The 144,179-nt window shown below is 32.4% G+C and overlaps 13 protein-coding genes and 1 pseudogene across 15 annotated transcripts; 12 read left to right on the top strand and 2 right to left on the bottom strand.

Annotated features, from left to right (window-relative positions):
• Positions 1-9,633: 9,633 nt before the first annotated feature.
• Positions 9,634-11,249, top strand: LOC25501074 (repetitive proline-rich cell wall protein 1-like). 2 transcript variants are annotated; one of them, XM_039829533.1, is made up of 3 exons: positions 9,634-9,849; positions 10,621-10,892; positions 10,923-11,249. In XM_039829533.1, exons 1-3 carry the CDS (start codon positions 9,738-9,740, stop codon positions 11,046-11,048), a joined length of 510 nt encoding a protein of 169 aa, XP_039685467.1. In that variant the 5' UTR covers positions 9,634-9,737; the 3' UTR covers positions 11,049-11,249. The 2 variants fall into 2 exon arrangements, with proteins under 2 accessions (XP_039685467.1, XP_013445079.1); XM_013589625.3 differs by having other exon boundaries at positions 9,635-9,849; positions 10,621-11,249.
• An 18,652-nt stretch (positions 11,250-29,901) lies between these two features.
• On the top strand, positions 29,902-34,308 carry LOC25501073 (UPF0481 protein At3g47200). Its single transcript, XM_013589624.3, has 3 exons — positions 29,902-29,987; positions 30,240-30,307; positions 32,317-34,308. The coding sequence occupies exon 3, from the start codon at positions 32,375-32,377 to the stop codon at positions 33,794-33,796; it is 1,422 nt and encodes a 473-aa protein (XP_013445078.1). The 5' UTR covers positions 29,902-29,987; positions 30,240-30,307; positions 32,317-32,374; the 3' UTR covers positions 33,797-34,308.
• Positions 34,309-44,736: 10,428 nt separating this feature from the next.
• LOC11446965 (UPF0481 protein At3g47200) lies at positions 44,737-45,159 on the top strand. Its single transcript, XM_024771925.2, has one exon. It carries the CDS (start codon positions 44,752-44,754, stop codon positions 45,157-45,159), a length of 408 nt encoding a protein of 135 aa, XP_024627693.1. The 5' UTR covers positions 44,737-44,751.
• A 1,865-nt stretch (positions 45,160-47,024) lies between these two features.
• On the top strand, positions 47,025-50,874 carry LOC11446964 (flavin-containing monooxygenase FMO GS-OX5). Its single transcript, XM_003627708.4, has 6 exons — positions 47,025-47,721; positions 49,147-49,299; positions 49,415-49,497; positions 49,624-49,759; positions 49,841-50,014; positions 50,419-50,874. Exons 1-6 carry the CDS (start codon positions 47,146-47,148, stop codon positions 50,590-50,592), a joined length of 1,296 nt encoding a protein of 431 aa, XP_003627756.1. The 5' UTR covers positions 47,025-47,145; the 3' UTR covers positions 50,593-50,874.
• A 2,510-nt stretch (positions 50,875-53,384) lies between these two features.
• Positions 53,385-54,465, top strand: LOC11446963 (pathogenesis-related thaumatin-like protein 3.5). Its single transcript, XM_003627707.3, has one exon. It carries the CDS (start codon positions 53,385-53,387, stop codon positions 54,336-54,338), a length of 954 nt encoding a protein of 317 aa, XP_003627755.1. The 3' UTR covers positions 54,339-54,465.
• Positions 54,466-54,977: 512 nt separating this feature from the next.
• LOC11444078 (flavin-containing monooxygenase FMO GS-OX-like 3) lies at positions 54,978-59,422 on the bottom strand. The gene is made up of 6 exons (XM_003627706.3): positions 58,766-59,422; positions 56,190-56,342; positions 56,012-56,094; positions 55,769-55,904; positions 55,493-55,666; positions 54,978-55,309 (listed from the first exon to the last, which is right to left on the bottom strand). The coding sequence occupies exons 1-6, from the start codon at positions 59,342-59,344 to the stop codon at positions 55,136-55,138; spliced, it is 1,299 nt and encodes a 432-aa protein (XP_003627754.1). The 5' UTR covers positions 59,345-59,422; the 3' UTR covers positions 54,978-55,135.
• Positions 59,423-70,616: 11,194 nt separating this feature from the next.
• On the top strand, positions 70,617-79,295 carry LOC11444531 (chaperone protein dnaJ 10). The gene is made up of 10 exons (XM_003627702.4): positions 70,617-70,785; positions 70,877-70,994; positions 72,316-72,375; positions 72,585-72,667; positions 75,614-75,779; positions 75,881-76,010; positions 77,896-78,054; positions 78,145-78,317; positions 78,648-78,728; positions 78,870-79,295. Exons 2-10 carry the CDS (start codon positions 70,908-70,910, stop codon positions 78,948-78,950), a joined length of 1,020 nt encoding a protein of 339 aa, XP_003627750.1. The 5' UTR covers positions 70,617-70,785; positions 70,877-70,907; the 3' UTR covers positions 78,951-79,295.
• Positions 79,296-83,742: 4,447 nt separating this feature from the next.
• Positions 83,743-85,235, top strand: LOC11444530 (protein CASPARIAN STRIP INTEGRITY FACTOR 1). The gene is made up of 3 exons (XM_003627701.4): positions 83,743-83,961; positions 84,313-84,368; positions 84,756-85,235. The coding sequence occupies exons 1-3, from the start codon at positions 83,883-83,885 to the stop codon at positions 84,894-84,896; spliced, it is 276 nt and encodes a 91-aa protein (XP_003627749.1). The 5' UTR covers positions 83,743-83,882; the 3' UTR covers positions 84,897-85,235.
• Positions 85,236-88,642: 3,407 nt separating this feature from the next.
• Positions 88,643-91,558, top strand: LOC11444529 (F-box/LRR-repeat protein 2). Its single transcript, XM_003627700.4, has 2 exons — positions 88,643-90,583; positions 91,082-91,558. The coding sequence occupies exon 1, from the start codon at positions 88,783-88,785 to the stop codon at positions 90,559-90,561; it is 1,779 nt and encodes a 592-aa protein (XP_003627748.1). The 5' UTR covers positions 88,643-88,782; the 3' UTR covers positions 90,562-90,583; positions 91,082-91,558.
• A 7,987-nt stretch (positions 91,559-99,545) lies between these two features.
• LOC11444076 (uncharacterized) lies at positions 99,546-105,290 on the top strand. The gene is made up of 5 exons (XM_003627697.4): positions 99,546-99,708; positions 100,688-101,074; positions 103,024-103,070; positions 103,174-104,157; positions 104,778-105,290. Exons 2-4 carry the CDS (start codon positions 100,765-100,767, stop codon positions 104,137-104,139), a joined length of 1,323 nt encoding a protein of 440 aa, XP_003627745.1. The 5' UTR covers positions 99,546-99,708; positions 100,688-100,764; the 3' UTR covers positions 104,140-104,157; positions 104,778-105,290.
• A 7,393-nt stretch (positions 105,291-112,683) lies between these two features.
• On the top strand, positions 112,684-114,497 carry LOC11441431 (jasmonoyl--L-amino acid synthetase JAR4-like; annotated as a pseudogene).
• Positions 114,498-117,716: 3,219 nt separating this feature from the next.
• Positions 117,717-120,537, top strand: LOC11446962 (probable receptor-like protein kinase At4g39110). Its single transcript, XM_003627693.4, has one exon. It carries the CDS (start codon positions 117,717-117,719, stop codon positions 120,261-120,263), a length of 2,547 nt encoding a protein of 848 aa, XP_003627741.3. The 3' UTR covers positions 120,264-120,537.
• A 2,864-nt stretch (positions 120,538-123,401) lies between these two features.
• Positions 123,402-130,005, bottom strand: LOC25501072 (SUMO-activating enzyme subunit 2). The gene is made up of 11 exons (XM_013589621.3): positions 129,876-130,005; positions 129,694-129,783; positions 128,380-128,463; positions 128,082-128,300; positions 126,910-127,011; positions 126,088-126,546; positions 125,752-125,981; positions 124,608-124,701; positions 124,338-124,517; positions 124,170-124,267; positions 123,402-124,033 (listed from the first exon to the last, which is right to left on the bottom strand). The coding sequence occupies exons 1-11, from the start codon at positions 129,894-129,896 to the stop codon at positions 123,703-123,705; spliced, it is 1,908 nt and encodes a 635-aa protein (XP_013445075.1). The 5' UTR covers positions 129,897-130,005; the 3' UTR covers positions 123,402-123,702.
• A 4,503-nt stretch (positions 130,006-134,508) lies between these two features.
• On the top strand, positions 134,509-142,119 carry LOC25501071 (protein CHROMATIN REMODELING 35). Of its 2 annotated transcripts, XR_005643408.1 has the most exons (7): positions 134,509-134,640; positions 136,192-136,670; positions 137,930-138,184; positions 138,984-139,142; positions 139,693-141,425; positions 141,515-141,575; positions 141,724-142,119. XR_005643408.1 is itself a non-coding variant. In XM_024772654.2 (6 exons), exons 1-6 carry the CDS (start codon positions 134,589-134,591, stop codon positions 141,516-141,518), a joined length of 2,682 nt encoding a protein of 893 aa, XP_024628422.1. In that variant the 5' UTR covers positions 134,509-134,588; the 3' UTR covers positions 141,519-142,119. The 2 variants fall into 2 exon arrangements, 1 of the variants encoding a protein (XP_024628422.1); XM_024772654.2 differs by having other exon boundaries at positions 141,515-142,119.
• The last annotated feature ends 2,060 nt before the right edge of the window (positions 142,120-144,179 follow it).

Here is a 144,179-nt window from a genome sequence, read left to right as displayed (position 1 = left end):
GCACGCTTGAATGGCTGAGACGATGCTTCACACAAACGTAAACAGAAGTCAACTTTCACAGATTATAACTACCTTCACAACGCACAAAACTGACAGTAAGAGCATTGGTCCTTATGTCACAACATTTGGTCCAACATCTTGCACACTAGAACATCTTGCTTGTGTCTTGTAGTTTTACAAAAATGCAGCCAATCAATCATTGAATCTCAGGAACTACAATTATATTTAGTGTAAATTACACTCCTCTCCCTTCAAAGATGCTTGAATTACACTCCCCTCCCCTCTTATGTTAAAATTTACACTCCCCTCCCTTGAAAAGAAAAATTTATACTCTCCTCCCATGTAAGATGTTTGAATTACAACCGCCTCCCTTAATAATTAAATATGCACTACACTTTAATCTATTTTAACTTAAATAAATATTTTTATGATATATAATAATTTTGAACCACCATTTAAGAAAAATAAATTCATTTCTTTATAATTTAAATATCAATGATAATTAATTTAAATATTTTGTTATTAATTTTATATTTTAGAGTATAAAATTAACTTTTAAATAACCATACTTTATTGTATTTAGTTATTTTTCACATATTTTTATTTTATTTTGGGTTGTTTCATATTTTATATTAGGGTTTAAAACTATATGTTAATGAAATTGTGAATAAAAAATAGCGAAAAATATGTATTCAAATTTTGATTATATTAAAATAGCCCGCAATACTATTTTTTTTTCCAAAGTGTGTTAGATTATAATTTTTTGCTAGATTATTAAAAATAAAAAATTTATTGAGGGATTAAAGTGTAGATTTTAACATAAGAGGGGAGGGGAATGTAATTCAAGCTTCTCTTAGGGAGGGAAATGAAATATTTTCTAATATATTTTGAATAAGAGGGGAGGGGAGTGTATATTTTAACTTAAGAGATGAGAGGAGTGTAATTTAAGCATCTTTAAGGGGAAGAGAGTGTAATTTACTCTTATATTTATGACAAAAATAGCTATTGTTTCATGTATTTTAATTTTAATACATTAAATAATATATTTTAAGATTTTTTGGAATAACGCACACATACATAATATTCAATCGCATATACCTTATGGCGATGTTTTTTACTTCAAAAACTTTATCCAAATTATTTATTAATAATTAATTTTTTATTCTTAATAATTGTCGATAAAAAATTCAATTCAAATTTTAAGTTATTAATGTCACTATTCAATTAGATAGTTTTTTTTTACTAGAGTGTAGTTGTGTGTTTTGTTTCAAATGACAACGAGTCACTAAAGTAAGCCATTTGTTTGCAACATGTCCAGAGACTTGGAAAAGTATTTTCAATGGTTGGAAATTGGAATGGATAGATACCGGTTGGGGAGAATCAATTTTACATAATCAATTCAATTACAATAAATTTTTGTCACTGCATAACCAAATATTTCAATAATATATTTACTCACTCGTTTATTTTTGGGTTAAATATGTTTTTGGTCCCCATAAATATGTCAACTTTTCGTTTTAGTTCCTCTAAAATTTTGCTTCAACTTTTAGTCCCTATAAAATTTTCAATCACTACTTTTGGTCCCTATTTTTAATTTAATTTTTGTATTTTTTAATAAAATTGTGCATAAATGTGTCAAATATTCTAAAAACAATTCCTAAAAAAAATTAGATTTTTTTAACAAAACACAAATTAAATATGAATTTTTAACCCTAAACAATATAAAATTTCATATTAAATTCATTTTTTGTTAAAAAATTCTGATTTTTTTTTTGGAGTGATTCTTATAATATTTTGAATTTTTCTGAAAATTTTTATTAAATAATATGAATTCTACATATGAGTTTACTTTAAAAGAGGGACTAAAAGTGAATATTGAAAACTTTATAGGGACTAAAAGTTGAAGGAAAATTTTAGAGGGACTAAAACGAAAAGTTGACATATTTATAGGGACCAAAAACATATTTAACCCTTTATTTTTTTATGTCCTTTTCCTTTTCCTTTTATATATGCATGCAGATACTTACTCGATATGTGCTTTAGCATTTTATGGTTATAGATCGATGATTTGATTTATTTATTTTGGGATTATATGGTTCTCATAGGTGATATCGGATTACGCTAATCATTATTGTGATTACTGCTAATTTTTTTATGGGTTTTGAACTTTTGAATTTAATTTTTTTTCTTATTTGGTACAAGATAACTTTATATCCTGATAAAAAAAGAAAAAGGCAAGTGTATGACTATGTCCATAATTAATTGTGGTCTTTCAAGTTATGAATTTTAGTTTTCTGCAAGTTTTCATGTGATACCTTGACCCGTGAAGAAACTTACAAACTCACAATTTTTTTAACTATCTAAAATCTATATATTTTATTTACTATAATACTTTTTTTAGGTGATTTTATTGTAATACTTGTAAGCAACATTCTGAACAACAACATGTATCATCCCATTCATGTTAACCCATGCAACACGAATGACATATATAGTTGGCTCGTGTATGCACGGTTCAAGTTAAAGAAATCTATTTTTATATATCTAAACAATTATATTAATATATAATTTCTTCTAAAATGTTGATCCATAATTCCATATAATAGTTTGGAGGAGTGTTTACAAGTATACTCACTTTATCCCTTCAAGTAAAAAGTATACTCACTTTATCGTAAAAAAATAAAACTATAGCGAACGTCTTTAAAAAAAAGGTATAGCGAACACATTCGGACTGTCGAGGCTTAAGCAACCTAAGTGCAGTTTCAATACTTAAGGGATTATAATCCAAATGCACTATTTCTAACTGAGACTCTGGTCCAATCAAATAAAATAGGAGAATTTTGCTATAAGCATTACTTTTCTTACCATATGGCATTCTCTCTCTCTCTCTCTCTCTCTCTCTCTCTCTCTCTCTCTCTTATCCCAAATTCTGATCGAGCTACAAAAATCCAACCAAAATTGGTGTTTTCTTGCTCAAAATGACCGCATTTAAACCCTTGATAAACATCAAATGGAAGGTTAGTTCGATTTCTCTACGCATGCAAGTTAATTGCACCGTTTTTTTTCCTTTCTTCTGCACTGAAGCAATCCGGAAAATAAAATCCAGAAACACCAAGAATGATTTTTGATCTTCTATTTTGTATTGTGCTTGTGCTGATTTCGTTTTGTGCATGTTATAGAAGGTTTCTCCTCTACTCAGCGTGTAAGGGTGGCAGAGCATGCTTCCAGTAGGAGAGAGCGTCTCCAACGAATGGAGGAGGATGGTGTTGTTCCGAGGCATCTGGGTGTCAAGGGACGCCGTGCTGATGTCGAGCCTCAGCTGGAGCATGAGCAAGAGAATGATGAGATGGACGTGCATCATTAAAATCAAATGGAGGAGGAGAAGTTTGAGGAGGAGCTTGAGGCAATGGAGGAGGATATGGAAGACGGCGAGTCGCAGCAAAGGCGGAGGGGGAAGCGTCCCATGGTGCCAGACCCTGAGCCTCTTGTTGACTATCCCAGTGGCCCACACGAGACTACCATATTATGGAGGTACCATGTCACTTGTTCAGGAAGGCGTCTGAGGGAGAGGTATTTATTAATGTTAAACTTCCTTTAAAATGTTGTTAATCTTTGTGAAAATGATGTTTATGTATTGTTAAATTACCCGTTTTGTGGAGCCATGATTGTAAATAGTTGTTGATATTTGTGAAAATGATGTTTATGTACTGTTAAATTGTTGAACTGCCCTGTTTGTGAAGCCATGAATGCAAACTGATGTTTAGGTATTGTTTTCAATTATTTGCAGTGGTATGGAAATTTAAAATGCATCAACAACGGAAAGAAGATAGACGCGATACAAGATAAACAGACCACCTCTATCATGGATGCACGGTGGTGGCGTGACAGAATGCAGCGCACCGGTCTTTCTTGGCTTCATGATACCAGCTACAACCTGATTGACCACAATCTGATTTGTGCATTTGTGGAGAGGTGACACGAGGAGACTTCGAGTTTCCACCTTTCATTAGGGGGGATGACAGTGACACTTGATGATGTGTCATGTTTGCTGCATCTCCCCATTGATGGCATGCTTCTCTCCCACGAGACTATCACATGGGACGACGCGGTGGATTCGATGGTGACGCACTTGGGGTCTGATCCGGGTGATGCTCTTCTTGAGGTGACTCGTACCAGAGGTGCACATTGCCGATTTAGCTACTTGAGGAGGATTTTCAAGGAGCTTCTGTTGCAGTAGTTGGCGTTGGAGAATGAGCATAGTGTGACTCAGGAGGTGTGGAGGTTGCAGAACCAGGCTGTCCGCATATATTTGCTATACTTGGTGGGGATCACACTCTTCGCTAACAAGGGCCAAACTGATGTGGATTTGTCTACCTGAGGTACTTTAGAGACCTTGATGTTGTTGCTTCATTTTCATGGGGAGATGCGGCACTAGCTCACTTGTATAGGGAGCTTAACAATGCTACACATTGGAACTGCGGTCAGGTGTCAGGATACCTGACTTTGTTGCAGGTATAAATTAAAAATTATGTTTTGTTTTTTTAAATGTAAGTGTTTATTGTTTGTATATTTATATGTGGTTGTCATTGTTGCAGGCTTGGGTATATCAGCACTTCCGAGGTATGGGAAGCAAGGATGCATGGGTAGGATATCGGAGAATCAGGATCTACGCATGATGCTTTTTGTGCCACGATCTGGTTTGGGTACACTAGACAAGTACAAAAACCATCTGGATGGGCTGGATCTGAGTGGCGTTGTGATGCACCTGTATAAAGATCATCGCCAGGCATGTCCGTTTAAGCGGGTCAACTTTTACTCTTGATGGCTCAGACACAGTTCCCGCATGGTGAGATATCTGCCGGAGCGTGTGCTTCGACAGTTTGAGAGGGTTCAGACCATCCCGAGACATCCCGCTGAGAGTGCACCTCATGTGATTAATTTGGTGGAGATCACAAACCGCTTTCAGCATGCTCTTGATCATACGCTGACACATGAGCAGTTGGGGCATTATGCAGTTCATGGTGTGGAGGCAGTAAAGGGATACATCGAGTGGTTTTATCACCAATCTCATCCATGCATGATTCTTCCTGACATGCTGGTATCGATGTCGAGGCCACCAGAGCGTGAGGTCATTGATGTAGTTGCTGCTCAGGACGATGGAGAGCATGGGTACATACAACTGAGCGGAAGGTTGAGCTGCATCAGAGAGCATGTGTGAGCTGTGATGTCCAGTGGTGCGGTGCCGCGAGGGTCTGAAGAATGGCAACATTTGGAGGAGGTATTGAAAGAGGTGCATAATGGGAAGGTTTGCCGTCGTCGGAGAGCTACTGATGGCGGCAGGGGTGGTGGGGGTGGTACATGTGTAGTTATAAGGGGTTGATTGTAATTTATTTTATGTTAATGTTTGAATATTATGGATGATTGTACTTCTTAATTATGTTATGTTTGAATAATTTGAATAATTTTTAGTGATGTAACATTTGGATAATTTTATGGTTATATTTGATTAATGTTATGTTCGAAAATTATGTTGTGTTGATAATTGTTATGTTATGAATTAGATTTTCCGTTGGAGCATATGATCAAAGGCATGATATGTCGTTTAGAAGCAAGATAAATGCGCCAAAACAGAGGCTCAGCCAAAACAGATGGCTTCTGCCTCTGTGTTGATGCATTTCGGATTACATAATCCGGAAGTTTATACACTTTCCGGATTATGTAATCCGGAAACAACATTTCTCACGGGGTGATTGACACATTTTGGATTACATAATCCGGATCTATCCATTGCACATTGGCATCAATATCCATCAGGCTGATTTAAGTGCCAAAATCTACGAATCTTTCCGAAACTTATTTTTCGAAGGGAGTTCGGATTATGTAATCCGGACTAGGGGTATTTTTGGAAGGAAAAAAAATAGGGCGTGCGAGAATTCCACAGGGTGGGAAAAGTAATACCCTTTCGCTATTTGCTTCGTTTTGACAATTGTTTTGTTGTTAGTAGAATTGGTTCAAGTGGTAAGTGGTCCACTTGATAATTACCTTAAGCTTTTTATATTTATCACTTGAAAAATTGCAAAATTGATAAAGAAAAAAAAACATCAAAATTTTTAAAAATCAAATACTTGGTTTGAACATAACATATAATGAAAATTTTATTTTTAAAATGTCCGATTTAAAAAATAATACCGGATGTTTTGAAAGATAAAACTTTCAATTTTGGAAATCAAATTATTTGGTATTAATATTCAACCAAATCCTTCGAAAACAAACCTTTCGGTTTGAATAGTCAAACCGAATGTTTTGATTTTCAAAAGTTTCAAGAATTTTCAAAAACTAGTTTTGATTTTGAGATCTTTGGTCATTTGGTATGTATTTTTGGATGAAAAAATTGTTTTAATTTATTAAAACAAAGGGTAATTTGGGTGTGGAATATAGGTATAATTGGGGGGTATGAAGTCAAGATTACTAAATATTGATGTTATTGGGCTTGTTTTGACAAGACCCACATTTATTTTATTCATTCTATGATAATTGAATTCTGCTCTTTACTCAAACGGTTTTACTCATTCTCAAAATAAATGTTTGAAATGCCCCTACGCATATTAATTTATGTTAGTGTAAATGACAACCTGAGTTAACACACACTGTATGACTAGCCAGCCACGCCGGAAAAAACACACTGAAACCAGCGTGAGTTAACTCTTAACAATTGTATATTTAACAATTGTACATACAAGATGAAACAAAAAAGGCTACCTCTTTTTCCTTCCCCTCTCGGTCTCTACTCTCTATAGGAGTTTTGTGCCTATCTTTGTCTCCTTCTCTCTCCCACGTGTGTTTGTGTCATAATCTACAAAGTTTGAATTCTAATATTTTACCTTCAATCACATGGTGACTTATTCAAAAGAGTTCCATTCAACTGACACAAGATAAAACAAGATTGCATGTTCCTTCTCTTAAATATATATTTGGCATCACCTTTTTCTATGTTCATGATAATTCTACCTTATACCTCCACCTATCTCTTCTCTCTATCCTAAATTCTTTAAAATAAAAACTATTTTGGCATTTTTTTATTTATTTTAACTACTTATTTGAATTTCTTAAAAACTCAAAATTTGGTCGAGAAGTACTTGCTTGGTTATGGTAGGATCCATGTGTAGCTTTCTTCCAGGCTGGATTTCTCATTGTAGCAGCTGTAGCACATGGTTCCCTATAAATCTCTACTGTTATTGTTGCATGCCAGTACTACTTGCCAAGCCTAAATCTGTTCAACTTTTAGGTACCTACTTACTTCAAGTATTGCGGCCAAAAAATAACTTCACTGCAGTATTTGATAATTGATACCAGAAAATAGCTTTGTATATGTTAGTCCAACCTACTACTATATATAGGTGAATTGAATGGATAATAATTGGCGTCTACATAAGATTTTGTCACCACAGAATTTACATTTTAACTCATTTTCATTCCTCTTTTTATTCATTTTTATGATCACATTGTCAGTTATATTTACCACCAAATTAAGTGCAATTCATTTACATAAAAGTGAAAAGTTCTGAATTCCAACATTGAAAAAATCAAAGAAAATATTTAGACTATTTATTGCATTTATATAACTGCAATCAAAAGATAATTTAATCTAATTGATATATTAGTTCGTTATGTTATTTAAACTTAAATTAAATCACATGACTTATATCCATACATTAATATGAAATAAGCTCTTAAATAGGCTAGCATGTCATATCAGACTTTCAAAGGTCGGACTCTGTAAAAATAAGCCTATGACAGGCCACAAATCAGGTTTAGGCGTTAAAAACATGTCAAACTTAGGTTTTACAAAGTCTAGATCGGCCTAGCCTATTTCCATCTCTATCTCTAATACTCATTTTCTTATTAGTTTAAATTATTATATTATATCAATGTAAGCTCGACCAGGATCAGATCTCAGCCATTAATTTAAAATATATCAGTTCATATTAATTACACCTACATAAAATACTAAACAATCTTTATCATTGATTAAAGATCGGGCGACTGAAGTTCATATATTACACACAGTGTCGCCGTAACTACGTGGAATCCAATTCCAATGTAAACTCTCCCCATCTATCTCTCTTTGGTATCAGATTCCCCACATTTAACATTTAAAAGAGTTTTTTTTTTTTTTTTTTGAGAGGAACACTTAAAGAGTTAGCCACTTATATTTACTTTTCAACTCTCATTTTGTATTGTCGAAAATATAGAAGAAAATAAAAACAAAACGAATGAAAAGATATTTATAGAATATAGACGACTACTGGGAATTTTTGCAATCTTGTAGTTTTTTGTAGGGTGTGTGTGTCTCTTTCACTCTTTTGTCTTTAGGTAATATCATTGTCAAGGATAAGATATATTGTTACTATACGTAATTATTTTTGGTTAGAGTTCTTGATATCATACGAGACAAATTGGTTTGGTACCACTGGGTGGGGCAGCTGCCCCCACTATACTTATGTTGTAATAAGTCTTTTAAAGTTGAACATTATTATTTTTCCCATATCAAAAGTTATATGTTGCACCTACTAAATATGGAAGAAGATATATTGTAGAATGATTATTTGGTCATGTATATAGATTTTATTTTTTTTGAAGGATTGGTTATATACATAGATAAAATAGGCATTTTGGTATTATTATTATTTTGATACGATATTTTGATAGTATTGAAAATAGAAAAATATGTAGAAAATTTGTAAATGTTGAGGTGTCTTCAAATTTTTAAATTATGTTTGTAATCTTTAAATTTTTGTTTAATGACATTCATATCATAATTTATCACTTATACACAAATATATTTTTATAAGTACTATACTTTTTAGGCATTTTATAAGTATATTTGTAGTATATGAAATTGCTCCCACTAATCAAAATTCTTGAATCCATTTCGAACTAGATTTGAACCTTTCCTACCTAATTAGTTTGACACAACAATACCACGGTTCTAGTATAAGTTGTTCTAACCTTTTTTTTTTAATTTATGTATAATATTGTTTTATAATATCAATGAAATGCTAATTTTGTTTTTTCTATTATTAATCTATCTTGCTTCAAAAATATTCATTACTCTATCTTTTTCTTATGTAATTTTTCATTGAGGACGGTAATTTTCCTCTCCATGGCACTTGACTCCCGAATTCTTGCCAAATAAATTATAGGTTGAACCCTCGTTGGAAGACATAGAATCCCATAATATTTTTTTCATATATCATTAATAAAAGGTAATTTTGTAAAAATTTATAATAATTCCTTTCTAATGTAAAATTAACTTCTTTTTTTCTTTCTTGAAAGTTCAAATTAATTATTCTGTTTGTTAATTTGTGCTTTATAAAGTGACTTAAATTTGTGGGAAGAAATTCTCAGCAATATCCTACTACTCAAAAAGAAAAGAAACACCTAACTTTGGAGGCTCCATTAATGGAAAGATAATGGTTACAACCATCAGCCACAAAAACGGTGCTAAACACAATTAACCTCTTCCAACCACCAATAATCTAGGAATATATTCAATCACAAAAAGTAATACTGATGTAAGTCACTATGTACTATTAATTAAACCCTTACTAGCTTATAGTATAAATAATGCAAGTTTGTGACACTTATATCTCAAGCTAAGTCTTCAAACAATTTCTCTTTTCACCTTTCACTTCTAAATCACTCTTTCTTTTGTGGCCTTGTTGAATTTCTCAATCATGAGAAAAGCTTCCAATTTGCAAAGGCCACTTTTGGCCTTCTGGGTTCCTTTGTTGCTTCTTGTCACCTTTTGTTATGCTACTTCTGTTGTAGCAAGAAATGATCCTTCAGGTTTGTGAGTACAACTTTCATTTTGATATTGACATGTAAATGTACAAATATATATATATAGTAGTAGTACATATTCATAGATATAGGGTTATTTTTTGATTACTCTTGGTATAGTACATTTATATTTCCCTTATTTGGTAAAAAAGAGAGAGAAATTTATGGTGTTAAAAATGACTTGAAAAATGAAAATAGCATTGTTCATGAATTGTTGTCACTTGGTAGTAGTATTTTTTTATGAAGCATTTCAACTCCTCAAAGTCATGTTTAAATGGTCTTTTTTTTAACTTCATTTTTTCCTTGTGTGATGATGATGATAGTAAAGTAAAATAAAATTTAAGTTTAAAAGCATGTTTAATTAAAAGTTAAAATATATTGTTTTTGTATTGAGCAGAAAATTTTGAATAAAATTTTATTTGAAGGTGATATTTCTTTTATTGTAATTCTCCTTTTATTTAAAACTCAATTATTTATAAAAGAAGAAAATAATTAATAAGTGTTCATTCAAACCAATATATGCACACCAGCATTATATTGGTTCAAGTAGAATTGAACTCAGATCTCTTAAATAAGTCGAGCATTGTGAATGAAAGAATATGATTGAGAGAGAAAACTCGATGATCAGTCAAATTTCCTAACAGAGATTAGTCATAAAAAAGTTTATAGATATTTCGCACAAACAAGATTGTTACAAAAACAAAACAAGCACACACTTGGCCATTGAGCTAGGCACCTAGAGTTTATAACTTGAGTAATTTTGCTTTTCTTGTGCAGGAAACCAAGTGAACACAGATGGGAAGCTTGCAAATGAAGAGGCAACAAAGACAAACCTAGAAGGACATAATGAAGAAGAAAAATTCAAAGGACTTTTTCATCTTAAACACAAACTCAAAGGATATTTTCACCAAAAACCAATTTTCAAGAAACCAATTCCATTTTATAAACCTATTCACAAAGATATTCCATATTACAAACCTATACCAAAATACGTTCCAATCTATAAGCCAATCCACAAACCAATTCCCATTTACAAGCCTATTCCAAAGGTAATTCCAATTTACAAGCCTATTCCAAAGGTAATTCCAATTTACAAGCCTGTTCCAATTTACAAGCCTATTCCAAAGGTAATTCCAATTTACAAGCCTATTCCAATTTACAAACCTATCCCAAAGGTAATTCCCATTGTAAAGCCAATCCATTAAGATTATCATGCTTGGAAAATAAGTTTCATTCCTAAAAGCCTTTTCACATAAATAGCTACACCTAGCTATATCTTAGTACTATTTTAATTGTGTTTGCATAAATTATCCTACTTATCTTGTGTAATTTTTTATTTGGAGGAAACTTATCTTGTGTATTAGTTAATGCTTTCACCTTAATAAAGTTCTCAGTTTGCCAATTTATCATTGATGTATTCTCTGAAATCCATAATGTGGTTGAGAAAGAAACTCACTAAAATTGGATTGAGCAATTAGAATTCACAAAAGAAATTAATCATTAACGATGTTGAAAGATATTTCGCGTCTATAACATTGTAAAAAAGAAGAAAAAAAAATGGTTCTTTTTTTTACGCCGATAGCTATATCTGTTGAACTGTCAATACTTTCCTAAGGATCTGGGGGTCCTCCCAGAGGGTCTTAGAACCCTCATAGAGGCCTCAGTGCCCATCAGAAGAGCTCTAAGGCCTAGGACGCGCCATTCCTAGCGCGCCGCCTCAATCAGCTTCTAGAAGCCTCTAGAGCTTGGCAGAAAAACTTAAGTACCCTCATTACTTGGGCTTAAGTCACGACAGATCAGACATATAAAGGGCTATAAATATCACCCTTGAAAACCTTCTCAAGGAATGACCAATACAATACTAAACCCTAATATCGATTATTGTACTTTTGCAAGTATGGTTGTAAATACCACCCTTTAGTGATGATTAATGAAATTTCATATTCTTAACCAAACTTCAAATTCAATATTGAAATCACAATATAATTCATACCCATCGAAATCAATTAAAAATCAACATGTAAATCAAATACCTTTTTGAATATAACTTCTTTGTCCCATCTGTTAACTGTCTCTTGGAAAACTTTGAATTAGGTGAATTTGCAAGAAATAGGTCAAATCACAAACTACTCTGCAATATAGAAAGTCAACAAATGAAGTGATAACTTGGTAACATTAGAGTTAGTGGATCCCTCCATTTATACATAGAGAAACAATGCAATTAATGGGGTAAATACACCCTATAATTGATATGTTACTGATCTACTTACTATATTATAAAAGTAAGTCTCTAGGATTTTACCATTTTGCTCTTTAGAGGGGCATTTTAGTAATTTCTTATTGATCGGGTGTGGTTAATGTCACCTCATCATTTTAGGGTGCATTTTCCATTTTGCCCTTCACCATTTTTTTTAATTATTTTATAATTTTTATATTTTTAATAACTTTTATAATTTTTATTTTTTTAACTATTTTTCAATTTTTTTACCCAAATTCAGTTGCTTTTAAATTGTCGTTGTGGGAGTGTAAGGTATCGCTTGATCCGGCTTTTTTCCAACTTCTCTACATTTTTAAGGAGAAGTTAGGTCAAACACACTATCAATTATTTTAATTTCAATATTGTTTAATCATCACAACCTCACAAATATTTTTATTCACACTGTCTTTTAATGATACCAAATATTATTATTTCCTTTCTTCAACCTCGCAAATATTTACACACACACATTAACGTTTAGAGTAATATTTTATGTCCGACTGTCTGTGTTTTTCTTAAGCTGATGCATATAATTTTTTTTAGTGTTGCTTGGTTGAGTGTTACCTCACCGATTTTTTTTAACTATTTTCCAATTTTTATATTTTTAAATACTTTTAACTATTTTCCAATTTTTTCTCCCAAATTCAGTTGCTTCTACACTGCCATTGTGGGAGATTAAGATATCGTTTGACCCGGTTTTATTTTTTACTTCACTACATTTTTAAAAAGAAGTTAGGTCAAACACAATATCAATTAAGTACTTACTAGAAAGGGAACATTTTTTAATGCATAGAATTGAATGGAATGAGCTTTGGTCAAAAGTTGTTGAATGCTAAAAAACTACTTCTCGACAATATATTTCACAAACACCTCTTTTCAACTCACGCTGGGAACCTTTTCTTTTATTTTTTAATATTATATTTCAATATATTTTCTTTTCATTTAACTTTATTTTATTTTTTTTTGAACAGTTCCATTTAATTTTATTATCTTTTTTTCAAAAGATTTTTATTATATTTTTATCACTTATATATTTAATTTCAATATTGTTTAATCATCACAACCTCACAAATATTTTTATTCACGCTGTCAATTAATGATACCAAATATTTTTATTTCCTTTCTTCAACCTCGCGAATATATACACACACACATTAACGTTTAAAGTAATATTTTATGTTCGTCTGTCTGTTTTTTGTTACGCTAATGCATATAATTTTTTTTAGTATTACTTGGTTGAGTGCTACCTCACCGATTTTTATTAACTATTTTCCAATTTTCATATTTTTAAAAACTTCTGACTATTTTCCAATTTTTTTATATTTAACTATTTTCTAATTTTTTTTCTCACAAATTCAATTGCTTCGACACTGCCGTTGTGGGAGATTAAGATACCGTTTGACCCTTTTTTTTTTCAACTTCTCTACATTTTTAAGAAGTTAGGCCAAGTACAATATCAAGTAAGTACTTAATGGCATTATTCTTTATTTCATGTGCATAATTTGTGTTAGGAAACATATTGCATCACTATTTGGAAAACAACTAAATTCAATCATAACCAGTTTGGATTGTATTATGAGAGTTGCACCAAACGTTCGAAGACATCAATGTCAAATGATGCTAGCTATATATGCACATGCGGAAGTGATGCTTAATTTCCATTTGTTTCAACAATGTTAATTGGTCAACGGGGTGCATATAATGCACATGCATGCATTTATCTAAACTTTATATGAAGATAATAGGATGATAAATTAGAAGTCATGTTACATTTTCTTTAGCTTAAAATCAGTTATGCTACCTTTATTTTATAAATTATATGTAACTATATTCGCATACATCTTATCCATGTAAATATGCATTAGACTAATATTGCAGTTATTTTCCTATTTAGCATTTCTCAAACGAGGTGTCAAGAACAATTCTGAAAGGAAAGCGCAAAACAATCACTCTCATTGATGACCAGACACAGAGACAATATAACTGTCATCTCATTACCACCGATAGAGCAAGCTATGAAAATTACTTGGGTGGGCAGTGGTTCAATTTCTGTAGATAACGAGTGATGGAAGAAGGTGATAAGCTCATCTTTGATCTCGAAAAGTCACAGAAGAACTTGCAAATTCGAGTTGTTCCAAAGTAGATATTTGTTGTTGAACTATTTTAACTTCTACTATTTTGATGTATCGCTTTGGACAGTAGTCGTAAACTATCTTGACTTTGGGATGTCATTTGTTCTTTTCATTTTGTCTGATGTAAGTATTAGCAAAAATTCCTTTTTGGTTAGTCTATGAAACTTGCAATCTCTTTTATAAACCTAACTATTATGTAACGTTAATATGTACATTGTTGGTTCCTTCATTGATTCCAATTAGTATCATGTTAATTGTAATGTTGTTTTCCTAATCTCTTGAGAAAAATAAAACATGTTATTTTCCTACAATAAATCTTTACAATGCTTTGGTAAATGTTTTAGAAATGTACATATATATAACTTCTAATTAACACTGAAATTTGTTTTGTACCTAGCATTTCTCAAATGAGATATCAATGACATTTCTAAAAGGAACACGGAAAACAATCACACTCATCGACAAACAAGCTCAAAAAAGGTATAAGTGTCGCTTGATAACGGCAAAGAGAGCAAGTTACAAAAAATACTTAGGCGGCCAATGGTTCAAATTTTGCCGAGAACATGTGTTAGAGGTAGGTGATAAGTTAATTTTTTATCTAGAGAAGCCACCTAAAAATATGTACGTTCAAGTCGTTTCCAAATAAAGATTTGGTGTTCATGATCCGCACTTTCAACATATCACCTTAACTTTAATCCTAGACTAGATTATCTTTACTCACTGATGTTACTTCTTTGCTTGATTTCATTTGATGTAAATATGGATATTACAACAAAACTCTTTTTTATAATTTTGGATAATATGTAAATTCACACATCATTGATTCCTTTATTGGTTCCAATTGTTTTCATCCTAAATATTATGTCAATTCCTAATCTCATAAACTGGTTATATGCTCTCTTAATCAGCCCATACATATTTTATGATGAATCACAATGTTCCGTCGTTTTAACATCTCTTCTTTCAAAAAAAATAATTATCGAATACGTTATTGAACCTCAGCGAAGCACGGGTTTGTAACTAGTTTGAAAATAACAGCTGATATGTTAATAAGTCAATCAAGGAGTGACACGTGATGCTTACAAGATGGAAGATGGATATAGGTGAATAGATAAAAACTGGCATGAATATCCTATGATCTTCTGATACGTTTTCTTTCACTACATAAGAGTCGTGGATATTGCATGCTAGTTGATCTAAGAGCAGGTCCATGAGTTAGCTAAAATAATGTTATCCCTTCTTAATCTCCAAATATAATGAGTATAAAACTCAATAACATGGAATAAGTAAAAACAGTTAAAGATGTTTTCAGGTAACAATGTACATTTGAAGCCTAAGGAGTATGAAGATTACTCACTAGTCCTTCAATGTCTTTAGGCAAAGTCGGACCATGTCAAATGTATATACCAAGGTTTTATTTATTCAAGTTGTAAAGATATTTACCTTTTAAAGTTATTCAAGGGAAATTTTAAATGAAGAGTTGAATAGTCATAAGGTATCAAACCATACCCTTTCATGAAAAGTTGAATGGTTTAACCCATCATAGATTCATTTAATTATAAGTTACATGATTCAAGCACACTCAACATGTGATGTCCTATATTATCACAAGATGAATAATCCAGACCCATCAAGATATTATTCAACTAATGTTTAATAAATCATTAGAAGACCAACATTTAAAAATAAAATTTCGAACATTCTCCCACTTCGACAATATTGATTTATAAAATAAAACATTAAAAAAATATAAAATAATTAAGCTTTTGATAATAAAATTTAAAAATAAAATACAAAATAAACTTAAAACTCATTGGTTGAGAACTAGTGGCCACTTTCATATCTTAACTGTAACAACAAATAAAGATGATCACTATCGACCAACAAGAATCATCGACTAGAGCTAAAGGAGAAGTTATTAAAAGTTTATGTCACCTAATGACAAGTCATCTTACGTTCTTCTTAACATGTTTTTTAGTCATTTTAGTAGGTTTTACATCCAGAAAAGAGGAGTATTAGATCAATTGCTTATGATTTTGGGACATTTGTAATATTTTCTATATTTGAGTATGTTATTCTATTCTTCCTAAAACATAGCAATTTTATGGTGTTTTGATGTAATTCATGAAGAAATCATGCAAATCGACAATGCAAGACATCTGAAGATTTGTGAAGACTTGGGCAAGATTAAAGAATGAAGATTCAAGAGGCCTTAGAAAATATTACAAAGGGAGGAATTTCGTTACCAAATTCCAAGACATCTTATATAGAAGCAAACATCGAAAAAGACAAAGGAACAACAGTTTCAGCACCTAGACAGCACTCATATGCATGTGGCACGCAATTCCGTGCGCCTAGGCCCATGCTCACGCGCCTGATGCATGGTTCTAGACGTCTGGAGCCTGTAACACCACTCACATGCGCCTAGCGCATGGTCCTGCGCGCTTGGCGCATGTGTCTTGCGGGCCAAGACTAAATTTTGTTACTTTTTGAGGCAAAAGCCCAGTATTTTAGCCCAACTTTATGTGGAAACTCTCCCTATAAATATCACGTCTCTCGTTCATAATTTCTCATTTAGAACGAAGCGGTTCAAGAGGAAGGCAATCACTAGGAGCTTTAAGGGAGGAGTTTCACTCCTCACTCCAAGTATTTCTAGGGTATGTGTTATTTCTCGCGTACCATGTGCAACTAAATCTTTTTACGCTAGGGTTCTAAGATTAACCTATATTCTGGTTGTTGGATAATTTATTTAATTGAAAGTTTTATTTCAATTATTTTCTTTTTCTATTTTATTTTATTGTCGGGTGTAAGATTTGTCTCCTTTGAAGTATAACCCTGATACCTAGGCACTTAGGGAGGTGACGTACCTAATACTGATATTTATATTTGTCTTAATCAGGAAGTAACTAATTAGTAACTAGGGAAACGAGCCATAGAACAGAACCCTGAGATAAAAGTAGTTAGGGATGTAACATACATAATATTGGTGCAAACCTACTTAAATCAGCCCAATAACTTCATTCTCTTTGAGCCTTGGTAAGGTAGACGCTAGTAGGGTTTCCCATTTATCGAACTATCGAGGGAGAGTGTGTTATGTGCTTCGAAGATCCGTATATGAGAGAACCTTTTAGAAGACTAGGACAACACTAGTGGGAATTTAGGAACTCTAATTTAAGTTTATGTTTTAATAACCTTTGAGAAAGTAAGGCTCATACGTACCTACCCGTGTGATCAACATGTGTAACTCAACAACTGATAGGTAGTAAAATCTCACGAACTCATCACTTAGATAACGATAAATAGAATGAATAACGCGAATTCCAACAATTAAATAGAGGTGATTCGAAGAATTCTAATTGCCATTAACATTCTGCAATCAAAACAGGGAAACTTTGCACTGTTGCAAACATATTAACTTTACAAAACTCTAAACCCTTATCTCTTATTTATTTTATTATTCCTAAATAAGTAACGCACATTGTTTGGTTGAAACGACAATCCATGTGGATACGATAGTCTACTTATCACTTTCTTACTTGGTAAAAGATTTGGTACAATTTCCTAAATCCAACCATCATCACCCCAAACCACATAACCAACAACTTTAGTTGCAATGATTATCAAATATAAGTGAACTATTGTATAGTTTGTGATCATTATGCACTATTGTATGTATTGTGTCTTCACAAGAAAACACAACCAATCCCATATAAGGGACTCATGCTTCTAACAAAAATTTTCCATTTCCACAAGTGAAATCAAAGAAGCATATCTCAAGATAACAGTTTCATTAATTAAGGACATCGAAGATCTCAACTAATGTTTCAAAACCGAAACAAACATCGTATGAAAGAAAATTTATCAATTTTTCACAAGAAAATCTTTACATCTCTAGGTATTTAAATGGTATTGTACCAAAATACAATTATAACATATAGACAGTTCATAAATATATCACCATGTGTACGTGATAAAAATTTATGAGATCATGAGAGTACCAATTGCAAGGACATGCAATCACAAATGTTTAAATGAATAAACCGCAACAACATCCATTACAGGAGCTTGCTTCATTGATGTTAATAAAGTTGTTCAAAAAGAATACATAAAGCTAAATGCATATCCAATTTATGGTGTAAAGTTTAACGACTCTTATATTTGTACACCCATAATTCACAAACACAAGATCAGATGACTTTACTATTTAGTAACTTTGATGACTTTAGTGTATTTAGGGGATAAATGAATGATTAAAATAAATTACTTAGACAAGATAAAATAATTGGTTAAGCGATAAGTATGAACAAAGTCATCAAACACAATCTTGAATCATATTCAACGACTTACATCATGCTCTCTTTTGTTAAATGAGTTATGGGTGTATAAAAAGAATTTTCCAAAATATAATTTATTGATTTAATATAATTTTTGATATAAGATAGTGAAAAGACCTTTGTTATGTAAAACAATGATTTGACATCAAACTCAATTGCTGGAATTCGAGGATCCGGCCTAACTGTAGGTTTCACCATAACCTGCACAACGCATTAATAAAAACAGTATATCATAATCTTAACATTATTACAATTTTTTTTTCATAAACAAAATGTCATTTAAAAGAATAAAAAAAACAAAACAAAACAAAAAAAACACAAACATTTCCAATATCATATGATTTAGATCGATTTTTGAAAGGATATTGTATGATTTTTAACTAAAAATAACAATGAACAACAATGAAATATGTATTAGTATAGTGAAATAAAAACCATCCAACTAAATTAAGAATAAACTCCACAAATCAAACATTCGTTTCATCAGCATTGAGAGAAGAATGAGAATAAACATCAAATTCGTGGAGAATTTCATCTTCTCAAACATAAGTGTCTCAACATTTTTTTTGTAAACAGATTCATGTTAAGTATTTGACACAAATGTAATTAATTATAGTATCAAGAAATACAATTAATTAATACTACACTTACTTTACTTTCACTAATTGTAATGTTTGATAAGAATAAGTTACAACAAAAACACTACTAAATGCATGCAAAAGTAGCGCATCAACTTGATTAAAACCTAACAAAGAGAAACCAACAGAACACACAATTCAGTCACCCAATCATATCTTAAGGAGTCCATGTAATTGAAAACTATCAATTTTAGCTTTTACTAATAACTTTGATACGTACAGTCTAAATCATAGAGCAAAAATCTAAATTGTCTGAAAAAAGAATTCTACTTAGATTCAAATCAAATACAAATGTTTATGGTAACAAAATACAATGCTTAAAATAGTTAGTACATTAAAGAACAACAGAACAAACAGTTACAATCCAAACACTCATAAAATTTGACTTTTACGAACCATGATTATCCCTCCATTTTCAACTACACAATATTTTCATAAGATCCCTTTTTCATAAACTTATGAAGAAAAAATAATCAATCTATGAAATTATCTTTAAACTACATGAGAAAATAAAGAACACATCATCACTAGAATCTTAGTAGTTTAATAAAAAAAATGCTTAAAATTAAATAAAGAGTGAATTAGCGGTTCACTTGTTAACAAACGCCTTGATGTAAAGATTTATAACAACACCAGAAACTATTTAACAACCACAAGAAATAGTAAACCAAATATATTTCCCTCAAATCAAAATAAATTGCAAAGTCCAACATCATATCAGAGTTAAACTTGAAAGAAATAAATGAATAGCTGAATTCATCAACTAAATTCACAAGCAATGAGCATGTAGTAAATTTTGAAATTGCAATTGAAAGTATTAACATTTTCCTAACTATTAACACTAACAAGATACAACAAGCAATTCATTTAATTATTTATAATTCACTATAATTATTTATAATTCACTACAGTATACTAATATTTCAGAAGATTACATAATTATTCAACAAAACACTATTCAACAAAACATATTGGTTAAATCTGGTGGTTTCTCATCAGCAAAAATTAATGTTCATAGCTGATTCACAATACATAGTAAGCAATTATGAACAATAAGCAATTGTAATATATATATACAAGCAATTTTTCAAAGTTTATAACAACGGTTAACAAGTTAAACAAAAAAAATTTCAAACTTTATATACAAACAATTATTAAGAACTTGTAATATTAATGAAATAAAACAAACAAAGTCGTGGCTGTAGCAAAAAAGAAAGCAAATGTTGAAGGAACGTGAGTGCTAGCTAAATAATTATCTCAATGAGTGTGATAACTGTTTTCCTTGAGCTTCACTGCGTTAATTGAAGTTTTCAACAAAATCAGAAAAGATTTGAGGTGATTTAGTTAAAATGAAAAAGGGATTTGAAGATTTACATAATTTTTTTTTCCTTCAACCTTTGCCAACAAGCCTGGAATGAAGTTATTCTAAAGAAAAATAAAGGAAATATCCATGGAAAGAAGGAAAAGAGAATGAAAACTATTTAAGTTGAGGAAATGTTTTACCTTCTTGTTTTTTATTTCGTCAGACATGGCAATGGTTTGGTTATATTTGTACTAATGAATAAAAATTGCAACTTGTTTCCTAAGTTTATATTTGTACTACACTAGTATACTACTAATAGTGTTAGAGACACGTGTACGATGTTTGCTCAAATGAACTGATAATATGAACCGGTGGTGCTAGCACATAACCCATTTTGATACAAACTATATATATATATAAAAGTATCACATCAATATATCCTTTTAAAAAAAAATTATACTTATAATTAAACTTATTTAGTTAATTAATGGGGAATACAGATTTCTCAAATGGTCAAAAGTATAGGTCATGTTAATACCTCATGTCTAGTAAAGACTCCCACAACAACATCCATTGCAGGAGCTTGATTTATTGATGTTAATAAAGTTGTCTAAAAAGAATACATAAATCTAAATGCATATCCAATTTATAGTATAAAGTTTAACGACTCTTATATTTGTACACCCATAATTCTCAAACACAAGATCAAATGACTTTACTATTTAGTAACTTTGATGACTTTAGTGTATTTAGGGGATAAATGAATGACTAAAATAAATTATTTAGACAAGATAAAATAATTGGTTAAGCGATAAGTATGAACAAAGTCATCAAACATAATCTTGAATCATATTCAACGGCTTACATCATACTCTCTATTGTTAAATGGGTTATGGGTGTATAAAAAGAATTTTCTAACATATAATTCATTGATTTAATATAATTTTTGATATAACATAGTGAAAAGACCTTTGTCATGTAAACCAATGATTTGACATCAAACTCAATTGCTGGAATCGGAGGGTCCGGCCTAACTATAGGTTTCACCATAACCTGCACAACGCATTAATAAAAACAATATATCATACTCTTAACATTATTACATTTTTTTTTCATAAACAAAATGTCATTTAAAAGAACAGAAAAACAAAACAAAACAAAAAACACACAAACATTTCCAATATCATACGATTTTTATCGACTTTTGAAAGGATATTGTACGATTTTTAACTAAAAATAACAATGAACAACAATGAAATATGTATTAATATAGTTAAATAAAAACCATCCAACTAAATCAAGAATAAACTCCATAAATCAAACCTTCGTTTCATCAGCATTGAGAGAAGAATGAGAAAAAACATCAAATTCGTGAAGAATTTCATCTTCTCAAACATCAAGTGTCTCAACATTTTTTTTGTAAACAGATTCATGTTAAGTATTTGACACAAATGTAATTAATTATAGTATCAAGAAATGCAATTAATTAATACTACATTTACTTTACTTTCACTAATTGTAATGTTTGATAAGGTTAAAGCAAAAACACTATTAAATGCATGCAAAAGTATAGCAGCAACTAGATTAAAATCTAACAAAGAGAAACCAATAGAACACACAACTCAGTCTCCTAATCATATCTTAAGGAGTCCATGTAGTTGAAAACTATCAATTTTAGCTTTTACGAATAAGTTTGATACGTATAGTCTAAATCATAGAGCAAAAATCCAAATTTCCTGAAAAAAGAATTCTACTTAGATTCAAATCAAATACAAATGTTTATGGTAACAAAATACAATGCTTAAAATAGTTAGTACCTTAAAGAAAAACAGAACAAACAATTACAACCCAAACACTCATAAAATTTGATATAGGTTAGTGAAAAGACATCTGTTATATAAAACGATGATTTCACATCAAACTCAATTGCTGAATTCCGAAGGTCCAGCCCAGCCTAACCATAGGTTTCAACATAACATGCGCAACACATTAATAAAAACAGTATATCACACTCTCAACATTATTACAATTTTTTTCATAAACAAAATGTCATTTAAAAGAACAAAAAAACAAAACAAAACAAAAAACACACAAACCTTTTTCAATATCGTACGATTTTGATGGACTTTTTAAATGATATTGTAAGAGTTTTAACTAAAAATAGCAGTGAACAAAAATGAAATATGTATTATTATAGTGAAATAAAAACCATCCAACTAAATCAAGAATAAAATGCACAAATCATACCTTCATTTCATCAACATCGAGAGAAGAATGAGAATAAACATCAAATTCGTGGAGAATTTCATCTTCGCCAACATCAAGTGTCTCAAAGTTTTATTCATCAACAAATTCTTGATAAGTATTTGACCCAAATGAAATTAATTATAGTATCAAGAAATCCAATTAATTAATACTACACTTAGTTCACTTTTACTAATTGTAATGTTTGATAAGAATAAGTTACAATAAAAACACTACTAAATACATGAACCAGACCCTAAGAATCCATCTGATATATGATTAAAGATTGCATTTAATTTTTCCCCTTTCAACAATTAGCCATTCTAAACTATAATCAGTCAGTGTGAGTCTATATCAACATTTTACAACAACTTTTGCAAATGAGATGCATCAAATTGACTTATTCTATCTAAACATTTTCTATTAACTAATCTTGTTTAATAACAATGAAATTCAAAACTCTTGAAATGAAAAATTGCATGCATTTTTGGAAAGAATGAAAATGCAAAGAGATTGTTTTCATTAATACTTTAGTTTCAGTACTTTTAATTTGAGAGGAGTGAATCAAAATTTAAACATATTAAAAATTACCAAAATGATTAAGGTCAACTACAGAAAGCAACGATAGAAAAATATAAGACAAATGTTGATGGAACGTGAGTGCTAGCTACGTAGTTACCTCATGCAACTGATGTCTACACTCAGACGGTGGCAAACAAGAAGAAGGAGCCGTCGATGGAGCATTAACATGAGTGGTAGAATTGACATCTTTAACTGACGACATCTGTCAACAAAAAGAAACAAAGCAACATAAAAATGGTGCTTAACCAACATTTAACCATATAACTAAAATAGATCTTCATTGAAAAAAATTAAAATGAAGTAAATGCTACCAAAAGTAATGCATCAACTAGATTAACACCTAACAAAGAGAAACCAATAAAACACACAACCCATTCTCCTAATCATATCTTAAGGAGTCCAAGTAATTGAAAACTATTCAGTTTTAACTTCTACTAATAAATTTGATACATACAATCTAAATCATAGAGCAAAAATTCAAAGGTTGACTAAAATTCTACTTAGATTCAAATTAAATGCAAATGTTTATTGTAACAAAATGCAATGCTTAAAATAGTTAGTACCTTAAATAAGAACAGAACACACAACTACAACACAAACACTCATAAAATTTGACTTTTACGTCCCCCCATTTTGAACTCCACAATATTTTCATGACATCCCCTTTTCATAAACTTATAAGAAAAAATCAATCCAGAAAATTATCTTTAAACTACATGAGAAAATAAAGAACACATCATCGCTAGAATTTTAGCAGTTTGATAAAAAAAATGCTTGAAATTAAATGAAGAGTGGATAAGCCCTTCACTTGTTAACAAACACATCGATGTAAATAATTATAACAGCACCAAAAACTATTTAACAACTACAAGAAATAGTAAAAAAAAAATACATTTCCCTCGAATCAAAAGAAATTGCAAAGTCAAACATCAGAACAGAGTTAAACTTGAAAAAATAAATGAATAGGTAAATTCATCAACTAAATTCACAAGCAATGAGCATGTAGTAAATTTTGAAAATGCAATTGAAAGTATTAACATTTTCCTAACTATCAACATAAACAAGATACAACAAGCAAATCATTTGATTATTTATAATTCACTGCAGTATACTAATATTTGAGAAGATTACATAACTATTCAACACAAATATATTGGTTAAATTTGGTGGTTTCTCATCAGCAAAAATTTATGCTCATGGCTGAATCACAATGCATAGTAAGCAATTATGATCAATATGCAATTGTCATATACAGGGAATTTTCCAAACTCGATAAAATGGTTAACAACTTATACAAGGAATTTTCCAAACTCTATATACAAGCAATTGTCATACGCAAGCAATTTTCCAAACTCTATATACAAACAATTATTAACAACTTTTAATATTAATGAAACAAAACAAACAAAGTCATGGCAGGACTAAAAAAGAAAACAAATGTTGAAGGAAAGTGAGTGCTAACTATATAGTTACCTCATGAGTTTGAGCAACAGTCTTTTCTTGAGCTTCACTACATGAGTTGAAGTTTTCAAAGAGATCAGAAAAGATTTGAAGTGATTTAGTTAAAATGATAAGGAATTTGAAAATTTACATGATTTTCTCTGCTTCGAAATGAACTTATTCTAAACAAAAATAAAGAAAAAATCAAAGGAAAGAAGGAAAAGAGAATGAAATCTATTTAAGTTGAGGAAATGTTTTACCTTCTCTCGTGCGCCATGGCTATGACTTAGTTAGAACTTAGAACAAACCCACATATGAATAAAAATTGAAACCTGTTTCTCAAGTTGATATTTGTAGTACACTAGTATACTACTAATAGTTTTAGAGACACGTGTACGGTGATGGGTCAAATGAACTGATAATATGAACCGGTGGTGCTAGTTGATAGCCCATATTTTCATTTATACTAGTACATACTACATTAAAAATTTATAAATATATAAACTCATAGATGGTAAACTAGTTTATACCTGAAAGTAGATCAACTAACTTATTGATTTTTTAGTGTTTAGTAAAATTATTAGTATGTTGAAGTAGTTTATAATTATATCAATTTGTTTGGTAAAAATACTAAATAATTCATAAACTTATGAATTTATAGGGGATAATTGATAGACTAATTTATAATTGATAGCCGATAAATTAATTTATTGAATTTATAGGGGATAACTGATAGACTAATTTATAAGACATAAGTTATAAACCCAAACACGTGTATTACCAAACAAACCCTTGTTCTTAAATATTCATTATTGAGTATTGGTTTATCTCATCTAATAATATATTTTTTGACACAGGATTTTAATCTAGAACCTTACACGTGTGTTTAAGTTTCGATGACATTTGTCACTACGTCTACAAATAAAAAAATTTAAAAAATAATTATTAGATATTGTGATGTAGGAATTTGCATACTTATAAACATATTGGTAGACCATATCTTAGCCATTAGCCAATTTAAAACTTTTTAACATCTAAATCCAAGACACAAATTGTATCTCGTCTAAAAATGAAAGCAATAAAATATTTTATAATTAATAATTTTTTAAAAAATTAAGTGGTTAGACCCAGGTTTTTAATCTAGAACCTGATACGGGTGATTAAGTTTCGATGACTTTTGTTATTACATCTACAAATAAAAAAAATAAAATATTAATTATTATATACTCCTTCCAGTTTCGTAAATAAGCAATGATTTTTTTTCCTTCAGATTTATTGAATAATTGATGCATGTGATCTATATTATAAATCAGATACATTAAATATTCAATTAATCTAAAAAAAGAATTGTTGCTTACATATGAAATCGTTTTGAGTATTAGAAAACAATTATTATTGTCATTTTAGAATACAAATACAAATGCAACATTTTTTGTTTCTTTTTTTAAATTTATTCACTCTTTTTTGAATTTTTTTTATTTATATTAGTTGCTCATAATTATTTTTTTGCTAAAATATGATTGGATGGACGTAGAAGTGTAAATAATTTTTACATTAACATTAAATATTAATTCAACTCTAGATTATTCCTTCAATTGAATCAAATTAATAATATATAAACTTTAGAATTTTAAAAGCTTGAGCTAAATTCATTCATTTTTATTAAGTTTACTTATTTAAATATTTTTTTATCAATACATTTTAAATTAGTTGATAATTTTTTCAAAAAATATAGTGTTTTTTTTTAAAAAAATCAAATGGAAATATTGATTATAGGCCGGCCCAAAGACCAATGGGCTAGCCCCTGGTCCCGGCCCAGTTTTTATATGGATCAAATGGGCTAGGGCCAAAAAACCCGAGTGCATTTTGGGCTAACTTTTTTAGACCCACCCGACCCAAAATGTGGGCTAATGGATCGGCCCATTGTTGACAACTCTATCTTTAGGGGCTCTGACCTCGAATTAAAGGCGAGCCCGATCTCGCCAAGGGAAGCCCATCGATAGGGGTGGACAAACGGTTGGTGAAGACCAAAAAAGCCAAACCGATTGAAACCACAGTTGCACAATGTAAGTCCATTCACGCCCGTTCATGCTACGGTTGAAGGTTAGGCGGTTAGACGAGTGAAACTGGTGGGTTGAGGTAGCTTTATTGAGTTTGTGGGTTTGGTCCCTTTTATTATATGTTACAATGAAAAAAAAAAATATGTTTTATTGTATATATCAATTTACAATATCAATGCATCATTAACTTCTTTCATCTTTAACTTTAGAATACAAATATTTGTGATAATAGAAGGTTTTATCTCTTGTTACGGCTAGCCGTCGTTGATCTCAGTGGATTACCGAAAATAATATAATTTTTAGGGGTTGTATTTTTTATGTTGATCCATAATTTTGATTTTTATGCTGTTTTTTTTAATAATATTTATGTAGTTTTTTTTTAGGGATTTATTTATGTAGTGTTGGATCACAGTTTTTATCACTGTGGAGCTGATCCGAATTTTATACTATGTATAATTTGTGCACTAGTTTGAGTGGTTTCAATTAAAAAAAAAAAAAAAAAAACAATCTCACGCACAAACTAAATGTTGTAAAATGGAGTTGCGCTAATTTGAACACAAACAATAATATCATAGGTCTCAACAAACAATTTAATTAATTTTTTGTTGATTGTTCACGGTTTAAAAAAATATATATAAATTGAGACTAACAACCCAATTATTTTTTAATCACAAAAATTAATGATAAGGAGTTACGAGGTTGAACGATTTGAATAGGTTATTGATCAATCACCTAATATATTTTTTATGATCTAAGCTATATATGAGGCGTAACTTTTCTTCTCATTCTCTAAACTCTCCATCTTTATTATCTTCAATCTCATTATCTTATCTCTCCACTCTTTTTCTCATTATTTTATTCTCTCCACTTTACTCTCATTTTTCATCTCTCCAATTTTATTCTCGTCAATCTCATTCTCCTAAGGTTTTGGTCTAGTAGATTTATTTCCACTCCTCATGAGATTCCCCAACGTTAAATTACGTAAGTAAGCTAATACTAAAAAAAATAAGTTGCGTGGATAAATATGTACTCAAGCTAAACAAGGTAAGAGGTCGAATTTGATTGCTTGCTAATTTATTGCATTGAGGATGAGGAGAACTTATTAAGGTAAAACATCGAATTTGATTGCTCACTAATTTTACGTTTTTAACCAAACAATTTAATTAATGAGTTTTGTTATACAAATTGTTCAATAAAACGAGTTTGATTTTATGATGGAATATTTTTCTGATAGAAGCATTTACCTTCCGACAAAATTCCAGATTACTAGGACCTTTTTTCCTTAAATACCAAGGGTTAACACCAAGAAAATATACCTTTTTCAATGTTATAGATTTCTTATTGTCGCTATGGTTGTTTATTTCGAGTTTGTATGTTAGTGGATTGTCAAGATTGTCAAACCCAACATTAAGAATGTAATGCTGTAACAACGAAATTGATTCGCTAATATGGACCGTCGCCACCACACCTTCACTCGCCCAATTAACATCTTTTTCAGCAGTATGATATTTAATAGGATGATGTTTAACACACTCCGAAACTCGATCACCTTGCAAGTTCAATACGTTATGTGAAGACGCATTGCGTGTACCACCCACACTCCGACTACGAGCCATATAGGAACAACCCCCTTCTCCCTCACCTTTCCCAACTTCGTCCCTCTCCCTCATCCTTCCCCTCCTCCACGTTACCCCTCACCCCCATCAGTACCCCCGGAACACACCACATTGCCTATCACAATTTCCCCCATCACGGCTAGACACCCTCCAGACCTTTCCCATTCTCCACAATCACCCTCCCCTCTTTTTTAGCTCCCCCAGCTTCTTTAACGATCCCACCCCTCACAATTTTTTCTCCCTCGACACCCAACCCCGCCACTACCTTCCCTTCTCCCTCCGAATTCTTCACAAAACGATCAAACTGAGCCATGTTTGCAAACACTGATAAATACCAAACGAGACATTGTTCAAAGCATTGGTCAGTTTATCCACATTTTTTACATTACTACATCGCACAAAACCATAAACGTTTCCTTGTGCATTATAACTATTTGCAACAAACAAATCCTCCAAAATCCCACACACCTCAAAAACTTGTCTCAAATATGAATACAAGATGAATTCCGGAACTTTGGTGAAATAAAAGGAAACAAACCGTTTCAAAGTCGAACATGTCTTGTCCCCGTCGTCAAGATGACCAGGATTCTAATTCTCATCCCGTTGCAACATTGGAAATTCCCTGTCGTAAAATTCTACATTAGGTTCCAAAACCTGATTCTGAACACGAGTAACCTGCTGATTCTGCACTACAGTATCACGATCTCCTGAGTTTCCTAATGTGTGCTGCTGACCTTCCACGAAGAAGACCTAAGGTTACCTCTCTCTCTCTCTCCCTCTCTCTCTCCCTCCCTCCCTCCTTTGTATAATTATAGATTTTTCAGATTCATTAGATTTAATTTATAATAAGTTAAATATATATCAAAGTATTTTTTTATATGTAAAATCGGATAGATATTTATATTAGGAGTAGCTGTCAAAACACCTCAGTAGTACCTAAACAAAATTAGTTGACATGATGGACAAGAGTTTACTTTTCACATATAAGAATAATAATAATTATTATTTGCAATTATTATAGAGGTGTCAGAACATCTCAACAATTCCTTCCTTAAAAAATAAAATAAAATAACATCTCAACAATTCCTAAACAATTGGCTGGATAAGAGTTTACTTATAAATAATTAATAATTAAATTAAAACATAACACGATGATGGGATTAATAAATACTCCTAAATTATAAAGACTTGTAGAGACTTCAGAAATGGATACTCCAAGTCTCTAACAAGTGCCTAAATTAATGCTTAGAAAAAAGTAATCAAATACACTACTGATTATCCTTAAAAAAAAAAAAAAAAAAATACACTACTGATCAATTTGCACCAAAATCATTCTATATTTATTTTTTTTTGGACAAATTCTATATTTAATTTTTAAACACGTTACTGATCAATTTGCCGTTATTTATTGTTAAACTAAGTACTACCTTGTCTTTGATTTCCAATATAAATACAGTGATATAACGGTCCTAAGAACGTACAATTGCTCCATATATACAAGCTTTTTATTTTTAATTTGATCTTCTGGTGTCCAGTATGTGAGTTATTATTCTTCTCTATATACATTCTTTTGGTAAACAAAATAAAAATTTCAATTTTTTCTGTGTATGATATTTTTTTTTTTTTTTTGCTAATCCTCATAGGTTTCTAAGAATATGGCTCCAATAATTCGAAGTTCAGCTAACATAATATTTTTTATTTTTGTTTCAAACGGAACATATAGTTATTGTTAAGTAAATTTACGAAGTGGTAATTACACTAACGTGCTTCATATTTTTTTTTTTATAAAGGTTGTGCTTTAGAAGTTCAGGAAGAAAGAATCAAGAGTGTTAGATTAATCGGCAGTGCATCAGACAAGGTAATTCATATGATTTTTTTTATTCGAAAAGTAGGTAAATCTCACACACAATAAATATTGGGAAGTTTGAAAATGCGGATTCAAATCTAAATTCTGACATATCAAATGTCTATGCAATCTTTATCTTTATTTTCTTTGAGGTGATCTACAATCTTTATCTTTTGTGTGTTTATCATGTGAGCCATATATTAGACGTAACTCATAATTTTAAACTTGTTGAATGATTTAGACGGAAACCATTTTAATGAAAGAGAGCCAAAAACCAATTTAAATTTTAATAGACAGAGTACATAAACATACATATATACATGTGATCAACTCGAAATTAACGGTTTGTAGATATTTATCTCACTTATTAAACTCAAGTTACGTTTTTGTAACCTTAGTTCAGTTGATATAGACAGTGCATAATATATATAAAGTTTGGGGTTCAAACCTCGCCAAAAAAAAAAAAAAGTTATCCAACCATACATACACCTATATTTATGTGTAAGAAAATTTCTATGTATTGGATTAGGATTTTAAGAGATTATTTTGAAAAACAAAATCCTGCAGATTTTAAAAGACTTTGTGTGATTCTATTGATTTTATGGGATTTTAAAAGACTTCTAAAATGACCTTTTACAATCAGGATTTTGAACACAAGATTTCAATGGATTTATAAGACAGATTTGTTAAGATTTCAATGGATTTATAAGATTTGAGAGATTTTGAATTTTTTTCATTCACTCTTGTCATTTTAAAGATCTTAAGACAAATTTTAATGGATTTATAAGACAGATTTTAAACACAATAGACTTTATGAAATTTTAATATTTGAGAGGATCACATGGATTCTTAAGAAAAATTCAAAATGACAAGACTGAATGAAAAAAATTACGAACTTAAAATATGAAATTTACTAATAATAATTATAATATTTACAAGTTACTCAAAACAAAAATAAAAAAATAAATTAATATTACTAATAATAATAACAAAAGGTTGCAAAGTAACGTAAGATATACAAACAACAAAACAAACTACTAAAAAACAAATAACGAAAAACTCTGTAATATTTACTGTAATGTAAACGTGTATAAGAAAAGGGCTTATGAACAAGCACGGTGAACAGAGAATAACAGTAGAATAGTAGCGCTGAAGGCTTATGAATAATACCAAGAAAAAGTATGAGTGTGGTATGAGACAAGAACAAAACAAAAATTATGGGAGTCTCTAAAAGTCTCTATTTGTGAGATTGTTGAATAAGCATGTTATGTGTATTTTTAGCTAAAAAGTCTCACAAAATCCACTCTATAAAAGAATCCATTAAAATTTGTATACTTTTGAATACCAACAGACATTTTATAAGTCGGCCAAAGTCTCATTTGAATACCACCGAATTTCGTTGCACTGAATAAAAAGTCTTGATTGTCTTGATTGAATACCACAAGATTTATTTATATTCTATAAAAATCTTGATTGAATACCACAAGACTTTTTTACTTTAAAAAAGTCTTTTAAAATTCCATAAAATCCCAATACAATACACCCCTTAGATTAGATATATTTGAAATCATCATTTAATTTTACTTACTTATTGGAAAGATAGACACAAAGTATCTTCGTCTATCCTCTTTTTTATTACGATATCTTTTAAATATTTTTTATTTTGTTTTTTCTTAATGTTTACTCTCTCCGTTCCTTTTTAAGTGTCATTTTTTGAAAAAAATTTTGTTTCTGTTTAACTGTCACTTTCAAAGGTCAATGCAACATTAAAAGTTGTTTTATCAATATTGCCCTTAGTTATTTATTACAGAGAGAGAAATAAATAAAATGTAATATTAAATGACTAAAGCTATTATAGTAAAAGTATAAATTATTGTATCAAAAGTAGTAATATTTATTGATTGTCTTGGTTTGTGTAAAATGTTAAAAAGTGACAATTAAAAAGGAACGGAGGTAGTATTTTATATATATTAAACTGTTTTATTATAGCACTAATAATCAAAATAAATTTTGTGTTACAGGAAGATTTCGAGAGATATAAAGTTGTAACTTACATACTACTTAATTAACCATTGGATCATGACTCATACGCTTATGGATAAAAGGATTTCCCAACTAAAAGAGGCACAACTGAAGTTTGAGCAAAATAGTAAAATTTCAATTCCTAAGATTCAAAGGGTTCCTAAGTTTTTGCGACAAAATGAAAGATTTTATAAGTATTGCTCACCAAAGATTATATCATTTGGTCCGATCCATCACAATAATAAATGTCTTAAAGAAGGAGAGCAGTACAAACTTCTATGGACCTCTACATTTCTTGAGGAATATGGCAAAGAAATCAATCAAGATGGTAACCAAGCATGCAAACTTTTGCTTAACAAGATTGAAGATAATATTGAAGAATTGAAGAACATGTTCACTGAAGATGCAATTGAAGGATTCAATGACAATGATCTTGCTTGGATATTGTTCGTGGATGGATGTTCCTTGCTACATTTCATGGGAAATGTCGATGACCAATATCCCGAAGGGCTAAATCTTAAGTTTGACCAATTGATGTATATATGGAGAGATGTTTCGTTGTTAGAGAACCAACTTCCATACCAAATGCTTGAGATTATATGCAATGAAAGAGGCATTGATTTGAACTTTTTAGTTAACAATTATCAGGGTATGGGTGCATGCAAACGTTATGGAATGACAATGATTCCATTGAAAAATCCTAAACCATTTCATATACTAGATTCTTCGCGCTTGATGTACTTGACGTCCGATTTGGGAATCGACGTTGAAGAACAAGGTCAGATGGAAACACAATCAGAAGGAAATGAACCCAATCAAACCGGGGAAAATACAACCTTAAACCAAGAAGATGATGACGATGAAGAAGTTCTTAGTTGTAATTGGAATACTTATAAAAGCATAAGGGATCTAAAAATAATAGGAATTCGAGTGAAACCAAATAAGACAGATGCATGGACATGGAGTAACGTTTCTTTCAAGTCTAAGTGGTTGAGTGGAGAACTAAGACTTCCTATTTTTTTGTTCAATGATGTCACACCTTATTTTTTTCGAAACTTAATAGCATATGAGATGTGTCCAGATGTTCGCTACAACTACGAATGTTGCTCGTTCTTTACCTTCATGGATTCATTGGTTGACAACGCCGAGGATGTGAAGGAGCTTAGATTAGCTGGTGTATTTCAAAACTTGCTTGGAAGTGACGAAGAATTGGCAAAACTCTTCAATGATTTGGGTGACGATTTGCCAACAAAAATGTATTGCAACAATTCCTACACAGATGCGGTGGCTTATAGCAGGAGATATCTTCTCATCAAGGTTCAAATTGAAAAACATTATACAAACAAATGGAAGACATGGTTGGCTCAAGCTTACAATACCCATTTCAATACACCGTGGGCTATGATTGCCTTCTTAGCTGCAATGCTAGCATTGGTTCTTACTTTTATCCAAACTTGGTGTGCTATCTATCCCAAGTAGAACATCAAAAATTTTAATGAAATAAATAAGTATGTGTGATTAAAATGTCTAGCACCAAGATCCAAGTTTCTTAATTTCATTCAATTAGAGGGCAAAAAAAACTACTTCAGGTTGGGTAGTGCAATGATGTAAGGGTACTTTTGCTGGTCATTTCTTGGAAAATATAGGCGTTTCTACAACCTTGCATGCTGAGTTAATTGCTGCAAAACATGCTATTGAGATTGCTCATGGTAGGGGTTGGATAAATATTTGGATTGAAAGCGACTCTCTCAAGATTTTAGCAACTCCCTTCTATGGTCCCTTGGCACCTTTAAAACAAATGGCGAATTGTTTGAAGCTTGTCCGAGATTTTAGTTTTAGATTTAATTTCTCACATATTGAAGGTAATATTTGTGCTGATAAGTTAGCGAACGTTGGGTTTCAAATTGATGGGTTTACTTGGTGTGATGTCATGCCAAATTGTATATTTTTTGTAACATATTTAGTCTTTCAAAATTCTGTTTCTATTAGTAGATTTATTCTTCTGTTATTTTATTGATATGTAATCTTTTTTCTTTCACCATGATTCTATCTCATTTGATTTGTTGCGTCTTGGTGGGGATCTCCTTGGAGGGGATCGTCTTGGATGAGATCGTCTGGGTGACCTCCTTCTGGTCGACTTCCTGGTATGGCTTGGAGACGCTTATTGAATGCCGAGGGAATCTGAAACGTAAGTGGCGAGGGCTCCTTTCTCTTATGCTAGGTGTTGGGGAAGGAGTCCGTTTAGTTCGGACTAGCGGACGTGCTCGCTCTAGATCCATCAGGCGTCGATTCTGTTCCTCGATTAACGACGTTTGTCGTTGGACTGTGCGGAGCAGATTACTGACGAGGGCACTAGTGGGTGTGACATCTTTTGGAGTCTCTGTAGGTCGTGGAGGACCTTGCAGAGGCCTTTCTTGAAGAGGAATTATTTGTACGGGTTCCTCTCTAGGTGTACCCACAGGAGAAGGTGAAGATGTCATCCCATCGCGTTGAGGGATATGAACTTCACTTCGTATCTGTGAGCTAGCACTGTTGGTAGCCATGGTAAATTTCTGGAAAGTTTTGGTTTTTAGTAAGGTAAAAACTGGAGAGCTTGTATTTGTCACAGACGGCGCCGCTGATCGTACCTGATCAGAAGGTGACTGCCGGTGCTTTAAATGCGATGGTTTGAGTGCTGGTAGAATGCATCTGTAACACCCCGTTCCCAATAATCAATTAATTAATAAATAAACATGGATCAGAGTATTAACCCAACGGGCATGTCACACTACTAATTCAAAATTTTGTAAATAGAATATAAAATATATTTAATACACATCCTTCAAAGATCATCATTTAACTTGCAGCGGAATATTTTCAACTTTAATTAACAACAACATCCAATATAAGTAATCTCCAATAAATATTCATGGCATAAAAGCCTCAACAAGGAAATCCAAACATCAATATTCAAAATTTGATACATAGAAAAGAAGTTAAGCAATAAAATCTCATCCCACGTATCAGAGCACTAGACACTTTGAGCCACCACCTACTACTCAGGATCACCTGCAAGTTACCCATAGGAAGGGCAACATTTTCAAGCAGAAGGGGTGAGATTCACAAACAATAATAATAATATATAATAACATCAATTGAATCTAACACCCTACAATATCAATGATTATTCATTAAGCATAAGTATTTCATAATCAACAACATCATCCAGATATAACAATTCAACCAACAACAACAACTCATGTAATGACATGACAACCCTCTAAGACTCCTCGACAAATGCAACTATGCATGTGGTACCATATTCAGGGCCGGAGCCCTCACCGCTATCGAATGGTTAAAGCATTCTTATCAGGACATAAGTCCTCACCGCTAAACACCGCTTTGAACAACTAGTGTTCCACTGCTTTGAACGACAAGGCGTTCCAGAGCCGAAGCTCTCCCACTTTTATGCTTATGCAACTAACCCACTTGTGTATATTTACATACAACTCAACTAATGCATATGTATATATATGACATACAACTTCATCACAACCAATCCAACATCAGAAAAATGTATAATTATTGTCAATCATACTAATACATCAAGTCATTCAACGTAACATCTTTTCACTTGGTTTCATTCATACCCACTTCAATCCACAAATTCATTAAACTATACCAACTCGATTAACAATGTGTTTAGTAGGATTCAGGGTACATATAATGGTCTTACAAGTTGAAAGGAACATTTAGAAATACTCAAAAGGATCCCCTAGTGCATGAGGCAAAGTTCAAAAGTGGCTGATTAAGGTCATCTTCGCTTAAGCGACGGCTAGCTCGCTTAAGCGACCGGCTCACAGAAAGTCTGGGTTCCGCTCGCTGACGGTTCGCTTGAGCGAACTTATGGCAGAATCAAAATGGTTTTTCACTCACGGGTTCGCTTATGGTTCGCTTGAGCGAACTCTTGGCAGAATCAAAATAAAATTTCGCTTACAAGCTCGCTCACTGTTCGCTTAAGCGAACGGGCAAAATCGTATTCTGGGCAGCTTGCTTGAATGCTCGCTTAAGCGACGGGTCGTTCGCTTAAGCGACCATTCATCTGGGCAGTGCAAAAACCTACGGGTTCAAACCTCTTCTCACTCCAAAAACCCAATTTTAATCCCCTGATCACCCAAAACGTTTTCCAGCAGATGTTTACAGGTCCTATACACAACTAGGCATCTAAAGGAACACAAAACAGGCATCAACAACAACAATTCAGATCATTCTAACAATCATACAAAACTTCTCCAATTTATCCAACCGATTCTAATTCCATTCAAATTCTGATCACAACAACATTATAGATTAAGAAATCATTCTGAACATCGAATTACAACACATTAAACATGGCCTTACACCATACCTTTCAAAATCAGCATCAACCCTAATTTCCCAATTTTTATCTCAAGAACAATTCATGTTAAACAATTTTCAGAATTTACATACTATTATTATTGAGAGATAGTCTCACCCTTACCTTAGATTTGCAGAAAGATTGCACAACAAAATCGGTTCCTAGGCTCTTCTCTCTTGTTCTTGCTTTTCCTCTCCAAAACTTGTTTTTACGTGAAACGTTTTCTGACTTCTCTTTTTCTTAACTCCCAAAACTTAACTCCCCCTTTATTTCATTAAACTCCCTTAATTTTTATTAAATCCTAATTAACTCCCCACATTCCAAAATAACTCTATTTCTCATATTATTCTAATTATATTAAAATAAATCATATAATAAAATAATACACATCACATAAATCAGAAATATTATTTAAAATCACTTAAAAGAATTTAAATAATTCCAAAATAAATAAAATAACGACTAGGGCGTTACAGCGTCAAGAATGCTTCTTGGAACGGCGCAGGGGGGGGGTGGTGGTGGTGTACCTGCAGGCGTTCCGACGCTCAAGTTAGTAGAGATCAGAGAGTGAAGGAGCAGCAAAACAAATATGATAATCTACACACGTAACGTAATAAAAAGAGCAACAAAACAAACACATGAATGTCCGTTTTTTCGCTACTAATATTTATAAACGAGATCATCTCTTTGCACAAAATCAAAAATTACTAGATCAATGAGCTAATATTCGTGCATTTATAATATGAGTCATGTTAACTTGTGCCATTAGGGCACATGTTAAGCAACCCAATAAAATTATTCCCTTAAGATTTGTACATTCAATTAATTAAAAAGTTAAAAAATTAAATTTAAATCATGAATTTCAACAAAAAATTTCTACATTTGACTCAATAACTTTTTTTTGACAAGAGACTCACTAACTTGTGCCTTAAGGACACAAGTTAGCATTTTCTTTATAATATTTGAAGCTCACACACGGTCTTTGTGGTATGGTATCGAGTTATGATACATTGACACCCTTAGGTGACAATACACTCCTTGACATCCACACAAAAATCTTACATGTAGTCACGTGGACCCCTACACAAGCCACTTTTTCTTTCCTCTGATCTTCTCTCTTCTTAATGAATGAGGTATACAAAGGTGTATGAGAATAAATAGTGTCTATAATATCCACGAGGCTTAAACACACTTTCTACCCCCTAAGTTTGCAAAAGTTGCAATTTTGGCCCCTATTAAAAAAAAAAGGTAAAAGTGACCCCCTATGTCTACCCCCTTTTGTAAAACGTCAATTTTAACTTGGTCATGCCTACATGGTATGCCCCATGTGTAATTAGTTATTTAAAGAAAAATAAAAATGTCATGCATGTATATATGAAATTAAAAATAAAAAATAAAAAAAATATAAAAAAGGAAGAGGGAGAACCAAGCACGGCAATAGGAGCAACTACATTATCATTCATCTTCATTCAAAAAATATGTTCATGGTATCATTCTCAAAATTTTCATAACATTTCTTTTTGGCTTAATTACTCTTTTGGTCCTTTAACTTATTTTTTAGTTTCGTTTTGGTCCCTTAACTATTAAAAGCTTCGTTTTGGTCCGTTAACTTACTTTTTGGTTTCGTTTTGGTCCCTTAACTCATCCTCCGTCAACCACTTTGGTCCTTTATGTTAGGATGAATGTATTAGAGTTAAGGGACCAAAATGAAACAAAAAAATAAGTTAAGGGACCAAAACGAAATCAAAAAATAAGTTAAGGGACCAAAACGAAACTTTTAATAGTTAAGGGACCAAAAGAAAACCCAAAAATAAGTTATGGGACCGAAACGAAACTTTTAATAGTTAAGGGACCAAAACGAAACCAAAAAATAAGTTAAGGGACCAAAAGAGTAATTAAGCCTTTCTTTTTCAATAATTAGGAAATTCTATAACATTTGCCCTTTTTCCTTCTTCAACAGCAAGAAACCATAAGCAACTTTTCCTTCTTTTTTTGTCATATATTTTCCTTCCCAATCTCATCTATTGCAACAATGAATTCAAGTTCCCATCAACAAGATGAAAACCACTAACATCAACATCACGTTTTTTAGGAAACAAAATTTGAATATGAGAATGTTGATATGGTGGTGGTGGTGTTGTAAACATAGATTAGAGACGATCTTGTGGTGGTGATAGGAGAATAGCGGTGGTGGTGGTGAACAATATCGGAGATGAAGGTTGAGGTGGTGTTGTGATGTAATATTCTGCATTTTTTTAAAAAGAAATGGATGAAAAAGATGAAGGAATTAGGTGAAGAAGATGAATGTCGCATAATCTCTTCAATTAATTCTTTTATTTTTCATTTTTTTTAATTCTGTAAATACACATGTGGCCTTTTCCATTTTGTTTAATTAAAAAAATACACAGTTGGCAATTTTTTAAGTTAAGTGGCATGACACATAGGTTTGATCAAGTCAAAATTGGTGTTTTGCAAAAGGGGCTAAACATGAGGGGGGATTTTTGCCATTTTTTTAATAGGAGCCAAAATTGCAACTTTTGCAAACTTAGGAGGTAAAAAGTGTGTTTAAGCCTATCCACGATTAAAACAATGACTTAGTAAATAGTCAATTTCCCCCCTGAAATTGTAAGTTTCATCAATTACCCCCCTGAAATTGTAAGTTTCATCAATTACCCCCCTGAAATTAACAAAACTTCAATTACCCCCCTGAAATTTTACAACGTTAGTCAATTTACTCCCTCCGTCAAATATTTCTGTTAGTGAACATGACGTTTTGCAAATACCCCCCTGAAGTTTTGCACTTATGTGCAAAATGCCCCCAAACTTAAAAATTTATATTATTTTTTTCTTAAAAACAAACAATTAATAGTTAAATATTAAAACTAACTATTAATTTTAGAATTTGGGAAAACTACATGCATATATACATCAAAATAGACTCTAAAATGGGGAAAAATATGTATTTTTTAAAGTGACAATAATGGGATGATTTGTGGATTAATATTGGGGGTTGTGTAGTTTAAATGGTTTGAGCAAATTGTTGAAGGAGTTGGAGGAGTTAAAAGACTAAGATGGTGAAGGAGAAAATATAAATTTAAATTTGATTATTAATTTGTATATAAACCTCTAAAAATAATAATTTGTCTATTAGAAATAACCATTATTGTCACTTTAAAAATACACATTTTTTCCTATTTTGATGTATATATGTATGTAGTTTTTCCAAACTCCAAAATTAATAGTTAGCTTTAATATTTAACTATTAATTGTTTGTTTTTAAGAAAAAATAATATAAATTTTTAAGTTTGGGGGGCATTTTGTACATAAGTGCAAAACTTCATGGGGTATTTGCAAAACGTCATGTTCACAAACAGAAAAATTTGACGGAGGGGGTAAATTGACTATCGTTGTGAAATTTCAGGGGGTAATTGAAATTTTGTTAATTTCAGGAGGGTAATTGATGAAACTTACAATTTCAGGAGGGAAATTGACTATTTACTCAACAATGACTTCATCGATGCATGTTGGACAAAAATAAGAGAAAACGAGGAAACACACGTGCTTCCACTTTTCATTCATTCTTAAATACTCCCTCCGTTTTTTAATATAAACAAATTTTGACTTTTAGATTCATTCAATCGATGATGTATGTGGTTCATATTATAGAGCACATACATCATTGATTGAATGAACCTAAAAATCAAAATTTGCTTATATTAAAAAACAGAGGGAGTATTCATTTATCATTGACCATCGACCACTTACTGCATCGAAGAAATGAGCCCGAAAATGAAGGAATTTGAAATACCACGTGAAGGTGGTACGATTTAAATGTTCACTTAACGGAGCAGTATTTTTTATCTTTTGTTTCACACGAAGCATAATCATAGTTAAGTAAATTAAGAAGTGCTAATCACCCTAATTACGTGCTTCATCTTTCTTTTTTTTTTTTTAATATATTAAGGTTGTGCTTTAGAAGTTCAGCAGTGCATCGTCAGTAATCTCTTCAAGTTTTAAAATCACTATACTCTTTTAAGAAATTTTAATTTAAACTTATTTATTTATTAAAGAGCTAAAGTCATGGAAAGAAAAGGCTAGAAATTTCATTTTCAAAGTTGAAGTAATACACTCTTTTTTTTAATAACAAGTTGAAATATACTCTAAATGTAAAAACAACTTATACATATATAACTCTCATAATTGTTGGAGTAAATTAGAAAAAAGTTATTTATATTTTTCTATATATTTATCACATTCATTGATGATAGATTTTAATATATAAATGTACGTTTATAATATGATTGGATATGGCTAAAATTGATTGGATATTTTTAACTAATAATATAAATACCTTTTAAAAAATTAATAATATAAGTAATTATGAAAAATTGATATTGTTAAATAGTAAAGCATGAAACTAATGATTAATGGTGCCAAAATATAAAAATTATTACATATTTGGAAATTCTCTTGACTATTATCTATCTCTCTAAATCTATCGAGTATAATATTGTTCTTTATATAAACTTTTTTTGACTGAATATATATAGAAACATATATAAAATCAACCATCGATAGTTTCAAATAATTTGGATCGCTTAAATAAGTGGTCAGAAATTCGATTCTGACTCTTGCCTATTAAAGAAAATTAATTTACATTAGAGAATTCATTGTATGCCTAATAGAAAATCCAAAAAATAACGAATCAAGTAGTATCTCATATAGTGATAATATCCTGCTAGCATTTTAATGTGCTTCCTTTTTATTTATTATTGGCATAATATAAGTTGTTAGATCGAATTATTATAATGGTTGAAATCTGATGTAAGTCTGAACACTTACACCTGATGTCAACATATCTCATTATATATGTGTATATGTGTGTGTGAGAGATCTATAAAATATTCTTATATTGACATACTTATAGATAATTGTCGTAAAATTAAATCTTTATTTTCTAAATGTTTAGTTGAACATGTGAAACGAACTTCTAATGTTGCTATTCACCATCTAACTAAGCTTGTTTTTTCTTCCGTAGACACAATTTGGATTGAGGATTGTCCTCATTATATTGTTTCTTACGTTGCAACCGATATGGTTGCATAGTGAAATATCTTTCATGTCAAAAACAAAACATGTTGGGAGTAAAGTGCTCGATAGTTATCGGACCAGGTAATTTATGATTTTATTTATTTTATTTTTAAAAGTCGATAAATCTTACACATGATAAATGTTGTGAAGTTGGGAAATGCGGATTTAAATTTGCACCCAATAACAGTGGCGGAGTCAGAAATTTTATAAAGTCTAGGCAAAAATTATAGAGCCAGGAATTATTATGCGTGCGCGTGTGAAAATATTGAGTTTGCCCAATTTTTATTTTATTTTAAGTGGCTTAATGGGCTATTAGGTTGGGCCAAATATAAAGAAAATACTGATTGAGCCCGTGCAAGTGCCCGGACTCGCCGGGTGGTGGTTCCACCCCTGATATCAAATGTCTCTACAATCTTTTGTCAAGTTAGCTATATTTTTGACGTAACTCATAATTCTAAACTTGTTCTAAGATTTAGACACAAATCATTAGGGGTGTACATGAGTTGGGTCAACCCGAAAAACTCAGCCAAACCTATCCAAAAATGTGGGCTGGATTGTAATCGGGTGAATATGGTTTGAAAAATGAAAAAAAATAAAAAAAATCAATTTCGGGTAAACCCAGACCCCAAACCCAATAATGCCAACATCTTTATTTATATTTTCATTGTGAAGAAGGAGAATACAAAAGATTTTGGTCATATCAAATACGGTACATGCTTTAGCTGAAGAAGTCGTGTTATCAGCTAGTCCCACTATTTCATATCCCTCATGGTATTACTGATATTATTATTAATGAAATGCTATAAACATCTTTTTAAAATAAAATAAAAAGATTTTGGTCATAAATCAAGTCTAATTTTTAAAATTGACAACAGACATTATCTATATTGAAAATCAAAATTTGCTAGAGTTACAAAGTCTGATGTTGCACTTTTTGGCGGTTTTGATGCTAATGCAATTTTATGTCATGCAACTTTAATTTGTTGCAAGTATTTTATGATGAAATTTATTATGAATGAGGTAAGATGAAAAGAAATTATTTGATATTATAATTTATTATTTTTTTACACCAAAATATAGTGAAAATAGATTATACAATTTTTTCTAAGATAACAAAGTTTAGTTTTTTTTATAAAAAAATACGCTAACTCATCGTTAAGTCATTTAATATTAAAAAAAAAATTAAAAAAATAAGAATAAATATTTAATTTTACGACAATTATCTATAAGTATGTCAATATACACATGTGATCAAATCGAGTATTAATGGTTTGTGTTTAGATATTTATCTCATTAACTTAACCCAACCCTACTTGCATCTATATATATGCGCAAGAAATTTTTTATAATGAGAAATGTTAACTAGTGCTTCCAGGTACTAGCTAAGGAATTATAAAAAGAATTTTTTTAAAAAATTATATATTTTACTTTTTGAAATTTGAAAAAGTGTTGCTTTTGGTGTTTACTTTGTCGTTTCTTTTCATTTTTAGTTGTTTAACTAGTGTTTGGGTACCGATTAGCATGACTATTTAGATATATTTAAAATCATCATTTTTTAATTAGGCAAATGTTAACATGTACCCCCAAGGCATGCGTCCTTGAGGCACATGTTAAAAAAATTAAAATAGAAATAATTGTCTCAAAGGTTGTGCATTTAACTTTTTAAAGTCAACATTTTGTTGTTTTTTATAGAAAACTTCTAATTTTTTTTATCTTTAACTTGTGCCTTTAGGGCACAAGATAGCAAGACCCAAATATGTTTTATTTTGCTTTCTCTATAATGTTAATATATATATATATATATATATATATATATATATATATATATATATATATATATATATATATATATATATATAATTGTTTTATTTTAGCTGTTGTTAATCAACATAAATTTTGTGTTGTAGAAAGATTTCAAGAGATATGAAATCGTAGTTACCACACAAACTACTTAACCATTGGATCATGACTCATACACTTACGGATAAAAGGCTTTCCCAACTAAAAGAGGTACAACTAAAGTTTGAGCAAAATAGTCAAATTTCAATTCCTAAGATCCAAAGGGTTCCAAAGTTTTTGAGACAAAATGAAAGATTTTATAAGTATTATCTCATTTGGTCCCATCCATCACAATAGTGAATGTCTTAAAGAAGGAGAGCATTACAAGCTTCTGTGGACATCTACATTTGTTGAGGAATATGGCAAACAAATCAATCAAGATGGCCACCAAGCCTGCAAACTTTTGCTTAACAAGATTGAAGATAATATTGTAGAATTGAAGAACATGTTCACGGAAGATGCAATTGAAGGATTCAATGACAACGATCTTGCTTGGATATTGTTCGTGGATGGATGTTCCTTGCTGCATTTTATGGAAAATGTCGATGACCAATATCCTGAAGGGCTAAATCTTAAGTTTGATCAATTGATGTACATATGGAGAGATGTTAAGTTGTTGGAGAACCAACTTCCATACCAAATGCTTGAGATTATATGCAATGCAAGAGGCATTGATTTGAATTTTTTAGTTAGCAATTATCAGGGTATGGGTGCATGTAAACGTTATGGAATGACATTGATTCCATTGAAAAATCCTAAACCATTTCATATACTAGATTCTTCGCGCTTGATGTACTTGACGTCCGATTTGGGAATCGACATTGAAGAACAAGGTCAGATGGAAACACATTCAGAAGGAAATGAACCCAATCAAACAGGGGAAAATACAACCTTAAACCAAGAAGATGATGATGATGAAGAAGTTCTTAGTTGTTAATGGAATACTTATAAAAGCATAAGGGATCTAAAAATGGTAGGAATTCGAGTGAAACCAAATAAGACAGATGCATGGACATGGAGTAACGTTTCCTTCAAGTCTAAGTGGTTGAGTGGAGAACTACGACTTCCTATTTTTTTGTTCAATGATGTCACGCCTTATTTTTTTCGAAACTTAATAGCATATGAGATGTGTCCGGATGTTCGCTACAACTATGAATGTTGCTCATTCTTTACCTTCATGGATTCATTGGTTGACAACGCCGAGGATGTGAAGGAGCTTAGATTAGCTGGTGTATTTCAAAACTTGCTTGGAAGTGACGAAGAATTGGCAAAGCTCTTCAATGATTTGGGTGACGATTTGCCAACAAAAATGTATTGCAACAATTCCTACACAAATGCAGTGGCTTATAGCAGGAAATATCTTCTCATCAAGATTCAAATTGAAAAACATTACACAAACAAATGGAAGACATGGTTGGCTCAAGCTTACAATACTCATTTCAATACACCATGGGCTATGATTGCCTTTTTAGCTGCAATGCTAGCATTGGTTCTTACTTTTATCCAAACTTGGTGTGCTATCTATCCTAAGTAAAACATCAAGATTCTAATGAAATAGATATGTGATTAAAATGTCTAGCATTGTGATCCATGTTTCTTAATTTCATTAAATTAGAGTGCATAAAAACTATTTCCCATTGGTTAGTGTAATGATGTAAGGATATTTTTGCTGGTCTTTTCTTGGAAAATATAGGGGTTTCTACAACCTTGCATGCGGAGTTAATTTCTGCAAAACATGCTATTGAGATTGCTCATATGGTAGGGGTTGGACAAATATTTGGATTGAAAGCGACACTCTAGAGGATTTTAGCAACTCTCTTCTATGGTCCCTTGGCACCTTTAAAACAAATGGCGAATTGTTTGAAGCTTGTCCGAGATTTTAGTTTTAGATTTAATTTCTCACATCTATAGTGAAGGTAATCTTTGTGCTGATAAGTTAGCTAACGTTGGATTTCAAATTGATGGGTTTATTTGGTGTGATGTCATGTCAAATTGTATTAAGAAAGACATTTTCTGTAACATATTTGGTCTTTCAAATTTCGTTTCCATTAGTAGATCTATGTTAGACTGTCAAGTTAAATTTTCATGCTTATAGCACTTTACAAGAGCCCATCTTTTTTACTTACACGGCAAGGATGAATGTAGTTTCATGCAGACAACATCTAGAGATATGGACCTGCTAGAAATTTTACCACATTTGATTTAACCACATTTGTTTGGTTCATTACCTTATGTATGCTCCGGCCTCATTATTTTTATTTTGGGAGTTTTAGGGAGTTTGTGTTTGCGGTGTTCCGTATATATATGGCGCCGATTGTAATTTTTCATTCTTTAGACGAGTTTTTATGCGCTTTGCATTTACTCGTCGAGAATAAATTTGTCATTTAAAAAAAAAACACATATGTTTGAGATGAACACATACATATTTAATGTCTGAGTGCAATACCATCGAATCAACCCAGATGAATTGTTTGTTTGCTTTTATATTAATTATATTAAACATTTGTTTAACTTCCTTGTTTTATGATTTCAACTATTCTTTTTATATTAAACATGTGCAAACATGTAATAATTAATATAAACAAAGACTGTTGGATATTTAAAAAGAAAAAAAAGAGCCGTGGGATCCATAAATCCAGGTAAATAAACAAAGACTAGCCCATTGTGCTCAGCTGTTCACAATAATTCAAACAGGAGAAAGGGGGGAAAAACGAAGAGAGTGTGGCCATGTGACCATCTGATTAGATTGGACGATTAAGATCAGTGGCCAGGAATTTTAAATTGTAGGGGTAATATTCAACATAAATATACTAAAAAAATATAATATAGATCACAATATTCTCTACTACTTTTTTAAATTATGAAAATATTAATGTGTTTGAAAAGTGCTGAATAACCATTATTTCTTACATTATCATATTATATTATATAATTTTTGAAATAAAATAAAGGTTAAATAAGTTTTTCATTCTAAATAATACAACGAATTTTGATTTTTATCCCTAAAAATAAAAATGAATGTTTTTATCCTCATAAAAAAAAAATTGTTTTCTTTTGGTCCTTGATGGACAACTTATTTATATATGAACGTCAAGATTATGACTCTTATTCAAGATGTATCCATTTTATGCCCGATTATATTTTCAACATTTGTATGTTCATAATAAGTTCAAAAAAATTCAAGAACATGTCAAAATTATATCCATTTTGTGGGGTTGAAAACATTTCATTTTATTTTTAGGGACTAAAATCAAATTTTGATATATTTATAAGAACGAAAAGTTATTTAACCTGTAAAATCAAATTGCAATTATAAAAATATTATGATGCAAAGTATGCATTCTAAATGAAATTTTCTCCATATGTTTTTTCCCCTAAAAAAACAATATATTTTCTTTTAATCCATGCATGTATGTTAAGAACGCGATAACACCGTTCCTCCTTTTTACCTCAAAAGAAAAACACTGTGTTCCTGAACTTTGACCAAAACAGTCAACGCTTTGCTTGTCAACTAATCACGATGGTTAAAGTTGCAGTCATCGGTGCCGGAGTCTCCGGCCTCGTCGCCGCCAAGGAGCTACAGCAAGAAGGCCACAACGTCGTTGTTTTCGAGAAGAACAACCGTGTGGGAGGAACCTGGATATACACCCCAAAAACAGACTCCGATCCTCTAAGCATGGACCCGGCCAGAGAAACAGTTCACAGCAGCGTATACCACTCTCTGCGCACCAATCTTCCAAGACAAATCATGGGGTTCTTAGATTACCCTTTGTCCAAGAGAGAATCCGGTGATCCAAGAACGTTTCCGGGTCATGAAGAAGTGCTTCGTTTTTTGGAGGAATTTGCAGGTGAATTTGGGATTCATGAGTTGACCCGATTTGAAACGGAGGTGGTGAAAGTTGAGAGGAAAGAAAACGAGTGGATAGTTGAGTCAAGGGGTGGTGACTCAGTGAGTCAAGAAGTATTTGAAGCGGTTGTTGTCTGTTCCGGTCATTTTGTAGAACCGAGACTTGCTGTTGTTCCTGGTATTGAAAACTTTCCTGGGTTTCAAATGCATTCTCATAATTACAGAGTTCCTCATTCTTTCAAAGACCAGGTACATCACATTTTCCAAATTTGAAAACTTTGAAATAATTGAAAATAATTAAGATGAACTATTTCAATGGATATTAATGCAAGTAGGTGAAAATATTTAGATTTAGATTTTGGCATTTAAGTAATATAAAAATTGGACAATTAAGAACAAAGTGTTGTTTTTACAAAATCACTGTAACTCGTTGTCACACACACTAGTCTTGACTCACACGAAAACACAATTTAATCCAGGATTATTCCTTGTGTTAATCATTTTAGTCTCTGACGTTAACGAAACAAGTGAAAAATGATGATGTGTGTTCTCATGGACCAATTTTGCTTAAAACCAGAAGTCATAAGGTGGCAAAGAGGAGGAACTAAACTCACTTGGTATATCAATCACCAACATTCCATTTCCATAAAATCTCCTATTTTTCACATTATCACTAGCTAAAGAAGATGGGTTGGTGCTGATAACCCATGTTTGGTATTCATAGGACCTAAATTTTTAGCTTCTGATGACACACTATTCTATTACCTGACAGTAAGATATTTTCTTCCGCATTTGAGCTACTATTGGATTTTGAGGCAACTAGATTCCTGCAAAGAGGAGAAGTCGAATGAGATCGAAACCCGTGATTACATTTTGGTAAAAGTCTTGTTTTCCCTTTGAACAATATCACAAAGACAACTGCACATTCCAAACCATCTTTAAAACCTTCAATTTGGAAAACCAAAACTGGCAAAGACTTGAGAACTGAAGCTTCAAGTCCATTTCGGCAAGTGCAATAAGTAATCGGAACTTGGTCAGGAGCAAAAACAAATTGCTGCCGGCGACAACGGTTTCGTGGTTAAGGAATTCTTCCAATTACCACCAGAACCACTTAGCATATAGATGAAACATTAGAATTTAGAACAATTACAACAACCATGAACCGGAATATTACAGCTACAACCATGATTTTTCCTGTTATTTCAATTGTATCAGAACCAGCCAATGTGTCACTTGATCTCGATGTTCCAGTTGCATCCATGATTGTTATTGCTTAATACCTGTGAATATTTCTGTGAAGGTGGAAACTCAGGTTTAGCTACAAACTTAAGCAACCCTCTATTGAATTTAAACAAGAATGGTGAAAACCTAGATACATAATCCATATAAAGTTTCTGAATTTTGAAGGGAATATGTGAATGGAGAAAGAAAGTTCATTATTTTTGGTTTTCTATCAAATTGCCCCCTGAGAATACATCAGAAGTCTTTATGTCCATATAATTAGTACACGTCGTTTTGGACTAAAGTGTCTAATGGAGGAAAAAGTTGAAGATTAAATTGTGTATTTGTTTGAGTCAGGGATCAATGTGACAACGAGTTAAACTTCTAGATTAGATAAAAACTTGTTTAGTGCCTATTTTGTTCGGAAAATTAACTGGTAATTACTACCTACAGGTTGTGATTTTAATAGGACTAGGACCTAGTTCATTTGACATCTCAAAAGATATTGCAGGAGTAGCAAAGGAAGTTCATGTTGCAACAAAACCGAATCCACTATTGAAGGGTATGAAGTTGGAAAATGTTCGCAATATATGTTTCCATACTCTGGTATGTTAAAAATTCACTCTATCTCGTAATAAATATTTCCTTACTTTATATGATAGATATTGCTTTGTTAACAGTATAGTACTGCTGATAATTCTCGTTCTGTTTAATTTTTTAGATTAAATGTGTATATGAAGATGGCTTGGTTGCCTTTGAAGATGGATTCTCTACTTATGCAGATGCCATAATTCACTGTACAGGGTACTAGGAATTTCTGACATTTTCTCACCTTCAACATATTTTTCTTTTATCTGATAAATTCTTAATTGATATTATTATATCTATGAGATTAATCATTTTAAGGCATATAAACTAATAATGTAACAGGTACAAATACCACATTCCTTTCTTAGAAACTAATGGAATAGTAACGATTGAAGATAATCGCGTTGGGCCACTATACAAACATGTTTTTCCTCCTTCACTGGCTCCGGGGCTTTCTTTCATTGGTTTAACATTTAGAGTTAATACAATTTTTTAATGAAAAAATCATTTTAAGTTTATATAATTTATTGAATAACTGATTAAGACTTGCCGTGGCCAGGAAACTATTTTTGTTGTAATTGAGTTACAAGCCAAGTGGGTTGCAAGAGTTTTATCTGGTAAGATTCTTTTACCTACTGAAGAAGAAATGATGGAATCTGTTAAAGACATGTATCGTGTCATGGAGGAAAATGCATTGCCCAAGCGTTACACACATTCGATACGTCCGTTTCAGGTGTGTACATTTGTTTTTTCTCCTCACTTTACATTTCATTTGATAATTTTGCTCAATTAACAGATTTAAGATAGGCTTTGATATTATGTTTGATTTTGAATTTGCAAAACGAACTTTTCAAATAAGCATCATTCAATTGTTAAAGGTTCTATTTAAGCATTTTTCTAAACAATGGAGACTTATCTCATCTGAACATCGGAGTTTCTAATAATAAAAGTTACTAGAGAATGTTTTAAAGGAAACTTTACTATTTCAAATATGTATCTACCAATTTGTAAAATCTAGAGATTGTTTTGACCGGTGCTTATAATTTTAACGATCAATTTGTCTATTCACTCTATAACCTGTATCCGATTATAAATTCTTCCGAGTTTAACTATTTACTTATAAAATTACTCTGTCAGGCTGACTACAAACAATGGCTAGCAGCACAGATTGGGTTGCCTCCGTTAGAAGATTGGAGGGACAATATGTTGATGGAGTGTTTTAAGAAGGTGATCGAAATGAATGAAATGTATAGAGATGAATGGGATGATAACTATTGGGATACCATCATTGAGAATGGATCAGCTTCTTAAAAGGCAAAGATATTGAATTTTATATGCTGATTGTTACATTGGGTTTTCTCAATAATTTCAACCTTTGTTCACATAAATAAAGATTGGTTTGAATCTCTTGAAATGCAGAAGTTGTTTTTATTTGTTGTTTTAGAAAGTAAACTTCAGATGATGGAAGACCGATACAATAGAGAAATTGGTTAATAAGTCTTCCTTTTATTGGTAGGAGAAGATGATGTATCATCAAACTAAATCTACAAGCCTTCTACATTCCCACCTTGTTTATGCACTCTTTTTCTCTCATAGGCTCTCCATCTCTCTCCCCCTCTATCTAAATTTGCGTATTGAATGGATGAATCAATGATGATGCAAGCATCTATTTATAGATTTTGGAAAAGTATGCTTGTCGGACGAGTACATGGTTCTTTATAGGCGAACAAATGTTACTTCGCCAATAGATTTTTGCCAGCTCAGCCACATGTGGGAGATAAAACGCAATCAATCACGAAGCGAGTTGTTTTCTTTGTAGGCCGATATTCTCCTATTTCAGAACACGAGCTTCTGAATTGAAACTCGCCGTGATATAAATCTTTTGGTTTAACTTACACCCTAACGACACATGTCATGTTAAGGAAGCTACAAAAAACAATTTTACATTGGTTTAATTTTTAAAAAGTTGAATGCACAATTTTTAATACGTTTATTTTTATAACAACTTCCTTAATATGTGTTCTTAAGATCACAAGTTAGCATTTACCTAAATTTTTTAAGCTTTTTGCATAGGGCCTTCATTCCTTTGCTCATTTTCTCTACAAAACATGTCAGAGATAAGGTAAAAGTAAAGAGGAACTAACGTGGACTTGGCTGCATACTACCTCTGGTCATTATTATAATTAAAAATTGATTTTTTACGTTTATTCAATAAATAATGTATGTGTGATCCATATATAGACTACATACATTATCTATTGAATGAATTTAAAAAATGAACTTTATCGGAGGGAGTGCTCTTTACACTAATTGGGGGGGTTTTCGTTAGATTTTTTTGTAATATAAGTTACTTTAGTGTCATGCATAAATTAGATAGGTAATTGACGTTGATTATGCACTTATCAAGTTGTTTGCTAAAGTGATTGTTTTATTATAATTAATTAATTAATATGATATTTTTGTCAAATAAAATGTGTATTTTATTTTTTAGTTATTAAATTTAATTTAATCTCATAATAAAAATAAAGTTTAATATGGTTTTATTTGGCAAAGTAAACTCATAGCATTTCATTTAAAATAGAGTTTTGCTAGAAGACACCATTTAGATGTGTCTTTTAGTAAGTCACACTCAAGGTGTGATATCCACTTTTTAGTTATAACTTTGTTAAAAGACACCTTCATAAAAATTAATTGGTGTTTTTTAACAAATGTCAATAGGATAACTTGCTAAAAAACACCTTCATAAAAGATGTTTTCTGGCAAAACCCTTTAAATTAGTTGGTGCATCTCATCTTCTACCGCATCATCACATAGTACACATATCGTCGGGCAAAAGACACCTTGACAATGAAGGTTGGATCTTGTTGGAAGACATAGTCTAAGTTAGCGCCAACAAAAGTGCTTCAATTTTTGTGGTAACTAAAGCGATCAGACATCTTTCAACTGCTATCAACTTGAGGGAGGGATTCAAAATCCATGAGAGATATGCATAATTTATAAGCTGATTTGACAGTATAGCAACCACTTGGCGTAGATGTCCAAACAATTGAATCAGACAAAGCTCTAGAGTAGAGAGGGAGTACAAATATCTGATACATCTTGTGTATTCATAATTGAGTTCAACAAGGTAAGATCCCAAGTATTTTGTTTGTGATCAAAGAGTTGTGAGACCGTCAAATGAGAGAGGTGATACGGTGGTGGTGTAGAAGGCTTCATATTGTTACAAGTTCTATACATTGATACTTTTTTCGTCTCCAATTCTCCACCTATATCCAAGTGTTAAAAGTGGAATGGTGCTCCATATACTCCTCCATGTATAGCTTGGACTATGACATAGTTTGGCATCCAAAAATCCAATTCTAGGAAAGTATTTAGCTTTGAGAACTTTGGTAAAAACAGAGGAAGAGTTTAGAAGAAGCTTCAATCCTTGCTTTCCGAATATGGAAAAGTTGAAACCTTCGAGGTCGCGGATATTCAAGCCACCGTAGTCTTTGCGGATTGTCATCTTGCTTATATATTTAAAAATTATTTGTTTTAGAATTGTTTAATTAGGTTTTATATCCACAAGCATAACTCAAACGACAAAGACATTGTAATATGTAAAGTTTGAGGTTTGAACTTTGAAATTTTTATTTATTCACGTTGAGAGATAAATTTTATAACTAATAAACTATTTGATAAAAAAATATTGTTTAGGTTTTGGTTCAAAAAATGAATTCTTTAAATTAAAAAAATAGTAACTAATACCAAATGGTTCTAAAATAAAATAAAAATAAGCCCAATAACTAGTGATCGTGTATCCTTCAAAAAAAAATATTATCAGGGAAGTAGATCCTTCTATGCACTATTAATCTCTAGGATCAATTTATAATTTGAGAGGATCTTTAATTATTTCTTAAAATTATATTTTATATTACTATTTTTTTATTGCGATTAGTTATTTTTTTTATAGAATACGATTTGTTTTTTATTTACTTATGATTTGGTTTTGATTTATGATTGAGTTTTATATCTATAAATAAAGGATTGGTATTCTCATATTACATAGTCTTTTATATCAAGTTGGTATTCTCAGTAAAATCTTTGTTACCAATTTTCCAACCATGGCTGCTTCAACTCAATCAACCATCACTTTGGTTACCCTAATTCTATTCCAATACCTAACTGTTTCATATGCAACAACATTCACAATTGTTAACAAGTGCAACTACACTGTTTGGCCTGGAATTTTATCCGGCGCAGGAACAACACCATTCTCTACAACCGGTTTTGCTCTCCAACCCGGCGAATCCAATGCCCTAGCCGTACCCCCCAAGTGGTCAGGCCGTCTATGGGGACGTACCCTCTGCTCTCAAGATTCCACCGGAAAATTCTCATGTGTTACCGGTGACTGTGCTTCCTCGTCCATAGAATGTAATGGAGGAAACGCTCAACCGCCAGCTACATTAGCCGAGTTTACACTTAACGGTGCAAACGGACTTGATTTCTTCGACGTTAGTCTCGTGGACGGTTACAACCTCCCAATGATGATCGAACCACAAGGAGCAACCGGAGGCGGAAACTGCATGACAACAGGTTGCATGGTGGATTTGAACGCGGCATGTCCAACCGAGTTGAAAGTGATGAGTAATGGCGGAGGTGTAGCGTGTAAAAGCGCGTGTGAAGCGTTTGGGGATCCACAATATTGTTGTAGTGGCGCTTACGCTTCTCCAAATACATGCAAGCCAAGTTCATACTCACAGTTTTTCAAGAGTGCTTGTCCTCGCGCTTATAGCTACGCTTATGATGATGAAACAAGCACTTTTACTTGTGATTCTGCTGATTATACTATCACTTTTTGTCCCACAAGTTCGATCCAGTCCGGGAACGAGAAATCTCCAACAAGTCCGATCGAATCTGGGAACGAGAAATCTCCAACAAGTCCGATCGAGTCTGGGAACGAGAAATCTCCACTGCCTGAGGAGATGGATATATCTGGGGGACATGTGAACTTCACAGCCAACAATGTTAGGATTGTTGTTATTATTTCTTTTGTTTTGATGGTGTTTTTGTGGTGAATTTGGTAGGGTATGACTTGCCACTTTTCATCATGAATAACCATCCAAAAATCTTTTAGTTTATTTTTTACTAGCAATATTAATTAATTATTAAATCTCTAGGAACAGAATTATGCAGGTTCACTGATTAAGGTTTTCTAGGAAATTTACAGTATCGCAGTTTATAATTAGGGAGTATCAAGCACTATGTCTTATGATGATTGAATTTTATATTACTTGTGATTTGTTCTTGATTTAGTTTTTTTCATCATGTCATGATTAATAATGTTTAAAGTGTTTGGCCAAAATTACTCGTGTGTGGCATCTTAACTTATTAACCAAGTTTACTTTTTTTCTTTTTTTTTTAACTTTCGTCCAACTTTGTTAAAGAAATGTTCATGTGATCGTTTTATAATCATCGAAGATACCATCATTCACAAGGACATTTGGTAGAAGCCTATTGTTGTTAACATGTTCGACTAGAACAAATTTTTGAACAATCAAATCTATAGTTTTGCGCATAGGAGGCGGGGGTTTAGAACCATTAACTTTGTCGCGGAAGGAACACGGGGTTCATCTTCGCGATCAAGAGGTTTTTTTTTTTTTTTTTTTGATCTCGGAGGTTCCTGGTAGAGAAAACAAGTTATTCCATCATTGTTATTTTTCACACTAGTTGATCATATATTGTTATTTAAATAAAATAATAAATGTTTAATTTGTTCAATACATGATCTTGAGACACACCAATTTAACAATCAACATGGAACATTCAATGTTCCCTCAAAAAAAAAAAATGGAACATTCAATGTTTTTGCTTGTTAAGAAGCTGATCCACTCTGTATGATAGCATCCCAATAATTATCATCCCATTCATCTCTAAACATTTCGTTCATTTCAATTGAATTCTTCAAACACTCCATCAACATATTGTCCCTCCAATCTTCCAATGGAGGCAGCCCAATCTGTTCCACTAGCCAATGTTTGTAGTCACCCTAACAAAGTAATTTTGTAAATAAATACTTCAAAATTTATATTTATATAAGACTATAATTGAGACATCTATTGATATCATTTAACGTGTATCAGAGAGACTTTCCTCACTAATAAGTTAAATGATATCAATAGCAAAATTATGAAATGAAACGTAAAGTGACGAGAAAAATAAGCGTACACACTTGTAATGGACGAAGCGAATGAGTTTGACGCTTGGATAGCCCATTTTCCTCCATGGATTGATAGAAATCTTTAATAGAAGCCATCATCTCTTCTTCATCAGGTAAAAGAACCTTACCAGATAAAACCCTAGCAATCCACTTGGCTTGTAACTCAATCACACTGAAAGTAATTTCCTGGCCACGACAATTTATTATTAGTTTCAATAAACTAAATTAAAATATTCTATATGATAAGTTTTACATAAAAAAAATTATAAATATGAATTCAAATTATACCTTAAAGGTCAAACCAATGAAAGAGAGGCATGGTGCCAGTGAAGGAGGAAAAACGTGTTTGTATAGTGGCCCAACACGATTATCTTCAATGGTTACTGTTCCATTTGTTTCTAGGAAAGGAATGTGGTATTTGTACCTGTCATATTAGGAATTTAGAAGAGGAAAGAAAAATATGTGAAATTAAGGTGACAAAATGTTTTTTTTTTTAAAGGTAGGTGACAAAATGTTAGAAATTGTAGTTACCCTGTACAATGAATTATGGCATCTGCATAGATAGAGAATCCATCTTCAAAGGCAACCAAGCCATCTTCATAGACACATTTAATCTAAAAAAATAAATGGAATGAAAATTATCAATAACAGTAATACTATAATAAGAATATACAAGTAAGAAGCTACAACCATAACAAATTTTACATACCAAAGTATGGAAACATATATTGCGAACATTTTCTAACTTCCTACCCTTCAAATCTGGTTTTGGTCTTGTTGCAACATGAACTTCCTTCGCTAGTCTTGCAATATCTCTTGAGATGTCAAATGAACTAGTTCCTAACCCAATCAAAATCACAACCTGTTAAGTAGAAATTGTCAATTAGTTATCCAAAGATTGAAGATCCCATAAACCACTTTAGTCAATTAAATCAAGGTTTTATTTATCTCGTAAATGTAAATGTAGGTCAGTTGATAAAAGGTTACGCAAATTTTACTGGTAAACAAAAATCAAGGTCATGTTTGGATTAACAACTTAATTTCGTGTTTTTCGTAGATGTTATTTCTAAAATAAATTCAGACCACTAACATGTTAGGGCTTGGAAGGTCATGACCCATGACATTTTAAGAATACATGAAAAAATTAGAGAGGGTAAAATTCCGAGTTTTAAAATAAGAGGGGCAAAATCCCGATTCAATCAAAATAGGGGGGGTAAAATTGCATTTAAGCCTAAATTACTTTGTGTTGGAACATGTGTGGAAATTAGAAGTTAAAAGACTAAACACAATGTTCCACATTGGATGGAACTAACTAGTGTGGTATAAATTGAAAAAAGTGGAAGTCTCACATTGAATGGATCACATACTATTAGTGTTTATATAGTGGGGGTATACCATAGAAGGTGGTACATAATTATATGAACGAAGCTAAGCACTAGCGAAAAATATATATTTATATATTTTATTATTTGGAAATGTGAAATTAAATAATTAATTTAATCATTATTATGAAGTTTTCTTAGTCATCAAGTTTTGTTAAAATATTTTGGAACGCAATCTGAAATATTTTGATATGCAATCTAATATATTTTGGTACTTGATCTGAAATATACTTTGGTACTCAATATAAAATATTTTTGTACTATATTTTGATACTCAATTTGAGATATTTTTGTACTAGATCTAACAAGTGAATTATTTGTTCCCAAAGTATTATTTGAATATTGAATTACTCGTTCCCAAAGTTTCTCACATATTAATCGTGAATTTTTTCTATAAATAGAGAGCTCACAAAATTCATTCCACACACCGAAAAAGACTTTTGAAACTTCAATTTTTTTTCTTCTTTTCTTCCTTTTTGGCTTGCGCTAACGAGTCTTTCTTCTCTTTATCTCATTTTTTGCCCATTCGGATTTAAGAGTGTTTTTAAGACCATAGGTCCTTTCAAGATATAATGTCCCTTCGAAATTAAGAATCTTCTTAAGAGCATAACCCCTTTCATCATTTATGTCTCTTCGAAATAAAGAGTATTTTTAAGATCATAGTCCTTTCTGAGGTATAACATCCCTTTGAAAATTAAGAATGATCTTAATAATATATTTGTCTTCGATTCTTAGAGAAGTTAAATATTAGAATGGTGGTAGCACCATATTTGAGCGGTTGAAATACCATATTGATATTTGGAGATGTTAAATGTTAGAATGGTGGTGACATCATATTTGAGTGGTCACAATATCATAGTCGAGTTGTCATACTACTATAATTGATTGATTTTATTATTAAAATATAAGCGGTCTTAGTAGCATATTGAAGCTGTAATTCTAGAACGATAGTTGCATAGTTGCAGTTGTATTTGTTTTATGGAGGCGACATGATTGATAGCTTGCATTGCACAATTTTCGATAGTGCCACTGAACATCATAATAGAGTGACCTAATCGACCTGGTCGTGACTCAACATAATAACAAATTCAGTAGATGAAAATTCTTTTTTAGATAGACTTTGGAAATTCAAAACCATCTCTCTCTACATATATATATATATATATATATATATATATATATATATATATATATACGCACATACATATACATATACATACGTGTTACAGTCGAACTTTCAAGTCGTTCGAGAATTATTTAAATTATTTAATTTTTTAATGATCAACTTTGTATTTAGTGCTTATTACAGTATAAATTTTATATTTTTATATTATAGTTTATTTTGATCGTCCATCAGAACATTTTTTTTCTAATTCCGCGCCACTACATGTAAGTTATATGTTGTTTTCAAACCCAACGCTAGAGACGATAAAAATAAGCCTTGTGTTATATTAATTATCACATAAGTTTTCAAAAATTCAAATAAGTCGATCCAATTACACCTTAAATTCAAAATACTAAAAAAAGGAAAGTCTTATCTTTTGTGAACTGCTTTTATTAATATTAATCGAAGTATTTAAGACATGGATTCTTTAGTGTGTTTTCTCTGCTGCCGTCTATTCTACCATCATATGTGAGTCCTGACTTAACCTAGTAGCAACTCTCAACCATCAAATAAAGCACATGAGGGATGGCCGAATAATAAAGGTAGAAAAGGATCTATTTCCAAGTATTTAAAGGACTAAACTCTATATCTGGTTTTGGGTTTGGCGGACCGACTCTTATAGAGTAATCCTGACACCTCTAAATTCACCTAATTTTTATTTTAACAGCATACTTAAGCATAAAAACACCTTAAAAGCTATATATACTAATTTTGTTAAATTTGGAAAATTTGATGTACCTGGTCTTTGAAAGAATGAGGAACTCTATAATTATGAGAATGCATTTGAAAGCCACCAAAGTTTTCAATACCAGGAACAACAGCAAGTCTCGGTTCTACATAATGACCGGAACATACAACAACAGCTTCAAACACTTCCCGACTCACTGAGTCACCTCCCCTCGACTCAACAACCCAATCCTTCCCTCCTTTCCTCTCAACTTTCACCACCTCCGTTTCAAACCGGGTCAACTCATGAATCCCAAACTCATCTGCAAATTCCTCCAAAAAACGAAGCACTTCTTCATGACCCGGAAACGTTCTCGGATCACCAGATTCTCGCTTGGACAAAGGGTAATCTAAGAACCCCATGATATGTCTTGGAAGATTGGTGCGTAGTGAGAGGTACACGCTGCTGTGAACTGTTTCTCGGGTTGGATCAATGCTAAGAGGATCGGAGTCTGATTTAGAGGTGTATATCCAGGTTCCTCCGACACGGTTGTTCTTCTCGAAAACGATGACGTTGTGGCCTTCTTGCTGTAGCTCCTTGGCAGCAACCATACCGGAAACTCCGGCGCCGATGACTGCAACTTTAACCATGAAGACAAGATTGTTTTAGTCAAAGGTGAGAGACACTGTTTTATCACGTTCTTAACATAACATATTGTAATGAAGTGATTAACAAGTGATCCAGCTTGTCCTACTCATGGTTAGGTGGGATTCTACAAGTGGGCCCTACTTTCAAAAATCATTCAAAAACTTTGAACATTAATTAATTTAAGTCTTGTTGGGGTGATTTTTCGTTTGTCATATACGATACTAGAAGTTTCTTCAAAAAAAAAAAAAAAGTATACGATACTAGAAGTTCATTTTTCATCTCTCAAATATTTATGGATGTGTAACCAAGTCCATCACAAGGTAACCAAAAACTAAGATTTAGTTTATTCTTTATCAATTGTGAGCTACAATCAAATAGAACACATTTAGGAGTATCAATACCGTCATATATTGCCTTTGAAAACTCATGGGCAATTTACCCAAACCAATCAAAAGTTTTTATGTGTACTCCATTAGAATAATAACATTTATTATTTTATTTTGCAAAAATTTAGCAAGTATTTTATTATTTGCATATTCACCCCATCTTAAATTGATGATTTTTTACAATTTAAACCATCACAATAATTAAATTTCATCTCTAATCCAATCACTCTTCAAACCTCTTTTTTACCTTGGCAAAAATCATTAAAAATTAAAATTATCACCCCTGGGAATCGAACCTGGGTGCTCCCACCTATTTAAAATGTACTCTGGAACCACTTGATCAATACATTTTTTATGAAATAATTTGGAATTCAAAATTATGTTATTAGTGAGCAAATTATTTTATTTTTATTTGCAGTGCCTTTTTTTTGGTTACATTATTTGCAGTGCCTTTATAACCTAGCTTTAGTGAAAAAAAATCATTTTATGTGTGTATAATTATGAAGTAGTAAATTTTTCTTAAGAAAAATGAATTCATTCAATTGATTTTTTATATTTTAAATATCATTCTTTTTTATAAATTCATACTTTTATATAGATTCGATGACCTATAACAATGTTTCATTTGTGATCCACCGAATTATGATTTATTTTAGGTACTATCTTTCATTTGGATCAGATAAATTGTTTAAAGGTAATAATTATTTTTTTTGCAAGGTCTTATAAGTTATAACCTAGCTTTAGTAAAAAAAATCATTTTATATGTGTATATTTATGAAATAGTAAATCTTTCTTAAAAAAAATGAATTCATTCAATTGATTTTTTATATTTTAAATATCATTCTTTTATATAAATTTATACTTTTATATAGATTCGATGAACTACAACATTGTTTCATTTGTGATCAAACGAATTATGATTTATTTTAGGTACTATCTTTCATTTTGATCAGATAAATTGTTCAAAGGTATTAATTTTTTTATTTTTTTTGCAGTGTCTTATAAGTTATAACCTAGCTTTAGTATAAAAAAAAAAAAAAAACATTTTATATGTGTATATTTATGAAATAGTAAATATTTCTTAAAAAAAAATGAATTCATTCAATTGATTTTTTTATATTTTAAATATCATTCTTTTATATAAATTCATACTTTTATATAGATTCGATGACTGATGGGATAAAACCGCAAGTGCACGGTTCTACCAGAATTCAGGGCATTACAAAGGCAACATGTGGCATAAAAACATTACTTTATATGTATATACTATTGATTTTACTGTTCATTTAAAATATTTTATTTGCTTAATTGCACTTTTGAACCCCTATCTTTCCAAAAGTTGTGGTTATGGACCCCTAACTAATTTAAATATAAAACAGTCCCCTATGTTTTGATTCTTTAGCAGTTTTGGACCCCCAAGGCAAAAATAAAATAAAATTGACAAGTGGCACCTCACTTAGGGTGCCACGTCAGCGTTGACCGAGTCAACAATGGATTGGGGTCCAAAATTGGCAAAAAATCAAAACATAGGGGGCTGTTTTGTATTTAAATTAGTTAGGGGTCCATAACCGCAACTTTTGGAAAGATAGGGGTCCAAAAGTGCAATTAAGCCTATTTTATTTACTATTTTATCCTTTAATAATATTATATTAAATTTGAATTAGAAAAATGAAATCTCATTAAAATAGGAAATATACCACTACAACAGGAACAATATTATATATACTTTTTTTTTTTTTTTGACAAAATACTATATATACTATATATGAAGGGAATAGAGACTTTGGGCTGAATTTTTTATAATTTCAATTATACCCTTAAACAAATTTTCCTATATTAATGTTACATTCTTGGTGGTATTAAAAAAAGATAAGAATTCATATTATATTTGTTAAACTACTGTGTTGTTGTGGTAAAAGATAAACATGATTTTTTTAGGTTTGTTACAATTTTAATTTCACAAATATTTGTACTTATAATTTTAATCAAAATCAAAATTTCATATAAAATACTGTTCATAATTTACACATGTCACGTGCCCGTTTTTTCGTTAGTTATATATAGTATTTATACTATATATAAAGAAAACTATCTCTTTCAGCACTTTTGGGCAGGATTTTTCTTTCCAAAAATACCCTTAATTTTTAATACAAACAACACATGTATCAAATAAATAAGAATAAATTTAAATATTAAAACAAATGTAACAAACATGATATGCGTGTCTGGTTTTTTTCCTTTATCATTTAAAAAGTGTAACAAACTATATGAGTATATTTAATATTTGCTTTTTTATTATCCCAATTATATCATTAAAACAAAATCCATAATCATCAATCAACAACAAGAAGATCCAACATTTTAAAAAATAAATAGATAAATTTAAAGGAATTTTTTTAAGATTCTTATGTTGTTACATAATATTTGGACAAGATTCTAATTCTCATTAATCTTTTCTCCCACGTCAAGAATATCTCTTTGCTTCTTCTGATTCATATTCATTCATTCCTTATTATTCCAATTTTTAACTCAATTCATCTTCCTATAGATTTGCATCGTTTTTGCTGAACCAAGAAGGACTGTTAAGCAGAAGAATTCCAGAATCATAGATGTAATCACAATAGTTCTCAATGACAATGCTTAAAAAAAATTGATTTTTTTCCCAATCTATCTCTCTCAATCCCGATCTACTCTCTATCCCCTTAAACCCTTTTTTCCTAAACTATTCCTTACCTCTCATGCTCTCTCTTCTCCATCGGATACAATTTCCCCTTCTATCATCTTCATTGCATTCTCCTCCTTCTCTTTCATTTTTGACTTCTCAATAAAAAATCAATCCCAGCTTCAATTTTTTATTGTCGAATTCGAATTTGGGGTGCGTGGGTTCGATTGAGAGAGAGAGGGATTGAGATGATGGATATATAGACAACAGTGTTGATGGTGGTTTTGAAAAAGAGGTTTTGATGGTGGTTATCTGAATTTTCTCTGGATTTTTTTTTATGAAGGTGATGAATGAGGGAAAGGAAGAAGATGAAGTATGGGATATAATGCTAGATGTTGTTGGTTCACAGTAAGATACAGTGGACATGCATGATCTAACAATCCTTCTTTATTAAAAAAGATCAAACGGTTTATATTAAAAAAAATAATAGGATCTATAGTGGACCACTGGGTTCACCATAGATATTTGAGGTTAAAGTTAATTTATTTGCAAACTGTGGGAAAATTGAAGGACTAAAACGTGAGTTTTATTAATTGTGAGACCAAAATAAAACCAAAGAATTAAATAAGCTTTTTTTTTTACTAAAGCTAAGTTATAACTTATAAGACATTGCAAAAAAAAAATTAATACCTTTAAACAATTTATCTGATCCAAATGAAAGATATTATCTAAAATAAATCATCTGGTTGATCACAAATGAAACATTGTTGTAGTTCATCGAATCTATATAAAAGTATGAATTTATATAAAAGAAAGATATTTACAATATAAAAAATCAATTGAATGAATTTATTATTATTTTTTAAGAAAGATTTACTATTTCATAAATATACACATATAAAATGATTATTATTATTTTTACTAAAGCTAAATTATAAGTCACTGCAAAAAAAAAAAAATTGCTCACTAATAACATATTTTTGCATTCGAATTTAATTCATAAAAAATGTATTGGTCAAGTGGTTTGGAAAAACATTTCAAATAAGTGGGTGCATTCAAGTTCAATTCCCACGAGTGATAATTTTAATTTTTAATGATTTTTGCCAAGTCGTTCAACTAAATTTGAATGAATGCATGATCTTTGGCATTAAATTCCAAATTTGATAAAAAAAAAAAAGAAGGAGAGTGATTGGATTAGAGGAGAAATTTAATTATTGTGATGGTTTAAATTGTAAAAATCATTAATTTAAGATGGGGTGAATATGCAAATAATAAAATACATGCTAAATTTTTGCAAAATAAAATAATAAATATTATTATTCTAATGGAGTACACATGGAAAATTTTGATTGGTTTGCGTAAATTGCCCATGAATTTTCAAAGGTAATTTAGAAAAAACCGAATTGTAAATGTATGAATATGGTGTACCAAGAAAGTTGTATTTCGTAATGGAATAGTTAACAAAAAACTAGAACACCTTTAGGACTACTTTGCTCACATAACCAACCCCACATCCGAAAACTGTTAGATAAGAAATATTAGGTTTTTCACCAAAAACCAATTTGAAAGAGGAAACCTTGTGACAACTAGTTGGCCTCATGAGAATCAATGTTGCAGCAAGCATAATTGCATGTCCCAACTGGAAATTGGGAGGTTGCATCTTATTAGAAGGAGAAATGATATTTGTATAATCAATTTGTGATAATTTTTTGACAATTTTCTCTCTTTTACTCACATTATCCTCTTATTATCTCTCTTCTTTTTTCTTTCTCCAATGTTTTTAACCAATGAAAAGAGAGAGAAAATAAGTTGTCACCAAAAGTTGTCTCAAATGGTTGTTAAAATATCACTACTCTATTAGAAGTGGTCTTGCAATAAATCTATGTGTTTAATAAAGGATTTTACAAGTCCATTTTGTGTATGAACATGTGTTACATGATGTTCGATGTTAATTCTAATGGAAATGCAATACTCATTGTAAGCTCGAGATGAAAACTCAGAAGCATTACAAAGACATATTTTGTTCACAGGATAATCAGGAAAGTGAGCTCATATTCTAATGAGATGAGCTAGCAACGTCGCAAACGCATGGTTGTGAGTTGACAATAAACAAACATGTGGCCATCTAGTTGATGCATCAATTAAAACCATTAAATATCTAAATGGTCCACATAATGGGTTTATTGGCCCACAAATACCATTTCCAATTTTTTAGGAGATTTATTTCCATTTTTTGTTGGTGATGGTTGAGTGATCAACTTTCCTTATGAACAAGAGGTATATGAGAATTTGGTAGACTGAAGAATGTAAAGAAGAAAAACATTCATACCTATACCTACTGCTTCTTGTTGGTGATGGTTTAGTGAAGATGAAGATGAACGAGAATTTTGAAGATGGAAGTGCTGAAAATGATTCAGCCATGAGTGACTCTAACAAAATTGCCATATGTTATAGGAAGGTAGAGATGGTGTAAATTGTCCCTGTTGGGGAGTTAGGGGAGCCCGGGAGTGACAATGGATTAAACATCTAGGATCATGAAGAGACTTGGACACTGCATTCTTATCCAAAATTTTAAGGCATCAAGTATATGAGTCTGCTCTCTTATATATCCAATGTTTCCTCTATTCCTAGTCGATGTAGGACATAATCACTCACACTTGATTTTCCAGCAATCTCTCTTCTCTCTTATTAAAAACATGATATTTCTTTGGATTGTTATTTATTTTAAGATTTTACTATCTCTCTTCTCTCTCATTAAAAACCAAATTAAATGATGTTTATCAAGAATATTTTAATAAGAGTGTGTTATAATCATTTTTCTTCAATGATTTATTAAAATTTATAAAATCTTTTGAAATCTTATAAATCAATAAAGTTATTTCAACCTTTAAAATCTAATATAAATTTTTTGAAATCCAAATTATAAATATTGATAGTCTTTAAAAATCTTAAAAGTTATTAAAATTTACAAAACTTTTTTAAACAAAAAATTTCTTTTAAAATCCTAATCAAATGCACCTCCTATAACGAGGATATAATAAGATGTTATACCCTGATTTTGGACCTAAAAATACTCGTTTAAATTTCTTTTCACTGATATTTGTCAATTCTTTGTTATTTTACTCTGAATCTTTACTCTCTTTTTAAACGTATTTTTACTGCCTCTGTCTTTTCTGACATTACAAGTCATTTAAGAACTCTCTGGAATGTCGCGTTACTTTTCTTGCATTTTATTTCAAAAAATCATACAAAAGGGTATTTTGGTCATTTCCTGCAAGTGGAACCCATCTTTGTCCCTGTGTTTGCCTCTGAGTCTTTTCAACTTGTCTGTACGAATTATTGTTGAGTCTTTGTTTAAAAAATCATTTCAAAAATTGCATCTGAGTCAGTTTGAGTCAGTTTAGTCCCTAGGGGCATTTTGGTCTTTTCCTGTCAAAATTTCGACAGGGAGGTATTTTGAAATACCTCATGTCAGTATTTGGTTCGTTTTAGTCCTTTTGTTGATTTTATTTTAGGTTTCACTTTACGTTTTGTCAGGTTACCAATTTTATTCCAATTTTATTTTTTTATTTTTTTGCATTTTGGTCCTCAAAGAAGTCCAAAATTGCTTTTCAGTCCAGAACTTTTTTTATTTTTTTTATTTTTTTCATTTCAGTCCTTTTTGGTTAATTGCAGTTTAGTCCTTAAGTTCTTTGTTTTTGCAGAAAGGTCCAGAAGCCAAATTTGCCAAGGCCGAGCAATTCAGTCCTTTTAACAGGTGTCACGTTTCTATTGGTTCTAATGAACACATGGCAGTCTATAAATAGACTTTTTCTGCACAGATCCATTGATTACACGCCAACTCAACAAACACAATCAAACTTTCTCTCTCCTTTCTGTTAAGATCAAAAACAGAAAAATTCACAAGAACACGAAGAACAATCACAAACCCTAATCGTTTCGGATTCCACCAAAATCATCAAAAATCAACACGAAACTCAGCAAAACTCATCACGGTTCTCAGAGATTCGCACATAATCATCATCATTGAACCCTTACCTCTGCAATTCAAGGCGTGAATCCGCCATTGTTGACGGCGGACTCAAACACCGATCACAGAGATCAAAGCGAAGAAGAAGAGGGAAAGAATTAGAGATTCAAACCGGTGAAGAAGATAAAGAAAGCAAACCAGTGGAAAACACCGATTTATTTTCGGTTTCAGAGCGCTGAAGCAACAAGGCGAAGTTTTCCGAAGATCTCCGTTGAAATCTCCGAACAACAACTCAGGTAACGCGTAAACCTTCTCGTTTTCCATCTCAAAGTATCAATGAGAACAAATCAACGTAGATCTGTGAGTTTTCTTAGAGGTTTCTTTCAAAAAAAATTAAAAACCTAAAATTTTCAAAACCGTGAACACAAGACTCAGATCTGTGTTGATTCGAAGCCTGCATGCAATTTCTATTATCAGATTCGTGTTTAGAATGAAGAGACGAGTGGGAAGACATAAGAATTTTGAGTTTCTGGAAATTTTAGAGGTGGTCGGAAACTGCACTTCTCGCCGGAGAAGACGAAGATTCCGGCGAACCTTTGAAGGTTCCGGCCGATCTTCATCCTCTCCGGCCGTTCTTGCAGAAATCGGTGAGAGGGAGAGAGAGAGCAGACGAGAGAAGAGAGAGAAAGGATTTGTAAAAAAGAAAAAAACCGGCGCTAGTTTGTTTTTATAGGCAACTGAACCGGACCGGTTCAAGACCGGTCCAATCCCTTTAATCCTGAGCGTTGGATCTAGGGTTTCCCTCCCTGGATCAATCCAACGCTCCTTGTGAATCCGGATCCTTTGGCTTTGGGCTTGGGCTTTGTTCTTTGTTTTCTTTCTGCGTTCTTACTTTTTTTTGTGCTATTCACACCATTTTTCTTGCTATTTGAACCAGTGTTTGATCAAAAATCTTGATAAAATTTCTAGAAAATTCATGCTTGCTTTTTGATGTTTTCTTGATGTTTTTATGACATTTTTGCATATTGAGGTTGATAAAATCTTGTATGATTGATTCATAGCATTTTAATTCTTTTTGGATTATTTCTTATGAATTTTTCGTCGTATCTTTGACCTTGATTTGTGGATATGTGATAAAAGCCTTTTGATGTGTTGATATGAGATGTTTATGCCTATAATCATGTGTTGATCTTGCTGTTTTGGATTGATTCATGAAGCCTTGATTTTGTAAGCAATGTATGCATATTCTAGAGAATAATAAAATGATAATTCTATTCCAAAAGATTGGCATGAAACTAGGCTTGCATGTTGCTAATAATCCTATGTTATAGCTTGAGATAAAGAAAACCATTTCAAAACTTGCTATGGCATGAGAATTAGAGGCTACAAATGCTTTAGGTTTCATACCAAAATTTTAGGGTTTATTATCATTTTATTACCATCTTTATGTCATTTTATATGCTTTTGTCTCTTGTTACTCTTTATGCTTTATTTCACTAACAAGTTTATCTCCATGTTTCATACATCTCATTTAGCATTCCATTTCCATTTTTTTACATAGTTTAGGTTTTTCTTGCATTTTTACTTTTATTTGGAATTGTAATATTTAGGTAGATTTTATCTCTTGTAAATTTCTTACAAAGACCGTAGAATGTAACTAGGACAATGTAAAGGACTATGGACACTATAAGTGATGTACACTGACACAAGCACCGACACGCACACACGTTGCATGATTACCGTTTAGATGTATGCTTAGGAAACGCGATTTTTAGACAAATGCCAATTTCAAAAAAGTAATGAAATAATTCCATCACTCAAATTTTTCCAAACAAACCTTGGAGTCAAAACTCCATTGATTTTCTTAAATAAAATTTCAATGAATCCTAATGTTTACTTAGACATTTTCCTTTAAAATTGAACCAACAATTCACCTTTTTTCTCTCTCATGCCTTTAAGGCCTCTTTCTATTCTTCAAAATCCTTTTTTTTTTTTCAAACTTAAAACCAACCAACAAAAACAAAAACAATTTTCGAGAACGAACTACGTTTGGTTTTGATCCCTTAAAAGGGTACGTAGGCAATGAGTTAAAACTCCTCCAAGCCAAATAAAAATAAAACCTCAATCATCTTCTCCCCTCATTCTTCACTCAAATAAAATCTCTTCTTTTCAATAAGTAGGCAATAAAAATAAAGCGTAGAAATAGACTTAGGAGAACGGTTCTTATGGAATACCATAATCGCTCCGGGTGCCTAACACCTTCCCGTAGTGAAAACGACCCCCGAACTTAGAATCTAAGGGTTTTTTTCTCAATTTTGCCCTTCCCAAGAAAAAATAGAGAATATCAAAGATTGAAAGGTTCAAGCCAAATTAATGACTTGACACCCGAAAATCGCGATAACATAAGAGGAAAAACTTCAAAAGTCCACTTTTTTAATAATAAAATTTTATTCTAAAATGACAATTAAAAAAGACTGAGTAAATAGGCAATTACACCCAAAATTGTAAGTTTCGTCAATTACCTCCTGAAATTAACAAAATTTCACATCCTTCTGAAATTGCACAATGTTAATCAATTTACCCCTTCTGTCAAATTCTTCTGTTAGTCAACATGACGTTTCACAAATACTCCCTGAACTTGAAAATTTATATATTTTTTTTGGCTTAATTGCATTTTTGGACCCCTATCTTTCCAAAAGTTGCGGTTATGGACCCCTAACTAATTTAAATACAAAACAACCCCCTATGTTTTGTATTTAAATTAGTTAGGGGTCCAAAACCGCAAGTTTTGGAAAGATAGGGGTCCAAACGTGCAATTAAACCATTTTTTTTTATCCTTAAAAATGATTACATTATCACTTAATTGTGGAGAATATTAGCTAAGTTTTTGAGGATATACTCCATATATTTTTATTTAAGTTTCAATCACATGTTACACTTAAAAGCATTTCTCTGTTTCACCCATTTTCTTGAATCTTATAATTGACACCAAATTCTAACTCCTTATCACTCTGTATGATGGACTTGGTCAATATACTTAAATGCAAGGGAAATAGCTTAATGTCTTATTGTTAATAAAAGAGAAGCAAGAGGAAGAGAAAGTGAAAAATCACATGTGTGAATGGTACAGACGCACAATCTCGATCTTTCAATATTTTTACAAGTTTAAACTTAAATTAACACAACACCTCAAGAGCTGCAGTTAACTCTTCCAAATATTTACGCATGCAAAAATAGCATTACCTGTTTGCTTCCCTTCATAATTCCTTCCATGGAATGAACAAGCTTTATACGACCATCAGTGCTACTGAAGACCTCTTGAAACTGCAATAAGGTAGGGGAAAAACATCAAAGGCAGCTAAAACTTCAAAAATAAACCTTAACAAAAGCCTTAATAAAAATATATGGAGTTCGGGGAATAGTGCATTCACTTTTAAAGATAAGAAAGAAAAAAAAAATCAAGTTCAGATACATTTTGCACATAAGTATAAAACTTCAGCGAGTATTTGCAAAACATCACATTGACTAACATAAGAATTTGATCAGAGGATAAATTGATTAACGTTGGCAATTTCAGAAAGGTATTTGGTTCATCGTGGAATCCTTTCAGATACCGCTGCTGGTTGTTTGTTAGGGTGCGGAGCTGTGGAGACTTCTCAGCATTTATTCATTTCTTGTGATTTTTATGGTTCATTGTGGTCTCTTGTTCGGGCGTGGCTTGGTGTTTCTGGACCTGATCCCTTTATTGTTTCCGACCATTTTCTTCAGTTTACTCATTCAACAGGTGGTTTGCGAGCAAGACGCTCTTTTATGCAGCTTGTCTGGTTGCTTTGTGCGTGGATTATATGGAATGACCGTAATCAAAGGCTGTTTAATAATGTAGGTAGTTCCATTGATCAGTTGTTGGATAAGGTCAAGTGGCATTCTCTGTGGTGGTTAAAAGCTAGCCATGCCGTTTTTGTTTTTGGTTCTGATTTGTGGTGGTCAAGACCCTTGGATTGTTTGGATCTTGGCTAATTCTTGATTGACTTTGTATATCTGTCATTTTTTGGGTCCCCTTAGTACACCTTGTACTAGGGAGAGCCATTGACCTGTTAATATAAGTTTCATTTTTTATTGTTAAAAAAATTTTTTTTTGTTAATTTCAATGAAATAATTATCTATTACCTCAAAAAAAGAATCTTAGGAGTAAGTCTTCAAGGAAAAAAATACAATAATATACTCCTTCCAATCATAAATATAAGAAAAATAAATAAATGTCAGACAAAGAGCATTTTAGCACGTGTCTCATCCTTAAGTTCAGACAGCGTTTTTGTCATACGGATCCACAAGAAATCTGGTTCATTTCGAATCAATCTTCCTCTCAATTTCTTCAAGTTGGAAATTTTTTTCATTTTTACTTTCTGGGTTGCTTCGAAAATCTTGGTTAGTATACTCCTTCATCATCTTTTTCACTTTCTTTCATATATATCATGCTCCTAATTACTTTTTTTTTTAATTTTTTGCATAATTTTAGAGGTTGGAATTGTGATTTGATATCACAAAAAATGGTGAAGGAAACTGCTTACTATGATACATTAGGTGTTAGTGTTGATGCTTCTGCTGCAGATATCAAAAAGGCTTATTATGTTAAGGTAATTAATAATTAATGATTGATTACCCTTTAATTTTGTCATAAATTGAGATTTGAAGATGTGAATATTTGGTTATCTGATAAGTTATAGTGTTAGATTTGGATAACCTTTTAAATGGGTATACTTGGTTAATGAATTGTTAGAAAAGCTATCTTTTCAACACTCACTTTGACATCCACTTTTTTATTGGGTGAAGTTTATGTGGGTCCCCACCACATGAATTCTAGGGACACTGTTTAACATCCACTTTTTCATATGGATGAAATTCGTGTGGGTCTCGCCAGTTTATGTGGGATCCGTTTCCAAAGTTTGGGACCTACATTAATTTCACCGAATAAGAGAGTGAATGTTTGAGTGAGTGTTCCTAACACTCATCAATAACATTTCTATTTGATTATATAGTATGTTTATATTTTATAAGCAATCAGGGTACTTTTGTAAAATATGGCTTCAATTTGTTATCTAAATTTGTACTCATTCTGATATTGCTATTACTACACAATTCATATCATATAACTCAGCTGCTTTGGTTCTTTTAAGATACTATGCTGCCCCTATTTGAATTATTTATCAAGTTTTGAATTCAATAAGCCCTTAAAAAATGGACTCTTGAAGTTGCCTAATGATCTAGTCATGCCTGTAACTGAAAGTTTGCTCACCTCCAGACAATGCTTAACTGGTGACGCAATGCAGGGCTGGCCATAATTATTGATCTAGTCTACTGAGTTAATCTGTCTGTTTTCATTAGTTTCTCCCTTTAATCATGTGAATATGTGATTATTTTTTGCTGGTGAGCTGGGGTTTGGGTGAATTGTAAGTTTAGGTTAAGGAAATGAGAGTTTTCTTCTACTTACTTTTAGATTGGATGTGAATAGATGAATGGCCAATTCAGTCGTTAAAATTGTATGTGTCATACAATTTGGCCCTTGAAAATAACAACATTCTGAAATGATTCCTAAAATTGAAAATCTTCATTTACACTAGTTTTTATTTTGCAATGGGAAATTTAGTCTCTGAACTTATCTTGGATGAACTAATGTGATCAAGAATTTTTAGTTTCCTAGTGATCACTGTAGAATTTCGTTAGTTTCAAGGGCGAAATCGACTGACTTCTATTCACCCAGTATTTAGAAGATTACACTTCTTATTTTTCTTTTTCTAAATATTTGATATAAATTTTAAAAGAATACCTGTAATAGATCTGCAAGAGGTCTGGCTCTCTTTAATTTAGAAGAGTACATTTTTGCTAGTGTCTTAACATTATTTTTTTGTTTTGTCTTATTTCCTCCCTTCTAAGTTCTAACCTTCTTCCATTTTACAGGCAAGAATTGTTCACCCTGATAAAAATCCTGGGGATCCCAAGGCTGCAGAAAATTTTCAGGTATGTACCAAGAGTCCATGTTTTGAGTTCATAATACTAGCCAATATTACTAGATTTTATTAACATAATTATTTACATCTTTCTTATGTTTATATGTTCAGAAACAGTGTTAAATGTAGGGATATCTATCTATACCTTTGGGGTCTCTATGTATTCGGTTTGATTATTTTTTTTTCAATATACTTTTCTAAGTTTGGTATCTATACCAGCTGCTTGGTGAGGCCTACCAGGTTTTAAGCGATCCTGAGAAGCGTGAAGCATATGACAAAAATGGAAAGGCAGGCGTGTCACAGTAAGTTTATAGAACCTTACATGACTGAAAAGTAATTAACTAATAATAGATTGCAAGCAATGAAGCTCCATAAAATGGTGAACCTTATCTAGCTGTTTAATGTCTTTCATCGTTTTTCTCTTTTATCTTTATTATATTCAATTTAATTATTAGACAGATCAAAGCTGGAACCAAAAATATGCAATATTCACGAATACACTCTCTGTATGTTCCTTTCCTGATTGTGTTGGGTGTTAGGGGTGGGTTTAGTTCGCATTGTCTAGAGATTTGGCCTATGTAGCACTTTTAAAGCATGAGTCGTCCTCGCCTTACAAGCTAGTTTTGTAAGGTTGACTTAGGCCCAATATAAATTCTCAGACCTGATATCAGCGTGATGTGAGTCCAGAAAATGGCCTGCTTCTCTGTTGGCGTGTAAAATGCAGGGTACTTTGGAAGGGCCTGCTTCTTTGTTGCCTAAAACAACATTCAATCCTAATGTATCGTTTTTCTCTTCCTTCTTTCTCTCGGTCTGTCAGACTTTCACTCCCTTTTACAGCAGGTGGTTACACTCACCACATGGTCCAGTACAAGAAAGTTCCTAACATAGTGTTTGTTTCAACACAAGTGGTTTCCAACCTCATAAAAATATTTGTTTTTTGTTGTTGGAAGTTAGGAAGTATAACTAACCAAATTTTGGGGAAACTTCATGAAGATAATAGTGTGCATTTGAGCTAGCTCAGCTTTTGTTGTAATCATGATTTTGCGGAGAAATTTTAAAAAAGCAATTCACCTTAAAATCATATATACATATATAACGAGACCTAACTCATCCTTACAAAACCGGCTTGTTCGGTGAGGAGTGCCTCCTCTTTATAAACTCTTCTCAAGAAACCTATCTATCCGATGTGGGACTAAATCCCACCCGAGTGTTGGCTGCTAACAACATACAGAGAAAGTTGTTCAGCTGTTTGCGATAGGAAAAACTATAATTTGACCTTGCTATGCCAGACTTGTGAATACTTTCCATTATGTAGAGCTATGAGCTATCAAACTTTCAGTAGAGGCCAAATACTAATCATACCAAGTAATCTTACTAAATTTCAATTTATATGTCGAGAGAATGAATTACCCCATTTTGTATTGCATCGGAAAAAAATATGACATGCAAGAGGACATGGTGCAGGATAGATTTTGTTTATGAATTTGATGATAATTGTGTTAGTTAGCATATTTATTTTATTATGTTAATATGGTCTCACTAGCTCGACGAGTGGGATTGCCAAAACCCCTTATAATGAATACTTTGGTCATATAGAAAATCAATGTCAATATGGCTCTCAATTAGCAGCAGAGTATGATTGCTCAGTACAATTAGTATTATGCTCTCTTTAGCAACAACATTTTGGCTGAGAGTTATACTAGTTCAATGTTAAGAATGCGCACATACTCTCTTTATAACACATTCTCAAAATGTAAAGCTCACACTAGTATATGTAGATGATATAATCATTGTAGGGAACAAAGAAATTGAAAAGCAGGGTCTAAGAGAAAAGTAAGCATCCTAGTTGAAGATAAAGAACTTGGGAAAGCTGAAATATTTCCTTGGGATAGAGGTTGTTTACTCCAAACAAGCTAGCTTTATCTCCCAAAGGAATTATGTCCTTGACCTTCTGAAGGAGATGGGTACTGATATTGATAGAGACCAAATTTTCCTTAGTCAATTATTGTCAAAGCTCGCAAACGGGAGCCAACTAAAATTTAGTACAACTTACCATTCTCAACCAGATACCAAGTAGAGGTATCAAATAGAGACGGTGAATAGGTTGAGACATCTCTCGAATGTCTTTTGGGGACCATCCTATAAAGTGGCCTCTCTAGACGAGTTGCACTCAATTTTGGTTCAATACCAACTATAAACAGCTCAACCAAAATGACCTCTTTTTCAGGCAATTTATGGTTTAAAGGGAGTAGTTTTACTTCTGAAGTTTAGGAATTAATTAGCAAAAAGGACAACATGCTGTGTTAATTAAAGTAGAATTTGTGAAGGGCTGAGAGCGCGTGAAGACGTAGGCTCGCAAGAAGGGAAGAGAGGTGGAAATCCAGGTACATGATTAGATTTCCTTAAAAACGTTGCTATATAGACCGAGGTCAGAAGAATGAGAAGTTGGCGCCAGGGTTTTATGGCCCTTAGAAGATTTTACTCTGTAGAGTGCATTGAGGGTCAGTCCTATATAGATTACTTCTGCTAACCCACAGTAGAGTGCATCCAGTTTTTCATGTCTGCCTCTGGAGAAGGCTGTTTTGGTGCATCACAACCCCAGTCCCTACCAGATGACTTATCCAAAAATTTGGAACTACAGACCTAGCCACAAGATATACTAGATTTATGTGATAATGACAAGGGTGAAGCAGAGTTGTTGGTCACATGGCAGACCCTACCAACAGCTTTCACTTGTTTTCACCTTGTGTAAAATGCACATGCTTTAGTTGGTAAATTGTCAGTTTTTGGTTACTATTTGCATCATAGCAGTAGGAGTTAGAGGGGTTCATTTTAATGGACATTTTGAAATGAAGTAGAAAAGGGGGAGCCTTGGCGCAACGGTAATGTTGTTGTCACGTGATTGAAAGGTCATGGGTTCAAGTCTTGGAAACAGTCTCTTGTGTAAAAAACAGGGTGAGACTGCGTACAATACACTAAATTGGTGGGACCACTTCCTGGACCCTGCAGATGCGGTAGCTTAAGTTCACTGGTCTGCCTTTTGTTTTTTTTGAAAGGAAGTGGTAGAGTCAAGATTCAAATTCCTCTGGTGTTACCAATTGTATTTTCCATAATTATATGCTTGCAATAAAGAAACTATTTATTACTTTCTGGTATAACTGTCTAACAGCATGTATGAGAATGTCTAAGTAGGTTTATTAATTGTGAACACCGGTTAAATACACCTTTTTTTTTCTTTTTCTTTTCAGAGATGCCATGATGGACCCTACAACTGTATTTGGAATGCTTTTTGGAAGTGAATTTTTCGAAGAATATATTGGAAAACTTGCACTTGCTTCTTTAGCATCTATAGAAGTTGAGGAAGATTCCCTGGAGCCTCAAGTTCGTATGCAGAAAATTCAAGAAAAGATGAAAGTATTCTTTTTTAACCTAATGCTGTAATGCTGTTTTTCGTGGTCCACTTTAATGTTTCCTACTTTGGTATCTAAAGCTGTTTCCTACTGTTTTATCTGTAGGTATGGCAGAAGGAAAGAGAAGAGAAGCTGAAATCGGTTTTGATAGACCGTCTGCAACCATTTGTTGATGGTCGAGAAGAAGAATTTACAACATGGGCAAATTCTGAAGCACGTAATCTTTCAAAAGCTGGTAAATCACTTCCGTTTATTATGCAATTCTATTATTGTATTATTGAATTATGGACAACATTATCAAGAACTGAAATTTTGAAGATTCAACAACTGAAATTTTCATTATCAAGAATATCAATTTATTGTCTGCTGAATTCCCAACCCGTGTGTTTTAATTGGCCATTAAGTAAGACCTTTTTGGGCGCTATTGGAGGTTTCAATACACAAGGGCTGAAATACATCATTTGTTTATTGATGTTGATGCAAGTTTTGTTTACCTGAACTTTGTTATGATGCAACATTTATTTTCTATGTGCTGATAATAAATGGAAATTTTCAAAGAAAGCAGAACTCAAACTTAATCATGTATACTTTAAAGGTTCTTGTTAACTAGTGCCTCCGGGGCACTCTTTAAGCATGCTAAATAAAGTAATGATTCTTTCAAAATTTAAAAGTTTTCAATTTCCAATGCACTGATCACACAAACTTTTATAAAAAATTACTATTTAAGGTCCTTAACTAGTGCCCCGGGGGCACTAGTTAACATTTCCCTACTTTAAATTCTAGCAGAATGCTTTAATATGTTATTTGAATGACATATTTTGAGTCCTACTGAAGGAAAATGTACAACTTTTAATGTGATAAAGTTTAGTCTGTTAAAGTCCTGTTCTGTCTATCAGTAGTTGGATTATTACGATTCTTATTGTGTTGGGAAGAGATTGTAGTAGTTGTTCTACCTCATTTGTGCCAATAATGGATCATGAAACCCAATGTTGAGTGATTGTTATGTACTCTTGGATTACTGAACTCAACCACAAAACCATAACTCGTGGACAACATAACCATACATGTCAATGTATTAACTTTGAAATTATTATTAAATTTTGATCTAATCTCATCGGTGCAGACCAATTATATAGAAGGTCTGTTTTTGGGTGTTCTGTTTTCATTAGTAATCAATATCTTGAAAATAGTAACAAGGAGTTAGCGGTCACAATAGAGTGCCAAAACATAGTCTCATGATATGGCCTCAATCACTTGTGTACTTATTTGGCCAAGACAATTGTTCAAACAGTTCTAATTTGAAGATTTTGTGCAAATGGCATTTGTATGTGGTGTTGCATCTTATTCCCAATTCATATCACGATAGTCCCTAATTCCAATCATATTTAGAAATTGGAACCGAGGACCTCTAATAAAGTGGAAAGCCCAATATGTATTACGTTTATGCTCTAGTTTGAGGGCGAATGTTTGAAATATGTAAATAATGTTATTAGGAAGATAATATATTCTAATCACAGTAATTACAATATTTTGAGATTCTTGTAGTTATTACATTTAGGCTCAGGTTGGGAGGTGAATTTTGGAGGGAAAGGAGAGAGCTTTATTTTCCTTTTCTATTTCTAAATAAGCTATAAAATGTTTCTAAAAATGAATGAAGTATGATTGAATTGTTATAGGAAAATGCTAAACTTTACGAAGAAAATGGAAGACGAAAGCGAAGAATAATATGTGTCTTCTTATTAATTGTTTATGCTCTTTGGTTACAACCCTTCATATATGGTTAGCGCTTAGCGGTTCCCTTATTTACTGTTTGAAGAGATTCTCGCTTTCGTTGGTTATTGTTTCGTAAGAATTAGCATCCTCATTGGTATATGATCATATATCATGCATTCTTTCAAATGTTCAAAATCTCAAATATATATTAAAATATAGACCTAGCCCTCCAAAACCCTCCCAAATCCCCCCTCCCAAGCAGACTAGTGTATGTAACCAGTAGATATGTAATTCTCTTCCTCTCAACAGTTATATTACTCTCTTAAAACAACCTTAGGAAAATTGTTTGTTCACTCGTGGTCCTTTTCTACGCCTTGAATTTTGTTAACATCTTACATTATTTTCAGCTTTTGGAGAGGCCATGCTACATACAATCGGTTATATCTACACACGAAAAGCAGCAAAAGAGCTTGGAAAGGATATTCGGTTTATGAACGTCCCCTTCTTGGCAGAGTGGGTTCGAGACAAAGGACACCGTATAAAGTCACAAGTGACGGCAGCTTCAGGTACGTAGCAGACTATAGTAATTAATCAAGTTGAAATGTTTTCCCAGAGTTGGTTTGGTAGGTTCTAATAGAACTTAACTGCTTCTGTAGGAGCTGTGTCTCTAATTCAAATACAAGAAGAGCTCAAGAAGCTAAATCAAGGAGAAAATAAAGAAGAAAACATAATGAAAGCTCTTGAAGATAAGAAGGATGCCATGATTAATTCCTTATGGAAGATTAATGTCATTGATATTGAATCAACTTTGTCACGTGTTTGTCAAGCAGTAAGTTGCAGTATTTTCTATCCATAGCTTAAATATTAGATTCTTGACTGATATCATATAAATGATATATTCCTTCTACCTTCCTCGTATAGCCTACTTGAAAAATTTCATTTTGCCTTGATTCAAAAACATGGATTTCTCCATTTTTTTAAACCTTGAATTCATGGTTCATGCCATAATTCAAGTATTTATTCTACAAACAACTTGGATCAATGCTCCTTTCTTTTCTCTCAGGAAGCTAACGGTGAACCGAAGCATAATTTAAATATTAGAATATTAATTAGTCAGAATTCAAATGTTTTAAGAAAATACTCTTGTTATTTTTCTCAGGTTCTTAAAGATCCAAGTGTGTCCAAAGATGTTCTGGTGTCTCGGGCCAAAGCATTGAAACAGTTAGGAACGATCTTTCAAGTAAGTGTTTTGTTGAACTCAGTAGTTAATTGCGCCGTGCATCCTTTTGTATCATGTGGTTGCACTTTAACATGAAGCAAAAATTTAGACCTGTTGCATTTTGTTGATATCTATCTAAGAATGCTTCACTTTTCTTCTTAGGGTGCTAAGGATGCTTTTAGGAGAGAAAACAGTCTACGCCAAGAAAATGAGAAGCAGGTGGAAGCTGGTTCCGCATCATAGTCATCTTGTTCAGCTTGCTCAGTATGTCTGTTTATTGAGTTAATCATGTTCTTGTGGCCTCTTGGCTCTGAATGAAATTTGAACCTTATTTCTTCTATTGTAAAGAAAAAAACTGAAGAAAAAAAAAAAAGCTGTTACTTTTAATTGGCATGATATATACTTTCACTTTGACTTGTGAATTGGACACCATAGTCCATTCTTTCTGCAATTAATGACTTGTGTTATTACAAATCAAGTGTCCATCCTAAATTCCTATTTCATTGTCCAGAGGATATGTAGATGGATGGACATTCTTTGTGGATTGGCAGATTTTCATTATTGATTTATTGCTTTTGTTGTGTGTAAGGCTATATTTCAATTTTTTTGGGTCAAGTAGCCTAGTGGCTTGAGTTCACCTTTAAGGTGAATACGTAAGAATTTGGGGCTCGAACCACGACTCATACATATTTGAATATATTGTCCCTATCAGCTGGATAATGCTTCGAGGCTATGTTTCATTTTAATCTTCAAGATAATAATTTTATATTATACTATTTGTTTGGTTAATTCAACCAGTTAAATTGGAAATTAGGTCAGGTTATACTATTGAATGGCTATATTGGCTGTTACATGATTATGTCAATTTACACACATTTGGTTTAGTGGAAGCATGCTAATCAATTTTTTTTAGACAAAAAGACACTTTTTAACCATCTAGAATTCAATTAGAATAGTACAATTTTTTGTTCCATTTTAATAATTTAATGTAATTCAGTTTTATCATCTAAATAAAGTTAATTCTGCTGTATTCATTTCTAAATTATCATATTCTCCAAACACAGATAAGTTGTTAACATCAATATAAAAACTTTTAAGAAAAAAATTAACATGGTGATCAATGATAGATTTTCAAAAATTATAAATTGACCCCTATTTTTTGGAAATTACAAATTTACCCCTCAAAATTTATAAATTGACCGCTTAATTTTTTTGAAATTTACAAATTGACCCCTAAAGTCAATTTTCAAATTTGGTCCTAAAATGATGACAACTAATTTTTTTATTAATCTATCCAAACAATAAGATTTAGAAATGAAGGCAATTTAATGAATCTTTTATATTGCCTAGAATTCTAAATTCATCAAAATTTTCTAATTAACTCGTCCAAATACACTCTAATGTTTAATATATGAAAATTATGTATTATAGGCTATTTAGTTTGTCTTTTACTGTTATCATTTTTGTTAAATTTTAGATAATATTATTTTGTATAAAAAAAAAATAGTAAATATTTTTACTTATAACTTTAGTTGTTATAAAATTAATTTGATCTATTTAAAATGTTTTACCAAAATTTAAGGAAATGGATCGTGTTATTTTCTTTCCTTCAAAAAAAAAAAAAAGGAAATGGATCGTGTAATATCAAAGTATATGCCCAAAAGTAGTTTCCCACAATAATAACTATAAAATTTGAATGAAAGTATTTACTCATCTTGAAAAGAATAATGGAGGGAGAAATTTATTCATACAATAAGATAATGGAGGGTTTAATCAGTATAGAATGTCTGTTAAAATATATTACAATGTATTTAATCATATTCCATCTTATGATACCAAGTAGTGAGGATGCGATTATATGATGCTAGAAAATACTAAAAGGAAGGTAGAAATAAAATTTTGTATACTCGAGTAGTGAGTATCTTTTTTTTTTTTTTTTCAGGTAGTTTAGTGGCTAAAATTCACCTTATAATGTGAATAAGTGGGGTGTCCGGACTTCGAACCCCGGCCCCTGCATATAACAATGCATTGTCCCTGCCAACTGAACTATGCTCACGGGGACAAGAGTAATGAGTATCTAACTCTAATCATATGTTTGGTTGAGAGTCTTGATTTTCTTGCACGTCACTATAATTTGCACAATTCCTGGACATAGCACAACTCCAAATGTACTGTGTTTGATTGTAAAATATTTATAGGATTGAATAAATTTTAGGGCAAGAGACTCGACAAAGAATAATTTTTTTGTCTTTTACTAAATCACAACGCAACTTTTTGTCTTAAATAAGTTGCTAAAATACCAAAATAATTTTTTGTCCTTCAAACATCGTACAAGACAAACCATTATTCAATACTTTAAAAGTTTATGCTGTGTTATTTTATCAAGCACTTACCTTTTAATCGATCAAACACACACTTAGTCAATTATTAATTACTAGGTGTGCAATTAGTGAAATACAATCTTAGAGGCTCCATCACAGTTCTTGTCCAAAATTTGAAAAGATGATGTGTGTTCTACCAATTAGTCCTTGCAAGTTGACCAATCCTATTCTTCAAGAGAGATGGAGGAATCTTCAAATTAAAGATAATGCTTGACTTAAGGGAACTCACAAACATTCTAAAACTAAAAGAAGTAAAAAAGATAAGAATATTTAAAATCTTAAGTGCTCATCTTTATTCTCCACAAATGTCCTTTCATTGTTAATTGGTGCATCCTCTTTGTCGTTAGGGATAATTGGAAGCACTTACAAAGCATAAGTATTATTTTAATGCCAACCTAATATCACTTTGTGTAACATAACCTTTAGACCTATCTTCCTTTAATTCCTGAGCATGCTTTCTTACTTTCCATTTCAGCTAGTAAACTTAGCCTTATGGATGAGATCAAATTCATAATGCCAAATACATTATGATAAAGATTATGATTAATATCATGTCAATCATCTGCTACTTGCAACTAATTGAACTAATCAGTTTCTATTATAAAAAAATAAATTAAAAACTAATTGAAATAATCACACCAATATCATTTTCTCACCCCCTTCCACTTTTTCAAATAAAAAATGTAATATTTTAGTAAAAAAAAAATTGCTCTTCCTTTTGATAAAAATTTATATTTTTTCCTCTTCCTCAACTTACTTTCAAAAGAACATTTTATTTCCCCTAAAGAAAAAGAACATTTTGTTTGATTATCATTTTTGACTTGTTTTTAAATTACTTGTTTCTACAAAAAAAATAAAAAAATACTTGTTTCTTGTTTTAAAATTTGTTTTTAAAATTTGTTTCTTGTTTATAGTTTGTTTTCGCTGTTCTTTTTTTCTTATAAAGTTTTTTCTTTTTATAACCAAAATTTTAGTTAAAGAGAGTACAAGGATACTCAAAACCTATTACAACAAGTCTATATATCAATACATTGAAGACAAGTGAATGGATTAACCCACCAATTTTAGAAAACAAGATTATTACTTTTATATTTCATTTCTTAAATGTTTTACTCATTTACGCATGTTAAAAATAAAATGTCGGCGTCCCTGTGAGCATAGTTCAGTTGGCAGGGACATGCATTGTTATATGCAGGGGCCGGAGTTCGAACCTCGGACATCCCACTTATTCATCTTAAAAAATGTGAATTCTAACCACTAGGCTAATACGATTGTCTTGTTCTTTTGTTTTCAATTGTCCCATTATTCGTAAATTATACCAATATATAATCCTCTCCACAACACATTTTGAGAAGAGCCACAACGATATAACTTTGTAAAATAAGAGATAATTTAAAACATAAACTCAAGTTGTCCCGTGAGCATAGCTCAGTTGGTAAGACAGTGCATTATTATATGTTATGGTCGGGGTTCGAACCCCGGACACCCCACTTATTCACCTTATAAGGTAAATTCTAGCCACTAAGCTATCTGACAAAAAAAAACAAAGTAGGTGATCAGAAATATAATTTATGTCTCGCCCTCTCTCTCATTTTTGTTAGTTTTTTGAACAAGTGTCTTCCAGTAGTAATTAGTTATCACCTGTATGTTACCTATACTTGCAGACTATAACTCTTATACATACTGCAATTATAAATTTCTTTTACAAACAAGAAAGATATTAGTTTATATAGTGTTTAATTTGTTTTGTTTTTTTCTCTTCAGGGGATCGTGTTAAATTTGTTATACATATTTTGTATTTAAACAATTATTTTTTAATCAAATTATACTCGTTGGACCTTTGTATCCCTGATGTTAAATTTCAAGCTCCGTGCCTGCTTCATGTCAATCCACTACTCCATATATTTTCTAACCTAGCTACTATATTGCATGTAAATTATAACATGTTTTTCCTTTTTATTCTTTAACAAAACCCACTACTTCAATTAAAGTTAACAAGGGCTCATCTACAAGACAGTTTTTACGACCCATATTAGAGGGATCCGCTTAAGAATCAAACTTTAACCACTAACAAAGATTTTAATTGAATTAAGAGATTAAAGATTCATGATTTAAATTGTGACAAGGAAGAAAAATACTAATATAACGATTAACAAACGAACATTTGTTATTCACAAAAAAATAAATACTAACAAATTAAGATTTGATTATAATTAAAAAAGATTAAAATGGACAGTAAACGTTTTAAGAAAGCATGTAGGTCTAAACATTGTGTCTTAATTGTTGAATTTTTCTACTAGGGTTTTATCAAAAGGATGGGAGATATGTAAAATTAATAGCTTCATGCAAGTTGCTTTTAAAGCTATTTAGTCCAAAAACAGAAGAAAAAAAATTGTTTTTTTAGATAAGCAAACAGAAAAATTGTTGTCACAAATAAAAGTTTGGTACACTACATAACTTTGATTAGTTAATTATTTGTAAAGCTTATTAGGGTGCAAACAATAATTTCCACTAACCTTTAATTTCAAATATTATCCTAATTAATTTATGTTACATTCCACTAACTTATTAGACTTTAGTGCCCCAACAAAAGCAAAGTGGTCTACATATACCTTTTTTCCATTTGAATAATATTATGCTTTCTTATTATTACAAAATTAAGAAAACTGTCAACTTCAGTTTTGTTGTCAACAAATCTTCCTACTTGGGGAATTTATTTCTCATTGCAATATACATAGGAAACATTAGTTTTGTGAAAGTACATGTAGAAAAATACCAACTAGCACTACTCAACATGGATTTCATGTTTCTCAAGAAATTCACACTTCTCTTCCTCCTCATTTCTGGTTCACTTTTGACAACTTCTTTTGCAGGTTAGTTTTTTTTTTTTAAGGTTTTTTTGCAGCCTTTTATCTTATTGTGTCAGATATATGTTCTTATAGTGTTTCATATATATTAAATTAAGTTTATTATAACACTAATAAAAGTTATTGATATTGTTTAGCTTTGTTTAAGAGTGTAATTATATATGGTAATAATATTAATTTAGATTTGATTCCATGATCTTCTGAAGTGGGAAGCATGTGATCAACTTGATAACTTTTAATCTTTGAAATTAAATTTTTCATGTTGTTCAATTATGTGTATTAGAGATAAAGTATATAAGCTATGAAAATGTTAGATGAAAGAAAAAGTTACCTAGTGTGTGCTTAATACATATGCAGGTCGAGCATCAAATTTCATCAGAATTTCAAATGAAGATGTGAATGCAGTTCATGAGGTAGGAAATTCACTTCATTTGCATGTATTAATTTGCTTTTTATTTATTTATTATTTCAAAAAAAGAATTCTTAAAATTTGGTTTCTTGAACAACATCAATTATATGTTAGATCTTTACGTCTCTCTCTGTGTCATGTTTTGAGCCTTGTACCTAACAATCAAGGGTGCAAAATGCATGAACTTAATTACCACATTTAAGTTATTACAGTACTTTCTTTCTATTTTTAAAAATATTTTATAATCTCCTTAATTTAAAAAAAGAAAGTAAATTTTCCCATCTAAAACTCAACTTGTAAACAAAGGCTAAAGAGCATGGTTTCCAATTTTTTACGTTTATTTTCAAGCACTTATTTATGTATTCATGATTGCTTTATTATTTTGATATAGGTAACAACAAAGATGGCAATGAATGAGGAAGAAGTAAGAAGCATCCATGAGAGGCTTCTTAGGGCTAATACAAAAGATTATGGACGATATGATCCATCGCCAACTTTTTCTAAGCCTCCTTTCAAGCTCATACCAAATTGAATGAACACGTTCAAAAAATGAATCTTGATATAGTTGGAAGTTGGTATGGATAATATAATTACTATAAATAAATAATTAACCCACTGTTTAATTATCTTAGTGTAATATATGCTTCCATATATATTATATAGACATGTATAAATATAAATGCTTAGTCATGTTTTGAAGTCTATAATAATTTTGAGTTATTATAGAAGATGTACGTGTATGCGTGTTTTAAGTTTTAATATCACTAGTACTTATACTATAGCTCTATTTTTTGTTTGATATATTATAGAGATAATACTATATATTTGGGTATTGCATGAAAGGAAATAATTAATGAGATTATAGATGTTATGTTTGAGAGTTTAATTGCTTGTGCTTTCCAAAATTATTTTTCAAATTTGATGAAAGTTCAAGAGATGAGAGAACTTTTGTAACTATCATAATTTCACACTGTTCTTAATTTTTTCATTAGAAAAGTGATGCACCAACTCCAAACTTGCAAGAAAATTTTAAGCAAAACAAACGACTTTAAACTACTTTTCTATTATTAATGGATAGCAACAATTTTTCTAATCTTATTGTTACTAGATAATAATGTAATCCCTTCAATTTAACATCGTAAATCACGAGTTCGGTATGTAACAATGCCTCGTCTTGATCAAAGCTATCACTCCCCTTTAATCCATCTTTTAATGTTACTAGCATGATTTTGGCGCCAAATTTTCAATATTCCTTTAATAAACTTAAGCTTTTCCTTAGGAAATAAGCACCCCAACCAGAAACAACATCAAATCGCTATTGTTCAGACACATATTATTTATACCCTTGAAAAGCTGACCAACTTTTCAGCATATGAAACAATTTTCAGCATACGAAACAGTTTACAAAATCAAATAGTGATCGGAACCATCGAAGCAAGGCTACCTGAAGACAATTCTGCCACTGCAAACACAAGTCTTTTGACATAAAAAATCTATCGAATCGGGTCAGAGAAAACCCATCACCACGAAACCAAGTGAACCTTCTACCACACAGAGGCAAACCATCAACAATGTAAGTTTTTATATTTAAAAATGTTAATCTAATAGAGCCAGATTAAACTAGTTTATTCTTCACCGGATTGGTTCAAATTTTCTGAGATAATGTTCTAAATGTTGAATCAAACCAAACATGTCAGCGGCCCATGGATGGTTTCTCAGGTCTTCTTTTAATTGCACCAATAATAACTTCTTATGATTGGAAATACAATTTTGAACTAATATGTGATGCTAGTGTTTATGATGTTGGTATTGTATTAAGTCAAAGAAAGAATAAAAAATTTCAAGTCACTCACTTTGCAAGAAAGGTTTTAAATGAATCATAAATTAATTATGCTACCACAGGAAAGGAATTTCTTTATATATAGTATTTGCATTAGAATTTTATTTGCAATCATGTCCAACATTTGTGATAATTCTTAAAGATTAGGTAACATATCCAAGAAGAATGAATTGACTTTCCAAAACATTCTTAAAGAAGTGTTTGACTCTCGAGGAATTGACTTTCATATTTTGGTTGTGGTTAATTATGTAACCAAATGGATGGAAGCATTTACTATACCACATAAGACATTCAAATGTACCCTACAAAGTATTTGTTAGAAAATAAAGCATTCAAATTAAATCACAAGTTAATAGAAATATAATGGCTATCTTCAATTCAATGTACCATACAAATTTGCAATCATGGACACAAGGCGAACTCGGAATTGGGAAATAGTTAGGAACTACTTTAAATTACAAAGCAACAAGAGACCACCAAGAATACATTCAACAATGAAAAGACATCAAAACTAATCAAAACAACTAAGTAAAAACCTGCTACCACCAAAAAACAAGACAAGGCTGCTGAGAAATAATAGCAAAAGCTAAGGTACACAAATGCAGGACCTCAAAAATACATGGACTGTAGGAGAAAACTAACCAGAAAGCACATAAGGTCCATGAATTCATTAACATCTGAGAGTAAGGCCTCACACGTACAAATATGTGTTATTAATAGGTGCAATCCAACAGCTGGTAGGAAATAAAACCCCACGAAATTATCACTTATATAGAAGACGTAAAATCAATATCCGAATAATGCTTGATCATTAATTAATTAATTAATTCAAACAAATGAGAGGAGATTTGAAGAATCATAACCGCCGCTAACATTCTACAATCAAAACAGGTTAACTCATAAACTCTTGTTCTGCTACAAACAAACTAAATTGCAAAACCTCCTTTATCTTTTATTTTATTGTTTGTAGTTTCCAAATAAGTAATGCAAATTGCCTAGTTGGAACAACAATTCATGTGAATATGATACTCTACTTATCATTTTATTACTTGGTAAATGATATGATACACTTACCTAAATCGAACAATTACTAATATTTTGTTAAATTACACTCTCCATCAAAACGCAACCTGCGGTCATCACCTCCTACTTTGGCTGATAAAAAACTACCACGCTCTTCCTTCAACCACCAACACCATTTTCCCAACAGGACCATATTAAATTCCTTCAACCGCCTAACCTCCAAACCCCCTTTCTCCTTATTAGAAAAATAGTGTTCCAACTTATCCAAGAAATCCCCCCCCCCGGAAATAAAAAAAAAGTTAAATAAAGATTCGATAGAGGAAATGATACTTGTGAGAGCTTTGAAGAAGGAAAGAAAATAGACTGGAAAAGACAGGCTTCAAAAGAATCAATCGGTAAAAAATGGCTATACGATACAAAATAATTTTATAATATTACTTGATTACAACTATTTTTTAACACACTTTGTTTCTTTTTTTGTGGGTTGTACTTGTACATCGGAAGTGAAATATTTTTTTAATATTTATTTGAACATGTATTATATCTCATAAAAAAAATATATGCAGCTAAATTCAAGGGAGAACTATCAAGATGCTTATGTATAAAAATGTGCTTATATTAAGTGTGTGTAATATATATATATATATATATATATATATATATATATATATATATATATATATATATATATATATATATATTCGAGTTCAAAGGCATTCAGTTTAGTCTAATTCAACACAATTTTTTTATATTGATCAGATCAAATAACCGAACGATTCGGTTCAATCATGCCATTTGACTAGTGGTCCAATGGCTTTATACCTTTACCGAATCGATCACTAGTCCGATTTTTAAAACTATACTCGCATATATTCTAAGGGTGTGTTTGGTTTGCAAAACAGCAAGTACTGGACAGAACAGTACAACACAAGACAGAACAACATAGGACAAATTTTTTATGACATTGAGTAATTTTTTGTTTTATACAATTTTTTATGGACAAAATGTTATTTTGGTATTTTAGACAACTTGTACGTGGGACAAAAAGTTGTGTTGTGGTTTGGTGATGGACAAAAATATGAGTTTTTGTCTTGTCCCTTGCCTCCAGTTTGTCCTGTACCTCAAACAGTTTTACAAATCAAATACTGGACAACTAAAATTGTTATGTCCTATCCTTCATTTTTTAGCAAATCAAACGCCCTAAAAAAATAAACATTAACATACACATTTATAAGTCAAAGTTTCCTTAAAAAAAGGTCAAAGTTATAACGTAATTTTATTTTATTTTTTTTAAGAATAACGTGACTTAGTTAAATGAGATATATTTGAGAAAAAAAATTATCCTACTTTTTAACTAAACCTAATTGTTTGTAAAAAAAAAAAAAACATTCGTGTATTTCTTTCACTCAAAAAATAAAAATCATGTATTTCTTTCAAAAATTAAAAACCGAGTCTATCTTTTTCTTGTTCCACAAGTCAAAGAGAAAAAAATGAACTACTTAACCTAATCGCTCCCTGAAATCAATCTACTTCTCATCCACCCAGACCGTCGTCGATGGCACCACCACCAATGAAAAGGCAGAGAACAAACTCTTTCAAATTGAATTCTTCTTCTTCAGATTTAGATTTACCAGATGATATATGGGAACGTGTGTTCAGATTGCTGAAAAATAACGACGATGATGACCACCGCTATTTGAAGTCTCTATCTGTCGCCTCAAAACACTTCCTCTCCGTCACCAACCGTCACAAATTCTGTCTAACTATCTTGTATCCAACCCTACCTGTCCTCCCTGGCCTATTACAAAGGTTCACCAAACTCACCTCCCTCGACCTCTCGTACTATTATGGTGACCTCGATGCACTTCTTACTCAAATCTCTAGCTTCCCAATGTTCAAACTCACATCGCTCAATCTTTCCAACCAACCCATCCTTCCTGCTAATGGTTTGCGAGCTTTCTCTCAGAACATTACAACTTTGACCTCACTTATTTGTTCCAACCTTAATTCTCTTAATAGCACTGATCTCCATCTCATTGCTGATTGTTTTCCTTTGCTAGAAGAACTCGACCTCGCTTACCCCTCTAAAATCATTAATCACACACATGCTACCTTCTCCACTGGACTAGAGGCTCTTTCATTAGCACTCATCAAACTCCGCAAGGTTAATCTCTCTTATCATGGCTACCTCAACGGCACTTTGCTTTCTCACTTGTTCAAGAACTGCAAGTTTCTCCAAGATGTCATCTTGCTTAGATGTGAACAATTAACCGTCGCAGGCGTTGATCTTGCTCTCCGCCAGAGACCAACATTGACTTCTTTATCCATTACAGGTACTGTTACTACTGGTTTGGAATATCTTACCTCACATTTCATCGACTCCTTGTTGAGTTTGAAGGGATTGACTTCTCTTCTTTTGACGGGATTTCATATCTCAGATCAATTCCTCTCCTCCATTGCAATGGAAAGTCTTCCTTTGAGGAGGCTTGTACTCAGCTATTGCCCCGGATATACTTATTCTGGAATCTCATTTTTGTTATCTAAGTCGAAACGTATCCAACATTTGGATCTTCAATATGCTGATTTTTTGAATGATCATTGTGCTGCTGAGTTGTCTTTGTTTCTTGGTGATCTGCTCTCTATCAACCTTGGTAATTGTCGCTTGCTCACAGTTTCCACTTTCTTTGCTCTCATTACCAACTGTCCTTCACTTACCGAGATCAATATGAATCGCACAAATATCCAGGGAACCACCATACCTAATTCTCTGATGGATCGTCTTGTAAACCCTCAATTCAAGTCTCTCTTTCTGGCTAGCACTTGTTTACAAGATCAAAATATCATCATGTTTGCTGCCCTTTTCCCCAATCTGCAGCAGCTTCATCTCAGTCGTTCCTTTAACATAACCGAAGAAGGTATTCGTCCGCTTTTAGAGAGTTGTCGTAAGATTAGACATTTAAACTTAACCTGTTTAAGTCTTAAGTCACTTGGAACGAACTTCGATCTTCCCGACCTTGAGGTGTTGAACTTGACAAATACAGAAGTGGATGATGAAGCACTCTATATAATCTCAAATAGGTGCCCTGCCCTTTGGCAACTGGTACTGCTAAGATGTGATTATATCACAGACAAGGGAGTCATGCACGTGGTAAACAACTGCACGCAACTCAGAGAGATAAGTTTGAATGGCTGTCCTAATGTGCAAGCTAAAGTTGTTGCCTCCATGGTAGTTTCAAGGCCATCATTGAGAAAGATCCATGTTCCACCCAACTTTCCTTTGAGCGACAGAAATAGGAAACTCTTCTCGCGCCACGGATGTCTAATTGTGAGGTGAAGTGGATTCAAACTATGCAAATGTAAGTTTTTTTTTTTTTAGCTTTACTTCTCAGAGAAATTACCTTTTCCGCTTATTGCTGATCACTCTGTGCGTGATCATGGCTTAACTTGTTGTTGTGAATTCATTTATTGAGAAATTGGGATTGCTTTTATTTATTTTTCTGTTGTTGTTGAGATTTAACTTATTGAGAAATTAATGATGCAAGTAAGATGCTCATCACTCTTCGCATGATAATTGCTTAAGTTATTGTGTAATGCAAGTTTTAACCTGTATTGTCTTTCATTGCTTTGCCTTTAATTACTTTCATCGATTACCATTCTTGTGTCATACATACTCGGATAATTTCTTATAGTGTCATACATACTCGGATGATTTCTTATACTATGACTCGTAAAATGGACATTTGAAATCGCGGACATCATTGTCCGAATTGAACTAATTCATTGACCACTATATTCGGATGATTTCTTTCATTGTTTTAATATTGTTGATATCTATTTTCTATTGCTGTTACAAGACATTTGAAGGGCTGAAGAGGATTGAAGATGGAAATACAACTTTGGTGTATTACAATTTCACAATCAGTGGCTGAGACGGTGAGGTTGGCTAAAATTCTGTGGTCTAGGAATGGAAACCTGACAATTATATTGAAGTCTTTTTCATAGGATGTACTTACCAAACACATCAAGAGCTAGCACGAAGATGTATGTTTTTCGCACATATGAGGGAGTTAATAAATTATTGTACAATGTACATTAACATTAGAAGTGCACATCTCAAGATACATAAAACACTCAAGAGAGTTGTAGAAATGACAATGATTATTCATCATAAAAAATAGGACAAATTGATATCTTCGTAGGCTTTTGACCAATCATCCAAATTAAAAGGGTCGTTTTTTTTTCCTTAGTAAGAACTCTTCCAAATTTGATAAATAGTCTTTTCTATTCAATATCAATGTTTGCAAAACGACTCATCCATGACTTTGAACCAATTTCTCAAATACAATAGTAAATAGCTTCTATTCAACCTCAAAAAGTTTTTGAACAACCAACTCTGTATGCTTTCCTCATTGGTCTACGCAATTTTCCATTCCATGTGCTACTTCAAAATCGCCTGTTGAATTTTCAAGGTAGCTTAAAGCCAAAGTCTTCATACTTCGGCCCGCATTGGTACCTCAAACTTCAACTTGCATAGTTTGACACTAGCCTGTTAGTAGCATTTAATCTCTCAGCGATGACTTGTAACTTCCTTGTTACAGAACTTGGAAATTTCAGACCTTGTTTATCGACGTTGTTTTCCTGATCATTGTGTGATGTTAATGAATTCAAATGAAGAGGCAAAGTGGTCTCCATCAAAACTTTGTGAAGAGTAGTTTGCTAGGGAAATATTGAGAATTCCTCTGTCGAGGCGTGAACTGTTCTCTATGGCCTGCAATTCTTGCAATATTTTCAAGGATGTCTTTAATATTCAATGGGTAAAACATTTGGTTTTATAAAGCACCAAATGAGAGAAAGCAGAGAGACATACCTTGTTTCCCCACCAAAATCAGCCCACATAGTTCTGAAAGAAATGCATAACATATGACATATCACGACTTGACAATATAGTTTAAATGTAACAAAAATCAATCACTAGCAATGATGAAAACATGCAAGATGAAATTTTTAAGGAATCAAACAGCAATGATATAGCATCATTCTTATTACAAAACATCTTCTCATACTCCCCACTCTGCAGTTTAACAACCTCCTCCTTAAACATCCTATCAACCTGATCAATATTCTTTGGAATTATAAGTTCTTGAGCAAAATCAATAATCTTCCTCTTAATATATCATACGGTTGTATTAAGATACACGGTTTTTCAAATATAAAGTATACATTTAGTTGGGTGTTTGTAGTAGATGTGTTCAAAACCGAACCAACTCAATAGAAAAACACAAATTGAACCAACCCAAACTAAAAACCTAAATTTGGTTTGGACGTCTTCGGACCAATTTTTCACCCAGCCACGTGGTTCGGTTTCAGGTTCTTATTTTGCCACCCAACCAAACCGAACCGCGGATTCACTTAATTAGATGTATTGAATTAGTAACTCATCAAACACTCGACTGAACTCAAACACTCTTCACTTCACTCAACCCAAACACTCTACCCTCTATTTTTTCTTATTCTTTTTCCAATTAATTTTATATATGCATTTGCAATTAATTAAAAAAAATAAATCGTATCTCGATCTTCTCTCCAACTCGTCTATCTCTTCTCCATAGTCTCTTTCCCAACGACACTCTCAATCAATCGTCTCTTATACTAGTGAGTTCTTCTCTCAACTCAATCAATCATCTTATGTTTTTTTTAATTAGAATTTTCCTCAAATTCTAGGGTTTCTATTCATGTGTGATTTTCTCCAATTCTAGGGTAAGAAGCGTCGTGAAGTAACCACATTAATGGTATTTGGAGTTAATTTAATGGTATTTGGAGTTAATATATAACATACTTTTTTGGCGGTAGACGGGGTTTGAACTTTGAATCCCGAACATTGTATATATTATGCATTGTCCATACCAACTGACTTAGGCTCATGATATTAATAACACATATTGTTTTGTTTTTTTGAATCAATAACACATATTGTTGATATTCTTTTAAACTAATTACAAATACCATTCACTCAAATTTATATAACTTTTGAACTTTTAGAGTCATAGACATAGTAAAGTAATCGAAGTATTTTTTTTAGAATAATCTAGAGTCTAGACAAAATTGATAATTATGAGTCACCGTCAATTTATAAGTAATTTAAACTGATAATGTAAATAAAATAAATCATAATTTAAATGTTTTATTATCATTAAAACATTAAAATATATTTTTAAATTTTATCGCAATAATATTTAAATATTTAGTTAAAATTTTGGATGGCAAATATTTAGTTTAAATTTTGGTTACAAAGATAAAAAAATAATATTTTAAATTTTAAAGGGCCTATTTTTAAAATTTGTGTATATTATGTGGTTATTTCAAATAGTTAACATGTATTTGTGAGTTTAACTCAGTTAGAAGAGACTTTGTATAAGTTCGATGTTCAAATCCCAGCCACCAAAAAAAATAATTAACCTAATTTTTATTTTTTAAATACCCAAATTTTTAGTGTGGAACTTTGCATTTTTGCATTGTTTGTGTTTTGACCGACGTTTTAGGGCAAAATTCTTGTCTTGTACGAAAGAATATATATCGTAGGCCCTAATTGATGTCAACTAATGATAATATTGGTCTATCTTAAACTTCATAATCAAGGAGCTCTTTAGTTATAATTACGATTGAGATTTGAAGGAAAAAAAAATGGTGTGAGACCTACACTTTCTTCATCTTCATTCTATTTGAAAATACCGTTAGAACTTCTTGAGAAAATGCTGCGAACTTTCAGGATGCTTTGAATACCTTGATTTGATTTGCATAAATACGATAAACCTATCTTTTGATAATATTTTACAAAAGTTTACTTCATATACTTCACTCACGCATTAGAGAAATAAGATGATTTAGAATGATGCAAATGGGAGAAAAATTGCTTAGAATTGTTGCAAAATTCATATATTCCGAAGCGCCTCTATTTATATAGAAAGTCATGTCGCTTAGCGAAGAAACACAACAATTCAAATCATTCTTTTTAAAACGGGTTGCACTTAAACTTAAGTTAAGGTTATGGCCTTATGGGTTTGAAACCTAAAGAAGAAGCATGCGCATATTATTTGCTTTATTTTTTAGTATTTTGCCGATCAAAGAATAAAACTATTTTTTAAAAAATTATCAAAGAATAACAAGTAGTTTTACATTGGCCCACTTTTCAACACAATATTTTTATTTTTTGTTCCCCTATCCAATGTCCTAAGAATACTCTTTAACATTTTCCTTAAAAAAAATTATCATGGGGAGAAATCAAACTTATAACCTTAAGCAAATTATAATGGAGGTGAATTAACTGTTATCTAATGAACATTCATCATCTTATCATGTAAGTATATATTATACGCGATTTTAAAAAATAACTATCCAATTTTTAATTCTAATTAGGCATATAATTTCATCTTGAGCTAGTAAACAGGAAATACTAAATAGGAACTCCGCCCTCCGTCTGTTGCAATATCTCTATCAATTAAGTTATCATCTCGATAACCTATTTTCTCTATATCTAATAACATTAGTTATAAAATTTAATTTAATAATGAAATATACAAAACAACATAAAATAAAATAAACATACTCCCTCATGTCGGTATTGTATGTGAAGTTTGACATAGAAACGATAGGTGGAGAAATTGAACCACTTACAAAGACAGCATCATCAACCCAGTGATTTGTGTTTGTTTACACGTAGGTTTTTCTTTTCTTTCTCTTTTCAATTTGCGTAAACAATTCAAACGTCTCACTTGTTAGTGTTGTGTTGTCTAATTCCTACCAATCATTTTCTAACTTCTGTTTCTCTATTTCTTATTTCTTATCCATATTACACGACAAAACTTGACAAAGAAACAGTCGATTATGATTAAAAAGTCTCTTTTATGTCGGCTTCACAATATTCATGTATTCTATTTTTGGTTTAATTAAATAAATGGAATTAATAAATATTCTAAATTTTCTTGAAAAAAAAAAAAGATCTAAACTTCATTTTTTAGTTTCTAAAAAAAAAAATCGTACTTTTGATTTTTGTAACATTTTCCGTCATCATTTTTAGTTTATTTAAAAAATTTCCATTTGCATTTTTAGTCTTAAAAATTTTTATCAACATTTTTTATCCTTAAAAATGTCCAAAAAAAAAATGGTATAGAAATTAATAAGTCTGATTATTCCTGTATAAACTAAAATTTTAGATATTTATAGGAACTATTTACTTATTAACCCTTTTTTTTTTTTTTTTGGCTTTTTCAAAAAAAATTAACCCATTATTTTATTTTTGCTAACATATTCCTTTATTTCATGATGGCGATTAGATAAGAGTTTAAATTCATATAAAAATCAAAATTACTTTTGTTACGATAAAAAATGTCTAATTGGATATGTTTTTTTTTAAAGGCTAAGAAAATATATTAATAAACCAAAATAAGTCTTTTTAGTATAAGGTGTATCAGAGAAACTTAATAATCCAAGAAATTCACAATACAATCAAAGGTACTACCGGTTATAGTCCGAGGACATAAATTAAGAAACAACCTTTAAGCACGATAAAAGATTCAACCTCCAAATTAAGTAGTTAAAATCGTACAAGACATAATACAATTTTAACCACCAAAAAGTTTGGAGTTTCACCTTTCGGATAAAGAATGAAGAAGATCTTCCTTGTGATGAAAAATTCTTCCATTTTGCTCCTTCCATATGATGAAAAGCACACAGATCCAAATAGTACTAAAAGCCATGTGAGAATTTTTGGAAACCCCCCCTAGTCCACCGAACTGAAATGAAGAGTCGTTGATATACCTAGCCAACCATAAATCAGAGGACATGGCCGACCAAACAAGTCACGGTTAAAAAATAAATAGATGATCTCTATCTTCCGAATTACCATAATTAGCAAACAATGAATATCAGTATTAACCAAAATATGTCGCCTAAACAAGTTATCCTTTGTTGAAATTCGATTCAGAAAAAAATGCCAGACAAAAATGTTTACTTTAAGCGGAATTGATTTAAGCCATAACACATGATTATAACCCTTGTTTAAAACAACTACAACATCATTCAAGTTATTATAAAAGGATCAAGGGAGTATAATTTACACTAGTTTTTTTACCTCTCAAGGGATGAGATCGCATATTTCAACGTAAAAGGAGTTCATAATTAACTACAATTTTGACTATCCACATGTATGTGAGATACCACCATTTAAGTTGATGGTCGTGCACACGTCTCCGTGAAAGTGGTGTGCCACCACTCCTAAACCCCAATCAGGGTAGCTCTCTCAACGAACGGCATTGCCTCGGTTCAACGAGATCTTCTCACAATTGGTACCCCTTCTTCGACAAATTTAGTCTCATTTGAGTCGAGTATTGAATGATTGTATTTTATTCATGTTGATTTGCTTCTACTCGTGTCATCTTTGCCTTCGTAGGTAGTCGCAAGTTTGAGCAAGTTCGTATCTTCTATAATCTTAGCTCCACTTATGTGGATTTGGGAATGTGCTTGTTGTTCGCTTATGAGGGTCTATCTTTCTCATCTGGCCCATTTTTTGATCTGTTGTGATTTTGTTTTAAAGATCTTAAATCTTATCGTTTTCTAGATTCAAGATTTGGGTTTCTTATAGTTTCTTTGCCGCTGAATCTGTCGGGGTTTGTTGTCTATGGATTCTCGACGAATTGGGGGTTAAGTGGCTGCTCTAAAGAGCGCCACAAAGATGTTGCAATGGAATCTTAAAGAAGGTCGAGTAGGCTAATTGATTGGTGAAAGTGGTGGCGGATTTTTTTAGGTGTTATGTGGGCATGTCTTTTTGGATTTTGTGTTGTTGTGAGCCTGGGTGGTGAACTCTTTTTGTTTTCTATGGCTCTTTTGGAGTTGGGTATGATTTTTCCGGTCATGTTTAAAACATCATAAGAAACCCCATCACGAAATTATGGGATTTTCAAAAAAGGAGATAATTAATTATGAATTTTAAGAAATTCTTAATTATATGGAACGAAAATTCATAATTAATTCGTTTCTCGTTTAAACACTCCAAAATTTTGTGGTGGCTAAACAAAAAAGTTATGAATTTTTATGATATTCTAAACTTGCATGCAAAATTGGGGATGAAATTTAACTCGTGACTATATGCTTACTCGAAAAAAATTGTGATTTTACACGTTTTGGTTGAAAAATCAAAACAAATCATTATATCTTTAAAATGTTATAAAACTTCTATAATCTTTGCAACAATAAAAAACACTCAAAATTTAATTTCCAAGTCGAGTTTTATGTTGTTTTGAATTTTAAGTTTATGGCTCTTTAAAAATCCATAGTTTATCCGTTTCTTGTTGAAAAATTCTAATTTTATGTGGGAGACCTTATTTTAACGTCCTAAATAAGCCTGCCAAAATAAAATAAAATATAAAATGGACATTTAGGCTATTTTCCTGAACTTTATGTCTACAGGGTAAAATGATTCATTTAGTTTCTCAATTAATGTTCGCAAAAATTATTTTTAAGGAAAAAATAACAATTATTTTTTTATATAAAAATCCATGTTTTTGTTTTAAGAAGTTAAAATCAAATTTATTAAAATCGCAATGAGTCCTAATCAGCACAAGAGGTGCTAGGTCAGGATTTGTAAAATAACAACATACAAATGATAGATGGGGAGCCCCCAATGACCAATTGTAAACCCATAAACACGTGCATCTAAGACAAAATCTCAAAACCCACATGAAACATCACCTAACAAAGGACTATATTCAAAAACAGTAAAAGGAAACACCAAGATCGAAGGCAAACCACCGCACAACAACATAAACAAAAGTTGTACCAAATCCCTCAAACATTCTCACAAGCTGCCACAAAATCCGAAACTAGATTATTCAAGCCTACCTCATCCATACCACCACGCAAAAACCACACTCCAAAAACCCCAGCTAACTCCATCGTATCACGCAAACACCAATAACCTCGCTAACCCTCCCATTGGCCACCACCCATTTTGCAACCGTTTAAACATCACCAAAAACAACCGTAAGAAACGATTCTAATGCTCTGTCTTCCTACTGCATCACCGCCACCACACACCACAAAACCGCCACCATACACACAACCTAAAACCTGTTTCTTCTCACCACCGGTCCACCAAATCAACATCACAATACAATCATGTATCCCACGAAGCTGTTGAAAAGAAAAGCCAAACAATAGTTGGAAAACTACAACTTCTACCCATAAAAGCACCTTCACTCCAACATCACCTAACAAAACCCCTCCTTCACCAAATAAATGGCCTACACGCATACTCATCACCAAACAGATACCACCACACAAAGAACACAACCACCACCTATCTTTCTCAACATCCACCACAAATATGGATCTAGATCTGGATCCAAGTTCGGATCTATAAACTTCCACCACAAGCCACCACTGCGAAATCAACACCAACAACCACGAAAACCACCATGAACTGAAAACCCACACCTCCATGAAACCCAAATGCCGGGGGAATAGCTCAGAGTCAGAACTGTGAACTGTTGCTACAACCTCGCAATGCCACCAGTGCAACGGTTGTCGGAGGTGAGTGATGCGGAGGCCGTGCCTCATCGCACCACCGTCATAAGGATCTACATCTTGAAGATTTGAGGGATAAAGAGGCGGCTAGTTTTTTTCCCGAGGGAGGCGGCTTTCTATTATATAAAAATCCACGTTGCAGTAACCATGGTGCAAGATTTCCTGCATGATTAGCCCCCCGTGCGTGACTAAGCTATTGGAGATCCAAACTAAGAAGAATCTCATATTATAACAGTATAATACATTTTTATTTATAAAAAACTATTTTTAGACTTCACATATATTATAAGAATTATTTCAACGATTAATCCAATTTTCAATTAAACCTACATTTTACTAGGGTAATCTCGATTATTTTTTACATTAAAATCAATCTAATCATTAACTATCGTAACTTTTTAAATATTTCTACAAATACACATTTATATAAAGTTGTAAAATGGTACCCAAAAAAAAGTACCGCTAACCGGTGTTAGAGACATTAGTCAACAAAAGCTTAATAACGGCAGCTTAAAATAGTTGTAAAAGTGTGATATTTTCATATAATTATGATTAATTTTTTGAATTTTTTTTTTTTTATAAATAAAGATTGGAGTGAGATCCTTCAAAAAAAAATTAAAAAAAAAAATTGGAGGGAGTTCATAAATAACTAAGATAGTAAGATGTGGCATTCTATTCTATGACATAAAATTCCCAGAAAACCACGAATACATTTAAACGCCGTGACTATGACATCACATGAGAGAAAGTAACTGCGTCAAAATAGACGGCGCCGCTCCATTTTCTCTTTTATCTTTCTCTTCTTTCCCTCTTCTCTCTCTCTCTCTCTAGAAATTCCTTTACAACAACTGAAGTAAAGAACCCCCCCCCCCCCTCTCTCTCTCTCCCCTTGTTTTCGTCTAAGGTACGCTATTCACTCTCTCTCTCTCTCTAGTTCTTATTCGTAACTGTATTATTTATTTGATTTTTTCATTTTCATTTTTATTTTAATTTTAAATGATGCGTTATTATTTGTGTTATTCAAATTCGATGATTTTTACTGACAATCCCGGTTTTTTCGCATGACTTTTTGAGTGTGTGTGTGTGTGTGTGTGTATCCAACTATTCGATGTTTCATCAGATTTTTGAGATTGGATCATATTCACAATTTCATTTTAATAAATATTGCCAATTTAATTTTTAGCTTTTTTATTTGGAGCCAATTTTATTCGATTTTCTTTGATAGTTCATTTTTCTGGTGATTTGAGTTGGTAAGAAACATATTAATTTGCAGCTTATATCATAAGTAATTTATAATAAGCTATAAGCTGTTTTATTAAGCTATCTTGAAGAGCTTGTTTAAATAAGCTGGAAACAACTTATGTTGAACATTTCATAAGTTGTCTTCATAACTTCTCCTATACAGTCTCACAAGTACATATGCTAGTGAATAAAATAAGCTAATCCAAACAGGCCCCTAAGTAGTTATTGTTATTTCTTAAATTTATTTGCCTTACACTTTATTCCATACTCTTTTATTACTATTGTGTTCACTTTTCTGGTTGAAAAATTATTGTAATTGTTTTTAGAGTGAAGACCCAATTTGGTCCTACTCAATTTTCTCACGTCCCAATTTAGTCATCGTCAAAAAGTACTACCAAAGGAGTCCCTGACATTTTTTATATCGTGAACAAATCAGTTATAATGAATCAGTGACTAATTTGTGTTTCGTATTAAAATGTCTGAGACTAATTTGAGTTTTATTTTGTCAAGGATTAAATTGGACCGTGATAAAATTGTGAGGAATCAAATTAGGTCTTTACTTTTGTTTTTAATTATGTTTTGGCTGTCACATTATAGATAGATTATTGCAATTGATGATATGACTTTTTCATCTGTTTCAGGAAGAGAGTGGTGCTCACTGGTGAATGGGTGTTTTTGGCGGTTGTGTTAGAAGCTAAATACTATTTTCAATTTCAGAATGGGCGCTGCGTGTTGTGTTTCAGCCAGAGATAAAACTATTCAAAGTGGACCAACCAGTGAAGTCTGGCATAGGAATGCTCGGTGTTCCCCAACATGGAGCTTGCGATGGGATCATAGAAGCCGTGTAGCTGGAGAAGATACTTCTATAAATTGGTTTTCTGACGGTGTTAGCAGCAATGACAGATTGGAGAATAAAAATGAATCACATGTATCCGAGGATGGAAGCCCGTTGCAGAGTTATCAAAGGAATAGATGGCAAAAGTCCCCAATCTCTGAAGGAACTGCTCAACATACAAAATCATTTTCTGGTAATTTTCATTGAATCAACTCTCTCATTTTAACTATCCATGACACACCTACTTGTTTTTCGCAGTAATTTTTTTTCTCCTTTTCCTAGTTATTATTTCACATGTCTCATGAGATGAGTCAGTAACTTATCGAGTAGAATGAAATAATAATCACACTGCTACATTGAAGCTATGGCAGTAGTCATTGTGATATATTAAATATATAAACATGGTGATGTGTTCTATCGTTTGTTTTCTTTTTCATAAAACAATCAGCCATCAAGAAAAATTGCAATAAATATGGTTAGAATGATAGTAATTCCATATAAGGAACAAGTTGGGCGTTTTATGTCATGTTATTGTACCAGTAAATCTTGAGCGACTTAGCTGGAAATTTCAAATATGATAGATCATGGGACTGTAAAATAAAAGAGAAATGAACTGCTATGAATTCCATAGTGCAAATAAATGTTTTTGTTGTACTACAGCTACTATACACAATACAACATAAAAAAACGTAGATGAATGGAACATCAAGTTGGCTCCTTTTATTTAGGAAACAATTGACCATCGGTACATAAACATGTCTCCGAAGTTATCTTTGTTAAAGTTAAACATCAAATCTGTCTGGGCTATTTTTTCTGAAAGCTCAGCAAATAAAAATGTTTTTCCTTCAATCTTGTGGTTTATATCAAAGAGGAGATAATATAGTGCTTGGTACAACTTCTTATATTAGAAAATTTCCAAGTTTAATGTGTTTTATGGCATTCTTTTCTTTCACGGTCTAGTCTGTGCCTATTGAAACACAATGAATATTAATAGCTAAATTGGTATTGTGTCCCATTGTTAAATCAGCAGCAAGGCTCATAAGTCATAACCCTTGTAGTATTAAAAATAATGAGTGGTCCTTAGCCCCCTAGTGCTTGTTACCCTGAGTATAAAATTCAAAACACAGAACATTTTGTGGAAGCTTGTTTGTCAAAAGGCTTAACTGTGTTTGAATAGATTATTGAACCATTTTGATTGGCCTTTGATAATCTGATTTTATTATTTCATTGGGTTGGGGTGGAATATGCACCATTGTATAAGTTATTATGTTTCTCTCTCTAGTTCATCATAATTCGTAGCCCAGTACTTGATTAACAAAATATATAACAGAATTGGAAATCTTTTAAGCATATACATCGCTAGATGGTAAATGGTCTTAAAAAATGAACGACTAATTAACAATCCCATTTGCACGAAAAGTTATCACTTATCATCATGGATTTTCCTGAAAAATCACATTCTCTCAAATAAATATGAATGGAAATTATTCTGTAAATCCCCCATGCCCACTCAATAGGGAAAAACAAGCTTATTATGCAATTCTTCTAGAGGACTGTCCACCCAACATTTCCTTTTGGTCTTGAGCAATAAACTTGGTAAATGATTATAGAAGTTCCCCTCATAAACACACAATCTTGGATGAAGGTCCATACTTGAGAAAATTGTGTATGTTAAGTCCTTTAAAAAAGTCAAAAAAAAAAAAAAATAAACACTTTCAGGTCAATGTGTATATTTATCTGAGGGCCAAGTAATTACTGTGTATCCTGATGTGGCTTCGTTTGTATTAATTATTGTCTTGGCAACCCCTGCACCAATACGAGACAGCAATGCTGCTATTAGAAAAAAAGAGGAGTGCTAGCAACACTCTCTTCTTCAACACTTGCTCTAACACCCACTCTCTTATTGGGTGAAACTCATGTGGGTCTCACCACTTTATGTAGGACCTATTTTCAAATTGTGGATCCTACATAAGTTTCACCAAATAAGAGAATGAGGAATGAGTGTTAGAGTTAGTGTCGCTAGCACTTCTCTAGAAAAAAAGAGTAGACCATCCTTGTTTTAAATTTAACTGATCCATTAGTAAATTATGATTCACTCAACTGGTTTGTTTATAGATCTGATGGTGTTCATGTTTATGTCAGATCAATCTATTTCAAGGAATGTTTCCATAGATGGGAGAATGGAACAGGTAATATTATAACTGAAAAGGAATTTGGTGGTGTTTTAAGTTTTTGCAAGTAGTTCATATCTGATTTCTGGGGCACATTTCCTGCTTATTAATCTCTATATAGGTGAATGAATTGGAAGAATCAGCGGCAGCATCAATATCTTGTCCATTTCCTACAAAAACTTCACCTACATTGTCTTCTACTTCGTTGTCAATATCTCCTCTGCCATCCCAAAGCCGCCTACCTCCATCCAGCTCAACACCATCAAAGTGGCCCTCCCATTCTAGAGGATTCCAGTTATCACGGCAAGTTTCTGATAGCCGGATCATGGGATTTAAGTCACCTAGCAGCTTTTATGCATCTGAAGAAAGGCCGGTGTTTCCTTCACGGAGCAATGAATATGGTATGCACTCTGGCGGGGGATCTTCAGATTATTGTTCTAGGCCTGGCTTTACTGAGCTGATGGGCAATCCTCACATGGAAAGATGGTCAGTTGATAGCGAGTCATTTGGTTTTAATTGTGATAGGTTGGCTAGATTCAGTAGCCGGTTTTCAACTTCTCCAGTTGATTTGCAAACATGTGGTGTTTGCTCAAATCATTTAACTGAAAAGTCTTCTTGGAGCACTCAAAAGATTATTGCAAACAATGACCTGTCTGTAGTTTCTGTTCTTATTTGTGGACACGTCTATCATGCCGAATGTTTAGAGAGTATAACACCTGAAATCAACAAGTATGATCCAGCTTGCCCAGTTTGCACTTTTGGTGAGAAACAAACTCGTAAATTGTTTGAAAAAGCTATGAAAGCTGAAATGGATTCAAAAGCTAGAAATAAGAAATCAAGGAACCAAATTTTGGATAATGAGATTGACGATGATGATGATGATTCTGTTGTATTTGATCAGTTTAAAGATAAAAGGCGTCAAAATAAAGGTCCTAGAATGGACTCTAGTTCTAGCAAAAGAAGCTCTTCTGGGAAACCTTTTCTGAGTAGACATTTCTCATTTGGCTCAAAGGGTTCCAAAAGCATGTTAGATAATCACCCAACCCGAAAGAAGGGCTTTTTTTGGGCGAAGTCTAGCAAGGAATAAACTGCTTCTTGGTTGTTGGTAAGTTGCATTATATTTATTGTGTTGCTTTCGTAAAGTTTATCAATAGCATCCTTAAAGTTGTCATATTCCATACTTTTGTTTGGAATAATATTTTGTACATTATGTTTGGTTAAAAATCAGAATTTCTTACTCTTTCTCTGTTTCTAATTGGTGGTTATGTCCAATCCTAACCCAAGTCAGACCACCATGAAAACTGTGAGCTAGTGCTCTGGTTGGGACCTCCAAAAATTCATGTGATAATACTAGGAAATAATTGGCGAACTTGCTGACCCCTTGCTGAATTGTTTGGTTCCTAGTTATAGCTAAAAACTCAAGACTATACCCTATCAATTTGTCCAATGTGAGGAAAAGGCAATCCTCTATGGTGCGGTGCAGCCACTGCAAGGTCATTGGATTTAAGAACAGTGTTGGATATGACGGCTTAATTGTCTAGTCACTCAGTGAATTTGTTCAAAATCATTGGTTGTTTCACATCCACATTTCTTTGGCTTTTGTTATTGGTGCAGCCTGTTATCGGCTTCAAAGTTCAAATGTTTGATGTAAATAAGCTTATACTGCCAGAAATCCTCAGCTGTTATTTTGGACTTAGTTATTGTTTATTTTCCCTTTTAAAACAGATTCCGTTGTTGTTCATCTCAGCAACCTCAGATATAAGGACTGATGAAAGGGCAAGATGTCATTCATAAAGTTTTCATTTTTGAGCATCTGCGTACACCAATGCGTGATTTCAAAAGGATTAGAGACTGAAGTTACTCTGTAAAGAAGAAAAGTGTAAAACATACAGAAGGATAAGATAAATATACGAAGACAGAGATAGTGTTTAGAGACCAAGGTTCTTTATATGTTTTGTACAGATCAATTTGTTTATTGCATGGATATAATTCATGTATCCAAATGATGTTCTGTTATCCATTGTTCTACTAATGTAATTCAGCATACATGCCAATTAGGTTGTATCTGGTGTTGGGCAACACCAATTAGTTTGGTTAAGTTAGTTGCATAACATTTTCAGAAAAACCTTGTATCTGATCAATGATTTATTGGTGAGAATGATTTGTGATTTTGGTAGCAGATTGTATTATCTGCATTATTTAATACACCATTTGTTGCTTGCTGACTGTTTGTTGAATCACCAAGTCCTCAAAGTTTCAACTTTTACACTTCTTACACTGATATTGCTTGCTTGTTGTGACTTTAGAGTTCCGTGCACGTTTATATGTTTCTTCTAATAATATTATTAACTAACTTATACAATACGCTCCCATGAATCAATCAATCAATCATGATATGACATGACATGATAAAACAAATAAAAAGTACTTACAAAGATATCCTTTCTACTTGTTATTATTGAGTGACCAAAAAAGAGCATATGTTGACTCAGAGGAATAAAGGTGATATATATTTTAATTCTTTTTTATTAAAAACTTGTTACTTTATTATTTCTCATGTGATAATTATAGAAAGTGACGAGTGTGATCAATTTTAATACAAATTTTAATTAATTTGTATTGCACCTGTCAAGATTGTTTATTGAAATATTATAGATCATTTTTTAGATTATCAATATTACACGGCTTTATACTTGGCAAGAAAGATATGAGAAAGTAGAGTTTAGGTAGGATCTTCACACCCACATTTTGAAAATAAGGATAATGCTTCAAGGCTGGTTTGTCCAACATGAACAATAACTTTAATATAATTAAGTCACGTAGGTAGGTGTTTGGAACGTGCCGAACGTGACTTAAATCACGTAGGTTGTATTCCAGCATGACTTAAGTCACGTTGGGTTTAACACCTGCGTGACTTAAGTTACGTGGGAGTATTTTGGAAAGTTTGGTTGGAAGTGAGCAATTTTTGATGGGAGAAGAGCAATTTTCAGACAAGTCCAATAGTAGCAATTGTTTTTCGTCATTATCGTCTATGCGAAATTGTATATGCTAGTACATAGTTTAATTCCTTCACAAAATTTGCTTACATATTTTGAAGTTGTTTCTCTTAAATATGGAACTTTCATATGCATAATTACGAATTAAACTCAAATACATATGATATTTGCTGCCCCAGTATGTTGGTATCTAAAATCCCTACAAAATGTTTATATTTGTAGAACTGGTCATTGTGGCCATAAATTCCTGCTCAAAATTGTTGTCCGATGGATTACTGTGTTTGAGTTCTAGAGATTTTTGTGTTGGACAATTCTTATCATATTCTAGCTCTGATGAATTTTTGTGCCCCATGTTTTTTATTTATGATCGTGGTATAATACAATCTATTTAAAAGCAGTCATTCATATTTCGATTTATGATTGTGGTATAATACAATTTATTTTGGTTTATGATTGTGGTAGTATATAGATTCTTCTGGACTTACTCACCAGTCACAAGAATTACATCCACAAGGGTATTAGTTTTTCGGTTAAATATGTTTTTAGTCTCTATAAATATATCAACTTTCGTTTTAGTCTCTCTAAAAAATTTCATAAACTATGTTTGGATCAAACCATATTTTCATAAACCTTACTTTCATTAACCACTAAATCTTTCATAATAATTTCTAGTATAGTTTTTCTAGGTCTTGCTCTACCTCTTTTGATCTAGCTCTCCTCCATCCAATCTACTTATCTTATTACAACAATTATAGGCTTTCTCTCAGCATGTTGAAACTATTAAGTCTATTTTCTACCATATTTTGTACTATAGGTGCTACCCCAAATCCCTCTTTAATGATGTCATTCCTAATTATATCTCGTCTAGTATTACCACTCATCCAGTGTAACATCCTCATCTCCGCTATGCTTACCTGATTCTCGTGTTGGTTCTTGTTGAAATTGACTCAAAATTTTATGGATGAAGAAGATTGTTGCTAAAAATATAAAGATTTGTTTTAAATATATTTTGTGGTTCTAGAAGATTGTTGTTGAAAATATATTTATGGATAGTTAATAAATTTTTGTACCGCATGAAAGAAGATTTGATGCAAATATATTTTGCGTTGAAGGAGGAAAAAAAGAAGGTATCCTCAGCGTGATATTAGTTTCAAATTTACGAGCTATATTTCTCTGTAAAACAGATCTTGTATCAGTTGAAATATGAGAGAGAGTAGAAAAACAAGGGTTTAGAAGTCAACAACAAAACTAGAATTTGTAGAGTTTTCTCTTGGAAACAAACATTAGGATTGGGATTGAATCACCATTGATTCACCTTGGAGAAACACTATTAGGATTGAGACTCTTAATCACGGGAAGAGATTCGGGACTTTGGGTATAATTAGTTTTGAAACTGATTCTTGTAACCCTTTGGAATCTTTTGTATTCATCATTATAATGGAACGGAGAGCTTCTCTCTCCCCACAGAGTAAGTCAGTATTGGACCGAATTGAGTAAACAAATTTTTGTGTGCTCTCTCTCTTTTTCTTCTTTGATTGTTCTATCTTTTGCTTGTGTTTATAACTGTCACCCACGTTGTTTTGGTTACTTGATTAATTTGCTCCAAACATCAAGTACTAGATTGGTGTGATTTTTAACAAATTCACAACAATTGGCGCCCACCGTGGGCCAATGATCAAATTGATAATCAGGTACCACGAGTTCAAAGTGGGATATTGAGAAGTTCACTGGAAGTAACAATTTTGGGTTATGGAATGTCAAGATGCATGGAAGCAGTTTTGATACAACAAAAGTTTGCACAAACGTTGAAGGGTGAAGGTGTGTTACCAGTCACCATGTCACAAGCGGAGAAGACCGAGATGGTGGACAAGGCTAAGAGTGTCATTGTCTTGTGCCTCGGGGATAAATTTTTTAGGGATGTCTTGTATCAATTCAAATATGAGATAGAGTAGAAAAACAAGGTTTAGAAGCCAACAACAAAACTAGAGTTTGTAGAGTTTTTTTTGGAAATAAACATTATAGTTGGGATTAAATCACCATTGATTCACCTTGAAAAAACACTATTAGGATTGAGTCTCTTGGTCACAGGAAGAGATTCGGGACTTTGGGTAGAATTAGGTTTGAAACTGATTCTTGTAACCCTTTGGAATCTCTTATAAAGTTACCCCTCATTATAGTGGAACAGAGAGTTGCTCTCCCCAGAGTAGGTCAGTAGACCGAACTGGGTAAACAAATTTTCGTGTGTTCTCAATCTCTCTCTTTCTCCTTTGTTGTTCTATCTTTTGCTTGTGTTTATAGCTGTCACCATGTTGTTTTGGTTGCTCGATTAATTTTCTCCACACATCTAGTATTTTATTGGTGTGATTTTTAACGAATTCGCAACAGTTATTAACCACCCGACAATCTGTACCGTACCATACAACATTGTTGGTCTTACGGTTGTCCAATAGAATTTTCCTTTTAACTTAAACAATATTTTCTTATCACATAAAACACTTGAGGCTCTTCTTCATTTCAACCATCCAACTTAAATACGATGATTTACATCTGCTTTTATTTCTTTGTCATTTTTACTATGGACCCAAGATATTTAAACCGTGTATCTTGGGGTATGATATGATCTTCTTCTTTCACCTTCAAGGTAGAACTCATCCTCCTGTTAGTGGTTGGTTTCCGAGACCGATTACCGAAGTAGAAATAAGCTCACTCCGGAATGTCGAGTAGCTTTAACAGAGGGAAGAGAATTGCTTACCAAAACAACCATTGAGACGTACCAGCCCCGAGAGTCCACTTACTTATCCTTTCGATGTGTTTTTTTCCTTTCGTCTTGTTGACTGGGTTTGGCTTTCTTATCTTTTGTGAAAGCCTAAACAAAGCCTCACTCCTAGTAGTGCACTCACTCTTACTTGCTTTTACAGCAACCTATTTTTCTTCAAAACAGCCGATTTAAAGGAAGTTGTCCGGTATTCACTTCGATTATCTCGAGTAATCGAATCGCCCGCTTCAGGCTAGATAAAAGAACAAGGCCTTAATGTGCAAAGGAGGATGAGTTCTACTAGGTCTTTTGCTGAAGTTACATTCCATATACTCTGTCTTGCTTCTACTCATGCGGAAGTCATACACTTCTAAGGCTTGTCTCCAAGTCTCTAACTTTCCATTCAATTTCTCCCTCGACTCTCAAAGCAGGACTACTTCATCTGCAAAAACATACATCTTGGTTCTAAATCTTGGATATGTTTCGTAAGTACATTCAAAATTAATTAAAAGGGTAAGTGCTTAGGGTTATCCTTGGTGCAATCATATAGTTATGAGAAAATCGTCAGTAGCCCCATCTTACGTCCTCACACTAGTCGAAGCTCCCTCAATGTTTGTAAATGCTAAAGTAGCGTCTGCATTTAGATAAACTTTTCATACACATTTAGCCTCAAATTTAGCATCCACGTTTGTAGATTGAAATATATCCTAGTTATGTTTATAAGATTGAAATAAAGCAAAGCTCCAAACTAAAACTAATTGCGTAATACTTTGAGCTGCAAACTTAACAGGGCATCATAAAGTGTTAGCCTTTCATGTTATTTTTATTAACAAACATAAGATATATTAACAAACATATTAACAAGACCCTTTTTGTTTTACTAAAACAAACCTTTTAGCTTGAAATGTCATATTTAGATCAAGACAAGCACAACTCAGGATTCATAGATTATATTTTTATTTTGTTTGCTAATATAGATGAACTCTAAAATATTTCTCAAACACTTCGGAAATAAAATTACTACACAGGCCCAAAAATTATACTAGATCAAACTTAAGCTCATATACACAGTAAGAAAAACAGCAAGCATGTGCCCCAACAACTATTTTGATATCTTGAGTATCATTTGAATTCTCCTTTTACATTTGCTTTTTCCTTTATTCCATTCTTGTACTTCAAACAAATCACATGTTGCATGCAGGCGCCAACAACCCTGCAGTTTTGGTCTTCTCCCCTCACAAGCCATTCAATTTTTGCTTCTCAATAGGTCCTCGAGTAAGGATCTTAACCTAGCTATTTAGTATAAATATATGAGCAATAAATCAAGAGCAAAGGGCTTCCTTCTTTCTTCTTCATTGGTTCTTCTCTCGTAGCTCTCTTTCATTTCTCCTATGTGTTGTTTTACTTTTAGGTCTTAAATGAGATCTTGGTTATATCTATTGTTTATAAATTTAATTATACATCACTTGTTTTCTTGATTTTTAATAGAACTTCTTCAAATTAGAAAGTTGAACTTTAAACAAGTTTGTTTCAAGCTCAAGAGAGTATTGGCTAGCAGAGCGTTAGTTTTGATGTCTTCATTTTTTTTGTAACATGATGTTTTTCTGATTTCAGTGGAGTGTCTAAGTTGATGAAAAATTCGAACCATTAAATTGGTTTTGAGAATTTAGTTATCATAATATTTTGACAAGTAAGGTCTGATGCAAAAGTTTAATCAATAAAGAATTATGCAACAAGATTTTCTTTTTTTGAAGGAAAAAGATGTAAAAAGATAGAGGGAAGCAAACTCTACTTCCAATTAAAACTTATGTAATCTTTTATAAAATAATCAATTTTATCAAAATAGTAAAAAATTAAAAATGAGTAAAAATCAAATTACACACTCGATTCATATTTTTCAGATGGTTTTACTCGATTCATGTTTTTTCATATTTGACCTTTAAATTATAAGTTTATATCATATAGATCATGTATGCAAAATTTTATACAAATCTAAAATCATTTAATATATATGGTTTTGAGAATCACCAGGTTTAATCGTGAGTTTTTTAAAGAATCTCATACATACATGCACCTTCACATTTTTGGGTGTTGTCTTTTAAAAAATCCTAAATGAAATCCACTTGGCAATTTGTGCTTTGATTTTGATTTTTCACTTATTTTACTTTATGGTGGTGACTTTTACCTTGTTGAAAATTATCCACCCACCAAGAGAACCACATCACAAATTGTATCATAATCAGCGCTGCATCATTATCTTTGATCTTGATAATTTTTGCGAACTACGTTATTGTTAACTTTATGGGATGGGTTTTTGTTTTGATTTTATTTATCTCTGAAAACCAATTCTAAACCGTCTATTGCTTTAGGAAAGTGGCATGAAATCCTTTTATACACGGTGTTAAGCCTATATGACACTTATCAATACAACCTTAACATCGAGTATTAGAAGGTTTCCTCCATTTCCTAATCTTAGTAAACTGTTTGAGAATTGGTTTTCGATAAAAAAAAAAATTCAAGCAATTAGTCATGCCATAAAACTAATTGATGCCATCAAACTATCATAAAGAATGATGCAGCGAAAGTAATGATCATAAGAATGAAAAGTTGTAATATGCTTCTTCTAGTGAGTGGATGATTTTTAACAATGAGAAAGTCAACAATATTACAATGTACATAAGTGAAAATTAAGATCAAAGCACAAATTACCATCTTGGTTTTATTTAGAAACTTGGCATGAGTTGTGATAGCAATGGTGGCACCCAAATATTTAAAGTTCTAGGTTGCAAGTGGTATGCGATATTTTAAAACTCACGATTTCGTATAGAACTGTATTCCAGCAGATAATGTATTTAAGAAGGAAATATTATTATGGAATTGGATTCAAATAATGCTATAGCTTTGGTGGAAAACAATGAGACAAGTCCTTGGAATCTGTTTTTCTTTTTTTGTATTAAATATGGTGATATAAGATCAAGAAGGCCATTGATGTTTGCATCATCTCTATATGAATGCTAGCAAGGTGTGCGAGTGTATCTCTTCATAAACATGAAGTGTAAAGTATGTTGTATGGTTGTTTATTGGTCTTATAAAATCTATGAGTCCTGATGTTGCAACTAGTATGAGATATATATGTTTTGAGCCTGTTCATGTGAAAGCACTATTGTGTAGTTGGTTTGATACAATAATATTGGGGTCTGATATGCAAAACTAATTTGTCTTGATTCCTATTGCACCATGAGATAAATGAACAAAATTAGTTAGTTAATAGAGGTTACTTGATGTGTAAGCTAACCTTATAGAGTGTTCCCTCAGTTTTAGATACTTGCTAATGCATAGTAGCTTATGATGTAGAAGCGTGTGTCTATAAGTATATGTTGTAAACTCATGGTTCATTAATGGAAATAACTCTTTCATTTACTTCGAAAAATTAGCAATGAACATGGTTAAAATGGTAATAATTTCATATATGGAACAAGTTAAGTGTTTTATATCACATTATTGTACTAGTAAATCTGGAGGGAATTAGATGGCAATTTCAAATATGATAAGATCATGAGACTAAAAAATAGAAGATAAATTAACTGCTATGGACTAAAAAATAGAAGATAAATAGAAGATACAATGCTGCAGCATGAGAATCCCGCAATGCATCGTTAACATATGCGTGTGTGCTTGCATTGTAACAGTTTATAATGAAATTTCTAAAAATAATGAGAGGTTTTCCGGCTATTGAGACCTATTAGTTCTCCCGTTTTCACAAACCTCAACATCAGCATTCATACTTTACCATCTTCATTCTTTCATTGATATTACTAAAACCACTCTAGTCACTTTGTTTGTGTTGTTGTTGAAGGGTTGTGTGAAAATATTATAGAAAATGGACAAATTTATACAAGAATTTGAGGCATTGAGCACAGATGCAGAAAAGGTTCAAATGAATACATTGAAACGAATTTTGGAAGACAATGCATCAGCGCAATATTTACAGAATTTAGGTCTTAATGGAAAAACTGATCCCGAAAGTTTCAAGGCATGTGTTCCACTTGTTACACACAAAGATTCGGAACCTTATATCAATAGAATTATTGATGGTGATGCTTCTCCTATTCTAACTACAAAGCCCATCACAGCTATGTCTTTAAGGTGTACTGTTGTTTTCTTTTTACAATTTCATATGTTACATACATTTGATTTTTGTTGCTTCGTAACGTTAATCTTTCGTATATTATACGCTATATTTGTTTTGTATACAATTGCAACGTAGAAAGTTTCTAAATCTGAGAACCATGCTCTTGCAGTTCTGGCACTACCCAAAGGAAGCCTAAATATATACCATGGAATGATGAAGTGTTTGAAACAACAGTGCAGATACATCAGGCCTTTTTTGCATATCTAAAACAGGTTCATTTCATTTATTAAAAAAAGGTTAATATATGTTTACCCCTGTAATATTAGTGATTTCCGGTTTACCCCTTAAAAAAAATTGTTTAGATTCTAACCCTGTAATTTGAAGATTCTTTGATTTTGGACCTTCATGATCCATCGATTTGTAGTGATATAAGGGAAGGAGTTCTTAGTAGTAGAGTCACAGATCCATCGATTCGAATCTATGTCTAAATTGCTCAAACCAAATCCAGAATTAGCTGACATAATCCACAAAAAATGTCTAGGGTTGAATAATTGGTATGGTTTGTTACCAGAGTTGTTTCCTAATGCGAAGTACATTTATGGAATCATGACGGGGTCGATGGAGCCATATTTAGGAAAGTTGAGGCACTATGCAGGAGAGTTACCTTTAGTGACTTCTATCTATGGAGCTTCTGAAGGGTTCATAGCTGCAAATATTAACCCTAAACTTCCCCTTGAATTGGCAACCTATGTTTTGTTTCCTCAAAATGGATACTTTGAGTTCATTCCTCTCACACAGGTTAAGAATGAGGGTACTGAGCTTTGTGTTGATCCTCATCCAGTGGGACTCACTGAGGTGAAGGTTGGTGAAGAATATGAAATTGTTCTGACCAATTCAGCAGGTAAATACTAAACTATTACCAAGTTTATTTAGTTTGCTTTTGGTTTTTTGACACCTTTATGTTAATGTGTTTCGGGAAATGTTTACGATAAAAAAGTTAACTTTTATCGTATTAACTTACTCGGTTATATAATTTCAGGGTTATACCGGTATAGGCTAGGAGATGTGGTAAATATTATGGGATTCAGTAACTCAACACTGAAACTCAAGTTTATTCGTAGGAGTAGTGTTTTGCTGAGCGTTAACATCGACAAGACCACAGAGAAAAATTTACTGCTAAATTATTAGCAGAAGAGGAATTGGAAGTTATTGAATTCACAAGCCATGTTGATTTATCTAATGAGCCTGGAAACTATGTAATATTCTGGGAAATTAGTGGTGAAGCAAGTGAAGAATTGTTGAGTAAATGTTGCAATTGTTTGGATAAGTCTTTCACTGATCCATCCTACAGTTTTTCGCGCAAGGCCAACACTATTGGGGCCTTAGAACTCCGAGTTGTTGGGAAAGGAACATTCCAAAAGATTCTTGATCATTACTTGGGATTAGGAACATCTATTAGTCAGTATAAGACAGCAAGATATTTAGGTCTTACACAGAACATTGTGTTGCAAATCTTGAATGAAAATGTTGTCAAGAAACATTTGAGTACTGCTTTCAATTGAATAATATTTGGCATTGTGCCAATAGTCTACAATTAATAAAGTTTCTTAGATTTAATAAAAAGAATGTGCAACTTTCTAGCTTTTTTGTTTGAACTTTTTTTTTAACTTGATGGTTCAGATCTTAAAATCTTTTATGAATCTTCATTAAGCCTATGCCATTTGCCAATATATATCTTTGGCTTTGAATGGATTTTCTTTGAGTCTGAATATAAAGTATACATGAATGCTTCATATGATTTACACAATATCCATAATATGTATACAAGACTCTAATTCTAACCGATGGAATTTTAACGGTAGTAGAATCTTATGTGTCAAGTGCCAACCCCATCATTTCTATTTATTTATGTCGTAATTTCGAATTGCATAAAAAATTCAGAAACAAAGAAGAATGTATCAATGAAATGTTAATGTATCAATGAAATGTTGTTTGGTCTCTAATGATTAGAGGTTTTCAAAAATTTGAAAACCGAAACCCCTTTCTTTATCTTTATTGTGTGCAAATACTTCAGTCGGATGAGAGGAAACCCTCAGTCCGATTTTCAAAGGGGGAGATCCATCCTATTGAATCTTATCCAAATTTTTCGTTTGCTAATCCAGTAATTATAAAACCTACTTTCTTACGATTAGGAGATGTTCATTCAAATATGAAATTCAATCTTAAAAATACAGTATTCCACTCTTTTTTACTACTAATCGGTATACAAGGGTTTCCTATCCACCAAAAAATAAATATCAGTACAAGGGTTTTTTTTTTTTTTGAGGGAAATATCAGTACAAGGGTTAAATGCCATGTTTGTCGGGCATACAAATGAAAAACCATATATTATAGTTGGTGGATCATTTTGACGGGAGCTTCTATAAAGGATATATGAATGCTTCATATATTCCTTCAAACGAAAAATTTAATACGTCATATAATTTACACAATATCCATGATACATGAAATTTTAACGGTATAGTTCATAATCATCGATACAAAAGTACAATAAAACTATGTATTTATTTTACTAAAAATAAATGATATTCATTCGTTCAAATTGATAGAGTACATCGATACAATGCAAATTCACTAAAAACAAAAGAAATGAATCTGCGAACAAACTCACAGCATCTATGTTAATAGCATAATTAACGGCAAGGTACAAAAGCCTGCACATATGATTATATTCAAGTCTCCAGAATACTCATATCTCCGGATCTGCAACGTTGACGATGTCAAAGTCGTTGATTGAATTTGCACTGAATCGAAGTTGATCTGATAATCTGAACCGGTCAAATACCTGAACGAAACAAGAAAGACAAACAACGTCATACTCATACAAAGACGACGAACAAAACAATGTCGCACTAAAATGACGAAATCAAGAAAGAAAAAACGAAATAGATGTGAAAATCACTTAGTCCAACAAAAAGGGGAATAGAAAAACGAATTAGATGGGTAATTTTGGGTAAAAATTTGACCATAAATCACCCCTCTTTAGTGAAACTATAGTTTTGACGATGGCTCGCAAGAGGGAAGGGAAAGAGAGCGGTTTGATCCTTTTTTTTTTTTTTGAATAAAGTTTGATCCTAACTTTTTTTTTGAATAAAAAGTTTGATCCTAACTTGTAACTAATAAAACTATGTATTTAAAGAATAGAGACCAATGACTAATTAACATCCGTTAATATTATTCGTAACATAACAATTATGACTTCCTTTCATTCATTTATTATTTCACGTTAATTTGTGTGAGTGAAATAATTATTTTGGGTTATTTAACAAAATAATTGTTATTGAGTGTTTTTTTTTTTTGGGTAAAAAAGTTGAGTGTTTTTTAGATGGAACATGGGTGTATCATTTTTTAAATTGAGTGTAATTTTCTATGATCATGTAACAAAATAATTGAAGGTCAAAAAAAATTGTATTTTTTAGATGGGACACCAGTGTGTCGTTTTTAAACTAGAAGTTGGACCCATTTGTTTAAGATAATAAAAAAACTATTTTGATTATCTTATAAATAAAATTATATTTTTTTAGAAGAGAGAGAAACATAAAATCTTTTTTTATAATTTTAAACAACCCAAAATAGATTATTAAGCCCCGTAAAAATTGACTTTGCTATATATATTATTAATTTTATTTGAAATTATATATTTTCCTTGTCAGAGTAACAACACTGCTTGAGCTTCCAAGAATCATATGATTTCAGGTTCATGTCTCTTCATGCTTGACATGTTCTCTCTACGTGCAGTCACATTAGTAAGGGACTAAGTGCCCTGATTAATGTATATATACAATTAAAAATAATGTCAACTTTCAGTGTAAATCAGGTATCTCTGCATGCAATTGTATAAACTAGTTCTTCGATTATTTAAGTTTATAATTTAAAATCTATTTAATCAAGTCAGACTGTGAATCATCTCATCCATCCTGTGGTTAAGATTTCCTGACAGCATGACATGACACAAAAAAAATTAATGAGTATGGAAAGACATGACATTATTGCAATAAATGTAACTAAAATTCAGTTTCTTGTTGATGTTGTTTTATGGAATGGCACTACATCATGGTAGAGAGAGCTCAAAATACCTGTCTAAAGGGAATTGGAGGTGGAAGTTTCCTACATTCACGTAGTCGAGATATAAGTGACAGTCCGATTAAGATTGAACAGTTCAGATTCAAGCACCGTCTTTTATATTATATGATAAAAAAAATTAAATATGTATTCTTAGATCTTATAATCTTGATCGAACGTCTCCAAATATCTCGAATGCGTGAATGCGTAAGTAGGGAATCCAAATCTAAATTGAAGGTGGTTAAAATAAAAAGGAAAAGGGAGTTTGACTTGTTCAAAGCAACCATTTGTTTTGTACTAAAAAAAGGCATTAATCAAAAAAAGACAAGAAACATGTTAATGTACGAGAATTGACAAACCACAAAAAATGAACATTCCAAATTCTTAGGCTAAATATTTGGAATCCAAACATTCTGTCATTGTTGTCATCCTTTCCTATTTTCCTCCAAACAAATTGAAAGTTGTTATTAGAAATCTAATAACACCCTTTTCCATGCTTTCTATCAACTTATAACATTTCTAAATTTTCATAACCTCACCCTCAATCCCCCCCAGGAGGTATGGGGAAGATAGAAAAAAACACATCAAAAATAAAATATTCATTACAACAAAATCATAATAATAATTTTCTATCAACCTTGTCATCAATATCACCTTTGATGGCTATCCTCCTGGTCATTCTTCTCTTATCTTTTTCTTCACCTTCATTAGCTCTTCCTTCTTCGTCTCCAAGTTTCGTTCCAAAAGATAGTTTTCTTATTGATTGTGGTTCTGAAAATGTAGTTACTTTACCTGATGGTAGACAATTCAAATCAGATCCACAAGCAAATTCATTTTTACAAGCTAAGGATGATTACAAAGTTTCAGCAACTGATGCTGATGTTCCTTCACCTATATATTCAACTGCTAGAATTTTCATTCAAGAAGCTAAGTATTCATTCCATTTGGTTCAGCCTGGTTTTCATTGGATTCGCCTTCATTTCTATCCTATCAAAAACAGCGTTTTCGATCTTCAAAAGGCCACGTTTTCTGTCAACACAAATACTTTTGTTCTTCTTCATAGCTTCAATGTGAATAACACTGACAAAGCAATCCTCAAAGAATATCTCATCAATGCAACAGAACCACAGTTGATGTTGTCCTTCATTCCTTTGAAGAATTCGGCTGCGTTTATCAATGCAATCGAGGTTGTTACGGCGCCAGATAGCCTAATCGTTGACACCGGCTCGGGACTTTTCCCAGTCGCCCCGGTTAACGGATTAACAGCCTATGCTTTCCAGCCTGTTTTTAGGTTGAACAATGGAGGACCTCTAATTACATCAGCAAATGATACACTTGGAAGAATTTGGGAATCTGATGAACCTTATCTTACAAATAAGAATCTTGGAAAGAGTGTTACTGTTGCTACTAATGTTGTTAAGTTTCCTCAAGACAATCCGGATATTTCGCCTTTGATTGCACCACAAACTGTTTATTCTTCTGCCACTGAGATGGGTAATGCTGATGTGAGTCTACCAAATTTCAATGTGTCATGGAAATTTGATGTTGACACTTCTTTTAGTTACCTTGTTAGGTTGCATTTTTGTGACATTGTGAGCAAAGGACTTAATCAACTTTACTTCAATGTTTATGTCAATGGAAAAACTGCAATTGCTAATTTGGATTTATCAGCTATAAATGGTGCATTGGCAACACCATATTATAAAGATTTTGTTGTGAATGCAACATTGATGACTCAAGGATTGAGTGTTCAAATTGGTCCTGCAGATGCTAATGGTGGAAATGCTAATGCAATTATGAATGGTATTGAGGTTTTGAAGATAAGCAACACAGTGAATAGTTTGGATGGTGAGTTTGGTGTTGATGGAAGGAGAGTTGGTGGTTCGAACCGTGGAACGGTTGCAGCGGTCGGTTTTGCTATGATGTTTGGAGCATTTGTTGGTCTTGGTGCTATGGTGATCAAGTGGCATAAGAGGCCTCAAGATTGGCAAAAGAGGAATAGTTTCTCTTCATGGTTGCTTCCTTTACACGCCGGCGACACAAGTTTCATGAGTAGCAAGAATTCAATAGGGAAAAGCAACATTTTCTCATCATCAATGGGATTAGGAAGGATTTTCTCCTTTTCAGAAATACAAGAAGCAACAAAGAATTTTGACTCCAAAAACATTATTGGTGTTGGTGGTTTTGGTAATGTTTATTTAGGTGTGATTGATGAAGGGGTTCAAGTTGCTGTCAAGAGAGGAAATCCACAATCAGAACAAGGTATCAATGAATTCCAGACTGAAATCCAAATGTTGTCTAAGCTTAGACATAGACATTTGGTTTCAATGATTGGATATTGTGATGAAAATGAAGAAATGATTCTTGTTTATGAGTACATGCCTAATGGACATCTTAGAGATCATCTTTATGGAAAGAACATGCCAGCACTTTCTTGGAAACAAAGGTTGGACATTTGCATTGGATCGGCAAGAGGTCTTCATTACCTTCACACTGGTACGGCACAAGGAATCATTCATCGCGACGTTAAGACAACAAACATCTTGCTTGATGAGAATTTCACGGCTAAGGTATCCGATTTTGGACTTTCAAAAGACGCGCCTATGGGACAAGGTCACGTTAGTACCGCCGTGAAAGGTAGTTTTGGTTATCTTGACCCTGAGTACTTCAGGAGACAACAATTGACCGAAAAGTCTGATGTTTACTCGTTCGGAGTAGTCCTGCTCGAGGCATTGTGCGCCAGGCCAGCTATTAACCCTCAGTTACCTAGAGAACAAGTTAACTTAGCTGATTGGGCTATGCAATGGAAGAGAAAGGGTTTGCTTGATAAAATCATTGACCCTCTTCTTGTCGGTTCGATTAATCCCGAATCTATGAAGAAATTTGCCGAGGCTGCTGAGAAATGTTTGGCTGATCATGGTGTTGATAGGCCTTCAATGGGAGATGTTCTTTGGAATTTGGAATATGCATTGCAGCTTCAAGAAGCTTTTACACAAGGAAAAGTTGAGGATGAGAATGAGGCTAAATCTGCTGCTGTTGTTGTTCCTACTTCACCTGCTCCTCCTACTACACCCCCCTCTGTTACTGATTGTCCCCCCACACCTCCTCAACAAGAAGTAAATAATAGTCCTGCTGAAGTTCAAGCTATTGATGGCCATTCTGGAACTGCAATGTTTGCACAGTTTAGTAATCTTAATGGAAGGTGAAATCCATCACATGGAATTCTGTAAAGTTGATCATGTGAAGGAAGTGTTATATTATAATTTTGTATGAATGTGGAGAAAAAAATTTGATGTATAATGGTGTGTGATGATACTGTGTGATGTTTTCTGTTGTGAAGTATTATGTTTGATGGTAGAATTTGTAATACTGGTTAAAGTACTGGTGTGTGTAATTATATGTGCATTCAGTACCATTAATCATATGGTCTTATATAATTTGATATGTAATATATTTTGTTTTGTAAATTTTAGGGACTGATTTTGAGAAGCAAGTTTAGGAAAACTTAGATTTCAATTTCCATGCAATTTGACAAGAAAATAGCTTCTTTTTCTTATTTGGTCATATGATATAGATGATGTGCTACCTGCAAAAAAAAAATTAACATAGGATGAATAGATCAAGATTGTAATCAATGATTTTAAAAAAATAAAAATAAAAAACATATGTCTCCAATATCAAGATTATTTAGTATAACTCTGCACACGATTGCGAGTGAGGTCGTATCACCTTGACTACAGTTCTCCGCAATATTAAAAATTGCGATAAAGTCGAGATTGTGTATGTCATTTAAAACCTTACTGGATAGTTAAAATCTAAATTAACATTTTCAATCTTTCATATGTTTATGACATGCAAGACTGTTGAATTGTCTAATAATTTTTTCAAACTTCTCATAGAAGTGCATTAGTATCCAGAGCTTAATTTGAAAACTAAATGCACAAAGTCCATAGTTTCTCTTTAATTGCATCTAGTACTATATATTATTTTCATGCATTTACTTTGCTACATTTGCATCTAGTGCCATAAGTAAACTATTTATGAGGTCAAAACACATAATCTGTCATAAGAAATGACTTTCTTCTATCTAATTACTATATTAGTCTGGTTGGAAAGTATTTACCTCATACTTCATAAAAGTGTTAGATTCAAATCATGATACCAATGTGAGAAATTCACTAGGAGCAGGGAGGGATGTATCATGTACATTATGAGCTGTGGGGACACATGCATGTACTATGTTATTGTGGAAACAAAAAAAGTGAGTAGCATACATGATATATGATATACTTTATGTTTGACATTTTGATCAACAATGTGGCACACACCCACCCAACATAAACTCAACATGCACAACACAACTCAACAGTATGGCCCACACCCAACAAAATGACTGATAAAAATCATAGAGAACAGTTGTGATTATTTTTGCTTTCCAAAAAGAAATATATTTACACAAATATATATATATATATATATATATATATATATATATATATATATATATATATATATTTCCTCCTGAAAAAGCATTGGTTATGAGATTGAACCCTGTACTTGGTTTACAATATATTTATGCTCCAAAAATGAGGATTGAAGAAGCTAGAATTCTTAGCTTCACCTAGATGCAGGAAATTTTGCTTCAGCCACAGATCCAAACAGTCAATGAAAGGAAGTGTAGATAAGGATGGGGTTGCCATTACCCAGTCTTAATAAAAGCAGAATTGGTGGGTGCAGAAATCAAATGTTCATAACATTAAACTAGTATATAGCTTGGGACTGGGGACCAATATCAGCCTGAAGAACGTTGAAATAAAATCAAAAATTTATAAAGTAAAAAGAGGAGTGTTATTTGAACAACCAATTTGGTAACAACTTATTTGACAACCATTACAAAGAAAAAAGTAGTATTGGCACGGAAACCATAGCAATATAGAGATAAAGTTCAAACTAATGTGAGTACGAGAGAGAAAGTTGTCACAAAAGTTGTATGAAATGGATGTTCAAATATCATTTCTCAAGTAAAAAATAACAGTTTTGCTTTCTTTTTTCTTAGAGCAATGTTATTTGAACATCAGTTTGGTTGACAACCATATTTTTATAAAGAAAAGCATGTGTTGGCACAAAAATCAAAGCAATAGAGAGAAAATAAAATATAATATGAGTATGAGAGAGAAAGTTGTCACAAAAGTTGTTAGGAAATGGATGTACAAATATCATTTCTCTTTTTCTTAAATGTGCTTCTAATAAAAGACAGATGCCTCAAACAAAAACAAAAAATAGAACAGTATGAATCAATTGCTGCAAAAGTTTTACGCACGCAAATCTGTCATGCCAAACATCATCATCCATTTGACATTTGTATTAAGGCTCTGTTTGGTAAAAATAGCGGATAGCTTATAAGTTAGCTGATAGCTTATGACTGATAGCTGATAAGTTAATTAAAGTGTTTGGTAAAACTGGCTAATAAATGTAAAATGACATAAAAGAACATTTTTATTTCTAATAAAATTATTAAATTATGTTCTTAATATATATTTTATATATTATTAAATTATTATTTTCTCTTTCAAAAAAATATTAATTTTTTGTTATAGTTTTGTTTTAAATTTATTCCATTTCCATTTTTATACTTCAAAAAAAATTCAAGTATAAAAATTTCCTTCAAAAATATAAAGTATAAAATTTTATTTTAAAACAAAAATTGTTACAAGAAAAAAAAAATCGTAACAAAGCATTGAAAACATACATCTCAACGTAATACATGATGAATTATGCTTAAAAGTGGTAAGCTCGAGTAGATGAATATATGAAAAATATGCTCGAGTAGTTTTTTTTTATTTGAAGAGTACTCGAGTAGTTGAGTTGTACTAATTAAATTGGAAGTATATAGGAACTGGAAACGTAGGAACAAAAAAATATAGAGGGAAAACATAGAAAACGTAATAAATGTGTGTTAATATATAAAGGGTAAAAGTGGGTTTTAATTAAAATGATAAGGGTAAAAATGGAAGAAAATATGATAAGCTATAAGCTCAAACGCTACTTCGAATAGCGTCTGAAAAATAGCTTATAAGCTCGTGAAATAAGCTATAAGCTCGTGGTGAAAAGACAGTACCAAACAGAGCTTTTTTGATCAAACGAGCTTATAAGCTATAAGCTCGTTTGATGGCTTTACCAAACAGACCCTAAATCCTCCACCTATTCATCTAACAAATCCTGAAATCATGAAAGATTGGTAATAAAAAGTTGTCCTTTTGAATTCATGAGAATGACCAGATGAAAGGAAAAATTGCTAAAAATATATGACAATGACTGAATAAAATTTCATTTTGCAAAATATCTGTTAAATCGTCTTAGACAATAATTGAATAAGATTCCAATTTGCAAAACTTCTGTTATATCAGGTGTTGTGAAGTTAATTAGAAAGATTAGTGATCCTCTCTGTCAGGAGTCGGCAAGAATAATACACATTTGCTGCTACAGAGAAAAGCACAAGGAAGAACAAAAAAGGTTGTATCTATCCAAATCAGAAAACTAGTAGCAGCATACCTAACCCGGTTATGGCCAAAGAATCGCCAAACCTCTACCAAATACAAAATTAGAATGCAAGATCTCAACCGGATTAATAGTTCGTGCACAAAACTATGACACTCTTCTCTTTTTAAACCCATCTAAATTCCCATCGAGCATGACAAGATCGTCTTCATCATCGATTACTTGCAATTTCTTGTGATGCCTTTCGTCATCAGCAGTGTTCGACTTATCAGAATCATCAGGAAGCTTTCTTTTCTTCACCGGAGAAATTATACCAACATCATCATCATTTTCAGATTTTTCTACTTCGGTTATTGGTGCGTCTGAGGTGTTCGCACCGTTACTAACAGATTTGTCTTCATTTTCAGCTGCTGCGACTGGTTGAGTCCATCCTGAGAGTACCATACCATCAGGTTCTTTCTCTTCATCAAATTCCTCTCTGAATTTAAAGTCACCAAGAAAAGAAAACAATTCAGAACAATGGGAAAAAATAAACATTAGGATTAAGAATGAATTGAAAAACAACCATAATTTAAGATGCAAGAGGGAAATGGGAGAGAAGAAACACTACAAACCTGTGCTTTATGTTAATGTTGCACTTCAATTCCTGTTGAAAATCCTCTACTGTAAGCATTGTACCACCAGTTACAGGAGAAGGAAGCTCAGCTAGGACCTGAACAGAATAGTTAAAATGGTTAAATAAAATGTAATCTCATTATCAAATCAAAAGACAAGAAACATACCTTTTCAAGGTTGGCATTATAAATTGCGACCATGTCATCCTCAATATCACCAGCTTCATAGAGGAGGTTTGAAGCGTTCATAACAAGTGGAAGGCTCATCCCAAGCTTAGCCTTGATGATCTTTTCGACAACATCCTTCAACTTTGAACGGTTTGTGTTTATTTCAAGCAATACAGGACTCTGTTTCCCACATATTTGAACATGGTGAGTATGAGCATATTAATTACATTGACTTTAAAGTACTAGGTGAGAAAGGAAGATTTGGCATACCTCAGAACAAACATAACATGATTTGTTAGGCTCAAATGGCTCCACTGGCATAAGCAGAGTGTTTCTTGCTGGATGTTCCAGACAATATGTCATTCTGCGACATGTCCAAATAAGATTAGAATAAAAGCATTAAGAGTAAAGTTAATAAACTTGTAAGCTAAGAACTCGTCAGAGAGGAAATCATCACAGGTAAACAACGTGAAAAACTTGACAACAATCAAAGAAAAAAATATATATATATTCACGAATACTTAGAACAGAATTTATTCCTGGGAAAATTCAAAAAAAAAAATGTTTGGTTAGCATTTTATAGTTTTAAGGAGCTTTATCAATCATTGAGTTTAACAGAAATCAACAGAATAAGAAAAGAGTATGGAAGTTACAGCCGTGGGAATTTCAAAGCAACTTCCACACCCATGGAAAAACATGATATATCCCTCCTACTTGTAGGAATAAACAGCGAGCAAAACATGGGCATGTTCCATTTGTTAGAATCAATAACAGACAGAAATATTATTTCAAGGCTTGAACCAAATACAGAATACTGTATTCCTAACAATTCTACAACCCGTGCAGCAGAAACATCATCAACTATTTGATAACATAAGATCAAGTATAAGTTGTTTCTAAAATCAAAAAGAGAATGAGGACAAACTTCTGCATAAACTGAAAATAACAAGCTTATGATAATAAACCATCTGGAGAATCTTATGAATCATGAATGTAAGCTGAAGACAGCTTATATCATTTTTTTTTTTAGACTCTTCCAGCTACTTAACTTGCCTATAAAATAAATCCAAATAACCCTTAAGTAAACAACTTCAATTATAATTTTATTTAGCTATGTTAACTATACTGCAATAGAGTGAACAATAACGATAATATTTTGATCATTCAAAACAAAATGCAAACAAACCGAAAGTAAATTCTTACATGTAACACTAGCAATATGATGATATTACAGAAATTGTTCCCACCACCAAAAAAGTTTGTTAGTATCTAGAAGGTAGTTTTTTCCTCAAGGTATATTGTTTGACACTTAACAATGCTTTCTACAACCCCAAACATACAGTAACACAGTCGCTTTTGTATCACTACATCCAATGCAAAACAGATAAGTTAGAGGAAGCGGAATCACATATACCTATAACTTTTAATGTCATTTTTCAGCACCTTGATTGCTTCAATGACAATCAAACCAGCAATAACAGCATTTGTTGTCGCCACAGCATGCACAATGTTACCAGCAATTCCTTTAGCTTCAAAAAGACTATGTAAAGGTATGCCAAATGAAGCAGCACGTATGTTTGCAGCTGCAGTAACAAATTCTACAGCCAACTGGTCATCTTTATCAAAGCTCAGATTGCCAATATCCTGCTCAAAAGATACATCAAAAGAAATAAAAGGTTCCAGTTAAGTTTCCAGATGGAGATATATGATTATTTTATATGCTCTCACATCAGTGTGAAATCAGACCAACCTTTTCTCTTTTTGTGAAAAATAGTCTCAATGCTTCGAGAAATACTCTAGAATTTTCTTTAAGACTCCAGATATCTTGCGGGTTCTTCATGCCCAAAGATGACATGGCAGAAACTGAAAATCCATCGCCACAAGCATTATCATTGTCCAGATCTCCATTCTGTTTATCCAATTCATCAGACAGGACATCCTTGCTGTATATAGGTTTAGGTCTATTTCGATTTTTCCATGTCTCTTCATTGGACAAAGCTAATTCAATATTATACCCAAATACGTGATCAAATATTTTCTTTCCATATTGACCGATGTCTTCATCTTTGCTATGTTCAAATATATCCTCTATGTTTTTTGATGAGCTGGCAGCATCGCTTGAGCGAACATTTAAATCATTGTCTTGATTTTTGTCGCCAAATAACTTAGAAAATAGTAGTTCTTTTGCCCACACAATACAGTGAACAAACTGCGACAACAAAGATAAGGCAAAAGCTTAGAACTCCCTACTCTGAAGTATAAATTGAATGCATAATTCATAAGTCTAGTTGATGTTCAATTTGAAAAGCAAAATACAATTGTTTGTGTAACAAACTTATCTACTTGTCTAAGATATAACTAATGAGTGCCTTCGGTAATAGGTTAGACTGTAACTGACTACCGGTATTCATGATTCACAAAGATATAACAAGGCATTATAAAGATTACATTCAAGGAAAATCCAAATGGCAATGCAATGCCTAAAATTTCTATGTATGAACTACGGTCCTATTGCCTCATATGTTCTATGATGAAAAAGTCATTCGGTGCATAAAGGAAAACCAACACATACCTTTGATGGGGTACTTGTGATAGTACAGACTGGATATGTCTTTGGAGCTGGTTTAGGCTGACACTCATAGCACTCTGTTCTTCCTTTGACATGAACTGTAACCTGTTTCCAATAAAAATTATTATCACTAACATTGAAAAAGCTGCAATCAGTATCTCATAACAATTAAGCATGCAAACATATATTGCAATTAAAATCATGTTGTAACCAAAAAAGCATGTGGGATCAATAATATATTTTAAAAGATAGTAACAAATAAGTTTCACAGACATGCTTGCCAAGGTGAGTAGACCGCCGGGGCCACAAAACTAGGAGGTAAAAATACAAATAAGAGATCTCAAATGAAAACATGAATAAGTCAATAGCATATAATATAATTACTATGGATTTAAGTCAAATAACTTTCAGAAAACTCATCATAGAAACAGTATGAAGAAGAGGTGTCCCCTGAAATTTTAGAGGATAAGCAGTGAATAGAGTTTAAGAGCTCAGGTGATAAAAAAAAAATTGAAGACATGAAGTATGTCAAAGGAAACATATTTTGTTTTCCCAATCAGAATATTGGCTATCTAGTCATAAAACATAAATCAGTGACTACTTACATTGATAACAGATTTTAACAAATAGGTTTATAATGACAATCAGATAATCAATGATTAAATTACCATTCAAAATTTACTTAATACTGCTAAACACAACCCCTATATGGAAATAGATATATCTTACCAAGAAAACAATAACTACACACACAGTAACACAATAACACAGTAAACTCAGTAACACAGTAACAATTATAATTTTATTAAGTTTAATTTAGCTATGTTAACTATACTGCAATATAGTGAATAAAAATTAAGAATTGAGGTGATAAATAAATTTTGAAGATTCAAGTATGTCAAAAAAGAAACATATTTTGGATTCCCACTCGTAAGATTGATTATCTAGACATCAGACATAAATCAGTGATTAATCACATTGATAACAAATTTTAGGTTTATAATGACAATCAGATAAACAATGATTAAATGAACAAAGATACGCTAAAGCAAATAAAAATAACCACCAAGCAGGAAAAAACACGATTCAGAATCTACGTGATACTGCTACAATGAAACTTCTAAATGAAATGAAATAATAACACACCAAGAAGCCAATAACTACAATTAAATTACCTGACCAAGGAACCCAGTAGTTCCACTTTCAACTAAAGGAACATCAGCTGCCAAGCACAAACGATTCACATGTCGCCGTGCATCTAGGTTGTCCAGCCCATTAAGAACAACATTAAATTGCTTAAAGAAGTCCACATTGAAATCAGGATCTTTGACATTTGCATGATATGATGTAATGTTTATCTTGGGCCTAAATTTTAAAACAGCATCCCTAGCAACCTGGTTGAAGACTTAATCAGATGGTTGTGAATCTGAAACCTATACAAGTAACTAGAATGTCGATGACATATTAACTTACTTTAGCCTTGGACTGCCCAACATGGGATTGTCGAAACAAAAACTGTCTGTTCAGGTTACTGACTTCTATAGTGTCCATGTCAATCTGCACATTGGGAATAAAAGAAGCATATTAATGTAATAAAGCGCATACATGGCTTAAAACCACATAGATAGTTCAAAAGAAAATCTTAAAATATAATAATATAAAAAAGGCAGTTTTTTAATTTATTCTGGACACAACTTCCACCAGCATTCACCAGATCTGCATCTCCCCCACAACCTTATCACCTTCACCCTCGGGTCAAAATGCATTTTTTAGATTCATTGAGTAAATGATGTACATGGTCTATAATATAGACCACATACATCATTTATTGAATGAATTTAAAATGTTGATTTTTGCTTATAATAGTGACCAGAGGGTGTAGAGTATTAACCAATGATTTAAAAACCAACCCGGACAATTCAAACGGTCGAACCGCGAACCAGCAACGTCTACGGTTTGGTTATTTGAACAGTTCAACCGTGGTTTTGTCCCAGTTCGAGCGAGTTAAAGTTGTTGAACCATGAACCAAAGGTCTTGGTTCGATGTCCGGTTCAGTTATTAAAACATTGGTACTAACCCCCAATAATAACAGGGCTAATATGTTCTTTTACAGTTATAAAAACACTGTCCACACTACAAACTACCCTTAATTAAAATGAGACTTATCTTACAACTTGAGTAACAAAAACTCAAGAATCCACAACCAAACGTGTAATAAATACCCTATTTTCATCATTGCCAACACCAATTACCAAAAAAAGCAAGTGAAGTCAACACACTGTAAACACCCAAACATTTTAACCTAAACACACAATTATTGTGAAAAAAATTGCTCAAACCTTACTAAAACAAAACACCTTAAAATCCAATACCAAAAAACTCTCCCGAATTAAAACAAACAATAGAGTATCAGATCAGAACTAACTAACCACAAATCTGATCAAAGGGGAAATTAATCAAAATACTATATAACCAGTACAACAATTTTTTAATTAAAATACAAAGTAAATAACAAATTTAATCACTCCAATTCAATAACTTTCTAAGTTCACAACCAACACTCACACACTTAACAATTCACTCACGAAAAAAAACTAAGAAATTCAAAAACCAAAACGGAAACGCAAAATTATCGAAATACCCATTTGACAAAACCCATAAAGTTCAAAACTTTACTAAAAATCTGAAAACCCGAAGTACAGAAAACCCTAAAAGAACCGAAATTCAAAATTTCAAAAAAAAAAATGAAAATAAAAACCCTAAAAAAACAAGAAGGAAGTAACTAACGATGTGTATTTCAGAGAAGCCAGAGAGAGCGAGAGTTTTGAGAAGCTCGCAACCAATTCCACCAGCACCAACCATGAGAACTTTTGCATCCTGAAAAAAACCCAAAACGACATTAGAAACATGCAAAACGACGAAAGTGAATAAGAAGAAGAAGAAGAAGAAGAAAAAAGAGTAAAAATTACTTTGATAATGGAAGAAGCCATTGAAATTGAGGGTTGAGTGAGAAGAAGTTGAAGGAGAAAAAGAATCGTTGAAAAATTTATGAGAGAGAAAGAGGGAACAAATTGAGAGAAAAAATTGCGTTTTTGTTTATTTATTTATTGTTCAAAAATGAAATTAAATAAATAAAAAATGGTTTTTCAGAGAATCGAACCGTTGATGTGAGGGTGGGAGGATCTAAAGGGTTGTTAGGAGTGAGCGCCAAAAACAAAAATACTCAGCTACTTCTTTCTTTCAAGTTTGGTTCACTTTTTAAGCACATCGAAGTGCAATTTGGTTCGATTTTGAGACTAATTATTATATGAACCATCCAAACCAATGTGTTTTGTATTGATTCGGTTTTATGCAAAAAAAAGTACGCAAATGAAAGTACTATTAATGTTTAAGTTTCATGTTCCAATAAGGGAATATGACAAGTTACATACAATTTTCTATGTGAGAATTGTAGTGATTTGCTGCAAGATTTAATATTTTTACATTGATACATTTAGTTTTTGAGTTTAATTATGGTGGGTTGACAGTCCAAAATAATTTTGCTCATACGATCAATCAAAATATTTTGAATTGCCACGTCAGTTAAAAACAAAACAATAATTTAATTGACGTGGCAATTTAAAATGTTTTGATTGATCGTGTGTACAAAATTGTTTTGGACTGTCAACCCACTACCATTAAACTCTTAGTTTTTATGTATTATAAAATATCGCTAATTTTTTCCACATTTAATATTTAATGAATTTTGTCATTCAATAAATTGATAGAAAAAAAACATAAGATAATAAATAAATTATGCATAAGAAACAGGTCATGCTTTGGTTAACATTAACATTTGCATTGCATCAAAATAAGAGTACATATCAAGTATAAACCGCTTATTTTACCATTAGCATGTCGCATTAAACGGAATAAAAAAAAATCATATCATGATGAATATTGTGTTGGATTGGGATTGAGTCTCTTATGTTGCGGTTCAATTTGGTTTGGTTCAGTTGTTAAAATCAAAACCACAAATCGAACTATGTGGTTGAGTCGAAAATGGTCCGAACTCATCCGAACCAAACGTGTGTTTCGATTAAGTCGACATTTACGGTTTTGGTTTGGGTTGTTTCATTATGCAATTTTCTATTGAGTTGGTTTGGTTTTGAACACTCCTAGTTTTTAGTAAACAGAATATTGAAATCAATTAAGAGTAATGATACTTGTATAACCATTTTGTGATAACATTCTTTTTCTCTCTTCTTATTGGTCAAAAATAATAGAGAGAAGAAAAAAGTAGAACACGGTATGAGTATGAAAGAGATAGTTGACATAAAATGGCTGTAAAATATCATTTCTTAAATAGAAAAACATTCTAATAAAAAGAACAAAGAGATATGGGGATAAAATATCACCTTGTCAAATGCCTCTTCCTAGGTGAACTCCTAAAAAGCTTCACCTTTCTAGAGAAATTTAAGTTTTTATATTAAAATACAACACCAAACAATGTCAACAAGCCTTTGAGAAATTTCAATGTTGTTGAAAGTTTCTTTGATGAAATCACAACTACTCGTGTCATAAGTTTTTTCGAGATCTATTTTATAGTCATTTGCAACACCCTCGAACCCTAATAAAATGTTAAATAATAATTCAACAGATAATCACAAATGTTCAAGATGTTACTTCATCATTAATCCAAAATAGTCATAAATCTTCATAATCATAAAACAATATAAATTGATCGTTTTAACATCTCAAATACATCACCTATGAGAACTCATGGGTTTCTCAAAAACATAAATCCAAAGACAAAATAAATAAATCCACAACACCTAATCAGAGCACGACAACTAAGACTCCAAAAGCATAAGCAAGGAATGAGGATAATCATCACACCGTCCTCGGGAATTCACGTCGATCAAGCATCTTCAACTTGCACGTCTACACGACAAGTGATGTAGGTGACCAAACAACCATTGGAGGGTAAGATATGCATTCAACATAAAAAATATATGAACTTAAGCATAACATTTAGGAATTTAAAACATCACATATGAATATACATATTCATTTCCTAAATTATCATCATTATATTCATTATTATTCAATCAACAAACATATTAATTATCACATTATCAACACAAGATATAACAAGTATTCGCTTTATCACTTTATCACCAAATCAAACATATATCTTCAGAACATTCTTCACTTGGAATAATACATTTTTTGCAACCTTGCGCATCAAGCAACAAAGCAAATGCACATGGGTTGTTTTGGAACGTACAAACAACAGCTGTTTGTTTATGTATATTTCAAGTGAGCTTCAAAAACTCCAGCCATATATAAATATAGCAACATATCAATGCAATTGGCAAGAGCTTACAATACAAAAGAATTCAATCTCTCTCACGTGAATATTTTTCATAATTCATATTCAATGTCTTTCAATATGAATATTTTTTCTGGTTCCTTTATTACTTTCCTCAAATCAATCGGCTTTTCTAAAAGGTAGGAATTTGGTGGATGGAGTGGTGGTCATAAATGAGATTGTGTATTTTGCTAAGAAATTTAAGAAGGAGTGTTTGATTCTTAAAGTTGATTTCGAAAAAGCTTACGACTCAGTGGATTGGGGGTTCTTGGTGTATATGATGAAGAGAGTGGGATTGTGTCCAAAATGGATAGCTTGGATGAAGGCTTGTGTGTGTGGGGGGAGCATGTCGATTCTTGTGAATGGAAGTCCTACGGAAGAAATTAACATTTATAGAGGCCTTAAACAAGGTGATCCTTTAGCTCCCTTTCTCTTTCTTTTGGTTGCTGAAGGTTTTAGTGGTTTGATGAGGAATGTTACTCGCTTAAATTTGTTCCAAGGATTCAAGATGAAGGATGAAGGGAAGGAGTACACTCATCTTCAATATGTGGATGACACGATTTGTATAGGAAAGGCAACGATGGAGAATCTTTGGACCTTAAAGGCTTTGTTGAGAGGTTTCGAAATGGCTTCGGGTTTGAAGGTTAATTTTCATAAAAGTTGCTTGGTGGGTATTAATGTGGATCCGACATTTATGAGATGGCGTGCAACTTTTTGAATTGTAGTCAAGGTAGTCTTCCGTTCCGATATTTGGGGTTGTCGGTGGGAGCTAATCCGGGGAGAGTTTCAACTTGGGATTCTCTTTTGGAACATTTAACTAGGAGGTTGAATTCTTGGGGAAATAAGTATATTAGTCTTGGAGGGAGAATTTTCCTATTAAATTCCATTTTGAATGCAATTCCTATTTTTCATCTTTTGTTCTTCAAAATGCTGGTTAAAGTGTGGAAGAAGATTGTTAGAATCCAAAGGGAGCTTCTTTGGGGAGGTGTTGAGGGAGGGAGGAAAATTAGTTGGGTTAAATGGAGTTTGGTGTGTCAACCGAAGGAACATGGGGGACTAGGGGTGAAGGATGTGTGTTTGATGAATGTTAGTTTGTTAGCCAAGTGGAGGTGGAGGTTGTTGGTGGGGGAGAATATGCTTTGTAAGGATGTGTTAGAGGAAAGGTATGGAAGGAGGGTTTGTGCAAAGTTGGAAGGTGGTTAGGAGGTTTGTCCAAATAGTGCTTCCAAGTGGTGCAATGATTTGGTGTATTTAGATAAAGGGGGGAGGAAGAGTGGTTCAATGTTGAGATTGAGAGGAAAGTGGGGAATGGGGTGACCACTAGTTTTTGAAGGGAGGCGTGAAGGGGAGGTACTTCTTTTATGGTCAAATATAATAGACTTTTCACTATTTCTATCCAACAAGAGGCAAGGGTTAAGGAGATGCTGGTGGGTCATGTAAATGGAGGGAGTTGGGACTTTAGGTGAAGACGACGTTTATTCGTGTGGTAGGAAACTCTCCTTACTAATTTGATGGCCAATTTGGAGGGGTTTGTGTGGACAAATATGGTGGATAATTGGAGTTGGAAATTGGGGGAAGTGGAGACATTCTCAGTTTTAAGGGGTTTTTGTTTGAGCCGGTGTTTATGTGGCAACCGATTTTCCTTTGTTTGTATTTTTTTTTCCACCCGAGCTTATTATTGCTTCTTGCACGGGCTTGTTGGCTAATAATATTTTGCCGTTTCAAAAAAAAAAACACCTTTTATTTATTTCAGTCATATATTCCAGAATTCTCTGGTCCTTTTATTTACTTTATTTTAAATATACAATCCAGAATTCTCTGGTCTTTTTATTTATTTATTAATTAACAAATTTTTTTATTTGTTTAACTTTTACCAAGAACTTTCTTGAGTATATAAACTTATTTAAGTTTGAGGAATAATTTTTAAAATGGTCACAATTCAAACCCCTTTTCTTGTGAAGTTCAAAATTCTAACATCAAAGTCCCAATTTTTTCTCTAAAATTTCATCTAGTATTTGTTACCTAAATACTCAAATTAAGAGTGTCAATTTAAAATTAGCGGTGTTCGGGATTCGAACCCCAAACCTTACATATATTATGCATTATATCTGCCAACTGAGCTAAACTCCCTGAATACTTAATAAATAAGAGATGAATGCACACTTTTTTGTTTTGTTTGAGTTTAATAAATGAATATATGAATAAACTATCTAAAAGTAATTATTAATTATTATTATTAATTTATTATTATTGAATGAAGAGTGAAGCTGTATGTTATTCACTCAAAAAAAGAAAAAACACAACAAAATCGCAAACCTGAAGAAAGAGAATGAAGCAAGAAACGGCAACACCAGAATCGCAAATCGCAAGCAGGAAGAGAAGTAAGTAATTGATTTGTGTAAAAAAGATAAGATTCAGATTCCTTCTTCCCCTGTTCAAATTTCTGAATTTTCAAGTCTGAATTTCTCAAATTAAGGCATTGTTGTTGTTGTATTTCATTTTTTTCTTTCTTGAAATGATTATGTTTGACCCTGTTTTTATCAACACCTTATTTGCAGTTTATAGCACAAGCGCTTGATAAGCGCTTATGTATATGCTTACACAACTTTTTTTTTTTTTTTATTTTTTTAGCAAATGATAAAATGAAGTTACATTGTTTTTGTTTACTCCCTCCGGTCTCAATTATAAGTAATATTTCACTTTTTAGGTCATTGATTAACCGATACATTAGTTATTCAATTAATCTACATTTTTATTGCTTATAATTGGGACTGGTGGGAGTATGCTATAAGCTGTTTTCATAAGTTATCTCAGAAAAATTATGAATATAAACTGGAAAAAGCTTATGAAAATGTCATAATTTGTTTTCAAAAGTTCTCCCAAACAACCTCAAAACTTATGCCAATAGATAAACTCAAGTAAGCCAATCCAAACAGGCCTTTTATATTATTATCATCATGTTATACGGTCTATGTTTTGGTCAGAAAAATTGGCTATATGTAGTTACGTGTTAATTGTATTCGTAACCCATTTTTTTGGAGATGTGTTGGGAACCCTTTTTGTTACTGCCTGACCTTTCAGTCCACTCCTTTATACATGCACGACGTTTCGCTGGTTGGAGGTAGTGGTAATGTGCCTCCAATGACAAAATGACTCAAGTCCGTTTCAGGTGAACCGAGGGGTTTTCACTTTCTTGGCTGAGAAGTGAAAGAACATGCACGAAGCAATCCACTTGTTTAGACGGAGGGTTTTAGAGGGAAAGCGGGAACTGAATGACAGGATAATTTTTTTATTATAAACAAATATGTATTCACTAATTTAAAAAATTTAGAATTAAAGGAAAAAAAAATGACATTGAAATTCCTCCAGTTCTTGAATTGGAGGGGGAGGGGCTGAGAATCCTGTGTTATGAAATGATGGCTTTGGGTTTATACCACTTTGATTTGATTCTGTGGGGACCTAATTGTTCTGATATCCTGACCTTCCTGCTAAAAACACAAAAATTCAAACCCCTTTTTTTTTATTTATTTATTGAAACATTTATTTGGATTGACGATCTGCTGAATGGAGTTGAAAACCGGTATTGTCTTTGGTAGCATCATGTTTAAGTGTAAGTCCAATTGAATTATATAAGCCTTTAGAATATTTTCTCGTCTGTACTTGTAATTAGGTTCCTTAGGATGAATGCACAGATGCACATGTTGGAACATGTGGAGTTGCACAATATTCCCATTCAATATATAACACTTGAAAGTTGCTCAAAAACAAAAAAAAAAATATAACACTTGAAAGAGTTGCCTTTAGTTTATAAGTATAGTTTATGTCACCTATTAATGGATTTCTAATTGTTTAGTTTTTTAGTTTATCTGAAGCAAAATGGCCTTAATGGGCATTTGTATCATGTCAATTCTAATCCATTTCATTTTCTCCAGGAATTTCATCTGAGGAAGGATGCAAAAAACTTAAGTTATCAAGTGATGGTTTGCCATGTTCAGTACAAGCTAAGGTTGTTGATTACAGTAATCCGTATGCAATCACAGAAGTTTTAAATAGTTTAGAGGGTGGAGAATATGGTAGTGTGACAAAGGATATTGATGCCCTTATAACCCGAAAAATGCAAGTATTAGGCCCCTACTTTGCTAAATATCCTACCCTTATTGATCGATTCTTGAAAGTGGTGACAGTTCAGGATGAAAAAAGCCACCACTCAGATCAAAATGTCATAGATTTGGATGAGGGACAAATTCAAAGGGATGTTGCGGCACCAAAAAGAGAAAAGGATGTTCCTGCAGCACAATGCCCTGTTGTTATAATTGATTCAGACGAGGAGGATGATAGGGATCAGAAGTCTTTTCATGCGTACCATGAAGTTGTTTTGCCAAAACGGCAGTCTCCTGCATTAAAAATGATTGTAAGCTTTGCCCTGCTTTTATTTTTGGAATATATAATTTTTTGGAATGTGCCTTGCCCTGCTTTTGTAATCCTTAAAAATATGCCTTTATTTGGGTTGTATATCCCTTCTGGGGTCATTTGACTGAACTAACGTATTTCATTTTATCATGTGTGGCACAAGATTTTTTTAAATTCACAATTGACCCGTCTTGAATTTTTATCTTTTTCTTGATTGTTTTTTTTCTTAACCTAAACCTTGCACCTTTTGTCTAAGTGTCCCAGTTCCAAAATCATCTGCTGTTTTGCTAAACTTGAATCTTCCATTACAATATACAATTTCTGGTACCTTGTTGCTTTGTATTATGTAAATTATAAAGTTGAAAATGAAAAATAAAATAATAGATGTTTGGATTTATATTTATTTAAATGCAATGTTATTTCCACTTTCCTTTTTTTTCTTTACTCCTATGATGCTGATAGAACCCTGAGTTCCTGTACATGTGTTGGCCCAATTGTTGGGCCCAATCCACACAAGCACAGCTTCTAGAAGCCTGTAGAAGCTGTGGAAATACAAACAGTTATAATAATTATTGGAATTTAGGCAGAAGTGCAGTTACTAAAGAGAAGGAAGCCTAGAGGGTTAGTCATTAAGAAGAGATTTTCAGTTATAAAAGAGGGGGGAGTCTAGAGGTAAGGCATTCAGAAAGTTGCTAAGAGTTGTTTAGGAGAGAAGTTCTCTCTGGTCTAGGAGCTTAGCTCTGGTAGGAGTTCTCTGAACTCTGGTTAATCCTTTCAATTTTCTGTTTTTCATCTTTTTAAGAGCTTTGAGCTCAGTATTATCCAGTTAAATAAATACAGTGTTACTTTCAAATTTCGGGGTTCTATCAGATGCTATGGAACATGCCATAGTTGTTGAAAGACGAACAATATACAAGGTTTCCATTTAATTTTCAGAACATATTGATGAACTTTTTCCATAGGGATCGTTAGATGCTCATAAAAGTAGATTCCTTTGTAAGATTTTGTGTATTAGGATTAAAATTCATAGCTGCTTTTCTTGAGAAGATTCATGTCTTTCTTTTACAATGCAATTTGTTTCATTGACACAGAGCATTAAGGTATTTTTTTATTTTTCATTCTATCTAGCAGACCCCACGTAGTGGGATAAGGCTTTGTTATTGTTCTTGTATCTACCCGACCCCAGAATGGGAAAAGGAATATTATTATTGTTGTTTCACTAACATCCTTTCCTATTCTCTGTGCAACAATTCTTTACAGGGATATCATCCTCCCAATGCTTACAATGGAGAAAGTTCAGATCTAAAATTTGAAACAAGTCTGCCTCTTAATGCATACTATGGAGAAAGTGCGGATAAAAAAATTGAAAAAAAACTGCCTCCTAAAGATAACCCAAGGAAAGATAAAGGTGTTTATCTTGGTGTACAAGAGGAAGAAGATAATGCGGTTGATGCTGAAGATGACGGGCTAGAAGATATTTGGAGGGAGATGTCAATGGCAATAGAAACTTCTAAAGTGCGGTTACATTTTTTGATTTGACTTTTCAATTATACTATCTTTGTCAAGTAGATTTTCCCCCTACTCGTTTGGGTCATTGTTTCATAATATGTCATCTGCAGTACTTCGTTAATAGTTATCTTTTAAGGATTCTGAGAAAACTCATCTTCCTTGTGAAGATAGGGGGGAAATGGAAAAATGGACTATTTTGTGGGGGTATGAATTGATATATAAAGAATTGTGACACTGATTCCATCTTTCGATGGGGTTGTTACTAATTAACGTGAATATCTTTTGATTTATAAAGCGGACTACTTAATTTTGTTAGTGTTCACTGAAAATGGTCTGTATTTCTATAAGCTGTATTAGTATAGGGTATATGTAGGTATATATATGCTGGTGATCATATTGTAGTTAATATAATGCATGTTGCATGTGATTTTATGTCTTGCAATCTTCTGTATTATGATGTTTGATTATTTTGCTCTTTCATTCAGCCTTTCTTTCTCCCTGTTATGCTTGTTATATGCATGTTAATTGTAAAGCTTCTGTCAAATTTTACATTGTTAGTAAGCTTTTGTTCTCTGCTCAAGAAATTAACTTGTATACATATCTTGGTAATTTAACTCTAAGAGCATTTGGAGTGTTGTTTCTATCACTAAAACCTGAGATATGTGAATTTGCATTTGCTGTTCTTTGCTTTTTTATCATTGTTCTCTATCTTATTGATCATTTATATTAAACTTTGAATTTTACTCATCATAGTATCTTTTAGAGTTCTTTTGGGATTAATTTAGTTTAATTGCACTCCTACTAGGATGTTTCTGCAGATCCTCCGCCCGAAGAAGAAGAAGAAGAGGAAGAAGATGCTGACTGCGATCATTCTTTTGTTCTAAAAGACGATCTTGGATATGTTTGTCGTGTTTGTGGGGTTATTGATAGAGGAATTGAAACCATATTTGAGTTTCAATACAAGGTTAGACACTTGGCTATGCACGGATGCTTTTTTGGTCATAAATCTTCTAAGAACATCGCAAATGCATGAGTTGAGTTTTAAAGCATGTGTCTTAAAGTTAGATGCATAGTTTGTCTATGCATGAATGTTTTTTTGGTCATAAATCTTCTAAGAACATCGCAAATGCATGAGTTGAGTTTTAAAGTATGTGTCTTAAAATTAGATGCATAGGTTGAATATTTCAACAAGGCATAATAATATGAAGAGTGAAACAGTTAGAATTTAGATACTTGTTGTGTTAAATAATCTCCTCTGCTGTGGGAAAAGTGGTGGTTTTATCTGATTTGATTCAATTTTGTTAAACATTCAGGAACCTCTTACCCAACCAAAATAATATTATAGCACATTAGGACATATTATGGCATGGGTTCAATTGCTTTGAAAAGCAGTTTCTTCATAATTCTCGTTATATATGTTCTGGACTAATATTTGTGATACTTGTAGTTGGGGCTAGCAAATGTGTACAACTGATTTATTGTTGTTATTTATTACCGTATCAATTTTGTTGAAGGTTAAAAGGAGCACCAGGACTTATATGTCTGATTCGTCGAAAGACAAAGGAAAAGTTGATGCGTTTGGAGTGAAGATTGCTGAAGAAGATTTCTTGGTAACTGACATATCAGCCCATCCCCGGCATGCAAATCAAATGAAACCGCACCAAGTTGAAGGATTCAACTTTCTCGTCAGAAACTTGGTGGGAGACCATCCCGGGGGATGCATCCTGGCTCATGCTCCAGGATCGGGAAAGACTTTCATGATTATCAGTTTCATGCAAAGTTTTCTAGGAAAGTATCCCAATGCTCGACCTCTAGTGGTGCTTCCCAAGGGAATATTGTCGACTTGGAAGAAAGAGTTTCAAACGTGGCAAGTGGAAGATATACCGCTCTATGATCTATACACTGTGAAGGCTGACAGCAGATCTCAGCAACTGGAGGTGTTAAAACAATGGATGAATAACAAAAGTATTCTTTTCTTAGGATACAAACAGTTCTCCTCCATTGTGTGTGATAATAGTAATAACAATGCATCAATATCATGCCAAGAGATATTGCTTAAAGTTCCCTCGATTCTCATTTTAGATGAGGGACACACTCCAAGAAATGAGAATACAGATATGGTACAGTCTCTTGCCAAAGTACAAACTCCTAGGAAAGTTGTATTGTCTGGAACTCTTTATCAAAATCATGTTAGGGAGGTTTTCAATGTTCTCAATCTTGTGAGGCCGAAGTTTCTAAAGATGGAAACATCTAAGCCTATCGTCCGACGCATTCAGGCTAGGGTCCATATACCTAGCGTGAAACGCTTTGACGATTTGGTTGAGAATACATTACAGAAGGACCCAGATTTTAAAAGGAAAGTTGCTGTAATTCATGATTTGCGTGAGATGACCAGTAAAGTTCTTCACTACTACAAAGGCGATTTTCTTGACGAGCTTCCTGGCCTGGTAGATTTCACTGTGGTGCTCAAACTTACGCCCAGGCAGAAGATTGAAGTTGAGAAAGCAAAGAAGATGTATATTAGAAAGTTCAAATTTTCTTCTGTAGGCAGTGCAGTGTATCTGCACCCAAAGTTGAAGCCAATTGCAGAGAAATGTGATGAAAATTCCATATCTGATCATATCATGGATGATTTTATAGCAGACCTTGATATGAGAGATGGAGTCAAATCAAAGTTCTTTCGCAATATGCTGAACCTATGTGAATCAGCCGGGGAAAAACTTCTGGTGTTCAGTCAATATCTATTGCCTTTGAAATATTTGGAAAGGTTAGCCATGAAGTGGAAGGGTTGGAGTCTCGGAAAAGAAATCTTCGTGATTTCAGGAGAATCTTCCGCTGAACAAAGAGAGTTTTCAATGGAGAAGTTTAACAATTCACCCGAGGCAAAAATATTTTTTGGCTCAATCAAAGCATGTGGTGAAGGGATTTCATTGGTTGGGGCATCCCGTGTCATCATCTTGGATGTTCATCTCAACCCATCTGTTACTCGTCAAGCTATTGGTCGTGCTTTTCGGCCAGGACAGAAAAAGAAAGTCTTTGTGTATCGTTTGATAGCTGCTGATTCTCCAGAAGAGGAAGATCACCATACTTGTTTCAAGAAGGAGTTAATCTCAAAAATGTGGTTTGAATGGAATGAATATTGTGGTGACCGTGCATTTGAAGTTGAAACACTTGATGTGAAAGAATGTGGTGATCTATTTCTAGAGAGCCCGTTGTTAGGGGAAGACGTAAAAGCTCTGTATAAAAGGTTAGACCACTTTTACTTACCTTTTTGCATATCATACGAAAATATGACATTTATATTTTCCTAATTCTTGTTTTATTTGTATTTGTCAGGTAACATGTGGGCATTCAAACAAGCTAAATTCAATATCAAATAGAGATGGAATATTTAAAGGTAGATGTGACAAAGTTTAGTCCTTGCAGTTTTTAGTTCTAGGTTCTCATATATCCTGTTCTGGTAGTTGTCTACTAATGGTCCGAGCGGTGAAGTTTACCTTACCGGAATGTTACTCAACAGGATTGATTACTTTTTCTTTGTCTAGGAGTTCCGGAAAAGACTATGCTCTTAGCTGACTTATTCATAAGTCTTCCGAAGGAACACTAATGACAGTCAATCAGAGTGTGGCAGTCACAACTTACATTGAACTGTTATAGCTTTTTATTTAGATTAAGACCAATGTAGAGAGTTGCGAACTGAATTAGTTGTCTGTCTTTAGTCACAACACAACATACAGTGAACTGTTTAGGGATTGGGATGGAGACATGTAGAGTGAACTGTTTTAATTTTCTGAACTTGTTTGTGTTGCAGAAATCCTCTGCTCTAACATTGCTATTGCTTCAACTGTTCAGAAAAATGTTTGTGTATGTATGGTTGGTTAAGGTTGCCTTTCTTCAGAAAGTTATAAGAAAAGCCTACTACTTTCTTGGTTCTGATTTCAGCTTGATGACCAAAACATAAATAAAACTTATTTTTTCTATAGCAATTTTACAAGAGCTGTCAAAACGGATTACCAAACCTGTTTCGGGCAGGTCCTAACTGGTTCGTGTTATCAGGCTGGGCTTAAAAATCCTAGTTCAATATGGGCTCTAAAATTAGATAATTTCTTTTCAACCCTACTCATCTCTTGCTCGCATTCCAAATTTTTCATTTTACCCTCGTTTGGATTATATAATTTGAAGCATTTTATACTATTTCACATTATATAATCCAAATCATCTAAAAACTCAAAAATCCATGTGTTTTGCCATTAAATTATTGTATGTAATTCCTGTTTCAAAACCTTTCGGGTTATATAATCCGAAAAGCAAACTAAACTTTTCAAATTATATAATCTGAAACATGTTGAACCCCCTATTAGACCAGGTTTTAACCATAATGGTGGTCATAATATTGAAACATTTTGTATATAATTCGACGAAGTAAAATATGTGTTTGAATTATATAAATCAATTAATTATCAGCATGGAAACATTACCTATTTGTACAAAAAGCGTACTCATTTGTAAATCTAAGCTGATTTTGAAACACACCAATCCAACGTAACAAGTTAAAATTCTTTCCACTCGCATACACTTTTAAATAAATGAAACTGAAATATTTTCTCAACTGAAAATAAATTCAACAAAGCAGAGAAATTGAACATGGCACAACACTTATTCACGTTATCACACACAATCAAGTTCAAATCACACAGCGAAAAATACTTGTGGGCATATATTTAGGCCACAAAAAATCAAATTTTTTTAAGGGACAAAAAATCAAACCTGGTCACCAAATTTCTCATTAAATATACTGGTTTTTATATTCAAAACATTTTTCCAACAAAAATTTCACTCCATAACTTTAAAAGATATAATGAGAACAAATGATCATTAATTTATATATAAGATTAAAATGCATTGATAGCATGTAAGTCAAAAGACTTATACCAAATCTCAACCCTTAATTTTAATCGATGTTACGATTTAAAATTATATCAATAAAAGAAACTAATAAAACACGTTGCAGTTGATCCGAGATCCCGTTCGAAAATTTCTTGTATCAACGAAAAGCCTTACAATCTCATAACTGGAACCACTAATTGCCTGATAATATAAAACATCGATAATCAAGCAAACCTCAATTTTGTATTGAAGATTCTACACCACTAGTTTTTATGTGAGATTTAGGCCAACACCCCTTAAAGTTTGTTTGTGAGTTTGGAGGGAAGAGAGGGGAGGAGTTTGAAAAAAAGGATGGAGCAAGTGCAAGAAATATAGATGACATTGAGAGGGGAAGACTTTGGAGTTTCATTTTTCTTCCTAATACAAAACCCTCCTCGTTTGGGTGAATTAAAAAAATTATATTGGAAGGTTTATATGAATTCTTCAAATTTAATATATTTAGTTATAATATTTTTAAAAGAAAAAAATATATTAATCATAAGCATTAACTTATCATTCTCTAAAATTTACACTTTCAAAAATATGTATAAGATTTTACTATTTCCTCTATATTTTCAAACCCTCAAAGCCCTCAATTCCCCTCTACTTCAAACTTCCAAACAAAGCATAAAGTACCAAACTCTCGAATGAGATCGAATGGGATGTGTTTTTGTTTATTTTATTGTTGATATAATTTGAACCGAAAGATCAATTAAGATTAAGGATTGAAATTTAGTGTGAGTCATTTGAATTACACTTGGTGTCAATGTATTCTAACTAACTAGTTACAATCACAAACCTGTGTGTGCGCGCGCGCACATACGTAAATACATATTTTTTAAATTTTGATGGCATTCGAGGTTTGTTGAAAAATTAAACAGCGGCTATATCTTGCTCGTTTTCTAAAAAATTGGTAAAAAATGAGTTTTAAAATTTCAACATTACTGTAACATTTCATAAAATCGTTTATCATTAAAGACTAGTTTACATACATAATTACAACAAAACTCATGTAAATTAAACAAATTTTAAAGCAGGTCTTGCTCTAGCTGCAATAAAATAGCATGTCTTAAAA

This window comes from Medicago truncatula, chromosome 8, assembly GCF_003473485.1.
Source record: "Medicago truncatula cultivar Jemalong A17 chromosome 8, MtrunA17r5.0-ANR, whole genome shotgun sequence".
In the NCBI taxonomy this organism is placed as follows: domain Eukaryota; kingdom Viridiplantae; phylum Streptophyta; class Magnoliopsida; order Fabales; family Fabaceae; genus Medicago; species Medicago truncatula.
Note: the sequence above shows the minus strand (reverse complement) of the source record. Positions and strands in the feature narration are given on the sequence as shown.

Coding starts and splice junctions, on each gene's coding strand:
- LOC11444529 (XM_003627700.4), top strand. CDS start 88,783: ATGGCACCACCACCAATGAAAAGGCAGAGAACAAACTCTTTCAAATTG.
- LOC25501072 (XM_013589621.3), bottom strand. CDS start 129,896: ATGGCTTCTTCCATTATCAAA. Junction 128,464..129,693: donor GCTTCTCTGAAATACACATC/GTTAGTTACTTC, acceptor CCCAATGTGCAG/ATTGACATGGACACTATAGA. Junction 124,518..124,607: donor CATGTTATGTTTGTTCTGAG/GTATGCCAAATC, acceptor TGTGGGAAACAG/AGTCCTGTATTGCTTGAAAT.
- LOC11446964 (XM_003627708.4), top strand. CDS start 47,146: ATGGTTAAAGTTGCAGTCATCGGTGCCGGAGTCTCCGGCCTCGTCGCC. Junction 47,722..49,146: donor CTCATTCTTTCAAAGACCAG/GTACATCACATT, acceptor TACTACCTACAG/GTTGTGATTTTAATAGGACT. Junction 49,760..49,840: donor TCATTGGTTTAACATTTAGA/GTTAATACAATT, acceptor TGCCGTGGCCAG/GAAACTATTTTTGTTGTAAT.
- LOC11446965 (XM_024771925.2), top strand. CDS start 44,752: ATGTGTCCGGATGTTCGCTACAACTATGAATGTTGCTCATTCTTTACC.
- LOC11446962 (XM_003627693.4), top strand. CDS start 117,717: ATGGCTATCCTCCTGGTCATTCTTCTCTTATCTTTTTCTTCACCTTCA.
- LOC11444078 (XM_003627706.3), bottom strand. CDS start 59,344: ATGGTTAAAGTTGCAGTCATCGGCGCCGGAGTTTCCGGTATGGTTGCT. Junction 55,905..56,011: donor GCCATAATTCATTGTACAGG/GTAACTACAATT, acceptor CTAATATGACAG/GTACAAATACCACATTCCTT. Junction 55,667..55,768: donor TCATTGGTTTGACCTTTAAG/GTATAATTTGAA, acceptor TGTCGTGGCCAG/GAAATTACTTTCAGTGTGAT.
- LOC11446963 (XM_003627707.3), top strand. CDS start 53,385: ATGGCTGCTTCAACTCAATCAACCATCACTTTGGTTACCCTAATTCTA.
- LOC25501074 (XM_013589625.3), top strand. CDS start 9,738: ATGAGAAAAGCTTCCAATTTGCAAAGGCCACTTTTGGCCTTCTGGGTT. Junction 9,850..10,620: donor AGCAAGAAATGATCCTTCAG/GTTTGTGAGTAC, acceptor TTTCTTGTGCAG/GAAACCAAGTGAACACAGAT.
- LOC11444531 (XM_003627702.4), top strand. CDS start 70,908: ATGGTGAAGGAAACTGCTTACTATGATACATTAGGTGTTAGTGTTGAT. Junction 75,780..75,880: donor AAATTCAAGAAAAGATGAAA/GTATTCTTTTTT, acceptor TTTTATCTGTAG/GTATGGCAGAAGGAAAGAGA. Junction 76,011..77,895: donor ACGTAATCTTTCAAAAGCTG/GTAAATCACTTC, acceptor CATTATTTTCAG/CTTTTGGAGAGGCCATGCTA.
- LOC25501071 (XM_024772654.2), top strand. CDS start 134,589: ATGAAGCAAGAAACGGCAACACCAGAATCGCAAATCGCAAGCAGGAAG. Junction 138,185..138,983: donor TGGCAATAGAAACTTCTAAA/GTGCGGTTACAT, acceptor CACTCCTACTAG/GATGTTTCTGCAGATCCTCC. Junction 139,143..139,692: donor TATTTGAGTTTCAATACAAG/GTTAGACACTTG, acceptor ATTTTGTTGAAG/GTTAAAAGGAGCACCAGGAC.
- LOC11444076 (XM_003627697.4), top strand. CDS start 100,765: ATGGGCGCTGCGTGTTGTGTTTCAGCCAGAGATAAAACTATTCAAAGT. Junction 101,075..103,023: donor ACATACAAAATCATTTTCTG/GTAATTTTCATT, acceptor TGTTTATGTCAG/ATCAATCTATTTCAAGGAAT. Junction 103,071..103,173: donor TAGATGGGAGAATGGAACAG/GTAATATTATAA, acceptor ATCTCTATATAG/GTGAATGAATTGGAAGAATC.
- LOC25501073 (XM_013589624.3), top strand. CDS start 32,375: ATGACTCATACGCTTATGGATAAAAGGATTTCCCAACTAAAAGAGGCA.
- LOC11444530 (XM_003627701.4), top strand. CDS start 83,883: ATGGATTTCATGTTTCTCAAGAAATTCACACTTCTCTTCCTCCTCATT. Junction 83,962..84,312: donor TTTGACAACTTCTTTTGCAG/GTTAGTTTTTTT, acceptor ATACATATGCAG/GTCGAGCATCAAATTTCATC. Junction 84,369..84,755: donor ATGTGAATGCAGTTCATGAG/GTAGGAAATTCA, acceptor ATTTTGATATAG/GTAACAACAAAGATGGCAAT.